The sequence below is a fragment of the Rutilus rutilus genome, assembly GCF_951802725.1.
Source record: "Rutilus rutilus genome assembly, chromosome: 1".
NCBI classification, from domain to species: domain Eukaryota; kingdom Metazoa; phylum Chordata; class Actinopteri; order Cypriniformes; family Leuciscidae; genus Rutilus; species Rutilus rutilus.
The window spans coordinates 41622613-41766791 of record NC_140209.1 but is presented as its reverse complement, the minus strand read 5'-3'; the positions used below and the strand labels follow the sequence as shown (position 1 = coordinate 41766791).

Genomic DNA, 144179 nt, shown 5'->3' with positions numbered 1-144179 from the left:
ATATTTGCACTCATTGAGTTACCTGATTGAAATGTTCTTTCAAGTCAATTTAATTTAAACAATCGTGTTTGAACAACAAACCCGATACAATGGTATTAAATCAAATTTAATTGTTTGAATAAAATGAACAGCATCAAAACAATCATATTTATGGGTGTACAGTCCGACGTGCTTTTTCAAAAAAGTAGTGTTAAATAATAAAATTAGGCCTATACTTTCAAGGCATACAGACTTAGAAATGCATGTTGAGTCATCGTAATACTTAACATTTGTAACAGCACAATGTTGTTATTGAGTTTTATGACAATAATTATTCCTCTTTTATTAGACTATTTGTGCAATTTATTAGCTTTCAAACATGTCTACAGTTGTTTTATTGGAGTATCAACACCCTTAATGTGTGAGTAGAGCTCAAGTATGGTGCATGCCTAGGTTCAGAGAGAGGAAGTCTTGTGTTTGTGAATCTGCTGCTTGGGAGGGCGATCATATCGAAATGACTGATATCCTTTAAAGAAATGAACTCGGTCGCCCTTTCTCTCACCAACCCTCCACCTCCCTCCCTTTCTGCACTCATTCGCCTGCCAGAACAAAGCCAGGGAAAGAAGCCCATTAGGCAGACTGATAACAATAGACAGTACTAAGTGAGTGGGGGAAAAGTAAAGGGAAAAAAGACATAATGTAGGTCCGAGGTACTGCCATAAGATGGGAAAAGTAGAATTACTTCTATACTACAGTATTTCAAGAAGAGCAAGAAGTAGGGCAGTCAATCTAACATAAAAGTTTTTGTTTATATGACGTATGTGTGTGTGTATATATATATATATATATATATATATAAATATATACACAGTATATGTATGTGTGTGCGTTTCTGTGTGTGTGTGTGTGTGTGTGTGTGTGTGTATATATATATATATATATATATATATATATATATATATATATACACACTCACCTAAAGGATTATTAGGAACACCTGTTCAATTTCTCATTAATGCAATTATCTAATCAACCAATCACATGGCAGTTGCTTCAATGCATTTAGGGGTGTGGTCCTGGTCAAGACAATCTCCTGAACTCCAAACTGAATGTCAGAATGGGAAAGAAAGGTGATTTAAGCAATTTTGAGCGTGGCATGGTTGTTGGTGCCAGACGGGCCGGTCTGAGTATTTCACAATCTGCTCAGATACTGGGATTTTCACGCACAACCATTTCTAGGGTTTACAAAGAATGGTGTGAAAAGGGAAAAACATCCAGTATGCGGCAGTCCTGTGGGCGAAAATGCCTTGTTGATGCTAGAGGTCAGAGGAGAATGGGCCGACTGCTTCAAGCTGATAGAAGAGCAACTTTGACTGAAATAACCACTCGTTACAACCAAGTATGCAGCAAAGCATTTGTGAAGCCACAACACGCACAACCTTGAGGCGGATGGGCTACAACAGCAGAAGACCCCACCGGGTACCACTCATCTCCACTACAAATAGGAAAAAGAGGCTACAATTTGCACGAGCTCACCAAAATTGGACAGTTGAAGACTGGAAAAATGTTGCCTGGTCTGATGAGTCTCGATTTCTGTTGAGACATTCAGATGGTAGAGTCAGAATTTGGCGTAAACAGAATGAGAACATGGATCCATCATGCCTTGTTACCACTGTGCAGGCTGGTGGTGGTGGTGTAATGGTGTGGGGGATGTTTTCTTGGCACACTTTAGGCCCCTTAGTGCCAATTGGGCATCTTTTAAATGCCACGGCCTACCTGAGCATTGTTTCTGACCATGTCCATCCCTTTATGACCACCATGTACCCATCCTCTGATGGCTACTTCCAGCAGGATAATGCACCATGTCACAAAGCTCGAATCATTTCAAATTGGTTTCTTGAACATGACAATTAGTTCACTGTACTAAAATGGCCCCCACAGTCACCAGATCTCAACCCAATAGAGCATCTTTGGGATGTGGTGGAACGGGAGCTTCGTGCCCTGGATGTGCATCCCACAAATCTCCATCAACTGCAAGATGCTATCCTATCAATATGGGCCAACATTTCTAAAGAATGCTTTCAGCACCTTGTTGGATCAATGCCACGTAGAATTAAGGCAGTTCTGAAGGCGAAAGGGGGTCAAACACAGTATTAGTATGGTGTTCCTAATAATCCTTTAGGTGAGGGCCGGTTCTAGACATTAGGAGGCCCTAGGCAAAATTCATGTTGGAGGCCCCCCACCCCCAATAAAAAACACTTGAAACAAATATGATTCCTAACCTTTTTATTTATACAACATTTAATTTTAAATTTAGTATATTTTTACTTACACTATACTTTCAAATATATTTCTGTGATGCAAAGCTGAATTTAGTGTCACGTGATCCTTCAGAAAACTTTATAATATTCTGATTTATTATCAAATGTTAGAAATGGTGCTTAATATTTTTTTTAGGACATGTGATACTTTTTTTCAGGATTTTTTTATTATTAAAAAGTTGTTTTAAAAAAGTCTTCACTATCACTTTTATATATTTAACACATCCTCGCTGAATATTCCTGTTTTTTTTTTTTTCTGTATTTTTGATCAAATAAATGCAGGCTTGTAGACCATAATAAGAAACTTCTTTCAAAAACATTAAAAATAGTAATGGGTCCAGACTTTTTACTGGTACTATTATGTACATATTAATCAAACTTTATCTAAGGTAATCTCTTTTTTGTTTAATGAAGATGTTATTGTTGTTGTTGTTATTTTGCTGTTTTATTCAGTTTATTCACAGTTCCAGAATACCACTTCAGCAGATGAACATGAACGTGCTTTTATAATTGTTTTCATAGCTGCGGTATGGGCAGGATTTTTCCCTCCCATTTAATCAATATTGACTGCAGATATTGTCATATTATTAATATCAGTAATATGATATTATGTATTGCATTGCTACCTTAAATATGCTATACACAAATCAAGTGGAAGAGAAAGATACGATTCTAAATTCTAAAAAATTCTAAACTGATATTCGTATAGGCTATGATGTCAGGGTAGGCTATTATCTAATCATCAGCATCAGAATTTAGAAGATAGACCCATAGATATGAGATCCTTTATTTGAAACATTTAAAAATGTTGCAGTGTGTTGGCTTTTTAACTTTGAATACAAACGTCTTGTCTTTTACTTTTGTAGCTTTTTTACTAGTCAGCTCCCAACGCGATGTTATTCATTGTACGCGCAAATTCAAAGCGTCGCGTCTGGGCACGTTAATGACGCTCGCGCTCTTTTAAACTCGTAGACTAACAAAGCGGTGAATGATTTTTCCAGAAATGACGCTGATCTACAGTAGCCCACAAGTTTATATTTAAAATACATTGCAATCACTCCAAAATCGATGACCTGTCCTGCATTACGAGCTGTGCTTCTTTGCGTGCCTATTTAGGCTTTTGCTTCGCACTCGCAGCACTGGATGCGTTCGTTATGTATAGGGGATGTTACGGTTATGGAGGCCCCTCCTCAAAGCCCGAGGCCCTAGGCAATCGCCTGCTCTGCCTATAGCTAGCGCCGGCCCTGAGTGAGTATATATATATATATATATATATATATACACACACATATATATTTATATATACAGTATATCCATATGGGTGTGTACACACAAACACACACACACACACACACACACACACACACACACACACACACACACACACACACACACACACACGCATGCACGCACACACAATATATATAAACAAAAACTTTTATGTTAGATGCGATTAATCGTGATTAATCGACTTGACAGCACTAAATAATAATAATAAGTATCTATCTAAACTATAATAATAATAATAATATCTAAACTATAATAATAATAACTATAATAATCATCACAATCATCTATCTAAAAATAACTAAATAATTAATATCTAAATAACTATCTAAACTAACTATATCCTAACTATCTAAATATAGCCTACTATATAAAAGTATAATAAAAAAATGTTGTCATGATCAAAGTTTTTCTAAATGTTTCCAGCAAGGCTACTGTATCGGTACAGTTTGACGGACACAAGCTCTCAATCCATCCTCTCTTCTCAGGGAAACTAATCTGTTGAAATATATCCACATTAGGCTCTGAGGCTCTGAGTGAATGGCACCATGAGCCGATGGAGAGGACAGAGCTCAGTGATGACAGGGATAATGAGGGTGATGAAAGTGCAGACAGGGCACACATGGAAGACAGACAGATGAATTATTCACCTCACTTACCACTTCCTACCCTGTCTTCTTCATGTGCCCTTTGAACATCCACTGACCCACATTCATGTACTGAATCAAGGCATTGTCATTATTTATCTGATTCATATTCATCACTTTTTTTGTCAACACTCAAAAACCAAACCTCTCCTTGTTTATTTTTCATTGGAAACAATATCATAGATACACGACAATGCCGCTAGTATTCAATCACCAGCCACAACAGGCCCAAAAAAGAAGCTGCCTTCTCCAATTGGAGCGTAACAAAGCCTCTCTGCTTGTACACAAACACACATTCACAAGCTCAATAAAACCAAACAACTCTGTAAACTGCAATTAAAATCCTGGGCACTAATTAGGTGGAAATGGATGCTTGTTAAAAGACAGCAAGTTAAGGGAAGTGGACTCAACATGGCGAATATTTTATTTACCCCCCTGTACACTTCTGCTAATTTCTGTCACTGGTTTTCTTTACACATTGACAACTGATACGCTTTACAAACATGCATTCGGAGAACATGTCAAACAGACGTTCTTGTTTTTCATGCTTGAACCATGTGACGTGGATAATCTGCTGATCCGTTTTTTTTAATTGGTTATTGATCACATCATTGAGCCTTAGAGAAGAAGCAGGGAACAAGGACTTTTGCTGCCTCAATTACAGCACAGAGAGAGATCACTGTGCAGTTTTTGGTGTACGTAGGTTCAGCTGATGCATGGCAAATTTACAAATATTAGTACATGACAGCGATAACGTGTAACAGTAATACAATACCCTAAAAAAAGGTACCACAGTAATACCATGTTGTTTATTATTTATGCTTTGCCAGACACTTTTATCCAAAGCAACTTTGCATTTAAGGTATACATAATCAAACCCATGACCTTGGCGTTGATAACACCATGCTCTACTGTTTGAGATACTGGCTTTTCGACATGTTACCATGGACATCTAACACGCTAATACAGTGTTCTTTGATGTACTGTGGTAGTACCGAAGCATTTTTTTTTTTTTTTTTTTACATATGTTGGAGTACCATATCATTTAGAACCATTATGTACAGTATGTCATAGTATCATACATAACTGTACCATAGTAAGGCCATATTAGTTCTGTAGTACATAAGGGATACTGTGGGAGGTGAGGTGAAGTCTGTGTACATGCTGCTTTCACTCTCGTTTTCTCCTGTTGTCTTAATTCATTAGTTGAGTGAATTTGTGTTTTCTCTCTGGGTATGTTGCAAAACATTCATATTTTTCAGATATGGAGCCATTTTGGACTAAAATAAAATAGAAATGTTGCGTACTACTGATATATGATAAGCGGTTTGTTTTAAATTGCAAAAACAATAAGAAAGAATTAAGTTACACAACAAATCTTTTTTTTTTTTTATGTCTTTCACTCTCTACATAAAGATGTTCTCGCATAGTCCTGCATGTACTCTTTTTCCTGTTCCTGAAAGAGTCCTCCTGTGTCCATTTTAGGACACGGAGCCCACTGGTGCGTGAAGGCTAGCTGTCGCTTCACATTACAGTGAGCAGGCATTGGGCACTCGGCCCTCGCGAGCAGGAGCCCCTCGCAAAACATACATCCTCTCCTCCAGAGCTCCTGAAAATGTATCTAAACTGTAACACTCCAGACTTTTTCTTAAAATAACACAGCACCTACAAGCGCCACAGTCACTACTGTAATATTTATTCGACATTTGATCTGATTTCTTCTTACCTGAAGAAGGAGTGACACTGTTAAGTCTTCGTAAAGATTCATATATCCACATTACAAGTTACATATGCAGATTTCACAGATCTACAAAAGCATAACACGACCGACTCGATATGAAGAGGCAGGTCACTGGATAACATTCACTCGCCAGAACATGCCACCGCAAAACTAAACTGAAAAACACAAGCGCACACGTACACACAAATGTGCTCAAAACCTCAGCCCACTTCTCACTGTCTCTCACGCAATGCTCCTCGCCAAGGGCTTCCTGTTCCTCTTGCTGTTGTTTATTTGGTGCCCGAGCACTACCATCAACACCCTCTCAAATGAGAAGTGAAACCGGGGTCACCTAAGGCCATTCTAGGAGCACAGATATCTATGCCCTCAAAGACTTTGTTTAAATAAAAGGGTGTGAATCTGACCCATAGTTTCAGATTTCTGTACTAACAAGTTGAATTATGTAACACAATGTAGCTTTATCAGAACTTGAATGAACATTAAACACGTGCATTACGCATTAGCGCTGTGTCTCATGAGACGCAAATGTGTCTTGAAAACCTGTTGAAATCGCTTGACAAGTCTTTCTTTCCTGTGTTGATGTACTTCCTGTTGAATCAGGGAGTTCTGGTGACATTGAAGGGCTTGACACCTTTGTTTATCATGATTATCATCCCAGCGAGCATTTGATTGGACAAAAATCTGGATGAATTATCAATATTTTAAAATTTGCTCAAAGAAAAAGACTGCAAATTGTATGCATATATGTGCTAAAAGTGACATTTGTCAGTGTTAAGGTGCTAGCATATAGTTTAGCCTCAAAGCTCTAATTTTGTTTTCATGAGGTCTACAATAACAGGAAAACAAAGGAAAACAACAAAGACAGTAGCTAATCTGAACACAGTAACAAAAATTGAAACAATAACATACCGTTCAAAAGTTTTGGGTCAGTACTATTTTTGAATGCCTTTGAAATAAGTCTCATGCTCACCAACACTGATTTATTTGATCAAAAATACAATAAAAACAGTAATCGACGGTAACCCCTGTGTTATTATCAATGTTGAAAACAGTTGTGCTGCTTAATATTTTTGTGGAAACAGTGATACATTTTTAGTCCGCATTCTTAGATGAACAGAAAGAATAACGTCTTTTGTAACATTTTAAGTGTCTTAACTGTCTTAACTAAAACTCCAGCTCTCACGAGCGGAAGAAAAAAAGTTGTCATTTATCTTATGTGTTGCACCACTTAACCACAGCATGCAGAAATGACCACTAATACGAACATGTCACATGACATACAGTATAGCCTACAGCGCAACTGCATGAGGAACTGAACATCAACACGTGTTTTAACTGCTAAAAAATATATAATGAAAACACCCTTCATACCATAATGTAGCTCAATGCAATGGAAACAGACAATAAACACACTATATAGGAACAATCCTATAAGAAAATAATACTCAAATACTTGCAGAGTTATGAAATACTGCACCTGCGCTTATACACCCTCTGGGCTCAAAGATACATACGAAATAACTCAAATAAACCCCAACCTCCCATTCAAACTGATATTGTGTTGTCTATGCCTATATGAGTTTCAACATACACACACCAAAACACACATCCTTGAGTAGTTAACCTCAAGCCATCCCAGTGCAGCTCTGAATTGATCAGAGCAGGCAGAGTTGCAGCAGGGCCTGTCAGCACCAGGCATAATCAATACACCTTATCGATCCTACATGCGGTGTGAGTCTGTGTGTCAGCGTGCATGTGTGAGGGATCACGCTGCATCTGCTTTGGATTTGTGCTCAGTGAGCGCATGTGGGCACGACATGAAAAAGGAAGAGGGGGTTTGTGGCTTAGTCTCCTATACCGGCTGCTTTGTAACAGAGTAACATGGGAAGGCGAATGGAGATTTAAAGTGGGTTAGTGAAATATGGCTAGATTTTGTGAATGTGACACATTAGCAGGGATTTCCTGTCATTTGAATGTTAAATGTTTCCCAAACTGGGGTTCGCAAACCACTTGTTCACTTTATTTTGGTGGTCCCTTTAAAATATTCTGTTGACTATAAGTAACGATGCACCTGCATATCAACTAACTCTCATTAGAGTGTTAGTAGAGAATTAGTAGACTGGTAGGGTTAGAATAAGTTGACATGTAGTTGCGACGTTACTCACAGTCAGTAGAATGTCTGTTGGAGGAGCATCACAAGAAAGAGTTAGCAGATATTAAGCAGACAGTCTACTAATACTCTAATGAGAGTTAGTTGACATGTTTGCACAGTTACTTATAGTCAACAGAATGTTCCAAATGTTCCGAAATCAGAGAGAGAACACGAACATGCAAATTGTTGTTAAATCATTGAAACATTAACTTTAAATCGAAGAGGGACTTCAAGTAAATATTATAGGTCAAAAGGGTTCAGCTAAACAAAAAAAAGTTTATGAATTTGTTGTTATCCCTGAGGTAAAGGAATTGTGCATTCAGCATATCTGATATGGCCTCTCTGAGGGTGTTGTGTTTTAAGTTATTTCTGATGTTACATTTATTGAGTGTTAAAATTATCCTATGCTTCCCTCCTGATTAATAAAATGAAGATATTACAGATGAATGACTGAATATTACAGAAATATTGCAAGAGTTAAAGCTACAGTATAATAAATAGCAGTGGTGTTGTGTGCCTCTCTCTTTCTGTGCTCTCACCGGCACAGAGACACATGAAAGCGCTGGGGGTTGGGCACTGTGACTGTGAGGAAGAGAGAGCGGCACATGGGGAGAGGGTGGAACAAGATTTATATGAGGCTGCTGTAAAACTTTGACCCCACAGTTGTAAATCTGCCAATGGAGTCTAGCCAGCACAACAGGAAGTATGGGGGATCAGAGAGAGAAAGAAAGACAGAAAGGATGCAAACATAGGAATGGGGGGTAGATGGGTAGATTGTTAGGCTTGCATTCAATTAGAAAAATGATAGTCTAGATTTCACTATTTAACCTGAAGAATGTTTTTGCATCTCTTTTCTGGCATCAATGAGCTGCTTCAGCTCGCCTGAATCCTATACTGCACTACATACTGACTGCTCGCATGTGCTCAGATATAGACGTCAAAAATGAAAAGACTTTAAAAGCACTGAAAAATGTCTAAGAGGTCAAAACACTCTGTTCGAAAGGGTCGGTATGATTTTGTTGAGAGTTTAATTGACTGATTTTATGACTTGTATTCTATTAGTGCCACAAATAGAGGTTGTTTTTGAATTCAACATCAATATTTTTCTTAATGCTCAATCGAAATATGAAATTTCCGTTTGTAAGGGGTGAATGATAACAAGAAAGTACCAGGGACACTCGCTTTGAAGATAAACATCAACAAAACAGCATGAGAGTGCATTACGAAAGTCATCATGAGAGCGCGTTACTAAAGTTAATGTGCCACCCACTTAGGTGTGGTAACTCAGGGTCATGATGTGAAAATACAGGATGTACGTACTGAGACAGGAAGTGGCAGGCATCGAAGTTTCAGTCTTTAACGAGAACGTCAGTATACTCAAGGTCATGAGAAATTGCTGGCATGAATACACCTCTGAACTCTGACTGGCTTTGAGAACGGGATATGAAAACTATAAACAGGCTTATTTCAATAATCTTCACTTTTCAATATAAAGTTACTTTGAGTGTAACACATAAAGCATATCATTAAATCAACAATAAGATTATTGATTAGATTAGGCCTATTTAAACATCAGAAGTTAAAATGTAACTATTTTAAGTAACTCCAAAGTAGTTGTTACTTTTTTTTTGTAGTAGCCTAGTAGTATACTTGACTCCCAGCTAACAATTTTTGGTTCCCATAACGTTAGTTTTTGGTACCCAGAACATTCTCAGAATGTTAGTTTATGGTTCCCAGAACGTTATTTTTTATGGTAACCACCCAGCAACGTTCTGGGAACGTTATTTTATTGTAACATAAAAATAAAACCAAAAAAGAACGTTCCCCTAACGTAAGTATTTGGTTCCCAAAAAAATCACCAAAAAATAACATTAGGGGAACGTTCTGTGTTAACTGGGCTGTAGCCTAGTTTAACTGCTTGAATGAAAGTAACTTCTTTCAGTAGCTTCCCCAACACCGCTAATGACCTTAAAAACCTCTTTTCACTCTCCTGTTTGACTTAGAGACTCCCAGAACTGCTCTTCTCATCTATTCATCTCTCAATCTTTCCTTTTTTTTTCTGCTCTCTTGACTCTCAATTATTTGCATTTACATGCACACAATTGTTTCGGGATCTAGGAGTGTGTCTCGGCTGGTGCGCTGAATGCCTTCTATATTTCTAACAGTGTAAGACGTACAGGATCTGCGCTAGACTGCAGCTGTTCTCAGGTCAAAGCAGGAATTCTTGAAATCTTGAGATCTGAGCAACTGCTCGTTTATTGGATACCACTCAGCTAATGGACCTGTATCTACAGCCACTAGACCAGATGTTACTGTGTGTGCGTGTGTGTGCGCAAGCGCGCCCTGGTAAACCCTACAATATGGGGACAAAATGTCCCCACAAAGTTGGCAATATCCAAAATCCTTGTCCTTGTGGGAACTTTTTTGGTCCCCATGAGGAAAACAGCTTATAAAAAGTGAAAATGTAAAAATGTAGAAAGTTTTCTGTGATGGGTGGGGTTAGTAAGGGGAGAGAATATACAGTTTTGTTGCATAACTTTTTGTCTGGCATTTTTTTTATTCAGTTTTATTGACATAATCGCACAGTGCTACCAAAAAGGTTTCCTTTTTGTTTTCTTGTTGCACCCCCACCAGTACCTGTATGCATAGCGTGCCCGATTATGAGTCAGATTCAAAGACTAAAAAAAAAAGGCAGAAAAAATGAAAGCATGCTGTGAAAATGTTAAGGAAACAAATGAAATGTAGGCATGTAAGTATACAGATATAGGATGAATTACATGCAGCTGTTTCTGATCGGAGCTGGTTCACACGACAAACTGTTGAACTTCAAAGCCCAGTGAAAAACTGAGAAGGTCTTCATGAAAAAGAGCTGACTGTCTTATCTCATGAGCCGAGAGTGAGGTTTGCGTGACAAGGCTGGCCACGAGAGGAAGTGAAATGTGTGAGAATGGCAGTCACCGCAGTCTCATCTCAGAACACTCACCACTAGCTCATGCCTGCCCTCACTCTCGAACCTATTGCTCCCGCCTTCACCCCTCTCACTTCCTGTCTCGTTTAAAACACATCTCTGACTGTTTGTTGTGCCGCTTAGAACGTATAACACAGCTTACAAAAAAAAGATACTGTTGCTGAAATCAGCAACTTTCTGCAAATAATCTGCCCCTCGTTCTACTGCATTTTTGCATTTCATTAAAACATGATTCATTTTACTCGTTGTCTGATTTCAGCAATATAAGCAAAACCCACACACACACATATTTGATCAAAATGGGATTCTGTTTTTTATTAATCTGACTATACAGACTAACTCTAACCTCATTACAGCCTTCTTTTCATCTTCCATTGTATGGAAAAAAATACCTTTGCTAAATAACTCATTTTGAATTTCACATAAAAAAAATATTTTGAATTTCAAATGACACAAGTTGTGTTTTTTTCTGTTTTGTGTGAAGTTTCCCTTTAATATGCTCAGGAGGACATGTATGACAATAACCCAGATTCAAGACTAGCATAAAGGTTCTTTATTGGCATCTATGGTTCTATGAAGAACCTAAAATAAAGAACCTAGATAAAGGTTTTTTTTTATTGTTTTATATTTGAACAAGATTCTTCAGATTATTAAAATGTTCTTCTAACTAAGGAAAAAAAGGTCATTTCAAGAACTGTTGAAAGGTTTGGGGAACCCAAAAGGGTTCTTCTATGGCACTGATGCAAAAGCCCCTTTTTGGAACCTTCATTTTTGAAGGTAGGTCCCATTTCCCTCTAATCCCAACTTTCCTTTCTACACTCCAGTGGCTCAAAATGATCGTATTCATTTTGCTCGTAATCTGTTCGTAATCATTCTGCATTTGTATTTTTGACACAGTGGGTTGATGCTCCCTGCTTTGTATGCTAGTACTAACAGTGCAGTGTGACATATGACTTATGTGTACGTACAGACAGCGTTCCTGCCTCAGTCATATTTCATCTATTGCTGCAAATGACAAAAAAAAATCTCTCTCACTTATTTCCCTCTCAGGCAGTCCCTCCCTTGTCTCTTTCTGCTCTCTTAGTATCGGTAAGCCCTTGCTCGTAGGCCTTGAAGGTTAAGCGCTAACTCCCCACAGTTCTGACCTTGCCTTACAATGAGCAGCATTAGTTCATTGCCCTGTCTCAGCACCATTACAGTGACTGTCAAGATGGAACACTTGCTGTCTTGTTTCAGTTCGGTGTCTATAATCTGAACATGTTCAGGGAAAAAAAACCTAATTCAAAAGCTAATCTTCAAAGCTAATTACAGCCTAATTCATCCCCCCTCCCCCCCCACTCGCCTTCACTTCCGCTTCGGTCTATCTCTCTCCTTTTCTCTCCCCCATCACTACACTCCCTCCTCCTACAAGGCATCAGTTGGAAGGTCTCAGGGGAGAAGCTGCGGCCAGGCTTTTTGGGAGAGCTGTCAGACTAATAGATTTCCTCTCTCGCTCTGATGTGAACAGAGGGAAAAACCTTCTCTGCTGGGACATACTAAAAGCAAAGTTTTCAAAGGAACGGTGGAAGACCCATATGATCTTTGTCTGATAGGTCTGAATGTTTTGAGTTTTATGCTCTGATATTTACAACATGCATTTTAATGTGCTTGATTGCATGTAATGGTTGTTTCTCTCTTATCATGTGCATATTTAGCTAAATAGTTCTGTATATCATTCAAAACTTTACTTGAGGACTTCAGGATTCATTTTACTCAAACATGTATGCATGTATGATCTTGAATGTGTCCATGTTCTTTTTCTTCTTTTTAAGGAAAAGAATTTTACAGTGATTTCTCGATTGGATGCAAGAAATACAAGACGATCCTCAAACGCCCACTACAGGCCGACAGCTGCACAGCACTCAGAAGTGTGCAGGCTTGAAGTGTGGTAATGCTTACATACTAAGCTAACAGCGCCACCTAATGTTTGTTTTGCAACTTACCAACCAGAATTTTTTCAATGTGGGTACCTCCTGTATTTTCACAATAGATATTTAATATTCTAAACATAACATAACAAAATATTAAGCCGTTTGTGCAGGACAATTTCAGGATTTTTTAAACAGTTTTCTTTTAGATTAAAAATGTATGGAAAAGTTTACTAGAATAGTCAATACTGAACTAGTGTTAGTAGTGATTTTTTTCCTCCTCAAAACTAGATTATAACCGGCATAAACACTGAGTGACCACCATAAAAAAATGCTTTGTCCCAATATTCACATTAATGGTCAACAAATATGAGTTTTCAATAGTTCATATTTAAATGATTATTCCTCAACCATACATATGTGGTTACAGCCTAGCAAACTGAAAAAGAAAAAATAATGACCCATGACATTTAGGTTTTAGAACATTTTTGTGCCAGTCCTTTTACATTCCAAAATGTTTCAGGTTTGGGGTTGATGGTTAATAGAGAGAAAGAAAATGAAATGGGAAAAGACTGGGTTTGATATATTGAAATATTGAGTTTAAGGTATACAAACAATTTGTCACTACAAATAACTAAGGATAAAGACTGTAAGAGAGAACAAGCATTAATTAATTATCAGGTAATTATCCTGCTAATTATATCAGTTGTAAGTAAAAAAACAACAACCTACATGTTATAAATTTTATTATAAAATTAAATTATATCAAAATTATATTTTAATTGTTGATGGTTTATTTGTTATATATATATATATGTAATTTTTTGTTTTAAACTGATTTAAACATTTAAATTTCATGGCTAAATGATATTTTATGCCTGTGGTTAAGTCTGAGTCTGAACTGTGTCATAAGTAGCCTAAATATGTCTCTGTGTTAATTATAGATGTGTGGTCATGGCAAAGCTGTCTTCTCTTCCTTCTGAATGTTTAGGAAGCTTCTGTCCTGTGCTCAGCTGAATACTTTTTGTATTAGCTCACAGGGTAACTCTTCATTCGTGAGGAATGTGAGGGGGACACTTGACTCATACATGGAGAAGACAAACGAGGGCCATTATTTTTGTAATTGTGTCATAAACTATTTGAGTAGACAAAATGATTATTTTTAGAGGAATCAAAAAACGTATGTCAACTTTACTACAATCGTTTTCAAATACTGATATGAAGAAAATAAATTGCGGCCAAGATTATTATAAAATCATTAAAAAATATGAATAAAAAATATATTAATGAAATGTACTAAAACATACAGGGTTTGATCTTTGCATATTTTGTAGGTCATATATTGTGTTTATGAAAAATAATAGGTTTTATTATTCTTTCTTATATTGTGCCCTTATATATTCCTTCTTATAAATTTCTTGTAATTTTTTACAATATACATTTGTTTAGGAAATGACATCATGAACGCAGTAAGCAAGCAGCTTCTGATGAAGGTAAGGAGAGAACACACACACACACACACACACACACACACACACACACACACACACACACACACACACAGAGAGTGTAAAATTAGCATGTGACTTCACTCTCTGTGCATGACTAAGGAATCATTGGGCAATCCCAACTTGGGCAGCAGAACCAATAAAGCCTGTGGGGCAGTAAAAGTGACACCAACACATAAATCAAATTACAACTGTAAACTTATTATAGCCTTCTGAGCATCTTGAATGTTCTGTTTACTTGTAGCTTTGAATTCTTATTCATGACCTCAATGGTGTAAAAAGACCAACGGTGGGAGGTTCTAGGCGCCTGTTGGAGAACTATATAAACTGGAGGGACCTGAAGCAAGCAGATCATTCTACTGAGAGCACTCAAGACAACACCTTCCAGACAAACAGGCGAGAGAAATGTCTTCTGCCGAGAGCCTCTTCATGGACGACCCTTTCTTTGCAAACTCCTACTTTTTGTGGCCCAGGCGCAGCATGGCTCTTTCCAGCTTCAGAGAGGATTTCCTCCAGCGTAGAGCCCAAATAAAGCAGAACCTGAGGAATGAAATCAGAGACAGCTTGCTGAATGAACTCGGTGAAGAGCTCTTCCAGAGTCTAAAGGGTCAGAGGTCCTCTGCCTTCTCCAGGCTCTTCAGCAACAACACAGAGCAGAACAAACGGCGAGACGTGTCTCTCACTCTGGACACTCAAGGCTTCTCTCCAGAAGATGTCACCGTGACAGTATCTGGAAGGAGGCTGGAGGTGATGGCCAGCAAGCGGGCCGAGAAAGACGCTTCCTCGTCATCTCTCAGCGCCTCTCATGTCGCAGAACCCCAGCCACAAGAATTTGTTCAAGCTGTGCAGCTTCCTGATCACTTGGATCCAACCTCCTTGACCTGCTCAGTTGGAGAAGATGGACTTCTGCATATTGAGTCACCAGAATCCAAAGATGAGTCCTCGGAGGAGCGTGTCATTCCCATCCGCTTCAGAACATCCCTGAATTTCCCCATCAACAAGGACAGCAGAAACAAAATGGAGGATGGGGCTGAGAAATCAAACTAGAGCACAGACTGATGGCATATATGCTTTGTACAATTGTTTTCATGAATCCAGAGGTATGCTTCCTCTAACTGTAAATTCTCTGTTCTAAAAAGTTTTTTAATAAAGATATTAATTGGTATATGACTTCATGCACAAACTGCTTCATGTCTTCTTCAGATATGAATGATTAAGGTTTTGAAATGCCCTTTACGATTTATAGGCACTGATATTATTGTCAATATTGCTAATTTACAAATGTTCAGTTTTATCAAGTCAAGTCAAGTCAAGTTGAGCTTTATTGTCATTCCGCTACATGTGGGGACATACAGTGGAACGAAATGTCGTGCCTCGCAGGACCACGGTGCTACATAAATACAGACATACAACAATGAAGTAAAAAACACTGTAAACCTATACACAACTAACCTACTGACAGATTTAACTATAAGTATAATATATATATATATATATATAATATATATATATATATATAAGTATTTACCCTATACAAACTAAAAGAATAAAGGATAATAAATACAAACTATACAAATGCTTCACATAAATATTTACCCTATACAAACTAAAAGATAGAAGAAAATCACAAATACTGTACATGTGACAAATACTGTACATGTGTACATTGTACACAGTGTACACTGTACATTTATAAGTGTTTTCATTAATGTTCTTTATGATCACTTCAAACCCAGAAGTGCAGATTTTCTCTTAGAATAGGTCTCCATTTTTAAACTAATGTTTTGGCTATGCAGTGATGGTTTGTGGTATTATGTAGATCAGTTTAGTAAATCTACAAAACTTAGGATATGCATTAAGTGAGAAAATAAAGCAACTTCAATTAAGGTGTGTGATCAAGATCCATCACACAATTTCTAAATCAGATCAAATTTGAAAAGAAATGTGTTTGTGAAGCAGAATGTAATGCAAGCAGAAAATAAGTTTCATAGCAGTATGAAGTATAGGTTTTACAATTAGCCTTCCGATACAAATGATGGCGCTATAGACACACGACTGAGATTTTTCCATCCCAAACATGGGCAAATTCCAAACGGAAGCGAGCATCCCTATGCCCTACTCCCTTCGAAGGGCAGACCCCTTGAAGTGGGCACTTTGGAGTGAGTAGGGCACTTGCGTGCCATCATGTAGCCGTTTGAAATACACTTGGCGAAGGGAGCAACGACGAAAGACAACAAATTCACATTATTTTCACCTGGGATGTTCCCATGACAACGCAGCACGTTGTCCATCAGCTGAATTGCTGTTCTTACGACAGAAATGTTTTATTATTGCTGTTAACATATTTGTTGCAAATAAATATACATTTTATAAAAATAAAAGTTTTTAAAATATGCGTTATATATCTGTGTATGAGTGTATTTCGCAGCTCTCAACTTTAAAAAGTGTCGTCTAATCTTTGGACCCTGCATTACCACATTTCTTACCTATAGGTAGGCCTATACATAATATAGGTATACATATATTCATATATGAAACTTATTTCACCATAACAAGACAAAAATGTGTGAAATATATCACGAGATTCACGAACAAACAAAACAACTTGAATTGCTCTGTTTGTAAGGCAACTCGAACTCTCCCGCCATCTAGCTTTAAAATGAATATATTTACATGGGTCACATGACCATAAACGATTAAATTACTTCCTTGAAGTGACCATCGCATGCACCCTTCTCCAACAGCCTTGTTGAAGGGCCCTTCGTGAAGGGATCCAGTGTTTTTTCTTTGTGATATGATATTTCTTGCCTAACTAAAGAACCTGCTGAATATTTACTGGGTCAGTTCCTTTCATATATTGTGGTTTTAACAAGGACATAACAAAACACGTTGAATATGTGATGAAAAAAAGAAAGGAAAGGAAAGCACAGTCTTTAAACAGAAGCAGCCAACAGTAGCCTAGAATTGAAAGCTACAGATTTGAAATGGAAAAAATATCAATAAATCGTCATGTCTATAAGCTCCTCTACTCACATGTTGCAACAAATGATACACACCCACACGATTTATGTCCTGCCCCGACTTCTGTTTGGTTCACTTTTTTGATGATTGGCGCCTTTGAACAATATTTAAAGGGTAAGTTAACCCAAACATTTAAATTCTGTCATTAATTACTCACCCTCATGTCGTTCCAAACACGTTAAGACTTTAGATTATCTCCGGAACACAAATGAAGATCTTTCTGATGTAATCGGAAGGCTTTCTCAAGCATTTCCGCTTTATGTGCAAGAACCACTGAGTTTCATTCTTGTGTTACGCAGCACGTTTGATCTTCAGCAAGAACCAATAAGGTTGTTTGTTCTTGTATGTCAAACCTTTTCGTTTGAGCTTCTGTTTATGCTCGCTGATTAATGTTTATATGTGAATAAAAGCTTAAATCTGTTCAAATCTGCTGGCGGTAGATCCTGTGGTAGATTTTTCCCTAAACCTAACTACGTACCTGGGTCTCGTCTACAATCTACGTCCCCTAACGTCTGCAGTCGACGTTTAGTCTATCTGGGTCTCGTCTATAATCGACGTCCCCGTTCAATAATATTTATACTCTAGGGCGTCTACCGTCGATGTCGGCCGAGTCACCTAACTAACTTGCTTCCCTAAACTAGCTTACTTCCTGCGCAGGAATAATTGACAAACAGACTTCAGCAAATGTTCTTTAAATGCTTTAATCACGGCCAGAAGAGTTCCCGAGCAGTTCTCAGGGAATCTCTCCCAAGAAGAAGCAAGGCCGGAGGATCTCAGACAAATTCCATTGAGAATCCCACCATTAAACACGGATACAACAGTTTTTATAGAATAAGGGGTATGGCAAAATGACATGAAACTTTACATAATTGCCCACAATTTGATTGGTTCTTTTTAGACAAGCCCTTCTTTTGCTAGGGAATGATTCCTTCTTAATCACAGGGTTTCAAACCTAGTCATCTGTCTAGTTTAATTTTCCCTATTTGTTATTTATACACGCACACGCACACACACTCAAAGTCACAAGTTTTCAAAGTGTTAGTATGTTAGATGTTAGAGTTGTGATTAGTTTGATATACAGTTTACTATTTTATCTATTCAAAATCCATCACAATCCTTTTCCTATTTAGCACCAAAGCTTTGGAACAATCTTCCTAACATTGTCCGGGAAGCAGACACACTCTCTCAGTTCAAATCTAGACTAAAAGCACATCTCTTTGGCCTAGCATTTACATAACACATTATAGACTTCTATAATTCAATGTTAGGCTGCATAGTTTAGGTCAGCCGGAACCGGAACCATATCCAGATCAGATGGTGGACCTGCACCTGGACCCATCCATGATGCATCCTGAAGTGCCAGCCTCATCAGCCCTGTGAAGGCCTCATCGACACGACAGCCATCGGCACTGATCCTCAACAAACTCGTCTCCATACCGGCGTGATGACTCCGACTTCCAACCAGATGGAACTGGATAAATATTCTGAATGTTCTGATCCAATCTGACTTCTGACCTGTAATGCTGCCTGAATCGTAATTATACACTGTTCACTCATTGGCCAGAGGAGAACTGGCCTCGACTGATCCTGGGTTCTCCCAAGGTTTTTTTCTCCATTCTGTCACCTGATGGAGTTTTGGTTCCTTGCCACTGTTGCCTTGGCTTTTGGCTTGCTTAGTTGGGGACATTTAATATTCAACAATATTATTGATCTGCCTTACTTAAGGTGGAAGATGACGCAATTTTCTTCTAGAAACAAACTTTGTTGTATTATTTTCATGTTATCATTGTGAAGCTGCTTTGATACAATCTGTATTGTAAAAAGCGGTATATAAATAAAGGTTGACTTGACTTGACATGTATGGTGATATATTAGAAGGTTATTATGGTGGCTGGTGGTTAACTTAATCATCATTTGACCACCATAATGACCACCAGCCATTATGGTGGTCAAAAGTAACCTAATCACAGCATAGCATGACATTACAATTATAGTTTGTAATTTATTCCTTCTCATTATACCTGACACAGGACTGTTTCTTTGAAATGAAGAATGGGGGGCATCCAATATCTATTGACCATTCCTTAATCCTGTCGAGACGCCGGAGAGCAGAAAGTTCAAGAGATGAAAAGCTTCCGGATGAAACAGTCAGCTGGCTATAAAAGGTATTCTTGAAATGGACAGCAGGGGAATTTGACACCAGAAAATCATGAGATGAAGAGGCCAAATGCTGCCATTACATTCAGTTCCCAGGAGGAGCTAAATAAGAGCCTGTAAAGGTTTCTCTGACATTTTCAGCCTGAGGGACACCATTTGTTGTGGCTTCAGTGCAAGTACAAAACACAGCGGTTAATATTTGATGTGTGCAACCTCAGGCAACAAGATGGAGGAAGCGCACAAGGGAAACCACAAATGTCTCCTGACTAATTTAAATGTCAGCAACATAGAGATTTTTGATCTGGCTCCCATTAATGAGAAATAATGTCTCGACTGAGAGAGAAAGAGAGTTACAAAATAAAGGCAATTGCTCTAGTCCTTTCTCAACACCGGCCATTACCTGAGACTGATCACTGCTTTTACCAGATTTTTGGCAAGAGGATAAAATAGCCCAAAATTGCCTTCGACCGGACAAAGTGGAAATGGATTTTCACAAACAAGTTTAGCGTGTGGTGTGCAAAAAAAGTGAATGGAATCTAATTGAGTCATGGAAGTTTGATATATAATCTTTTATATTTCGATTCATTTATATTGAAATATACAATATAAATGATTACATTTCAAAAATATCAAACACATCAAGTCTTTAGATTTATTAAGAATATATTTGTCTACATGACCATAAACATTTGTTATCAAATAACTTATTTATGATGTTACATCTTTTTATTAAGTTAACAATATCACTGATATCATTGATAGGGGGTGCCAACATTCGCTGCACACTTATATAAAACTTTTTAATGGGTGCTTTCAGCTGGCGCACATCTCTGTCCAGTCCTCTTCACAAACTTTAATGGTCTTGTTTTGCCTCCAGCACAATAGACGACTCAAACAGTGACAAGCAAACCTTGTGGGCAATCACTTAGATAAGGAGACAACCTGTGTAGACCCACACCAGCGGGTAAATATTGATCCCATTTCCACCTAGCACTAATGATAGTCCACTGTCTTGCTGGGCAATTCAATGCCACTGGGAGAGAAGACCTGTTCCCTAGGCAGCTGCCGTCATTTGCACCACAGCACCGATAGAGCTGCTCCCCTGTGCCTTCTCATCAATCTTTTTCAAAACATGCTTTCTTTCCCTCTCTCAGTCATTTCTTCTTGATGGTGTGAAGATGTGACATTTTAGCCCAGACTGTTTAACCTCTGTGAGTATTGGTACACCAGCTGTTGAATCCAGGTTCCTGTGATCCATGGCTAACGCTTTGAAGGGAAAAATTAGTTGCTCAGTTGCTCAGTGAAAAAAGAGTGAGGTGATTTGAGTTTTTTGTTCCTAGACCACCTGTGAGCAAACAGCCAGTTATATTGGAATATGCGACTACAAGATTCCCATTACACATTCTACAACCATATCCAAATTAGCATGTATGCAGCCTATTAAAATGAGTGATTTTTGATCATTTTGTTTTAGCACTATACAAAATATAAATCCTTTTTCAGTTTGAAATTAAAAGTATAGTTTGCCCAAAAATGCAAATCCTTTATATTGTATTGAAAGATACTTGAAATTATCTTTTTTTTTTTTTTGCAGATGAAAGAAAGTCATAGGTTTGGAATGACATGAGGGTAAGTAAATTATCATTTTTGGTGACCTATCCTTTTAAATTGGAGCACTATTTGAGGGTGTTATTTGCTATCTGTCCTAAGTGGCAGTTAGCAATTTTTGTAATGCACTCTCCGCTCAGTTAGGTTGTACTGCAGGCCAGACCGGAGGCTCTTCAGCTAGAGAATTTGTTCTGGCACATCAGAACAACTGAACCGCTTCAGGCAGGGTAATTTACCCTAATCGTACTGTCATCTTTAGAAAGCATCTTTATTATTTTAGGATCACTGTCTTTTCTGATTTCCTCAGGTAGACTGAACCCTCCTTTATATTGAATGCAGCTTGCTTTTACCAAGCAGAAGTAATGTAGGCAGAAGTAATGTAGAAAGCTTTCAGTGTGCTAATTCTCCCACTCAGACTATATACTGTTTAAAAAAAAAAACACATGACTCATGATGGAATCAATTTCCTGGATTTAATTGATTTTATAATAAAATAAAAACAGGTTACTATAGTTCAAGATCAATGCTGAATAGTCCTTAATCAGGGTAGACACCACGTTTTCGAAAGTGAAAATGAGCCTGTGAGAGATGGATAATGGTTTGTATTGTAATGTCTAATGTACTGTATGGAAGTAAAATAATGACAAATGTTTTTGAAACAAAAAAGCTTGTTGAATTGCATTACTTGAAAAAATATGCATTGCATTAACAATGCTTGCATTTTAATGCATTATATTTTTAGGGCTTGCATTTTTCGAAATTCAACATGGTTGTATATTTAAGCTGTGAATATTTCAATTCAAAACATTTCACACACGTTTTCATTAATAAAAATTCAGTAATCCATATTCACCTTTCAGATTTCACTTCCGAAATATTCATTCTGTTTAAAAATACACTGTAAAAAATGTCTAACCCTCCCAAATCAAAAATTTCAAGTGACCGATAACATCTAAATTGTTCAATTGGCCCAAGTGAAATTCTTGTTGCAATAGTCTGTTAACATTGGCTCAATGAGAAATAATACGTCAGACTAATTGAAAAATTTAGATGTTATCGGTCACTTGAAATTTTTGACTTGGGGATGTACATTTTTTTTACAGTGTAGAATATCCAGTGTCAAGCCAACTTTATGGCAGTATTTCACTGTGAATCGCTCAGCGTGAAACTTTGCGCGTTACGTTCATATTCTGAGTCCGCTTGCCTATTCCTATAGCTGGTATAGCCTATAGCCTACATCCCCAATAAGGTGCGAGTTTGGTCTTTTTTATTACTGTATTAGTCCATTAAGCGTTAAGTGTCCTGACAGCAGAGAAATATATGTCTACTACCTCAGATTTAAAGTTTTATCTATACATCAGCATCGATTATCTATACATCACATTATAATCTCGTTCACGGTAGAGAAAGCTGCTTACATGTGCAAAAATAACTGTGAAGATTTAAATGTAAACAGCTTTTGTGTCTTTATCAGCTTTTCCATATATATACTGGCCCTGATCATCATCACAAATACTTACCGCTTGCTCCATTTTTGTAAATCCGTTTTTATGAATGAATGACTCTTTCATCCATTGCTCTATAGGGTTCTTCATCAATAGCCGCTTGCACCTCCTGCTGGTGAGGCCGACTAACAGCTATGGAGATTGTCAATCGGGAATCTACTGATATTCCTGCTGTTCCCGGATGTGAAATGTTGAATTTTCTGAATTTACTGAATTTGTGGAAGCGAATTTATAAAGCGAAATAAAATGGACTGAAAATTGCCTGTTGAATATTATAGGTTGCATTTTTAAACAGAATGAATATTTTGGAAGTGAAATCTGAAAGGTGAATATGGATTATTTAATTTTTAGTAATGAAAATATTTTGAATTGAAATATTCACAGCTTAAATGTTGAATTTCAGGGTTAATGCAATGCATATTTTTTCAAGTAGTGCAATTCAACAAGCTTTTTTGTTTCAAAAACATTTATCATTATTTTACTTCCATATACTGTAATTTCCCAATGTAATGTTTTTTCACAACAGTTTTTTTTTGTCTCTCGAAAAGACAGATTTTCAATATTGCATCAGCTCAACAATTGATAGCAAAGTTAAAAACTTTACCACCTTCTGAACAGAGTAGACATGTCTATACTTCACAGGCTTGTTTTCATTCAAATTAATTATGGCTTCTACCCTGTAAGGTCCAAACCAGGGCCATAAGGTCATCCTGATGTTGTGCAAGATCCTATCCCCCTTTCTCAATGCTTAATCAAAAAATGATCATGCTGTTATATTATGTTCTGGCTGATCAAAAAAAGTTCATAATCAGTCACCATGAAATCAAAATGGACAATTCTTATTTTTAATGTAATGTTGCAGCGTTTATTGTAAACGATTTATCTGTACACATCAATACTTGTGCCTGCATAAACTTTAATTGAAAACATTAACTTCCCCTCCCTCTCGGAGCGTCATCTCTTCTCTGATGACGAGTGGACTGGACAATAATTCATCCCCTCCAGCAACCTCTCAATCACATGGAATCAAAGTAATTGGCAAATGACAACGATCCAATCAATTACTCTTGGACAATCAATTCCTGATGGACCCTACTTTTTCTAATTTGAGAAGCTGTTTCACTTGGATATACATCACAATAGAGAAGAAAATACTAACACAATTTTCGTAGTTTCGAGTAATATAATGTCATATGTAATATAAAAAGACTACAAAATCATACTGAAATTAACATGTTTTGATGATTGAGACTAAATACATGGTAAAGCAGCACATTTTTAAGCTGGTTGGTTTAAGATTTGACCATCTAAAAAGTGCCCAAGCAGGGTAATGTTCAGTACAATGTACAGGTGACATATTTTATTCGGACAGCAAAGACACAGAATCTTAAAATGGTTTAAGTTGTTGAAGAATCAAAGGTCATATGCCCATTACAGTATTTATTGGTTACACTTTATTTTGAGGTGTCTTTGTTACACCGTAATTACATATTTAAGTACTGAGTAATATTAAGTAACTATGTTACATTAGAGTTAGGATTAGGGTTTAATTTAGGGTTAGTTGATTGTAATTATGAATAATTTACTGCAGTAACTACTTGTAATGTAATAATTACACTGTAAAATTAAGTGTTACCTATTTATGACTCTAAACATATTGGATGTTACAACAGCCACTAGCTAGGACAACTAAAAGGGTGAAGCTAAGAAAATTGTTTTTTTGATTTATCATTGACCCAAACGTCCAAACATAATGGCGACATCAGTTGAAGGCTAGTAAATTGTTCTGATCCCCCCTGGAGTGTTTCACATTTTGGAACGGGAAAAACATAATTAGGGCAATCGGCTGTGGTGAAGAGTCATGTAGGTTTGAATTAGATCATTTTGCAGTTTAGTCTTTATGAGGGTCCGTGACAGTCTGAAGCAGTAGGTGTCACGGGGCGACAGTATAAAATGTGGTCCATCGCATCCAAACCCGAAAGGTCTCCACGGCGACAGATATGAACTAGTAATAAAGAGGTATTCTTCTGGCAGTGGGTGCGCTGATTTGATTTGTCCAGCGGATCAGTGAAGCGTCTGCCCTGCAGGTCTTGACTCTACCTGCCCCTCACAGCACATCTGTGATGATTGTGATATCTCAACGCAATGCTCGCATTACCCTGCTTGAGTGTGCTTCTGATGAATGGTAAACATTTGCTTCAGCCGGATGATTTGTGCTCTGGTATTACCTTATAAACCCTCTAAATACGCCACCTGAATTGTAGTAACTTGGATTGTGTCAGATGTCAGACTGAAATGACAAACAGAATGATTCAATATCTTTTTTTGTTGTTGTTTTTGTTGTTGATATTTGCATCTCCCACGTCTGCAGAAAGATGTGTTTGGTTTGTTTTCTCAAATTATGACTAACTTCCATTATGACTCATATTCCATGCATTACTAACTTAAAAGTATGATCTTTGTGTGTTTTACTTTGAGACAATGACTAGTTTTTTACTCCAGTGACTAATTTATTTTGTGACAGTATGCCTCAATGGTATGTATATATATATATATATATATATATATATATATATATATATATATATATATATATATATATATATATATATATATAAATATTACAGTTTTTCTACTTGAAAAGTAATTATGTGTGAAATACTAGCAATATCAGAGTGCAAATTGTTCCAACGTAAACCCTACACCAACTTTTTTCAGTATTATTATTATTTTTTTTTTATGTTATTGAAAGATGTCTCTTATGTTCACCAAGGTTGCATTTATAGTCAAAACACAGTAAACATTTAAATTGTGAAATATTATTACAACTGTTTCTATTTTAAATTATTTTAAAATGTAATGTATTCTCTGTGATGCAAAGCTGAATTTCAGCTTCATTACTACAGTCTTCAGTGGCACATTATCCTTCAGAAATCATTCTTATTATTAACAATATTGAAAACAATTGTGCTGCTCGATATTTTTGTGGTAACCAACACATTTAATTTTTTATGTTTTACATGTGCCATTTTTTTCTGGACTATTTGATGAATAGGAAGATCAAAAGAACATTTATTTGAAATGGATTTGTTTTTTTAAACAAAAAAAGTCTTACTGACCCCAAACTTCTGAATGGTAGTGTATATATAATCTATCCTAAAAATAAGGAAATATTGTCATTTTTATTTTGATAAATGAATGTTCAAATCTGAACTTGGCATTTGGGACCAACTAGAGATATCAAGCATTTGTATAATTGGACTTTTGACTCAAAACATAGTTATTGGCATAAAGCTCTTATGGCAACTAGCCCTGGTCTTTTGTATATAACTACTGCAAGCTTTCATAATCAAAACTCTATGTTTCCGTGAGCTTTTGATTGCACCTGCCTTTTCAACACTATCAATATAAAAAAAGAGATTTTGAAGAAAATCCTCACAGCAGATCAACACACCGAAGCTTAATAAGTAAATGTTAACATGATTTTATCCACTATTTATTTTATTTACAATAAACTTGATTGACGCTCTTCTGCAGTGTTGAGAGCAATCAAGGACACTGGAAAAACGCTTCTCAAAAATAAAAAAAACACAGTGCACAACAAAGCCTTCAGGGCAATCAAATAACAAACAACCCAATCTGAAAATATATAATAGGATGTTTGCCCCTTTAGAGGTTAAGAGGGAGAGAGAGACCATTACAATCCTAGTTCGTCAGGCCTAAAAAAGGGTAATCTTGTTGCTTAAAGCTCATTTTTTTAAATAACATACTTGCCCTGGTAAGATACTTGCAAAACATCAAACTTTAATCTGGATGAGGGCTCAAGGGAACTTGAACAACAGCTCCAAACAGCAGTCCAGATTTATGATTGCATCACATTTGTCAGAATCTGAATGAAAATATTATGAGGATAGTAGAATAACTCAACAATAATGGGAGATCACATGGAATTTGATGCAGCTGTTATGATTTATAACTAACCGGATGACGTGCAGCAAGCTATTACGTATGTTCTTTTTTGCGACTGAAGAAAATATTTTCCTCTAAGAATGTCTATGTCTCTTATAAAGAATGGTGTAGTTGATCAATTTAATTTTCCTGGACTGAATAATGCTTTTTAGACAGCTTACACAAAGTAATTTGTTTTGTTTAACTTAAGGCCCAGCCTTGTCATTTTGCCAAGATAAATAGCTGTAATTAAAATGTTGCCGTAGGCATGTTTATGCTGGAGGCAGGATAGTTTTGGCTCAATAGAAGGTAAATGTAAGTTGTTGTTGCAGGTGTCATCATTTACTCCCCCCTTCAGGGAATAGTGCACAATTGTATCAATATATCAAAAAAAGAGCAAAAAGTCCTATTGATATTAGACTAGAGCAGTACTATTTTACTATTAAGCACCCGCACTGCCTCGTAAGAATATATTGAAAAGAACTGTAGTTTAATGAACAATGTCATGTTCGGTGTAAATGATGTGTCAAAACCTTTGTCTTTACATCAGTATTTTAACACTGTTTAACAGCTTAAGTAAACTATTTGCAATCAGTCTCTATCTGCAATCATGTTTTTATGTTCAGTCATGGATCATTGAACCCCCCCCCCATGACATGTATTGAATAAGAAGAGATAAAAATAACCTCCCATACACAATTGGCTTTGGTATGTTAGAGTCTCTTTTTGAGCACAATAATATGAGAACAGAAGAAATTTTGTTAAAAGAGTAAAAAACAACAACAACAACACTCTCAATCTGAATGTAAATGTGTACAGATGATTTTCTATCATGCCAGCCATTTTAAAGAAATTTGAATTTGAGAATTACATTTTACTGTGTTAGTAAAGACTTTCTAACACAGGAAGTTAGCAAACAGCCACTTGTTGTGTTAGCAAGCTTTATACAACTAATTCACAACATCACACATTAAACTTGAAGCTTGATAATGGTTATCCACTTGATAATTATGAGATCAGATCTGTCATTTTAACATAAATGAAACATAGAACCTTCGTTTATCAAGATGTCAAGGCATCAAAAGAGCCCTTAATTTAAGAATCACCCATTAACCTTATTTGCATTACCAATCCTTGAATAACATCTTACCTCCATCTGCAGCCGCTATTTTTAGTAGTCATAATCTGCTTGTCTAAAATGTTGGCCGCGGTCAATAGCTAGCGATTTATTGGCAGACCAGACAGAAATCCTTTCAAAATGGCCTCTATTACGGAAACCATCTAATTCCATCTCACCCGAACAACAAACAAGGCAATAAAAATTGACAGTCTAGTAGTATCAAGAGAGTTTAATGTTTGGTCTGACTGGCGAACTCCTCAATTCTTTATCTCTGTAATCCTGACGAAGCCCTTTAAACCCCTTACAAACATGTCTCGTGGGACTTACACGAGCTTCTTGTCCTTGGAAAAACACCAGTTGACTATCAAACCAAATGCTGCAGTTTGATCTAAATCTAAATTCAGTCACACTAGGAAGACATTTCAAAGACACATAGGTCTTCATGTTGCTTATTATTATATTTTAAATAGCACTTGAACTTGTATACATGTTTATGTAAAGATGAGTGTCTGAATGTTGTTTTTTTTTTACTAGATTTTCTAAATAGACTAATTGTGCGGGAAAACCACAACACTAGAAATGCTGCCTATCTGCAACAACTAGCGGAGTGATACAGTGAACAGTCCCAGTACTGATAGTGCTGATATTTCTTGTGACTTATTTGAAGAACCAGTTATTTACCCTTGCATTGCAGACAAGCAGAGACGGTCCAAACTGCATGTGGCATTTCGTTCACGATAGAGGTTAGAGGAGTTATGAGGTTTTACCAACAGTTTGATGATCCACTGGAGTTACGAGGTTTACAAGCTCTTTTCATTGGTTAAATATTTGCCACAGATAGATGTAAATGGTGACCAATAGTAATGATTTATGAAAAGAAAATAGTGTGGCTCTGATGGAGATACAAGGTTTCTGCCTGACAGCGAAGATTTAATAGACATACTAAATGATGTTTTATTGATAATTCAAAAATGCAGGAAGTTTTCTGTGATGGGAAGGTTTAGGGGTAGGGGACAGAAAATACAGTCTGTAGAGTATAAAATAGATTACACCTAAGAGTCCCCACAAAGTGTGTGTGTGTGTGTGTGTGTGTGTGTGTGTGTGTGCATGCGTGCGTGCGTGCGTGTGTGTGTGTGAATAAATTTCACATTTAGTTATATTTAAAATGTAAATGTTTTAAAGCTAATACACCATTTTTTCTACTTGGACTGAGTTTGGATATTATTACAATTTTAAATATTTTTTATTTTTTATTATTATATAATGTCATTGTGTCACGTACTGCTCTGAGACACAAAGGTTGAGGATCCAAATGCAGTTTATTTAATAGGGACAATCCAAACACGTAATCTAAAGTATAGGCAAGGTCAAACACAGGCAGTCCAATCAAACAATCAAACAGGCAGGGAACACAGGCAAAAGGGTAATCCAGAGACAGGCAAGAAATCCAAAACCATAAGACCAGGAAAATGCTCAGAGATGCAGTGTAAACAACTACAGTAACAAGACTTTGCAGGGAATGAATGTGAAAACCAGGCTATTATATAGGCTGAGACTGACAAGGTAATGAGACACAGGTGGATGCAAGCAGGGATGATGAGTCCAGGCAGTGAGTTATGGGAAATGTAGTTTATGAGTTTCTCTGGTGGCTCTCAAGGGCACTCCAGCTGGTGACCGTTACACATTGCATGAGATGGCAATGCTGAATTTCCAGCAGCCATTACTTTAGACTTCAGTGTCACATGATTCTTCAGAAATCATTTCACCTACATTTGTATACATGTTTGTGTAAAGATGAGGGTCTGAATTCTTACAAAAAACAAACAAAAAAAATTCTGTTGGGTATAAGGCCAAGCTTTCATATTTTGGCAGTAGACTCCAGCCATATGTTTTCTTCCATCAACAGATACAGCAGCTGTGTAGTCGGCCTGGAAGCTCATCATCCATCAAATCTAGAGTTGGTTTGAGTCTTCTATTGTGTTTTGCCAATTTATTGTGTCAAGAACCTGATTTCATTGCAGTCTCTAGATTAAAATTCAAAGATTGTTGATTTAAAATAGTAATATTACTTTTGTGGTTTTTTTTAATGCCCTTTAACCAATTAATGTGGTACAAAGATCTTTCTATTCCGACCAGGCATTCTTTAAAGTACAAAGTAAAGAGTTTAAAAACGTAATGTCTCGTTCTGTCATTTCATAACGTACTTTTGTGAATACTTGTGCTCAACAGATGTTTTTTTTTAATTATGCGTGAAATTAAGGCTCCTGAATTTAATTTGTGTTCTCACCCAGCTTTATATTCAGAGTTGATCTTGATTTATGTTTTTTTTTATAATTTTTTTCATTTGTATCTTCAGAACACATGGCTCGACAAACATTTCCATATGCTTATCTTCTCCTCCTCATCAGAGATAGCAGATTGTTAAATTAAGATGTGACAGATATTTATTTAATCCCCCTATGCAGGAAAGATCACTGTCAATCTTCTGTGTTAGCCTTTTCCCCTTGCATATATCAAATGCACTCTACAACAAGGAACAATGAGTGAGATTTCCTCTGTCATGATTTGCTGTTGATGTAAGATTTGCTACTGCTATGATGGCAAGCAGAGATGCAGAAAAGATGATTGCGTTATAAAAGCATTTGGCTTAAGGTTATTTAATCAAAACCAGCCATATAAAAAGGGTTCAGCTTTTCTGCCCTTTATTCTCATCATCCTCTCATTATATCCCCAATAATTTCTGCTTCTACAGTGGCCTTAACCATAATCCCTCTTTAGCAACAACAAACTAACATATCAGGTCTGCTTCACTGCTCAAGTTTTTGCTTTTAAGCGGTTGTTTCTTGTATACATTGTGCTTACTAGAGCGTCCACAGGGAGCTCCTTAAGCGTCACTAGTTTCACATGGCGTCAGAAAATGGCATATGGCCTCTCTTTACAGCTCCACATGTCCTCATTTGATCCGCTGCTGTGTTCAGAAAGACAGAGTTTAAATTAAACAGGGTTAAAGTGAGGAATTGGGAAAAGTTATTTTAATTTTAGTTTAAGTTTAATTTTAAACAAAGGTATTTTTTGAAAAAAGAAAAACCTGAATTATTGTATCCGTGTGTTATAGTTTGTGTTTTTGGACATTTAAGTCACAGTGTCACACTTAATGTGTAAATGTGCAAGCATCTGCAAAACAGTGATGCTAGAGATCTGACAACTATCTTACTTTTATGAGCCTGAAAAACATTCGGTTCTTGCATGCCTATGCAAACTAAATATCGATTTAATACTCTGAATACTGCCAGCAGTCATCACTCACTCTGCAGCTCTCGCCTGATCACCCACTGAAGCTAAACAGGGTTGAACCTGGTCAGTACCTGGATGGGAAAACTCATGGGAAAACAAGGTTGCTGCTGGAAGAGGTGTCCAGCTGTGGGTTTCACAATGTGGTCTGTGTGGCCCCAGTATAATGATGGGGACACTATGTCCAGGATGTCCTTCATAAAGAGCAGGGGTGTAACCCCAGCATCCTGACCAAACTTGCATTGGCCTCTGTCCATCATCATGGCCTCCTAATCATCCTCATATATAATACTTTGGCTTTATCACTCTGTCTCCTCTCTGTCACAGACTGGTTGGATAGACTGCACTACGACAAAGATGAAATTCAATGTCTTTAATTAGAAATCCACAATGAGTAAAGAAGTTAAAGACAGGCAAAGTAACAACCATCAAACATAGACAAGACTGGACAACTAAGAACAGAAACACAGGAACTTAAACACAAGAGAAAAACACGGTAATTAATCACACTGCTGAACAGAATGACGAATCAAATGAGTAAACAAGGTGACACTAGTGGTGGGAAATAGGCAAACAACATAGAATCGTGACTCCGGTCTGTCTCGCTGTCTTTCTGCCGTGTGGTTTGCGTCTGTAAGCTCCATATAGCTTTCCGTTTTGAATCTCTATTTACTGTCATTCCTTGTTGTTTATGTCGCTAAATATATCGTACTCATCAACCAGATATCTGATATTATCTAATTTTGTCTGTCACATTGATCTGACTTCGCTTGCTTTAATCTAAATCACTATCGCTCGCAAAACGCACTTTGCCGTCTTTTTTTCTCTCGCTTGCTCGTGCCTTTTCGAGTCCATCAAACAACTGTGGTGAGTAGGATCAGAACTAGAGACGCATCCAAACTGTAATCGAGGATAGTTAGAATGCAAGGGCTTTAGATACTGCTTTGGATGCGACTAGCTTAGTGAACTCTGTACATTGTTCGGTTCCGGCCTGTAGAGCCCTTGCAGCAGGGCAACTGGGTGATCGTGAGACGCTGTAGTCGCGGGACAAAACACCGCTCTTCCGTTCCGATAACAACATTAAACAGGTTCTCTCCACTCAGTGAAGCACCCACTGAGAATCCTGTTGAAAGTGCCCTTGTTATTGGCGATTCTATTACACGGAACGTGAAAAAAGAGACACCAGCCACCATAGTCACATGTTTGTCGGGAGCCTGAGCGCTTGACATCAAAGCAAATTTAAAAGTGCTGGCTACTGTTAATCGTAAATTCTCTAAGATTATTATTCACGTTGCCACTAATGATGTTCGACTTCGCCAGTCAGAGATCACTAAAATTAACGTTAAAGAGGTTTGTGAACTTGCAAGTACAATGTCAGGCACTGTAATTTGCTCTGGCCCCCTTCCTGTTCGAAGGAGTGACGAGATACTTAGTAGACTGTCCTCACTCAATGGCTGGCTGTCTAAGTGGTGTCCGCAAAATAATATAGGGTTCATAGACAATTGGAAATGTTTTTGGGGCAGACCTGACCTGTTGAAAAGAGATGGTATTCATCCCTCCTGGGATGGTGCTGCTATTCTCTCTAGTAATATGGCACAGAGGGCCTTATCTTGTACCCAGCGCAATTGACTTTGTACACCGACGCATGTATCATTCCTATTTTGCACCCGACGCACAGCGGACTTTTCCCTCCACAGACGCACGTCGGTAAATTAGGGAATGAACTTGCGCTCCCGGGGGCGGTTCAGCGAAAAGAGGAGGCGTGTTCTGGCACAAATGTTCCCCGATGCTATTTTGCAGTTTCAGAAAACAATTCCGCCACAGACCAGGAAAAACCTAATCTTAAGTCAGTGGCGTGTTATTCAGATGCTATTTTAAGGGCGCATGCTTGGCCATAATGTGCGCATACACTTTGCTTCTCTCATCTACACAGATGCAGCAGTTCCCATTTTTGCAAACCATACATAATTACAAGGAAAAATATTACCACACGAGGGAAATCATTGTGGTGTCCATGAAGATGTGAAAAAATAGGCATAAATCTAGCTTACACATTTACCCAAATTATTCAGGCTAATTGTAGTAATGACGGATCAAACCTTTTTGACCAATAGTGGCAAGACATTCAACAATATTATTGATCTGCCTTACTAAAGGTGGACGATGACACAATTTTCTTCTAGAAACTTACTTTGTTGTATTATTTTCATGTTATCATTGTGAAGCTGCTTTGATACAATCTGTGTTATAAAAAGCCTATATAAATAAAGGTGACTTGACTTGACTTGACTCTCCACCAATAAGCTGGTGTGTGGTGGGCCTTCTGGCACAATATGGCTGCCGTCGCATCATCCAGGTGGATGCTGCACATTGGTGGTGGTTGAGGAGATTCCCCCCTTCCATATGTAAAGCGCTTTGAGTGCTGAAAAAAAGGGCCAGTCTGATTCCCAAGCTCTTCTTTTTAATTAATCAAAAACAGGCTGTGCAACCAAAGCAGTCCGATTCCTTAACGAATGGCTCTGAGCCGTTCTATTCGGTGAATTAAAAACATGCTGTGCACCTGGAGTCTGATTAGTTGAGTTATTTTAGTGAATTGGACAACTGTGAGACTTAAATCACTGTTGTTACTGTTGTTCATATGACAGCATGGTTCTACAGATACACATGATAAGTTTTGTTAGTAGGTCTAGGAATGTAACATATTTTATTTAAAAATATCCACCTTTTTTTAGTAGGCCTATTGTTGTTTAATATAATAGTTATGGCTATTTAATTGATTTCATTTATACCTCTAAAAACAATATTTTTTTATTGAAATTATCAGATAATTTAATAAATCCTTAAATTGGTAAGGAATTGGAATCATTATGAGGAATCAGAACTGGAGCTCTTCACGATTAATATCTTCATTCATTAGCTATTGACAGGTTCAACTAATGTTGGCTACAAAGTGTGACAGTATGTATTGTTTTATAATTGAAAGCACTTATTTTAGTAAAATGTCCTTAAAGTGTGCCTTTTTTATTTTTATTTTTATAAATGGTTTGATATTTTGTTACATAATACAGCGTTTGCTGTATTTGTGCACTTGATATGTTTTTCAGGTTTGCAAAAAGTTTTTTATTTTTTTCTATATTTAGATATTCTGGAACTCATTGACATACATAAAATCTCATAGAGTAGTAGTGGCCAGTGAGTGGAGTGTTGAACTTGCGTTCATGGTTCAGTGCACCGTTTGCAGGGACGGATCTTCGAGGCTGGGGGATGGTTATGAACTCATGAGTGTGCTATTGAACAGGCCACAGGTGTTAAGGTTGCATGAGGCCTTCAGGGCTTCGGTTGGAGCTGTCAGCTTCGATCACATTCTCTAATCGAGATATAATGTCACAACCTCTGCACCAGAGGGCTGAAATTAAAACTAGAGTTACCTCAGTTGTGGTCACCTCAACATAGAGTTCAGAAGCCACCGGTGTCCTTATACGGCATTCAGTTTACTGAGCTGCTTTTTCTTCATAAACCCAATATAGCATAGTTAAGACCTCAAAATACTTCAAGCGAAATAGAAGAATGAACTGGTGTGCCATTTCGAACAAAATCAGTCCAAAGCGAAGTTTGTTTTGATTTTGTTTCTGGAGTTGGTAACAGCTTGCCAGAGCGAACTCTCTGCAAAAGTTGGCTGGTAAACACCTTAGAAATACTGTACCATTTGTTCCAAATACTGTACCATGTCATTATTATCAGATGCTTTCTTAACTGCTGTTTTCTCACATCTGTCATTCTTGTTGTGTTTATTTTGTTATTGAAAGAAAGAGTGCAGCACATTTTTACATATCCATCTAAACATCGCTCTCGGCAGTGTCGTGAAGTTTGCTTATAGTATACCGCAGCAATACCTTTAAAGGTATTTCAAACCTGAGCGAAAAATGAAAAGAACTTTGTCGTGAGTATATCGGGGCCTTTAATGCACTGTAAAAAAATAAATAACTAAAATAATAAGATGTTTCAACTTAAAAAAAGTAAGTGTACATACTGCCTTAACATTTTAAGTTTAGTCACCTTGAAATGTGAAGTTGTACGCATGTAAAATTTTAGGGCAGCATGAACATTTACTTTTTTAAGTTTAAACATCCTTTTTTTTTTCCATTGTGTTGATTTGTATGAATCATTGGTCATTGTTTGGTACTGTTTGTCAAGTGGTTGCAAGAGCAACAAATACCAGTAAAACAATACCTCCTACTTCTTATTACCTTTGCGATACAATATACAACCTAACGCAATAAAGCAACCCCAAGGAAAACTGCTACGAATCAAAACACATGATATGGACATTGTATCTACAGTTCCATATTATCTTTTTGTTTGAGTCACTTGGGCTGCAGGTGAGCATGTGAATGATGATGAATCGCTGGTAATATGGGGTCAGTCAGTGTTATTGAGGTCTTACTTCCTCTTCATAACATGCTCTGCCATCGGCGCTTGGAGTGACTGTTCACTCATCCTGCCATTGCTCAGACCGGTGGTCTGCTGCCAGATAATTGTTCTCATAGAAACACACTTGTGCCAGTTGCTCTTGCAGTGAAGCGCAAAAATCCAACAACACAAATTCCTCGTTATTGCCACGTTTGGTCATACAAGTTGCATAATGACGCGACTTCTCTCTCCACTTCCACATGACAAATTTTATCTGAAGATTTTTTTTTTTTTTTTTTTTGCAAAGAATGAAAATAAGTGACTTCACAGATTCAAACTGGCTTCTAATATGACTAATATGAGCTGAATGAGGACTAGAACAGCAAGTAACGCAGAAGATACAAACACTTCCATTTCCTGTAAAAGTATCACAGTTCACAGTTCTATTTTCAAGGCCTCAGTATTTGCATTCTTTTCTTAACCTCTTTTTTTTTTTTTTTACCACCATTTCGACGGATTAGATTATAATTGATTATCCTTTTGCTTTTGACCAGATGTTTATGCCATTTTTGTTCACCTGAGATCTTTGCAAGAAATCCACGGTTGCCAAGACAGAAGGCTGCATGACTGACAGCGTGCGTCTGCAGGGTGTGTTATGACGCAGAGTCTGAGAACCCCCTACACATGTTCTCTTACTCCCTCAACCGCAGGTGTGACGGCTGGATCCAGCACAGAAAATTATCTTTTTCCAAGTTCTTCTCCTTTTCCCTTTCAAAGAAGCTCAGCTGCTGCATATGAATATTTTATATTTTTGTAACATAAAATGCTACATACATTTTCACTGTGTTCAGCTGCTTGATTTCTCTATCATTTTAAAAAGGACCTTTTATGCTGTTTTACATTTTCACATTTTTTTTTTAGTGAATAATGTTGCTGTTTGAGCATTAAAAAGGTCTGCAAAGGTACAAAGCACAAAGTCTCTCCTAAGGGGATTATTGTCTATATCAGTAAGCACTGTTTCTGAACTCCCTTAAATGCCTCTTGAGTTTTCTTTCAGTAACGTACGTCACAATATTGCTCATTAACAATTAACAATTCAAGCCGAAGGCATTCGCAAAGAAAAAACGGACGAGGCCTGTTTTAGTTGCGTTAAAAGTGTGTTGAAACTGTTAAACACGCTCAAAGCAGTTGACCAAGCACGCCACACTGGTACAGCACTACAGCTGACCAATCAGAGCACTTTGGGCTTGCTAGGAGGAGGGGCTTCATAGAGACAGGAACTGAACAGAGCGTTACTGACGGACTGGGAAAAGTGGTGCAGCAAAAATGTAAAATATATGCAAAAAAATTTTTTTAAATTCTAGTAAACATTATTACTCCTATTGAGAAATAAAAGGACAAATTGAACTTGTCATAACTTGTCTAAGAGGGTTCCTACCTGCTTTATAGGTGTTTGAATCCTGTAAAGTTCCCCAATAAATCTAAAAGACATTTGGGATTTGTGTAAATGGCAAGCAGACAGTTTTTCATAGTTTTTGTTGTGCTAATAAAAGGCTAGTGGATTATGTGACACAACCCTGAGAGGCGGACAGTGAAATGAACAGGCACAGACTGAGTCACAGCTCATTCTGTAACACTTTTGTCGGTTTAACATACAATGATATTTGTATGTGGTATTAACTTAGAGAACTAATTTGCTTTTGTATCATAAACTGATGAGTCTTATTCAGAGAGGCAAATCACACTTTTTAAAGTTGCAACGCCCAGGAAGTTGTATAAGCCACAGCTTTAAGCTAAAACCATGCAGATGATACAGTATAATAATCCAAGCATGGATGTGTCACAGTGCCCAGTTTTTTTTTTCTATTTTGCAAATGAGTGTACTGGAAAACAAATGTATTTAACTATATATGATCATATCATCTATGAGTCATGAGCTATTGTCATCACATGCAAATCTATAGTGCTGTGTGTATTACAAATGCTGTTATATTTCCTCCACCTTTAATATTTTTATGATATTTCCAATGTCATACAATGGAAAATAGATCATACATCAAGTGTAGAGTGATTTTTCTTTTGGACGGGTGAGCCATGGGTTTATCTAAGTCTGTCTCTCAGCCTGTTAGCTTTGATCTAATATTACCATGTCAAAGGAATTTATGACATGTGGTTGTGTGTATTTTTCCAAATAGTCTTTTCCAAGAAATTTCCAAAATGCCATTCATTTCTTTTCAAAGCCACTCACACTGTTAGAAGTAATGTAGTTTTGCTTGTGTATACACTATTGTACTTGTTTTGATTTAATGATGCTAGCAATTTTAATAAAATCAATTCATTTAGATGTTACTACATGATGCACACTTTTTACATCCACATTTTGTTCAGTGAGACGCCAAAAGAATGGGAGTGTCATCAACCCCAATCCTGAGAAACCCTGGCTATGACGCTGTTAACTTACTCCAAAAGTTTACAAGATTTCATTGTCTTATTCTCATTCTATTATTCGTGCTGTTGCCATATGAATTAACTGGCATTAATTTATGCAGCTACTGATATTTCATTCAGGCATCTTTTAGCCACACTTTTAGTGGTGTTTTTTAAAATCCTATTGTAAAAACACACAAAAAAAGTGTTATTATGAAATGAATAAATTGTATTTCCCTTTCAAACCATACTTAACTGTTAATCAAATATTTGGATTAATTAATAAAATAGACTTTCATATCCCTTTTTTTATCACTGACTGATATACTCTGTATATCCATATATCAGGTCTTAAAATTAGGTAAGTACAACTTCAGATGAACGACATATTACAACGACACAAAGGTACATATTACAATGTGTCATGGTTTATTTAACAAAAATAAAGCCAAAATGAAGAAGCCACGTGTGACAAACTAAGTACACCCTATGATTTAATTGCTTGTAGAAACACCTTTAGCAGCAATAACTTAAAGTAATCATTTTCTGTATGACAGTATCAGTCTCTCGCATCATTGTGGAGGAATTTTGGCCAGCTCTTCTTTACAACGTTGCTTCAGTTCATTGAGGTTTGTGTGCATCTGTTTATGCACAGCTCTCTTAATGTCCCACCGCAACATGTCAGTCTGGTTGAGGTCTGCACTTTGACTGGGCCATTGCAATACTTTGAATCTTTTCTTTTTCAGCCATTCATGTTGTAGATTTGCTGGTGTTCTTGGGTTCATGACCCAATTTCGGCCAAGCTTTAGCTGTCGGACAGATGACTTCACATTTGACTCTACTTTGGTATACAGAGGAATTCATTATTGACTCAATAACTGCAATGTGCCCAGGTCATGTGGCTGCAAAACAAGCCCAAATCATCACCACTTCACTATTGTGCTTCACAGTTAGTGTTTGTGCTGATATGCTTTCACCAATATTTGCTCTGTGCATTATGGCCAAACATCTCCACTTTGGTCTTGTCTGTCCAAAGGACATTGTTACAAAAGTCTTGCTGCAACTTTTCAAACCTAAGCCGTGCTGCCATGTTCTTTTGAGAGAGAAGAGGCTTTCTCCTAATTGTACTGTTATGAACTTTAACATGCTAACTGGGGCTAGTAGAGTCTGAGGTGTAGTTGGCCTTGTAACCCTCTCTAGATTGATGGGCAGCAACAATTGTTCCTCTAAGATCATTGCTGACGTCTTTCCTCCTTGGCATTGTGTTAACACACACCTGAATGCTCCAGACCAGCAAACTGACAAAACTTCTGCTTTTATAGAGGTGATCACACTTGCTGATGATCAGTCAATCTAAGACATTTGATTAGCAGCACCTGACTGCTACTCACCCTCTTCATTCCTAAGCCGTGAGGGTGTATGGCTTCTCAATTTTAGCCTAGTTTTTGTTAAATAAATAATGACACAGTGTTGTTGTTCATCTGTGGTTGTATTTACCTAGTTTTAAGACCAGATGTTTTTTTTTGATGTCCTGAATCCTGATACGTAAAACCATAGAATTCAATAGGGTGTCCTTTCTTTTTCACATGAATATATATTGGATATAGAAAATATTTGACATAGAGTATGTACTGTATAACTAATTCAGAGCCAGATGGGATATGTGACATACTGCCATCACAACATGCAAATGCTTTTAAATATAATTTGTACCTGGCTTTAGTCAGATTATTTGATATGTCATTGGCACTATCTTTTAACTACAGGTGTAAAATGTTGAAAGATGACATTATTCTCCTCACAAGGCAAGAAATAGGTTAGCAATTCGATTGTCACTTGCGCTTGCAAATGTAATAATGTCACTTACATTCATTAAAGTCCTGTGTGACATTTTAAAATGTTAGACTGTTAAGACACTGATGCTGACTTTTTAAAGTTAATTATTTGATGTCTGGCCACTCCTGTTTATTTTATCTCTGAAAACTTTTATTGTTTGTTTTATAATGTTTTTCTTTTTAAAATAATTTAATTTTTCTTCATTTTATTTTGCCTTTTGTGACTTATTTTGTTACTTATCTTACTTATTACATAAGGATAAGCATAGTGTACACAGGAAATGATGTGGAAAATGATCAGGAAATGTTAAGCTTAACAACTCAACATGTCAAAGCACTTTCTTTTGAGTAATAATGTACATTTATTATGAAATATCATTATTGAGGGCCTCTCTGCAACAAATCCATCCATAATCTGTGTAAAAAAAAAGAAAAAAAGACTAAGACTATATACAAACACACATTTGTCTAAAGAAGAACTTGAACTCTTTGTGAAACGCAACCTTTGCTATTCAGCGTAGACTCAGGCTTTTGTGTGGGTGACTCCTCTGGAGTCAGTGTGAGTTTTTTTGTGTGTGAGGGGGGGGTCTCAGAGTTGGTGCATCAGTCCGAGTGACTAGATCGCACCTCAAGGGGGTTGAACAAGCCTCCAAACTGCAATTGATGTGGAGCTTATGAGCAACAGCACCTATCTGAGGAGGAGCGTTAGCATGAGCAAGCCCCATTGACGTGTCCCGTGCTGTGATAGGACGATTATGATGCATAGGGGTGGGGGCCTCCCTGTGAGGGCTCATGTACAGCCCACGTCAGCCACCCCACGACTAAATCCAGAACCGTGACGTATAGTGCATGCATGAGCCAGCAACAACTTGAAAGGACTGCAAGAAGTCATCACTGCCTGTTGTCACAATGAGTCAGATATTAGTTGGCCTTTTTGATGCAAGACAATGAAGTTAATGGCACATGTAGAGTTGAACTATTTGGATTATGACTTTAGGTTTATTGTGTGGAACAAATGGATAAATTCTCATGGAGAAAAGCTATAACTTGACATTGCACAGACTGTATTTTCCAGCACATATTTTAGTTCTAAATCAAGAATGTTTGTTAAAACTTGTAGCATACAGTATGGAGCACTACCAAATATATTCACCATTGGCAACTATTAAACTTGACTAGTCTTATTCTTTAAATTATAAATTAATTGGAACTTAATACACTTAAAACTTTAGCTATTAGTTTTATAATTAGTTTATACAAGACAAAGAAAGTAAAGAAACACTTTATAATGAATTAATCAGAAATAATCAGATGAAATTGCTTAAAATGTGTAATACCTAAGATTATGTTTACAATTTCATGAGTGCAATTTATAATCAGTACCAGATTACACATTACACTGCCCACATCCAAATGAAGTCGGTGATCAATTGCTATTTTTCTGCATATCTTCAAGTCATTTAAAGTCATTTGAGTCTCATTTTATTAATCATGCCTTTGTTTTTTTGTTTTATCTTTCTTTTGCCACGTATTATAATAAACCACAAGTAAAGACATAATTGAATTACCACAAAGATCTCAGTGGGAGTATTAACTACCTGCAACATAATCAGTCTGCTGGGAACAAGTTTTATTATTTATGCCTCAAGGGATCCTGCAAATATACGCACAGATATCAGATGCAGTATTACAGACCCAGAGCCACAGAAACGCTTTCATTTCTTTGTACCCATATCCTCTTACTGATTTAATTTAGACCTTATGCAAATGTGTCACTGTATCTTCTGTAAAAATCACAGATTCTTCATTGTCCTGTTCCAAGCGATATCGACACAGATATACATTCATCTTTATTAGGCTACTACTCTTTATCTAGGCTACTTGGAATTTGAGACGCAGCTGCAGATGTGACGCAAATTGCATAATCATGCTATATTCAGCAAAATCATATTTCTTTAACATTTTAATCTGTTTTCATACACAATAAGCTTGCAACTCCTAAAGGAAGTTAAACAGTTCCAGGTGTTTTAATTAGTACTTTTTTTATTTTTATTTTTATTTATTTTTATAGCCTACGTATCGTTTCAACATGGGTTGCATGTTTATGTAATGGTAAAACATATTTAAAAAGTAAAAAAAATATATATGTTGGGTAAATTTTCGGGTAAATAGACGCGAACGAACAGAGGTCGATTTTTTTCAGAGGTGGTAACCATAGCAACAGCGGGTAGCTCGAGAGAGTTCCATTACGGTCCGATAGGGATGATAGCCTATCATGCCAAGTTTGTTTTAAAGGCTATGTATTAAAAACTTTTTTTTTAAGTCTTAATATTTTACGTTTAGCTAACGTAGTCACGCGATTTGACAAACTGCGTTGCACGAGAAGAACCTCTACAGAGAGAGAGAGAGAGAGAGAGAGAGAGAGAGAGAGAGAGAGAGAGAGAGAGAGAGAGAGAGAGAGAGAGAGAGTCCAATCTAGAAGATAATCTGAGTTGTTTAGTTTATGAGATGAGACGCATTGATTGCTCGAGTCGTGATTGAGTTTTGATTTGTCGGTGCAATCAAAAGGTACGCCAATCTTTATAAAGTATCATCTGCTGTTTTTGTTGTAGGAATTCAAAGGCCACTCCAACTTAATTCCTTTCATCAAAAACTTCGTACTGACGCAAAACAATCTGAACTTGATTATTGAATTACACTTGACAGACCCTTGTTGCTATATCTGCTCATAAAGAATAAGGTAGCCTACATATTTAATAAGAAACTTTCATGAAAAAAAATCATGTAAACTTCAAGAATGTCATAGATGTCCATTTTAACTTACGTCTCATATTCAAAAAAACTGATCTGCAACTGAACATCAGCAATGATCTTGATGAAAATGTCTCGTGAGTTGTATTACGAATGTGTTTATGATTGACGTATATGATGTGGAGTTGGGGGCAGCGCTACTGTCATTTCCACCGCCCGGCTCGTGTTTACGCAAGGCGCAGCACTGTATATAAAGCACTTGAGGTGCAGGCAGGACAGATTCGTGAGTGTAACTTCTTATTGCTGAGAGACCTCACAAAGATTCGGGAGACGCAAAAAGAAGATTGGAAAAAGAATCTTCAGAGTTCCAGTCCAGAGAAATAACTGCACCTAAACTCTTAAACTGCTGAAAGTAAGTTTTTATTGTGATTATCATTCTGCATGTGGAGGCGCCAAATCAGAAGTTACGTTACGTGCTAAATTTGACTTGAAGTGCTGTGGGAAATCTAGGCATTATTGTTTTCATTATTCTGAGTTTGCTATGCAGGATACAAAATACGTTTTCAGTATATGTCATTTTTGTTAGTACGAGCACATTCAGCACCATGGACAGCAGACACAAACAATTAGTCCAATTAATTCATAGCCTACTACTTGTAATTATATGCTAGGAAAAAGGCGCGATGGATTAGATTACCAGAACATTTTTTATTATTATTATTCGTAATTATTCCATCGTTTCACAAAAGTTTGTATCGTATGCTACGTAAACTAAAGTGATTCATTGCTTTAAATGCAGTTCAAACCGTCTTGATCTCAGTTGGTTTTGTTTTTTAACTTTCGATTGATTCAAATGATAATTCTGTCAAATAATTCCGAATTTCAAAGAGATATTTTGTAAGTTTTTGCAATCGTGTTGACTGCAGTGTAGCGTGCACATGCAGCTACTATCATGCAAATCTGAATTTTACACAACTACTTCAAAAACCGATTTACGCTTTCCCACCTGTTGTCGCGCTCCCTCACTTAGATCCATTCAGACGTTTTATATAAAACGCAGTCCACACGTGCACTGGTTTATGTAAGGAAATTAAAGGCGAGTTGTATTTTTCAGATGGCTGTCATGCTGAAGCCCTGGACCGTCATCGCTACTCTCCTCTTCTGCGTGCTCCTGTGTCTCGGGACGCTTGTGGACGCCTATCCGCCTAAACCAGAGAATCCTGGAGACGACGCTGCTCCTGAGGAACTCGCCAAATATTACACCGCGCTGAGACACTACATCAACCTCATCACGAGACAACGGTGAGAAAGACACGCGGTGTATCATACAAACGCACCTGTAGCTATTATGTTTGCTTAAAATGTTCTTATTATCACCCGACCAGGTGACCATGATAAAAAATAATTTCCCGTTAGTGTCAGTGCACCGTCTCCCATTAATACATCAGGACAAATGACTAAGTTCTGCAATATGATTCTGAAATTGCATTATGGTCCACTTTTCAGTAGCCAAAGGCTCTTCATATAACAAATCAGAGTGATAAAACCCAACAGATGCACCTCGGAGAAGCCTCTAAGATTGAATAGGGTTCTCATCTGTCATATATTGATGTTTCTCTGCAGCTCTGTCCTATAGAGGACTACATTTATTTACATATTTATAGTCTAACAGGCCTTTGACATTTAGGACTATGAGCAACACATTCCAATAAAAACATTTACAGTCAATTATTTTCTCTCCCCCACAATACACCTTTATTCTAGGGCTTCATACTCTGTTGGTCCACCAAAGAACCTAAAGTCTTGCCTGTATAAGAGGTCAAAATTAAAATCTATGATGCCTATCTGAGATAAATCAAACAGACGTGATGGTTAAAGCAGCTAAACCATGAGTATATCTCAGTCGTGACTACATTAAATGAATGTTGGCCACTTCACAAAGTGTTGCCGATGTCCGTAATAGGGAGCAGGTGGGATTCTGTAGAGCTCATGTTTCAGAAATAGCTATAACATCAGTTTAGTCTCAGACTCATTGATGTTGCTTGTAGGCATCTATTGAGGAGTAATCTGAGCATGAAATTGCTTTTTTATTCGAGTGCCAAACCAATGCACTTTTAGCTTGTTTTCAGCATAGACCTATTCATCTAGAAGATGCTGTTCTGAGAGTAAAAATACTCAATTGTCTCAGGTCCATATTCAAACTCTTCGCTCCATTTCTGACATTCGTGTTTTTTCTAAAGATATAGAGGCTTCATTCATATAATCTGTGAGATAAATGTCAGAGTCTGTAGGTGACACGTCTCAAGCGTCTTCAGCTTTCAAGAAGTCCAAAAAACATTTAACTGCTAAATTAGATTCATAACGTCTGGGGTGAAAAGACAGTTTGTATTTATATCGGTGATTGGTGTCTGACAGATAAAGTGGGCTGACTAGTTCTTTTCACTTTCTGACACTTTCACACACCACAGTGAGCTCACTGTGTGAGCAATTTGAGTTCATTATTTCAGTACTGAAATGTTCCCAGCTAAGATACACGGATGGAATGAAGTAATGAGGGAATAAATTGTCATATTTCTTACATGCAGGTATGGGAAAAGGTCCACTTCGGAAGATGTGATGGCAGAGCTGCTGTTCGGAGACGATACAGAGCGCAAACAGAGATCAAGGTGGGAGTCTTTTTTACTTTAGCTGCAATTTTAATGTTAATTGCTAATGGGCTTGTTACAAAACAGATCAACAAAAGTTTCCTGATTTACATGGTATTTTGGGTGAATGCAGTTTTTTTTTAAATCCTCGAGGAACTCATTAACAAAGGGTGATAGGTTGTGTGTTAATGGGAAGAAGGACAACTCATGATTTTTTCACACCTGTTGAGGAATAAGGGGACAGATGGATCCCTGGCTTTCTTTCTCTCTGTCCGTCAGGAAGGGAGTGGGTTAGGGAACATGACGCACAGTGAATATTTGAGAGGCCTTGACATTTAACAGCCCTTATTAGGCCTCAAAATAAAAAGTCACACTGTGCTAGCTAATTGAAAACTGTAATAGACTGACAGAAATTGTAGCACAAATTAGAAGATGGAAAGATTTAAAGGTTAAATACTATCAGTGTAAACAATCGGAATAGTGAATAAACTATATTGATGTCAGTAAAAAAAAAAAAAAGTTGATTGTTTATTTATTTTTTACATTTGTCTCTTTCAGATATGAAGACTCTTATATGTGGTGAGGTTCAGTGACTGTGTGTTGACTGTCCTGAGCTAAGCCCACCTGTGCCTCCCACAGAAAACCTCCAGACAATTAAATGAGAACATCAGACAACCTCATCCACCTCTTTATTATACATCATCTTTTTTCTTTGGTGCGCACAGAACAAATATCATTAACAACTGTACATAATATATTATAATAGGAACTATCAATGGAAGTGTATATGTGTATACATCATTGTGTCATTCAGAAATTATGCTTTTTCGTTTGTACCATGTAAATTATTCTATGTGATTAAAAGTTTATTGGATGAATTTGGCTATTTATTTTGCTCTGGTGGTTTTTGAAAAGGCTGTACCATATGCCGTAAAGACAAACGACAAGTTAGGTTTATTTTAAGTTTTTATTATTATTTAATATAATATTGTCTGATCGTAGTACATTTTCAAAATACCTAGTTGTTCTCTTTATAAGGTTATTTCTAAATGACCACCAGATGTCCCTCCTGTAACATAAAATAAAACTCTTTTAGATTCCACACGTCAATAACATTTAGGCAAAATACCTCAATTCTATTAATTTCTTTCACCACAAGTCATTGCTAACATCTCATTCTACAAAAACTGCACAAACAATTTTTGAACAGCAACATGTATATGAATGACAGATAATAACACTTAGAGTCACTATGTTTGGTAATATTTATTTAATGACGTGATGGTCTCGACTTATTTCAAACACATTTAGCAGAAGAAATGTTCGCTGTTGAACCTGCAAATGCACATTACTCAACTGTTTGCCACTGTTATGTAAATGAATGGAGAACATTTAAAGCGGTCTGTCGAGAACATTCTATTGTAAACGCGGCCCTATAGCTAAACATCAGCTGGGTGGGTCCCACCTTCTGAGACATTTGAGCGTTGCCCCTTTATGTGTACGCAATGACTAGATTCTGATTTGATGCTTTGTAGCGGGTTAGACACCTCTCTTAGAATCAAAACAACGCAACGAAGCTATACGGGAAAGGTTAGTATCTCTTTTTATTATACAAATAATAAAAAAATTGCGTATTTTGTGTGTTGATGTAGCCCTCTAAACGTATATTCCATTTAGGGATGCAAACCATATAGTCGTTTCATCTACTGTATAGTATAGTGTTGACGTCTTATTGTTGTTAACGTTCCACCGTTAGGAAGGGGGGGAGTGTTGTTCTCCATTGGCATGATATTCTTTTATTCATCAAATTTAAGTGAAATGTGAATTCTAATTAGTGTAATTGAGGACTGCATCAGATATTTGTTGGTATCGCTTCTGTCCATATTGTTGGCGGGGAGTGAAATTCTTGAACCTCTTTTTTTTCCCTTATCATCAGCACTTAGCCTATTTCACAGTTATTCACCAAATAACTGCAAGAGAACCTGTGATCAGGATGTAGAAATACACTTTCTAGTGCATATGAATTGAGCTATAGGCTACTTTATTAAGGATGTAACAAAGGTATAGGCTAAATAACTGAAACATTATAGTGAAGAGCATCTTATTATGAGAGCTCTAAAAAGTATAGGAGAAATTATTATAGGCTGCAGCAATTAGTTCTGGTCCTCTAATGTGATTGGTCGAATTCCATGAAGTCGCATATTTATTATAACAGCTCTGGGACGTTTTACTAGCTGTGTCCGAAATCGCCCCTATATGTCCTTATATAGTACACTTTCTGGTCAGACATTTTGTAATTGTATTTGAAACCATAGTGGAGTGGGTTGCCTAGTTCACCTATTCAATATAAATATATATTTTTTATTAAAGCACAAAGGAATAAAAACATGATATTGGTGGTGCTTTTATTTTGTGTTTGGTGACTGAAAACTTATTTATGATACCATTACACTAGCAGATTTAAAGCGTTAATGCCTATATGAATATTATTGATGTGCTGTCAAAACCAGGTGATTAAAAGCAGAGAATAATCTGGCATAGTCTCAGCTTCTTGTTATGGTTCCTTAAAGGGGACGCATATGTATTTGTCTGTGCTTGAGACAGATGGGCCATGCCTTTTTCTGGCTCAAAGGGAGCAGATGGAGAGCGTGGCTGCTTGTGATGTGGGCTGGGCCAGACCAGGGTGTCATTAGCATGGGGGGCTCAGTGGGGTCTGCAGGAAGGATGGGAATGGAAGAGGTGGGGGCCTCAAGAGTTGCCAATACATGATAAATTCACCACCCCTCCCTTTTATAAAGGGCTAGAGGAAGACCCCCTCGTGCCTTCTCTCAGGGGATCTCACTCAGATGCTGAGTTTGCATTCACACCTGGCCAAAACACACTGGAGCAGTCTGATTGGTAATGAGATTGAAATGTGAGCTTGAGCATATCCCATGTTTGGCTGACAGCTCTCCATGGGAATTTACATCAAACATTAGTAGACCCTTCAGCTAAAGCCAGTCTGAGAGAGTTTCAGGCAGTTGACAGAACGTTTTTTATTTTATTTATGGCTGTTTTTGGAGTTTAGGAGTAATTTTCAGATATTATTGCAAATCTAGTTAAATAATATTAGATTGATGAATTATTTAAAAGATATGTTAAATACTAAATGTAATATATATAAGCTAATACATAAGGCAAGCGGAAACATATCCATGATCTATGGTTTTTGAGGTGTACTGTTTTTTAAACATACATATTAAAACAATTTTTTCATTTTTATTTCGTTTAACTTGATGTTCTAAAATAACTAAAACTGAAAACAAAATAAAAATGAATCAAATCTGTATAGAAATATAAAAAAATATAAAAAATCTAAAAAATTTTAACAAACAATGGCAAAACAAAGTTACTAAAACTTAAGCTAAAATGAAAATGAAAAAAGAAAATGAATATAAAACATTTCCAAAATATTCGTAAAAACTATAATAGTGTCTCAGATACTAAAATTACACTGATTTGGACTCTAGGAAAGAACTAGCATCAATTATTTCCATATTTTTCAGACATTTTAAGTGATTTATGGATCAAATTGGGCCCGCTGTGTGTTTTATATTTGATTATTTTTAAGTTTTGACATGATATTTTGCTTTGCTTTGTTTTTCCCCAGCAACATTTATGCTAATATTTTGCTAACTGTGGTGTTTAATATTTAAAGTGTTAGAGGAGCAATTTATGTCCTGTTATTCTCAAGCTGTGTGCCTGTAGGTTAACAATAAAATCTGTTTGTTTTGTGTGGGTTAATAAAAGCGAGAAGATGGAGCCCTGAGGTGCTCTGTGATTAAAGATGGTAACTAGTGGACAATCAGAAATCAGAAGCGCTTGAGGCGTTCACAACACCTATATATTCAAAGAAAGCACAGCCAACACCCCTTAATAAAGACCGTTTTTTAACAAAGGAGTTGCTGGAAATGAGCTGAGTGAGACACTAGACTCCATTTAAATGAGTGTCTGTGTTTGCCTGAACTGAACTGAACTGAACTGAACTGAACTGACACTTTATCGCAGTATAGCAGCATCACTCTGAGCCTTGTCATGCTTGTGAATAAGCTAGAGTGTGAGAATGAAACGGAGGTGTGTGTGAAGTCTGACCTCTCCATCCCACCAGGACTGATCTCAGCTACATAAACAACAGATTCACACTAGCATCACACAACCACATGATCAAAGATCCTATGTTTTGTGTTTTCTTCTTTAGATTATTAAAATAATTAGACTATGTATATTGCAATTATTAGAACCAAAATGTGGAAATGTTTTTCATAATTTCCTTAGCTTAAAAATGATTTTATTTCATGGCCCAGCAAAATCAATGTATTTTTATAAAGTGGATAGAATAAGTCATCAGTCTGAGTTCTTCCGGGAATTTATATTTACATATTTATGCATTTAGCAGACACACACACACACACACACACACACACACACACACACACACACACACACACACACACACACACACACACACACACACACACACACACACACACACAGCTTGTCCATAAGCCATTTAAAATAAGCAATTTGTCCTAGCCAGCATTATTAATAGTGTACAATGTCAGGTTTATTAGAAAGCTAGACTAGGAAACAAGCTAGAGCAGAGGTGAAATGCAAATTTTTTATTTATTTATTATTTATTTATTTTTATTCCTAAAAGCCGAGTGTCAAAAGCAGGCTTATTGGACCTTGTTTACCCTCTACCGCATACATATAGAGAACTGACTCTATATGAAGATATTTCAGGACTGTTCTGGTGTTATTTAAATGTGTCATGTTCAAAGTGTTTTCATCTCTGTCATCATTTACTCTCATGTCATTCCAAACCTTTACACAAAAGGAATTTTGAAGAATGTTGGTAACCAAACAGTTGTGGTACCAATTGACTTCCATTGTATAGACAAGAAAGAAAAAAAAACACTGAGACATTTTTCAAAATATCTCCTTTAAAAAAACAGAGGAAGTCATACAGGTTTGGAATGAAGTTGATTGATGATGACAGAATTTTCATTTTTGGTGAACTATCTGCATAATAAGCATTCAGATAGTTCAGATTCTTAAGTAAGACGTTCCGACTTCCTGGAATTCAGCTTCAATTCTGTGCAGTATGTTAGGCAGCTACTTTCCCCTTTTGGGAAGTAGGCTAGCCACTCAGCTCATAACCTACGTAACATGTGGGGGGAAAAAAGGAATCGCTATAGCAACCACCTCCGTCATACAGTGTATGTGAAAATGGTTGCATGGGATTTTTGAGGAATATTTTTTGAATTTGTGTTGAAATCCTCATAATGTTAGTAGAACGGTGCGTTGTGAATGCTCCGATGGGAAGATCTGTCTTTGACCTTAAGTAGTGAAGGCAGTGTAATCGTCTCTAGAGTAAACACGGCTAATTTATTGCCCTCCGTGTGCTGTATCAGTACATTCATTACAGTGCATCCTGTTTTGTAATATGATTGACAGTGCAGCTCCTGTTCGTGAGAAACACAACAGATGTCTAGACCAAGAAAATAATTATTTGCCTTATAGTTTGATGAGGCGTGATGAGCTCTCTCTCTCTCTCTCTCTCTCTCTCTCTCTCTTTGAAAATGTAAAAAAGTTTTCTGTGAGAGTTGTGTTTACGGGTAGGGATAGGGTTTGGAGATACAATATACAGTTTGTACAGTATAAAAAATATTATTTCTATGAAAATTCCCCATAAAACATTGACTCCCAACATGTACATGCGTGTGTGTGTGTGTGTGTGTGTGTGTGTGTGTGTGTGTGTGTGTGTGTGTGTGAGAGAGAGCAAATGAGAGGGAGAAAGAAGATCTTGCTTACTGGGATACCATTTACAGAGTTTCAGAGCAGGAACATAAGGGAATCTATCTATCTATCTATCTATCTATCTATCTATCTATCTATCTATCTATCTATCTATCTATCTATCTATCTATCTATCTATCTATCTATCTATCTATCTATCTATCTATCTATCTGTCTGTCTGTCTGTCTGTCTGTCTGTCTGTCATATGGCATAATGTATCAGCTATTTGACTATAATGACCAGCAGGCAGAACATTATCCTTCTAATTAGCAAATAAATGGACATGAAATATTGATTTGGCTGTTAGAAATTATTTTATTATATGGGAAGAAATAGAGTGGAGTTAATCTATTGCCTGGAACAACAGTCAGTTATCCAGTTAAGTTAATTATACAGAAACAGTAGAATGCAGCGACTGACCAATCTGAAACAAGTATTCCAGAAAGCTGTATAATAAATACATATAAAACCTTTCAGTCTTACTCTCAGCACTTCTGTCGCTCCCCCCGTCCATCTCCCCTCTCTCCTCTTTCCTCCTGCGACTGGTGCACCTGCTCCCTGTCATTGTTTCATTTTGAGGACACGGCTGAATCTAAGCACCCCCCTAAAAACAGTTCATTCTCTCCCTCCCACCTCTTAACACGCACACAAAGGCTGCATGTCTCATTTTATTGTATATATCGCCATAGCAACTTAGCAAAGCTTACTAGTAAATGCCCCACTCTTTTACATTTATTTTTATTCCCCATATCTTCTTTGTTTATACTTTACCCTCTAGTCCTAATGATGTATAATATTAATGTTAAATCTCTCTCTCTGATGCTTTAGTTGCAGATTTCAAACATCATGCCTGTGGCAGCCACCGGCACAGAGCATGGTAAGTATCATCATCTAAGAGTGTTTTTGGCCCTGTGGACTTTTATAAAATAACTCTTAAACTGTTCACACCATCTCTAGTTTATTTGATGTGTTCAATAACAGTGTCCAAAAGTGAACATACATGCATCACAGAATATTTAACTGTCGTGAATATTTCCACCAGTGTCATTTCTATCACATTTCAAATTATGTATTTTGTTGCATAACTGCATTATGTGATGGAAATAATGGTGATGAAATGGCACTTTGTTCTTCTATTTTTTTAAAAACTTTTTTCCCCCCAACTCCTTTGTCTTGCTTATTTTAATGTCATAACTAGGAATTTGTCCATCCTAAATAGACCAAATAAAATATATTTTTTTGTTATTTTCCACACAAAGGATAAATGCATGATGAAATGCGTCCAGTGTTGTTTTAATGTGTTGGTTTAACATTGTTTACAAATGTTGTTTTAATGTGATCTTCATATAGCAAAATTAAAAAAGTTTCGGTTATTTTTTTAATGAAAATCAACCCTTGGGAGATACCCCCCCCCCCCCCCCCCCAAAAAAGATTTTTTTTTTTTTTAAATGAACATCTAAAATGAACATCTAATATAAAAGTATTTATATACAGCATATATTTATTTATTTGCAATTCTTTGGACCCTAATGCAGATGGTTTAGCGTCAATACAGCACACTAGTGTTGTATTGTGCCTTTGGCGTAAGCAGTAGCCACAACAGAGCTATGGTTCTGTTCATTCAAAGAATTTGAAGTCGAGCCAAAACAGTACAGATCAAAATATGAATTACAGAATAGATGAAATACAAAATCATTGAAGGTAGTTTAATTGTGGTGAAGATTTTCCTGGCGCTGTAAACATGGACACACTTGTGCCAAAGATGGCTGGCACAGCAGGGAAACCCAGCTTTGGTGAGATCATGCCCTGCATCTTAAGAAAAATGCTTCTAAACAGTACCAAATTAGGGTTATTTAGCTTGTAACAATAGCAGAACCCTTTTTGTTGCTAAATAGAACCCTTTTTATAAGGTTCCATGAAGAACCATGTTTTGAAAGTGTTATAAAGGTCCTAATTTTTAACAATAGTTTATTGTAATTAATATTAGTATATTAGTATCTTCTTACACTTGTAATATTAATATACTAATATACTAATATTAATTACAAAAAAAATTGTTAAAAATAACAATAACAATACTAATTGTTAGTGTTATTAATATATTTTTTATATATATTATTTATTAATATGTTTTTTTAGTCCTTTATCTGCCTGGTCTTATAATATCTTGTTGCCTCAATTTGGATTTTACATAAAAAAAAATAAACCCCAGCATGTTGTGTCAATTAGGTACATTTATTTTTTACTGACATGGCAAATTGTAGCAAAAAATACCTTGCTCTAACAACAGTTGATAGCTGAATACATTAATAAATAACATTGACATTGACATTGAACACAATATTGATGTAATGTGATATAAGTATGGGATATAAAGTCATGGGATATCAAAAGTGATATAATATTTTTTGTGACTGGGTGTTTAGGCATAAAATAATAATTAAAGAAAAGTTTTTTTTAACAATATGGATCATAAACACAGTATCTCTGTTACTTACTTTGTGGAGAAGAGAAGATGAGTATATCCTTAACTGAAGCTGTGAGAGCTGCTCACACTTACATGTTCTGTTATACTTAAAAGAGAAAAAGACATGATTGGTAGGAAACCAGTTACAATATTTAAAAACAAAAGTGACAAAATGTATTGACATTTTAATAAAGAATTAATTTACCTGTTGAGAGTGTGTTGACAGTCTTTGTAGTTGTATCTGAGCTCCAGAAAAGCAGTAATGAGGAGGCTTTGACAGTTACTGATTTGAAAAACAAAAAGGCGGGAAAGAACCCTGAACTCTAACACAAAGAACCATTTCAGCATATAAAGGGTTCTTCAAGACGATACAGTTCTAAATAGAACTGTAAAAAACATATATTTTTTTAGAGTGGAGGTCCACTTGACATTTTCTTGCCCTGTAGTGTCTGCTAATACATACTGTGTGATTCTGAAGAAACTCATAGATTAAGGGTCTGTGATATACCCTAAAAGGTCAGTCTTGTAGTGTAAACCCTCTACATCATATCAAATACACTCCCAGTCAAATTTCAATAGTTAAAGGCATAGTTCAAGAAATCTTTCTTACTGGCCTGACAAAAATGTAGCGTTCTGGAAAAACTGTGCAAATGTCTGGCAAAAAAAACAAAAATGGATTCACTACAAATTCATATTTCATGTACAGTTGAGCTGTACTTTAAAAAAAATATCTCATATCATCCATATGTGAATATATAATTATATAACAGATTGTGTGAGTGTGTGTTTGATCAAACAGCACAGTATCTCATAAGCAGCTGCATAATCATGTCTCTATCCCCCCCAGCAGTGCCACAGATGCTGGACACACTGAGTGACAGCACCAGCTCTGCCACTGCCAATGACCTGGACCTCATCTTCCTCAAGGGTATCATGGAGAGCCCTGTGGTCAGTTGTCTTTCTGCATACAGTAGGGCAGTTCCAGACCCAAAAGAAAACTGTTCATTATCCCACTTATTAAATGGCTGTTTGGGAATTGTAACATTGTACATTTTCTTTTTTCTTGTCATTACTATGTATAATGCTTTGGCAATATTGTATGTAGAAAAGTACTTTAAATTGAAATTTGAAACAAACAAACAAACACACACACACACACACACACACACACACACACACACACACACACACACACACACACACACACACACAGTTGTCAAAAGCAACAGTAGCAAACTAATAATCGATGATTAATATGTTGTTTAAAACCTGAATGATCTCCCAGAGTGCAGAGAGTCTGGAGGAGACACGGCTGGAGGCCGTGAGGGACAATAATGTGGAGCTTGTGCAGGACATCCTGAGAGAGTTGAGCCCCTTTACACACCGCAGCAACACCGCCGCAGAGCTGTCACTCATTCTCAACCAGCCGCACTTCCAGGTACACAGCTGCAGCTCAACAAACCTGTGAAATGAAACGAGAGTAATACACTGTCTGTATTTATGGCTGACACACTATGCTTGTGATGATCAGTCTCTGTTGGAGACCCACGACTCTGTGGCCTCTCAGACGTGTGAGACTCCGCCCCCGAGCCCCTGCGCTTTCATGGAGCCGCCCATCAACAGCGTGCCCGTGCCAGCTGATGCCATCCGGATGGTGGGCATCCGCAAAGTGGCTGGAGAACACTTGGTGAGACCGCATTCAGTGTATAATTTGTAGTAATGTTATATTAAATGATAATACTAATATTATATTACACAAAAGGATTAAATAAAAATGTATGGTCATGCTCTAAAATATGAGATTAATATAGCCTACATTATACAAAATGTCTGTAGTGAATATACGTTGTATATTAATTAAATTATATAATTATATATTGTATTATCATATTTCCATATAATAATAATATTATTCAGAGCACAGCATAATGATGGGATTACATTTAATTTATAGTAATACTCTGCTCTAAAACATGTGATTAATAAACATACACATTTTCTGTAGTGAATATACATTGTATAGTAATTCAATGATGTAATTATTCATGATATTATAATATTTACATATCATAGTCATGTTATATTAAATTATAATACAAATATTATATTTTAGAGCAGAGCATAATGAAAGGATTAAACTAAATATGCTTATGCTTTGTTCCTAAATATGAGATTAATGCACATTATGTATTAAAAATAGATTTCATATAGAAAATTTCCATAGTAACAACTACATTGTATATTAATGTATATATTAAATACATATATTTGCATTTAATAGTAATATTTTATTAAATTTTAATATTATATTTTTGATCAGAGCATAACAATAGGATTAAATGAAATTCATAGTTTTGCTTGCTCTAAAAATGAGAAAATAGGAATATTTTATTGTTTAAAAATGTTTTACTCTAAAAATATTTATTATATGAAATTCTACAGTGAATATACAATTTTTGTTGGTATGCTAAATAGTAAATAAATATAAAAACGTCATGGAAATTCATTGCTCGAGTTCAAAATGTGCTTGCAGTGTTTTGACCACCAGTTTCTGACTTCATCTCATGTTGTCGTGTCAGGGTGTGACGTTCCGTATTGAGAACGGAGAGCTGGTGATTGCACGTATTCTCCACGGGGGGATGATCGACCAGCAGGGTCTGCTCCACGTGGGTGACATCATCAAAGAGGTGAATGGGAGAGAGGTGGGCGACGACCCTCGTGTGCTGCAGGAGATGCTGCAGGAGACCAGCGGCAGTGTGGTGCTCAAAATCCTTCCCAGCTACCAGGAGCCACATCCCCCGAGACAGGTACCATCCCCTCCCCCTAAATACAGAACGGGACACTGAGTGAGTCCCGTGAGTCGCTCTCAGTTAAAGCCAGATGTGTTTACTATGAGATCAGACAGGATCGTGAGCTGGAAGGTAGAAGCATGTTATAGACACTTCCAGCAGCGTTCTACTATTCACCTCCTGATCTTATCATCTGTCCAGACTACATTTATATGGTCGTTTGATGGGGTGTATCATTTTAACTTTCAGATAGGCTGGGTATTTTAGGTTAAAGGCTTTAGAATAACTGCTTTAAAAACTGACCTCATTTCATTTATAGATTTTTGAATCATTTTCAGTTTTCTAATAAAATAGTAACTTTAATGTAAACTATATTTCAGTCTGGATCACTCTCATCCTTGTCTCTACAGGTTTTTGTAAAGTGCCATTTTGATTATGACCCTGCCAATGACAACCTCATCCCTTGCAAGGAGGCGGGACTGATGTTCTTAAGTGGAGACATTCTGCAGATTGTGAACCAGGAAGATGTGAACTGGTGGCAGGTTGGTTGGTCAACTTAGGCCCTGTTTACACCTGCTATTAAGATGCGTTTTGGTCGATCACATCAAGTAGTCGAGGGAGACAAATTCCCATTTACACCTGGTATTTTAATCCGTCTCTTTTGTCCACTTTCAACCACTTCTGTCCTGATTTTTTCGAGGGGAGCCTCTATGGGCGGGTGTAGGAACTTTTTCAGATCTTTCGATCTAATAGATGGAAAAAAGCTCATGCGATTTACATATAAACAGAAAAACTTACAGAGAGCAGCAGCTTTTGTTTCTGCTCTGATAGTCTCAAGTTCATGTTGGAAATCAGAAATGATGAGAGAACATTGTGCTTGGTGTGTTTTTCATCTTCAAACCAAACTTGGGTTTAAATCCCGTCTGGCTAGCGCGCTTCAAATAATGTTCATACATTAGGTCAGTAGGCAGAGAGTATGTGATCTTTTGTGACTGTTCGATTGCACTCGACCACATGAGCGTTTACACTACGAAAGCAATCCGGTCAAATGAGTTTTCGACTACCTCTGGAACAGGTCTAAGTGGACAAGCTCAAAACGTTTTAGACCCCGTTTACACCTGTATTTAGCGTTGTCCACTTGTGATCGGGTCATCAAAACGCATCTTAATACCAGGTGTAAGCAGGGCCTTAGAAGCGCTACAATATTTTTGTGCTAAAATGACATGCCAGATAGTTTATTAACTTTTAAACTTTTTATTTAAAATGTAAGATATCTCTTTAAAATTTCAGTCGAGGGAATTTCTAACAAACACACATAAAAATATGCTTGTTTATGATATAGAACAATGATACAACAATATTACCCTCTGAAAGCTGTACATTAGAGTCATATATCTCTTTGCAGGCACGTCATGTAGAGGGAGGTAGTGCTGGCCTGATTCCCAGTCAACTTCTGGAGGAGAAGAGGAAAGCTTTTGTGAAGAGAGATGTTGAGCTGTCACCAGCAGGTATAGAAATATATGGATTAATTAATCATTTCAGAAACATTTCTGAAGGATCATGACACTGAAGACTGGCATAATGGCTGCTGAAAATTCAGCTTTGACATCACAGGTATAAATTACATTTACAATATATTCGAATAGAAAACAGTTCTTTTAAATTGTAATATATTACTATATTCCCTATTTTTTCGATTAATAAAAAAAATCTTAATTACTCTGAACTTTTAACTGGTAGTCATAGTTTTCTCTCTTCTCTCTTACATTATATATTATTATTATTATTATTATTACAAAATTACAATTTATTCCTGTGACGGCAAAGCTGTATTTTCAGTATCATTACTCCAGTCTTCAGTGTCACATGATCCTTCAGAAATCACTCTAATATGTTTATCTGCTGCTCAAGAAACATTATAAATGTCTTTTCTGTCAATTTTGATCAATTTAATGTGTCCTTGCTGAATAAAAGTATGAATTTCAACTGTTTTTAAATCTACCCTACTGAATGGTTGATTTGTGTATACTGCCCCCTGGTGGATTTAATATGAACCATTACTATGTCTAATCTAATCCAGTGCTTCTCAAAATGTGGGGCAGATCAGCAGAAAAAGAAAAAAACAGAAAACAGCCAAGGCAACAGTGTTCTAGTGCATGAATAACGGTTGGCTCTCTGCCTTTATAAACTCCAATTCCTCTGAACTTTTCTCCTTCAGACCAATGACTTCGCACCACTGCCCTAATCAAACATTCACACAGCAATGCAAACAGTAAAAGTGCAAACTTTAGTTAAGATTCTATAATCCTGTAAATGTTTTTATCTAAAAATAACATCACTGTGTATTGCAGCCAATCTCTGCACTGGAATGGTTGGCAAGAAGAAGAAGAAAATGATGTACCTGACTACAAAAAATGCAGGTTAGGTTTTCTTTTTCTTCAAAAGCATATCTTGTGTCTTTTGACGCTCAACACTCAACAAACTTGGTATTGTTATGCGATTTATTATTTCTCTTTTATTCCCTGGAAGATTTTGACAGGCATGAGTTACTGATCTATGAGGAGGTTGCAAAAGTCCCTCCGTTTCGCAGGAAGACTCTGATTCTGATGGGTGCGCCTGGAGTGGGCCGACGAAGCCTGAAGAATAAGCTGCTAGTGTCAGACCCTCAGCACTACGGGACCACCATCCCCTGTGAGTCTTCTCGTTTTAGGAGGGTTCAGACCGAGGCCATATGCAGGGTTTTAAAGAGGTCCCAAAATGAAGCTTGCTAAGGGAGTTCGGAGGCATGCATTTTAAGAATTAAAAAAATATTATAATAACAGCTATGCCTAATGTGATAAAAATGTATTTGTTAATGTTTCTTGTCTCGTCTCATTGCCAGTCACGAATTGCTAGGCCTATTTTCAATTCAAAACTGTGAAATTAGACACAAGTTTATTAGTTAGCATCCCTGTTAGTTGTTTAACATTCAAATATTAAATGTTTCGTTTAGCTACTCATCTTATCTCGCACTTTATGACTGTTGACTGAAGCGTCGGTCTGGAATTCTTGCTCAGCCACTTCTGTGAACATAAAGCCCGTCTACTTTCATCTGTACATGCAAGTATTCGAGGCTTTTCTAAGCTGCTGTTTGAACGGGACATCCCGTGTGAATGTAGTATTCCCTTTAGTGTGAGAATTTGTTTGCGCTAAATCTGTTAATAAACAGATAATAAAGAATGATCTGATGTTCACTCGGTTGTTCTTGTATCAATGTCCGCAGACACCTCTAGGAAGCTCAAATCAGCAGACAGAGAGAATATGATGTATGCCTTCACATCCCGGAGTAAGATGGAAGCTGATATTAAAGCTGGTCACTATCTTGAACATGGTGAATATGATGGTAACCTCTACGGGACCAAGATCGACTCCATCCATGAAGTAGTGGAGGCTGGACGAATCTGCATCCTGGATGTCAACCCACAGGTAAGGGTCCTCTGACTTTCTAAACATTGATGAGATTCTATAAACTATTACAGATAGAAGTTCTTTATTGGCATTGATAGTTCCACGAAGAACCTCCATGGAATCTTTCCATTGCACAAAAGGTTCTTTACAGTGGTGAAAGGTTCATTTGATTGTTAAAATATTCTCCATTCTAAAAAGAAAACAGTTCTTTTAAACCCTAAATGGTTCTTCCATAACCTTTTTTTGGAACCTTTATGATGCTGTTTTGTAGTAGTTCATGAAAACCAGGTTTTGATTCAGATTTTTTTTCCCCATAGTCCCTAAAAGTCCTCAGGACATCAGAGTTTTTGCCGTATGTGGTGTTCATCAAAGCCCCTGAGTTTGAGGTGCTTAAGACCATAAACAGATCTGGGATTGAGGCAGAAGTGGCGACCAAACTACGAACAGTAAGTCCCACAGTAGCTGTTTTACTAAACTTGGTTCTCATAAAAAATCCTAAAAATGTCTCTTTTTAACAGGACGCAGAGCTAAAGAGGACAGTGGATGAGAGTGCCAAGATTGAAAGAGTGTACGGGCACTACTTCGACCTCACCATAGTGAACGACGATTTGGAACAGGCGTACAGGACCCTCAGATCCTCCTTAGAGCAGTTAAAGGGAGCTCAGCAGTGGGTTCCGGTTGGGTGGGTCTTTTAGAGCTCACAATTGTATGTTTCATGTGACACTTTATATCAGTGCTACCTGGTTTATATCATCAACCTCGTTCCAAGGGTGTACACTGATCAGAGAGATCTGGCTCTTATATGAGTGCAGGTGTGAGTGTGTCTGTGAAATCACCATCTACCCTCTCCGAACACATCCTGATATATCTTGTGTCAGAATTTAGCCAGTCTTTGTCTCAAAATCTTTTTGTTTACAGCATGAGTATTTACATTTCTGTTCAAACACATTTTGAAAGTAAATATTAATTTTTGAATTTTACATACAAAAAATATTAGTCTTAATCTGTTTGTTTTTTTCAGTAAAAATAATCCCTCAAAGAATAAGATAAATTTACTTCAGACACAACATTGTGTAAGATAAAACTATATTTTGTAGAATATATCTTTAATTAATTGTTAATATATGATACCCCATTAGCAAATAGTTTTTTGTTAAAGCATAAACTCAAAATTTTGTTAGATTTGTTTAAACCAATTTTTTTAAACATAAACAATATATTCAATATATGAACTTCTGTTCAAAAGTTTCGATTTTTTTAAAGAAATTAATTTTATTCTGCAAGAATGCATTAAGTTGGTTAAAAGTAACAGTAAAAACATCTATAATGTTACATAAGATTTCTGTTTCAAATAAATGCTGTTCTTTTAAATTTTCTATTCATCAAAGAATAAAAAAAAAATGTATCAGTGTTTCCACAAAAATATTTAAACTGTAATAACATTTTCAATATGACTCTTTATACTGTATTTTTACCAAATGAATTCAGCCTTGATGAGCATAATAGGCTACTTTCAAAAATAAAATGTTCAAAGGTTTGAACGATAGTATATATTCTCTGAAAACAAGTCTTTTGCAGATTTGCAACTGAAGTAAATTCATCAAGTTATGTTTTTTTGCAATCCACTGGTTAGTGTACATTAATTCTGATGACATAGATGATAGATGATCGGACAGTGTTTCATCTCTGAATTATATTTTTTATTATAAGGTTCTATTTTGCTTCAGCTCCTGTTGTTGTGTCAGGCACATGACTTTTGTACAGTTTGTTTCTTAAACATCCACATTACAGTACTTTTTTTTTTACATTTTGGGCAGGAATATATAGAAATGTGATCCTATTTAGACACTGAGAGCACACTGATAGGGGCATGAGAAATAGAACCAGCAGGCAGATCATATTTATGATAATATAATACTGTGCAGAAGGTGTCACTGAATGCAGTCGTGTATCGATTTCAGATGGTTGTTTTTGTAGATTTGTTCACCACATCAACCATATTCAGCTATATTTACATATACTACATGAAAATGTGGCAATAATAATTTGTTTGAAAAAGTTGAAAGGACCAAACATCAGGTTTACACCCTAATTAGAAATGAATCTGTTAATTGAAAGCAAGAACAGTGCTAGAGCATGACATCAAGACCTTTATGTTGATATCTATGAGGATGCTGTCGGTGTAAAATGTTGTCACTGCATGTATCTGTGTATCTGATCTTATTCACTGAAAACATTGTTGCATATTTATTATAATGCTGTATATGCTTATTGGATGACAATGTCTCTTTTTCTTACAGGCAAACCCTCTCTACTTTTTTATTATGAGCAAACATAATTCAAGTGCTAATTAATATTCACCAATTACCATTCATGCTAATGGTATTTGGTTTGAATTCTGGCAGCTATTATTTATTTATTGTTTTTTATTGTTTATATCTAGGTGTAAGGTATTTGGATTTTAGTTTTGATATTGATATTACATTTTCTACATATCAGATAATGGTATAAGCTAGAGGCAGATACTGTATAGTCATATTTCACTTGCAAAATCAGTGTATGATTAGAATAACACTCTGTAAATTGCCTGATTTCTGAAATAAAATGTTTGGGGAAATAATGTGTGAAAAAAATGCTTGACTAATGCATGACTTTTCCATCAAAATCCCCCCAAAATATTGACAGCACCTTTTTTTTTTTTTTTTTTTTTTTTTACACCTATTGGCTTAAATCTGTATTGCTGATGGATGAACTTAACCGGCTAAATTGACACTGACATACAGGCAAGAACCAGATATCATTCTGAATAATAAGGATTATCATCTTATTTTCAACCAAATATGACCTTGTGAAGGATTTTAGATTTACTTTGATTGGTGCCATTGTGGTAGGGGGGGTGGTTGTAATATGGGAAGAGTTGTAACACCATCAGTTCCACCAATTAGCAATATTATCTGTCATGTGATCACTTCAGTATTTTCCTACTTCCTGAATCCTACCCGATCCATCATGGTGATTGTCAAGGCTGGAAACAGGCACATGCAGAAGAAAAAACTATATGATTTTGAAAGTAAGTAAATCAAAAAGTAAAATCTTTGACCAAGACTATTTTGTTTAGTATCTGTACTATTGCAGATAAAAATGTATGACTTAGATTAAACAGTAGTTTCTTAGGCAATATGTGATGCATTTCCCCCCCTGCTAATCTCAAACCACTATGCTAATACAGCTAGCTAAACATTGGCTGACAGGGGTGTGTAACACTTATTTAAAAAGTGTTACAACCATCCCCTTACTAAGAATATAACTAAGAATTTTCTTGATTTTAATGTTTTTAAAGTAGATAACTAGGGCATGGAAAAAAGAAAGACTGCAAAATCACAGAGGTGTCTATGACAGTGTTTTATATAAAGTGGTTTGCATGGAGCAATTTAACAACTCAAAGCCAAAGAAGGTTTGGGTGAAATGCACCCTATGCAGTTTCTGGGCCCATCAAGCCAGCACTCCAGGGTTACCAGCATCATTCATCTGTCAGCACTGTGACTCTGATTAAGAATATACACACACACTCACACGCACATTGACATGTTAGTTTTTGTTACACTTAAAGATGTACAAAGATGTTATTTAATTAGGTACATTGTTGTAGCCTAGTGTTATTATTAAGTGTACTGTTAAGTTTGTTCTAGTAGACAAATGCTACCCCAGCATGTGTTACAACCTCCCCCGGTAGTGGGGTAGGTTGTAACAAAGGAACACCATGTATTTGACATCAACTCACAAGGTCTGTGATATTCCTGTAGAGGGCTGAATTGGTTCCATTTGTAGTGAACAAATGTGGGTATTTTGTACAAAAGTTTGAGAACTTAAGCTAAAAAATTCAGCGAGTTATAGGTGCTGAAGCAAAAAGTGTTACAACCATCCCCGGTCTCTATTTCTGCAAGTCCCTGTCGTTTTCTGGCTTTAAGTGCTTCTGTCACTCATTGCTAAATTTCACTAAAATAATAGCACATCCATATAAACCTGCAAGTTGTTAAGAGATATGAAGGGATTTTTTAGTAAGAAATTTCAGAATTATCCTGGCGTAAATGTAAATGTGGGAATAACTCCTATTGTCTGTGATAGAGTTAATGCATTGTGTTTTTCTGTCTGCAAGTGAGACATATAGTGAACTGCCTAATCTAGCTTAAATTCAGGTCAGCTCATATTTTTATTTATTTATCACAATCACAATTTCCAGCCCTAAATTGTCTAATTTTCTGATGATTTTGTTTTGATTAGTTTCACCACCAGAGGACGTGATGGGAAGTTCGGATCATTTTACTGACTCTCTTGTTCGATCTCGGTCATCAAATTGAACGAATCTTTTTTCGAGTCATTTCGTTCGTTTAAGGGGCTTTAAACAGGCAAATTCCTCGAACACATCCACCTACGCAATCTTGATCATATTCTGAATTAAGAAATCATTATAATGCAGTCAAAAATAATTTACAGGGAACATAAATAATTACTTTACCTTCCTAGTCTTTCGTTCATTTGTCACGTGACAGACGCAATGAACGGATCAATCCGTTCATGAACGACTCGCGATACGGTACAATGACGTAACTCTCTGCTTAATTTACCGTAGTACGACGCATCGTTGAAGAAATCAACTAGCTCGTCACGACTGTTTCCGAAATCGTAGGGTCGCAAATTTGTTGTTCAGCCACGTTGGTTAGTGATGTCACGCAGTGTAGTAGCCTAATACATTTTTTTTTTTTTTTTTTTTTTTATCCGTTTGAGATCGAATTAATGCTAGATGTTTTGCCATAAATTACGGACATGGCATCTGAGGACTAATTCTCATTTTTCGTTGTTATTTCTTCTTCTTCTTCTGATTTTTAACGGCGGTCGCAAACAACTTTTTCTTTGTTATTTTGCTTTATTTTATTATTATTTTATTTTTATTATTATTATTTTTTTATTTTAAGATTACAATTACAGTCAGGGGGGTACAACAAGTAAAGCAGGTAAACAAACATAAAATACATACATAAACAGCGACAAATTTAAAAGTTAAACAAAAATTTGAAAATGTTTACTGAGACACGCTTTGTAGCTTTCTTATTTTTCAAACCCAATATTGTGTTTAGGTATTGTACAATTTCTGCTCTTAAAATGAAAAATAAAGACTTGAATCCTCCAAATTTACATTTATGAATACTAAATTTCGCTAACAGAAGAAGCAGATTAATTAAGTAATATCCCTTATGAAAGGATTTGTCATTAGAGAAAAAAACAAATAATACATGTTTAAAGCACAGTTGAAAGCTGGGCATGATATGAGCCTTAATAAAGGAACAAAAATCTGACCAAAAACAAACTGTATGAGGACAACTCCAAAATAAATGATAAAATGGTTCATCATGTAGATCACAAAATGTACAAAGTGTATCAATATCACAATTAAATCTGTTCACAAGATAATAATTACATGGGTAATATTTATAAATGATTTTAAGTGAAATTTCTTTGATTTTGTTTGTGATTAAATATTTGTGAGGAAGTTTCCAGATTTTATTCCATAACAGATCATCAGCACAACCATTCCAAAATGATATAAAAGCAGGTCTGGAGACAATTGGAACAAAGCCCGTACACAACGATTATTATTTTTAATGCAGGAAAGAGAGAAACAGATACGGCTTCAGTATCAGCAGGATCCAACGAGTATGGAGATAGCAGAGGACAGGTGTTTTTAAGAAGCATGTTTAGACCAGAAGGAACAGCATAACCACAGCAAAGTCCTTAGGAGTAACTGGAATATTGTATTTAGAAAGGAATTCAGAGTAGGTCAACATAAGACCTTCATTGTTATACAGTTGTCTAACAAAAATTAGATCATTACCAAACCAATTCATAAAAAACAAAGATTTAGATTTATATATAATGTGCTTATTATTCCATATAAAGCACCTGTTTGGAGAGAAATTGTGTTTATAGATTAAATTCCAGGAAAGAAGCATTTGTTTATGAAAGTTAGACAGTTTTAAAGGAAGCTTGGTAATACTGTAGTCACAAAGCAAAAGAAACTTGTGAAAAGATAAAATGATGTATAATATTCTAGATAGATGTTGTTTTTGTAAGGAATTTCTTAATCCAGTTAACTTTGAAGGTGTGATTAAGGGTGGTAAAATCTAAGAAGTTCAGGCCTCCATGTCCAGTTGAGTTCATAACCACAGATTTTCTTTATATAATGGGTTTTATTTTTCCATAAGAAGTTAAACAGCATTTTATCAATAATTTTACAATTATTATCATTAACTGCTAAGGAGAGCGCTGCATATGTAAGTCTGGAGATGCCCTCTGCCTTTGTGATCAGTTCTCTCCCCCTCAAGGATAGGTCTCTCCTTAACCACTGATTTAATTTTTGTTTTGTTTTGTCAATGACTGGTGAAAAACTAAGTTTACATCGTTCCTCTTCATTCTTTACAATCTTAATACCTAAATATGTGATTTCATCTTTAATGGGAATATTACAAAGTGACAGAAGATTACTGTTTTTAAGAGACATTAATTCACACTTATTTATATTCAGGTAAAGCCCTGAAGCTTTTGAGAATGTATGAATAATCTTGAGGGCTAAAGGTATTTCCCCTCATCTTTTAAAAAACGTGTATCGTCGGCTAATTGACTAATAATTATTTCACTGCCAGCAGCAGTGATACCTCTTAAAGGGCTATTTTGCTTTATTTCCAGACTAAATTAGGCTTGTTCTGACGTAGGCTACTAGAGCATGTAGTACGGTGGCCCAGTAGTGCACAACACAACGAAATTTAAAAAGCAAACATGTGTTGTACCATGTGTTGTACATTTTCCATTGTGTTGTGGCTTATTTCCGTTGTGTTGTGGATTCATTTTTGTTGTGTTGTGAACTAATGTTTGCTTTTTAAATTTCGTTGTGTTGTGCACTACTGGGCCACCACCGTACGTACGCACTACGCACGTGCATATATCAAAATTATAAGTAGGCTACATAGCAAATATGTAAAAATTACATACAACGAAATAATAAAGACAGCAAAGCATCACATATGGGTCTATAAAAATAAATAAAAAAAAGAACAGAAAACTAATGAAATAAATTAAAAAGTTGAAACTAGTTTATTGTCTTAATAGCTTTAAGATTCTTAGATGATGACATGCTTTGGATCGGTGCTTTAAATCTGTGATGTCAAAGTACCGCGAGAGAAATTCGAGAGCAGACGGCTGACTAAGCCCAGCTAAGCCGGTTCAGCTTCTCAAGAGCGGCTGCACGAGCACTGATGACGACACAGCTGTTTCGCGCTTGGCTGGATTCACTGTATGTTTATTCTGAAACCTTAAGTTCCACTATTTGTATTTTTATGTAAAAGCTCTTTTCATGCGAGAAAAAATGTAGACTGGTTGCGTTCACGCCATGTCATAATGACCGTAATTGTAAGATGACAACACGTGACGTTCTACGTATGGAGCTGCTCACGTCCTCAGACTCGGAATTATGCGGTTCTATCTATATTGCAACACTATCAAACTAAACTAATCAGCAGAGGTCAGAGCTCTTCCGAGTTTACACGTTAACGCTTTTACAAGCGCTTTTACTAATTTCGATAATTACAGCATGCTGTGATTGGAAGGCTTTTTATGTGCTTTTCATGGAAAAACGTCTCTGAATGAAATCAGCACAGGGAAGAGATCAAACTAAATGCGATAAAAAAATAAACATTAATTAGCTCTAAATCCTCTTCACAGCTCGGTCTCAATATGAATGTGAAATCTAAGTGTAAAAAACACTTCGCGCTTAAACTCTCTTATGCAAGTGATAGGCCCTATGTGTGTTTACACCTCATTACATGTTACTGGCAGTGATGTAGTCCCCTCACTAACATGTTTTATCTTCCCGCACGTTTGGAGATGACAACACAGCTTATTCCGATAGGGGGGTGACTTCTTAAGTAACCTGTAGAATTGCAGATGCTATTTGAAAGCAGAAACCCGTTGAAATGATCAAACTGTTTATTAAGAAAAGATAATTCAGTCTGAAAGCAAGTCCTTCTTTTCCGCAGGTCAGGTTTTCAGCCATTTAATTTTAATGTCCCGATGGGTCTGAGAAAACAGAGAGAGGCCATGAATAAAATTGCCTCACTGAATCCATTCTTCCTTTTGTAAATGCAGTATACTTTTTCCATTCACTTAAATGTCACAGTTATTTTATCCGGTAAACTACAAGCAAATGGGAGGTTTCTGCAGGTCATTTCCTGGATGTCTTGCATGATTCAACATTTTATGGCAGAACAGTGTCATTTCTGAGAATATTTTAGTCATATAGTATTATGACATGGGCGTGTTTATGTTTTTGTTTCCACTCACTTAAGACATGATGCACAAGGACTAGCTATGTAGACCTTTGAACCAGTAAACATTCCATTGCAACCCTAAATCCATTGCATTTACAACCCAGACACTTCTTTTATAACATTATGACAATCATTAAATGACATAGTATGGCACAAAAAAATGATGTTTTGAAACAGTCCTTGAGCCTCTTGAATTTAAATAGGCCTATAAAATCAAGCATGTCATAAACTGAAATCTTCTAAAATTATACAGTTTGATTATCATCATGTATTTTTTTAGGTCATAAGATATTCTTTCTTTCAGGGTATGAGGGCACAGTGTTTAAGAAGCTCAAGAAGGTCCCCGGTTCGAGCCCCGGAGCTGAGTGTAGTTTGCATGTTCTCCCCGTGTCAGCGTGGGTTTCCTCCGGTTTTCCCCCCACAGTCCAAAGACATGCAGGTTAGATGAATTGGCCTAAAGAAACTGGGATAGGCTCATATGAGCCTAGAAGGTCGTATAAGGAAATAGATCAGGGTATGAACCTATCAGTATCACAATAGCGTATCAGTAAATGGACAGACAAAGAGAGAAACTGGCAATGTGGTTTTATACAATTATAACATGACAATTCAATATACAGTATGTGTGCATTTTACAGTCTATGGTGCATAACTGTGGGTGCACTTTAATACAAATCTGTCCATTCACCACATGTGATATTTCAGCTATTTCATTTGTTTAATTTTGTTGTTCATTTTATGAGTAATAAGTGCATTGCATGGTGATTAGATGCCTAGTCTATGGCTTATGTCTGTGTGGGACCGTGAGGACAATGACAGTGGGAATGCAGGAGGTGGAGCTTCCTCTGTTGTAACAGCGCTGGACTTTGAGCTCAGGTGGAATGTGGACCATGAAGAGCGAGCTTCCAGACAGTAGGAAAGATGGCTAATATAAAACAGTTTTTATCTCTCGTTAACATTGAACATTTTCAGGTAGGCCTACATATAGTGGATATTATTAAGAGTGCGTTAATACAACATTCATAAGTTATTTTACATTAGCTATACAATTTAGAGCAAGTCAACTATTATAAATTAACACATTTTATTTCACAAAGTCAACAAAAAAGGTTTAGTTAGCATGTGCAAAATGTATAAATATTCACTAAACAAAACATATATACATTTTCTTTTACTTTTAAACAAGTTCCATGCTCATTGTGTGAAACAGTTCATGACCCTGTATGACATGTTCAAAATCCCAAAAGAGTCACAGATTATCACATCTGTGACATTTTCTTCCTCACTTTGCATATAGCATGAGTAGCTAGTAGTCCTTGGAAAAAGTCAGGAGAATCCCACTTTGCTTCTTATTTTTCCTTTAACCAGCCCCAAGTGCTTGAGATACTGTGTGTGGTGAGATCATGATTCATGAATCTGAGGGTGAGTTTGAGGCAGATTCTGAATATGCAGGAGGGGGTTCAAGAGGGGAGGCTTCGGGCTTCAGACGCAACTGCAAAATAAATGTTGAATCCTCGTTATCTTTTAAAACATTTCAGGACAAGATTCACTCAGTGATATTCGACAATATCTCCACGGTTACCTCGTGATAAGCCGGAGGTGGCTCGTGCTCGTAGAACTGCACGGTGCTGTAGCGCGGCGGCCTGTGCAGGTCATCTTCGGACAGAGAGATCGGAATGACGTACACAGACGGACGGTCCGCGGCTCGAGCTTGCTCCGCGGCTATGCGCTCCGTACGGGCTCGCTGGAACATTTTACAGAAGCCAGTACAGCAGATTGTCAAAAAAGCAAAGGTTATGATAGGTGCGAAGATCCTGAAACAACAACGACAGCATGAGTGAGAGTGAGCATGTGTGCTGATGTCATATTGGTGATGATAAAGAACATATTATAGAAAACTGAATGGACCATTTTCACATTTCCGGAATGAGGAAGTAAACTATAGTAAACTTTTATAAGCTACAGGTACATAATAAATATTATTATAGTTTTTAAATCTCCAAATGAGATTGATTGAAAGTGAAAAAATATAAGATTGAAGTCAAAAGAAAGATACTTTACACACACACACACACACACACACACACACACACACACACACACAGAGAGAGAGAGAGAGAGAGATTGTTTCATCACAATCTGCAATCTGTTTTGGAGAGCATTGAGAGCAGGTATACATACTTTATTATTATTAACTGATCACTCATATCCATGGCAATGAAGAAATTGCCAATTCAGAAGCAACTCTGTAAGGAAATAAATTACATTTGGTGATGACAGCTTTAATTAGTCTGTGATCAATAATATAGGCCATATACATGGGATATTGAAATCATTGTGGGGGTTTCGCAAACTGTTGTAACTCAGGCATTATCCTATGGCAGACTGGACAGGTATGGAAAAGAAGCAAGAGCTTAATATTTATTCAAATCGTACAGTCTTTCATCCAACATTTAAGAGGCGGGTTTTTATTGGACAATTTTAAATGAATCTTTCAAAATGCCAACAAGCAAATTAAAAACCATTTAGCACCATTCATTTTATTCATTTATCTTAGAAATAACTTTTTTCTTTTGTAATTCAGATCCTGGAATTCCACAAAATATAATTTGTAATACGAAAGGATGCTATATCACTTAAATGTTAAGAAAATATAATATTTAGGTCCTAATGTCTTAAAATGAACGTGTGAATATTTAACTGTCTTTAACCACCATAATAAACTTTTGTAACCAAATGAGTCAAGATAATGATGCAAGATGTCTTGCTAACCGGAAATGTCCTAGTTCAGTATTGAGGACAGATGTAAAAGATAATCCACAGCTCAAAATAAATCAACTATGTGGAGGTCAGATACATCTTCTGAGGTGCAATATTTTTATTTATTTTAGTAAAGAACTAGCTTTAAACACAACATATTGTCAATTTTCATTCATAATTTGCCATGTACTGTAAGCCAGGGCCACCAAGGTCATCTATCTATGGAATGGACAGCTCACTGGTTACAAAAAATTGGTCCCAGACCCTTTTACATTTAGTGAACTGTAGGCCCATAGCAACTCAGGAGGGTCCTGAGATTTTTGTGCCGCACACACTCCTTCAACACACATCAAGAAACCCTATACTGACACTATAAAAGCATGTTGATTTCTCCTTTTTTCACTGACTGCCAGCAGTGTTTTAGAAGAATCAGAGAATCTCAAAATAAAAGAAACTCTTGACAATATAAAAAAAGGTTTGAACTGTGGAAAACTTCTGCCCTCAACATTAGGATACAGATCAATATATTTATACAAGCCCAGTCACACGTCTGTGATATTCTACTAGCATAGGTGAACATCATACACACTTTATTTATGTAGTAAGTGAATTTATTTCTTAAATCAAGCGGGGTTTTAAGCACCTGACTGAAAAACAAATAAAAGTCTTACCTCAAAGAACGCAGGCGATTACGGCAAAACTGTGGACTCTGTGTGCACTGCTCTGAGTCTTATCTGAGGGAGGGTTTATAGTGCTGATAGTGAAGTTTGAACACTTTTATGGTGACTGTCTGGTGTTTAAAGACACAGCACCTATCACATGTGTTTCCTGTAGGACATTGTCTTTTCATTTTAATCACAGAGCAAGTGTTCTTCATTATTTGTTTTTGTTTATTAGAAGATGCTTTTTCACTTTTTCCCTCAATTTATCAAAGGACAGTCATTATGTCTCTCCCTGTTGAAAATGAAAGCTTAGATCAGCATGAATTTCCAGGTTGCAAGTCCAGGCTGCACTGTAAAATCTTTATGCATAATTGAAAAAATTAAGTTATGTGAACTTGACAATTGCATCAAACTTATGAATTTTGTCCCTATAATAAATTCTAGTCATTAATTTATATTGAATCAATCTAAGATTTTCATTGGTTGTGACTTTATATGTTAGATTTAAGCACTCCTTCCATTTTGTTTTGGCATTGAAGTCCTTTATATCTCTGTCCCAGCCTTCATATATTTTACTTAGTAGATTACAATTGATTACGACATTATTGAGATAATCATACATAACACTTATACTTTTTTTCTTTTTCTTACTTTGTTCCAAAAGGGTCTTTATCTTTTCCGGACCATCATTCACTATATCACAGTTCTCTTTGACCCAGTTTTTTAACTGCATATATTTAAATATCTCTGAATCTTTTAATTTAAATGTATCTTTCAGTGTATCAAATGAGGATATATTACTTGAACTAATAATATCTGCTAATGTTTCAATACCTCCATTCATCCAAGTTTTCCACATTAATTTAGTACCTTGAATTTTAACAGACGGATTATTCCAAATTTTAATATGTGTTGGAGTACTGATCTCCATCCCTAGAATCTGCTTGGGTTTTTTCCACATATTTAATGTACTGTTGACAACAAAGTTATCAGTCTTTACTTTTTTCTTGGAGAACAAGAAGGATAATAAACTATTTGGTTGTAGTTGATGATTTTCGATAACCGGCCATGGGTCTTCATTAGTATTATTAATAATACGATCAATATAAAACATCTGGGCTGCTATCTGATACAGTTCCATATTAGGGAGGTTTAACCCTCCTTCCCGTTTAGAGCAAAACAAAAGATTTCTTTTTATTCTTGGGGTTTTTCCAGCCCAAATAAAAGATGTAATTATGGAATTTATTTCCTTGAAAAAGGTTTTTGGTGGTGTCAGCGGGATACACTGAAACAAATAAATAAACTTAGAAAGCCACATCATCTTTACCAGATGTATTCTACCAATTAAATTCAACTTGAGATCACTGTAATTATTGAGATTATGTTTTAGATTATTTTTCAGTGTTAAAAAATTACTCTTATACAATTGTTTTTTGTTTGCACTGATATAACAACCCAAATATTTCATTTTACAGCTTTGTACTTTAAATTGTTTAAATACTTCTGGGTTTATTTGTTTTTGGCCAAAAGTCAAAATTTCAGGTTTGCCACTGTTCATTTTATAATCTGAAATTTTTGAGAATTGACTCATTATATTGATTACACTCGGGATTGAAATGTCCACATCACTTAGATACAACAACAAATCGTCAGCAAATAAGCTTAATTTATATTCGTTTTTGCCTATAGTGATACCAGTTATGTTATCTGTCTGATTTTCTCAGCCAAGGGTTCAATGGCCATCGCGAACAACCATTATCTCCAGCGTGTTGTGTTGTTTTGGTTTTGGCACAACTGGTGAAGCAGCATGTACTTACTGGCAAAGATTGAACAAGGAAGTCTTACTATTTAATCCAGTAAAGATGCCTGGTTGGGACCAGCATCCAAAACATTATTAGCTGTCTACAAATGCCTCCAAATTATGTGGAAATAAAGAGGAACACATTTAGATTTGGACAGTTTAATATCTTTCATCAACATGAAATAAACAGAAATTGTGAAACAGTCTAAAAGAGAATAAAAAATGCAAATAATAAGGCTACTGGTGCTTATGAGCCAGATCATCATGAATGAACAAGGCAAAAGATATTTTGTATAAGGAGTGGATAGTTATAAATGACATAAAACAAATCAAACTTTATTCCCAGACATCAATGTTAACAGTTTATTGATTCTATGAACTGTAAACGCTAACTTGGTATCATGAAATTGTGACTGAATTGTGTATATTAACAGATTTCAATCACTCACTAGGGGGAAATACTGCATCGGCTGGGGAATCAATAAAATGTTATCAATTTATCATGAGTAATAAAGGTTTACAATTAGAAGACTAAATTATATTACACAAATATATTATTTCATTATTTACTCTACACAATTTAAACAAATATGTTTACAGAATTAACACTTCTTTGTGAACTAGTGTACAAAAAATGTTTCTTAATATGTTGTAGATTTAGATTATAACTTAAAGTCCTGAGAAATCAATTATCATTATCATCATCATTATGAAAGACCAAAGTACACTTTAAAATAGGAGAGGCTTTTCATGTCCACACAAACTCCTCTCTGCTGGAAACATCAGTCAGCATGTTAGGGATTTTCCAAAACTTCAACATAGCATAAAAGCATTTCAACAGCCAATCGTTTCACTGTTTCACTTGATAAAATGCGAATGCAAGATGCCTTATATGTCTAATAATTGTTTTACTGACATTCTGTATTCTTATGGCCAGTTAAGCGGTGGACTCCACATAGTTGCCAGGAAAATAACCCTTTACTCCATTCAGAACCCCCTCACACCAGCCATCCTCGGTCCTGCTGGTGAGGTAGATGATGTCCCCCTCCTGAAAGACCAGGTCACCTGGGTTGCCTGTGTCGTAGCTATATAGTGCCACCACTTGGTAGGAAAAAGAGTTACGATGGAAAATCAGTCCCTGTAGGTATCTTACATTCTGAATGTCATGACCAGTGGTGGACGAAATACTCAAATCAGGTGTTGAGGAAAACTGTAATAAAATAAAATAATACTCCAGTAAAATTATTAAATGTAAAAAGTACTGATTAATGAATTAATTTTTATTTGTTTTGCAATTTTATATACTCAAAATACGTGTGTGTGTGGGGGGGTACGAGACACACAGACAGAGCTTAAATAGTTTACAGCTCAGTCTGACATCATTATGATTTATTATGAATTGTGAAGTGGCCAACACTAGTCAACAGGAAAGGTTATGCAGACACTCAATATGTATTGATCTGCACATCAGAAAACAGGCGTCACGTTAACATTTTTAGAAAAAAGCTATGCTAACATGCCAGTTTTCTATCATTTGAAACTGCTATGGAAGCGGGAAATGCATGGGCTGTTATTTTAACGTTCTATTTAGTTTTCACCTAAAATCTTCCCTGTTCAGACACAGTGATACACAAATGTGGACATGTGCACATTCAAGCATTTCAAACAATGGGCTTAAACAGCCCGCCCTTTTACTAGCAGATTTAGTTCACAAACAACTGACAGCTGTGATCTAAATCTGATTTTCATTTACAATAATAAATCCTAAAATTTTGAATTTAAAACGTACTTTTCGAGCCATCAGTCGCGTGCGCACGCACGCACGCCCAGAGGATCTCCCGTTCTCGGCACATTTTGAGTCTGATTTGTGAATTCATCCGATTGTTGACTCAAGAACTGATGCAATTGGATCAATCCAATTCATTGTACAGTGTGATTTGCGAACAGATTTTACAGGTTAATTTAAAAGAATCAGTTCACGAAATCACGAATGATTTTTTCAGTTCAAAATAACGAGGAATGACATGTTTCGATAAAACGTAGTGGAGTAAAAAGTATGACATTATGCTTTGGAATGTAGTAAAGTAAAAGTAAATGTTTCTTAAAGTCCCCCTGTAATCAATAATTCGTTAGCCTCATAGCATAATTGCCTAAGTCATATTTCAATGTTTTTGGAAAACAAGACAAGTTTTGCAGCAGTGGTAGGACAGTAAAGTTAGGCAGATATCACAATTTGCCCAAAAAATTACTTAGGCAATTATGCTATGAGGCTAACGAACTGAATCCCTTAAAACTCTTCTTTGATCACCAAAATGACACATTTCAAAGTTTTTTCCTTGTGAAAAAATTCCTCATGCCTTAAAACAGCTGGAATGTAACTCTACACCCTTGCCTCATTTATCCTATAAATATGCAAATTAGCCCCGCCCCCACTCACTCACACCAACTCAGAGATCCACTCGTTGACGATCACAAGTTGATGTGATTGGTTACGAGATAGTTTGTGAAACACCAACGATTTCAAACCGTGTTTTTGGGACTGTCTTTGGTTCACTGTAGTTTTAAAGCAAAAATACTCAGCAATGGTGTAGACTTATGAATTTGCACATAGTTTGTCTCAAAGCATATTAAAAACACCACATAGACATATAAACAACATTAAATACTGGATTTTCACCACAGGGAGACTTTAAAATAAAAAATACTGAGATAAAGCACAGATTCTTGAAAATTTTTATTAAGCTACTGTCCACCACTGGTCAGTACAAAATTATCTCGGAAACCTAAAATGTCAATACAGTCATTGTAAACACCTAATTACGAAATACCAAAGTCTTGCTATTACGATACTGATTAACAATGCAAATTCTTTAGCTCTCTAAAAAAAATTAGTTTGACTCAATTTAGTCAACATTAAGCCTACCTTTCTCCAAATAGTCGACTGGTGCAGATATGTCGTAATCAATAGGGGGAGGTAACGGGGGCATATCCTCATAGTTGTCAAAACCATCTACTGGTGGTGATGGGGGCGGTGCTGGAATCTCAAGGTCTAAATGTGCATCGACACACAATGTTAACACATATAGACAACACTAGAGCAAATGCACCTTTGTCGTCACAAGCAAAGTGTTTGAGTTCTGCGCTACAAGCCACATCAAACAAAATTGTGAAAACAATAATTGTTTTCCGCTTCAAATACATGGAAGACCACACAGGCAATCAATCATGATAAAAATAATAAAAATGCATTATCCCTGCGGGTGTCCATATGTTTGAAAAGAACAATTATGTTTGCAATTCCATTTGTTTACAGTACAAATTACACACTTCACATATAAAGGAATAGTTCACCAAAGATAAAAACAAAAATCCATCATATGGCTTCAGATAACTCAGAATATAGTGCACCAGTGTTATTAATAGCTATTTTATTATTAATACTTTGAATTATCTTACATTTCAGTTTTCATTTTAAGTTTTAGTAACTTTGTGATTTGTAATTTAAAAAAAAAGTATTTATATTAGATTTTTTTATTTCAGTACTTCAACTTAAAATAAATGCAAGTTTTTCATGTAATATTTATATTTTATTTTAACAACACTATAGTGCATAAATTGCATGGATTACTTCTATCATGCCTTTTTGTCCTTTTTGGAGCTAAAAATTATACAGGCTTGGATTAACATAGTGAGTAAATGATGACAGAATGTTCATTTTTTGGCTGAACTATCCCTTTAAAATCATTTGAGTTTTCAAAAGAGAGATCTAACTTCGTTGAGGATGTAGATCGAGTGTGGATCCTGTTGCATGCCAGAAAGGCGTGATACGAGGTCAAATTATATGCTGGCTTGGCTCGATGAAGAGCAGATTGAGGGAAGTGGCAAATATTAAGGAAGAGAAGAGCATCAGACAGCAATGCGCCACACTTACCCAGGTGCTCTAGGCGAGCAGGGATCCTGCACAACGGGCTGAACGAAGCAGGCGGAGCCAGAGGAGGCGGGTATGGAGGGGGTGGGGGTATCATGACTGACAGGTGTTCATAAAGAGAAGTGCGATGAAATGTTTAACTAATATGAACAGATTACAGATGTTTTCAAGGGCCAGATAATAAGAGTGATTAGATTTGAACTAAAAGAGTCTTTGAAATGTCGAATGTTTTTGGTATGTCGTATCAACATTTTTGGCCTCAAAACTACCAATGAACTGTAATGAATCAGGTTTTAGGAATGAGCGGGGCCTTACGTGATTGAGCAGAGGGCAGAAAAAGCGAGCGTGTGTACAGCGAGCGAGCGCTGGGGCCCATGCGGACCCTCAGAGAGAGAGAGCGAGAGCTAGGAGGATGGCGTCGCACTCGTGACCGGCGAGAACGCGGAGCTGAGTGAGAAGAGAGAGACAAGTGTGAAAATAAGAGCGTAGAGAATAAAAGCTCACAGAAACAAATAACAGCAACACCAAGATTAAGAGCAAAGGCTGGCTGTAACAGAAAGCAAACATGTGATCATTCAAAGCATTTTGAAGCGAGACACAAAGCATCATACAAAACAAAATACCACGTTTGAACAAACATACGCTTTGATTTGGACATTTTTGTACCTTCAAAGTTCTCTTCATCATGCAGAGGCGGTGGGGTTGGAAGGTCAAGGCCATCAGGGGCTGGTGGAGGAGGCATGTCACTGGGAGCTTCTGGTAGAGGAAATCCATTCTCCTCGGCCACTAGACAAAACATTTTTTTATTCGATTCTATTATACTATTTTTTAACTATTGTCATTTGATTATTTTCTTCTGGCTCCACTGCAGCAGCATCCATATATGCCTACTGACCGGATTGTATTTTTACTACACACATGCATACATATAGAACATGCTTTCTTTGTATTTATTTTTGTGTGTATAATGTATCATTTTTTTATTTGTTTTATTTAATAATATGTAGGTTAGTCTAGTACATCACAGGTTTTTAAGTGTAAGTTCTTACACTCGCAGCTCAAGTCCTAACCAGTCTGTCTACACTGAACATGACACAAACTCAACCAGCAGATCATATTTAATGTTTAATGCACAGTTACACTACCCTTCAAAAGTTTGGGGTCAGTAAGATTTTTTGAAAAGAAACTAATAATTTTTTTCAGCAAGGACACATTCAATTGAGTTATTTAGGTTACAAAATATTTCTATTTCAAATAAATGCTGTTCTTTTGAACTTTATTTCTATTCATCAAAGTATCCTGAAAATTTTAATTTTTGTTTCCAGAAAAATATCAAGCAGCACAACTGTTTTCAACATTGATTTGAATAATAAACGTATCTTGAGCAGCAAATCAAGATATTAGAATGATTTCTGAAGTATCATGTGACACTGAAGACTGGAGTAATTAAGCTGAACATTCAGCTTTGTCATCACAGGAATAAATTACATTTGAAAATAAATTCAAATAGAAAACAGTTATTTGAAATTGTAATAATATTTCACAATATTACTGTTTATACCGAATTGTGTTCAAATAAATGGAGCCTTGGTGAGAATAAGAATCTTCCCATTAGTTCCCATTAGCATGAACTGACATTGACTAACAATGAGTAACTTATTACAGTATAAAATAACAGTTTGTTGTTAGTTCATGTTAACTCATGTCTGTTAAACAATATTAACAGATACAACTTTTGATTTTAATAATGTATCAGTAAATGTTGAAATTAACATTAACTAAGATTAATAAATGCTTTAGAAGTATTTTTCATTGTTAGTACATTTTAACTAATGTAGTTAACTAGTACCGTCAACAAAAGGAACCTTATTGTAAACCAAAAAAATCCTACCGACCTGAAACTTTTGACTGGTATTGTATGTGGAGCGGCTGGTTAGGACAACAAATGTATTCCTCCTTGCTTTATCATGTCACATCTAGATGGCATATGGCGTAACCTCCTGAAACCTTTGAATGTCCTGCCATGTTGATTGATCTGTCAGTCAGCACAAACTAACCTGTTTCAAGAGGTGGAGCTGGTGGAGGAGGTGGTGGTATGGTTATCAGGCTGCTGGGATCAGATGTATTGACTGAAGCAGGCATGGGTGGAGGTGGGGGGATGTCGGTACAGTCAAGGGGAGGAGGTGGAGGTGGATCAGTCTTCTGCCCGTGATCCTTTTCACCCTCTGCCTCCATCAGTGGGGGTGGAGGGGGTGGTCCTTCATCCAGCAGCGTGCAGATGATGTCACCATCAGGGCTGGTGGGCCAGCTGGGCACTACAGGGGGCGGCACGGCTTTCCCAAAGCTCGAACTGCGGTGATGGGAGAAATCCAGTTATGAAAACTGATACAGATGTGACGTTAGGATTATAATCAGGAATGATAAACACTATATGAGCTCTTACGCAATAGACTTGTCATTAAGTGAGGTGAGGGATGCTCCATGAGACAGAGTGGGAGCCACAGGACACTGGACAGGCTCTGGAGGACGGCTGCCTCGACTTGATGATCATGCACACACAGAAACACATACTGAGCTGTAAAATAGTTAATATTAGACATGTACTTCTGTATTTTATGCAGAAAGCCTCTAAAAAGACACGTGCATGTCTCATGTACTCGTGCTGAGAAACTAATGCTACCACAATGCAAGCCTTGTTGCTTTCAGGCAGTGCAAAGAGGGGAAGTGGGTAGAACAAAACTAAAATCACTTCCTGGAGAAAGGCCCTCTAACTGAGAAAGAAGAGGAACAAAGGCCTGAGAATGAGGGGTTAGTATGAGTATATCTGATTTCATCCGAATTTTCTTTTTTATGAACAACAGAGAAATTTTCGTGGAGAATCTAAACCAGAATAAAAGGAGATGTGATGAATAGCCTGATAGTTTGTATTAGGGTGGCTGCGGTCATGTGGGCATGTCAGGAGATCAAGCAGAGAATGAATAAATGTAAACGGCATTCTCACACAGGATGCATACTGGTGATCAAAAACTGGTAGACACTGCATAACAGAATGAAAATTCCTCGAGAAATGTTTTTTAAATTAAACAGCATCACTCATGGCACAAGATGCTAAAAAAAATAGCCTGACACTTTATAATGGTCACAGAATCCCTTAAAGCACATTCTGTAATTCTTGTTATTAAGAATGGTTTTCATAAATTTAAATAAAGATGAAATAAAATACAAATCTTGGATGAAAAACTTAAAAAAATGAAAATGAGAAATGTTTTACCTGGCAACTAACTGAATTAAAATAAGCTGAAGTACTAAAATGACTAAAACTGAAATAAAAATAAATTAAAGTTAAATAGAATTTTTTTTTTTAAATCCTATAAAATTACAAATCCACATAACACACTTGCACTTAAACTGCAATTAAAATGAAAACTGAAAATATTCAAATAAAAGCAAATTCAAAATCGAAATAAATTCTATAACACTTGCCCTGTGTGAACAGGCCCTAACATGTCAAACAGATGTACCTCAGCGTGCTGCCGCTCCGTGTCATCGTAGCTGTTTTTAACTGTGGCTGGCCAGAATCCTGAAAACAACAAATATGATGATTAGCAATTTGTAGATTGAACTTAATTATAATATCAAAACAAAAACAATCTACCAGACCACCCTGACTCCTTTCTATTAGCATTATCTGTTTCCCTTAATATTCCAATAGGAGACTTTAGGGAAACCAGTGTGAAAACATTTCATATTTCTGTAACTCTTTTTGATGATGCTAGTAGCACAGAACTCACACACTTCAGCTTTACAGGTGAAATATGAGGTAAATAAATATAATTATATTTGAAGAGTTCAGATGCAAAAGCCTTCAAGTGCCATCTGATATTTTCTTCTAGAATGAGTATATTAAAGTTCAGTAATTTCACTTAAATGGCAATGAAAAATACCAATTAATTGTGTAAGTAAGTGAAATTACTGAACTTAAATACACAAGCTTGATATAAATGATCATTTTAGAAGAAAATTTCAGATGGAACTTAAGAGGCTTTTGCATCTGAACTCATTTATTTATACTAAATTAGGGTCAGCAAGATTTTATTTTTTATTTTTTATAAGTCTCTTCTGGTCACCAAGGCTTAATTTATTTGATCAGTAATATTGTGAATTAATTTCAAATCACTGTTTTCTAATTTTGAAACGTATTTGATTCCAGTGATGTCAAAGCTGAATGTTCAGTATTATTACTCCAGTCTTCATAGTCACATGATCCTTCAGAAATCATAATAATATGATGATTTGCTGCTCAAGAAACATTTCTTTTATTATCAATGTTGAAAACAGTTGTGCTGCTTAATATTTCTTGTGGAAACCATGATACACCATAATTTAATGCACCCTTGCTGAAAAACAACAACAACGTACTGATCCCAAACTTAGTGCTTATAATAAATGTATGATTAAAACAATAACATCTCAAATGAAAAACTACCTTCTGCAAGTATAAAAATATGTGTTTGTGCTTATGAGTATATGCACAGTGTAAGACTTGGTGTGTGTATGCTAACTTGATACACTTTCTAAATATGGATGTGCTTCACCAGTCTTCTGTGGCAAGTGGATTCCTGTGAAAGTCCGCTAAATGCTATACAGACCTAGCAGGGTATCAATGAGCTAGCTTAGCATGAGTAGCACCAAGTAAAGACTGTAGCTGCTTTTCCCACGCTGCTTAGTGGCTGGTAGCCAAATGTGTGTTTGTTTTTGAGGGAAAGAGGAGTGTAAAGGAGGTAGGAAAAGAGAGTAATCTGAATGTGCCTTTGCTCTGAGTTTGTGTGTACTGTTAATTTGTCAGACTAACTGCTTTATAACAGGATGTGGTCAAGTGTGTGACACGAAGAGAAACTCTATTTTTTTTACCATTTTTATTTTTATTTCGAACTGTTATGAAGGGAAGAAATGAAAAGTTCCATGCTGAAACAGCTAAATGTTTTATCTTAAAGATTCTTGACACCATTAATCATTGTAACACTTGGTAAATGTAATCCTGGCTTATGTTGTTCCATGTGTCACACTATTTATACTTTACCCTAGGTTAGAAAATAATACTGAATAGACAAGTGTTTCACACTGTACAATTGTAAACCCTGGGTTAACATTGTTATTTGCACAGCACGCAACATGTATTTTTCGTTCCACTTAATATATTTCCTTTTACATTACATTACATCACTGAAACTGTTCAAGGCACATGGATATTTAGGCACTAAGGCAGATTCTGGTTGGTTGTCTTGATAATTAACTTACTGTAACACACTGTATACCTCTGGCACCACAATATGGGGGGTTAACCATGCTCATGAGATTGTGTGTGTGCTCACCTTCACGCCATGGCCAACAGAGTCCAAGCTGGAGAAAGAGATGGGTGTGCGGGAGTACTTGAGCTTGGCTTCTTTATTTTTTGCAGGGGGGACAATCTTATGACTGCGTGAAACCCTCTTGGCAACTGTGAAAGCGCCAATCTCTCTGCGGGCCACCTTCTCCCTGTGCATGTCCACTGTCTGTATACAAGCAGAGAGATTGGGAAAAGTGACACCTGGTATTCTCCTCTAAAACAACGTTTTGGTAGAAATCTTCACAATCGACATGCTACAATATCACTCATTAAACCGCAGCCTGGAAATCTTGATTCTGATTGGTTATCGCTGCATTCTGCAGTGTCGCTGATACACTTAATGATTAATATTAAACATGAAAAACATTTTTTAAAACACTATGTAACCCATTTATTTTTTATTAATTTATTAACTAATATTACATTTTATATTTTGGTAACACTTTATTTTACAGTGTCCTTTTTAGATAATGTTACATGTAGTTGCTATAATAATACCAGTAATAATTACAAACCCTAATCCAACCGTAAGTACATGTTGTTAATTAATATTACTCAGAACCTAAATATATAAATACACTGTAACAATGACACCTTAAAATAAAGTGTGACTAATTTTATTAATCATGAATTAGTTCACAAAGCAATTAGCTATTAATGTTACATCTGCCCATTCTACGGGCATTATTATCTAAACCACTAAAATGCTTAAAAATTGTTTTTTTCATTGAAATAAAGCTGAAATAAACATTAAATATAGATAATAGATGAAAAATCTAAAGAAAAATGTGTAATGTTGCCTTGGTAGCTAACTGAAATAACATAAGTTGAACTGAAGTGCTAAAATTACTTAAAAAGAAATAAAATAAAAAACGAATAAAAATTACAAAAGATCATAACAAAATTACTCAAATAAAAATTTGGAAATGGAAATTATAAAAGCTTATTCAAAATAGTAATAAATATTAAAATAGTACACAAACAATACTAATATAACACTGTCAACAGGACTATATTAAAAATATAACCGTAAGCATAATCTAATGGTATTTACATCAAACACAGCCTAAATCTTATTGCTGTTTAGGCTGTTCCAACGCACTCAATCCCCTCAGTAAAGGTTTAGTCTGTGATGTAGGAGGAACTGGAAGTCTCGCTAAGACATTAGATTCTTCCTGAAACATGCCAATCTGGCTTTCCTCTGTGGGCACTCAGATAGGGTGAGAAGGATCAGTATTACTCCAGGCCTGCTTGTTACAGCTCTTCTTGGGCACAGGGCAGACAATAGAGAACATCAATCAGCGTTCAAACTTTGCTTCTGAGCGAGAGAACAGTGGCCCTTTCATTCCAAGTCTGGGATCTGGCTCACCCCCTCTCAGCCCTGCCTCAGGTGACCTGGTTAGGCAGGCTGGGCACGGAGCGCACTGGAATGCTGCTGTGCCGCAGTGAGAGGAGCCAAGGGAACCGAGGGGCAAGGGGGGCCCTGGTGGCATGGAGTATTATCACCCGGGTGACAGGGGGCCCCAAACAGTGACTACCTACACTGAGCTCTGGGACATTTCTACAACAGCCCTCAGCACTTTACAGTAGGAAATCCTCCTTCACCAAGAGACCAAGAGCGGTTTTGCAATCAAGCACGTTATTACCATGTTTGCCAAGCAGTAATAACAGAGAAACCCACAGATTCATGTTCAGTTCAAATGTATGACAAAACTCAAGGCTATAACAATCATAATTGTAAACAAAAACATTTATTTAACTTTTTTATTTTTATTTTTCATTTTATGGACTATGATGGAATAGATTCAAATGACAATATTTATGAATGACAATAAGTATTCTGTGGATGCGATAAACATTTATGAGTTGATGTACAGAGGTAATTGTTTTGACATATTGACGTTTAGAGAAATATTGGGAAACAAATAGGTATTGATGTTTTGCTAAACTTGTATTGAACTGATCATTATCATAGTTTAGAGACCAAACCTTGTACCCCTATATAATTACTAAGGGAAGTAAGGAACCAGCACATGCACAACTTCCTTCTTTTTTTTTTAAGAAATGAAAATCGACATTGTGGAGCCGACAAAGTTCATAGAGTCAGCATGATAGGACTTAACTGCTTTACACTGATAATAATGTCTGTATCGTGATCATATGATCAAAATAACAAACATGTTCTGAAGTATATCTCAAAATATTTGACTGTATATTCCAGTCTCCCTAAAAGAAAGAGAGGAAGGGGCCGGTACCTGTCCGATCTGGTTGACGGAGGACTCTATCTTGCGGAGCTGCAGGGTCTGTGCATCCAGAAGCTTGAGCACATTGCTGGCCAGAGAGCTGATCTGATAGGCCACACTAGCCAAAGACTGAGCAGTGAAGGCCTTGGTCTCCTCCAGAGCTTTGCTGGTGTCATTTCCAGACTGCAGAGGTAGAAACATCCGTTAAACAGACATGACACGCTTCAAACAGGTTCATTTTACTTGACATCAAGCTGTCATTGTGTTGCATGCAATACATGATCTCATTTTACATCCTGTTGCAAAAAAAAAAAAAAAAAAAAAACGGAACAAATTGTTTTGTATACAAGTGCGTTTGTAGCAAATTCAGTTAGGCTACTTTCATTTTCTGTTCTTCTTTCCACTGACTTCTATTGTGTTTATAATGTGCCAATTATAGAAATTAGACTTTAAGGATTAACCTACAACTCACACAAACCTTTTTGCATTTTCAGATTTTTAGACATTAGTTTACTAAGCAATTTCCGTCTCTGAGACCGCTGACAGGTGATCACAAGTTTTACTCTTTGTGGGGAGTCAGATTTGGTCTCTACTGCAAGGAAGAAGACTTGCTTCATCTTCTCACTTGTATGTGTTCCTTCCTGCCTGAACATTTATATTGAGCAACCTTTTAAATACGAGTATAAGCAGGTAAAAGTAAAAGTTCCACAGTTTTAGCCTGCTTCAATCTGTTATCAGTTGTACAAAGTGGGAAAGTCAGTATAGCCTACTGAGGGACTCCAAACACTCAGTAAAATAAAGACTATACAGTTTGATCAGGCAGAGCAATTGTGAAAGGGCGCAAGATATTGTCACGCGTTTTTAAAGTTGAATTTCTATTAACTTGAACGCCACGTTTTAAGAACACATTGTCATGCGCGAGACGCTGCAAAAGACGCGAGCGAGACGCGAGCGCAACGCTCTCTGCAAGCGCGTTTTACTCAGAAAAACCCTTACATTTATAATGACGTCACTTAAGTATGCTATTAAAATGTTTAATTACATTAATTCAATTAAGTTGTTGTTTTGTAAATGACACGTCTCGTCATTTTTATCAGTCTCAGACTGAGTATGTATGTGTTTCGTTAAGCTGCTCGAGCGCGTGTCAGCATCTTACCTGCAGGTAGTTGCTCTCGCAATACTTCGCTACTTCGTGTAAATTGTTGTAGTTGTCTAAAAGTGCTTTGCGAGCAGAGGGGGCATCCTCAAGTATTTTTGTAACGTCTTCGCCGTAGTTTTGATCCTTCATTGCGCGGTGGAATGATAGACCGTTGAAGAACAACTCCGGAAACCTCCGTGAGACAGCAGACTAGGCTACTGATATCTGTCAGTCAGACCCCATCCGCCACTGCCTTCCTCTGTCATCAGTTCTCCTTTGATGCTGCAAGCACATATCTGCTCGTGGGGTGTGCAAGCATGTGGAAACGAGGAGCTTTGAATGCCGTTTTATATTTAAACCCCATTTGCATTTAAAACAGCAAGCAATAATTTAGCAGCTAAAGTGACTAGTCCAAGAAACATAATAGCATTACTACACATACTAATACTGCGGTTTTATTACTGCAACTTTCGTGGTGAAAACACGCCCTCTAGCGATTGTATCGATTGTTACCATGTGTCTATAAAAGTGAACTATGAGAAGAATAGACCGCTTTGAAAATCTAAACCCCGGTTTCACAGACAAGGCTTAAAGGGTCATGAAACCCAAAATCAGTTTGGTCAAATTTGGTCATGGCCCCACGGTTTATTTAAACCAGAAAATAAAAGAAACCTTTACATAATAATAATAATAATAATAATAATAATAAAAAAACTGATATTGTAAAATGAATTACTTGCATTTCTAGGGCACAAATCATTACAACATTTGTGACAGTGACATTAACCATGTATAGCACTTTTTAATCATGTAAAACTGTAGAAAAGTAATGTGAATAACTAATAATAATTATTATTTTTCCTATGCTGATCTTTAAAATATTTATTGTGTAGAAATTGTGAGCAAATATATATGATATATGTATATATATATATATATATATAAAAATTTCTTACCCAGTAAATCACAAATGACTGGAAAAGTCATGTGAATTCATTTGTTTAATAAATTTTTTTTCTACATTTCTGTATCATGTCTGAGAATAAAATAATAGGTAATTTAAACATTTACACAATAAAAGTACATATTGATTTAGTTATCCTCCATCTCAGTATGTTTAAGAAGAAAAACATTTGAAAAAATCATAAAGTAGCATATTTATTCAATTTCACATTGCACTTCACAGTAAACATGCATCAGTATAATTGCTGCAAATTCAAGTTCTGTTAATATCTGCAAAAATATCTTCCTTGCTTATCTGCCAAATAAATCTGACTAAGACAGTGAAGAGAAACATAGCTGTAATGCCAGTGTAGCAAGCAAGTATAAGTTGTAGTGCATAGACAGACTCCGAGTCAGAGATTTGACGCAAACGTCCCAAGCGGAGATACACCCCCAGTCTGATCTGCGCAGCCAGCTCTCCTTGGAGCCAGCAGAAATAGGAGCCTTTATCTTTCAGCCGCACGGGCCTGAAGTGTAGGTGGTGACCGGTGTCAATGAAGATGCGAGAAGTCTTATTCAAACCCTCCATATACTGAGAGCGGTAAAGAGGTGCTGAGCCTTTATCCCAGGCCACAGCGTCCTGGGGTTTGGCGCCAGGACAGGTCAAGACCAGATCAGAGCCTGTGGGGTGGTTGTGGTAGTGGATGGTGACACCCGAAGAAGCTTGATCATCATCCTGGAGGAACTTCAGCAGAGCTCGTCTCTCTGGAGATGTTGTAGGTTTCGGAGGACAGATGGTGTGACAGTTCCTCACCTCAAGCTCGGCTCCGTAGCTACTGCCTGAAAGTCCAAACTGTTGGGGAACGGCTGAGGAACCACAGGAAGCCGCTGCGTCCGATTCATGCTGATAACGTACATGGAGGTAAATGCTTTTGACATAACACAATCCCACACGCGTCTGCTCCCCCCGGATGTCACAGCGGTCACATTTAGACCATGACCAGTAGCTCGTGAACACTTGAAACATTTCCGTTGTCATTCTGACGGGCTTTGCCTCTTGTCCTTGAGTGCTCTGTTTGACATTCAAGGGAAATGAAACTTGATGGACCTCCTGGACATCAACATCGTAGCCGTAGAAGAATTCACCAGAGGCCGTGCCACAGATATAGTGCCCTGAGTCAGCTTTCTGGACCCTGAAGACCAGAAGGCTAAACAAACGGATGGAAAAGCGACTGTGCAGATCTGACCCTCTGCCAACTTTGGATGATTCCACCAACGTAGTGCCTTCAAAGTCTGTGAGGACCTTGGTGTTCATGGAGCCTATTTGTTTTTGATAGTACCATACCACTGAATGAGTCTCCTCTGGTTTGCAGTGACAAGGAAGTTCAATGGTCATATCGGCTATGAAGGCCGCAGTGTCAAAGACAAGAAATGCAGGACAGGCCCTGCTGGCAAAAATGTCCTTCTTATCCTCAGGAGCCTCATAGGCTGAAAGTAACAATGGGCAGATGGCCCAAAAACAAATGGCCAACACTTCTTTTAACATATTTCCGCTGGTGTAAAGTACCAATAAAAAAAACCACACACACACACACAAAAAAAAAACAATGGAGTTTTCAATCTAAACTATTTTTGGATACCATATTTCCCCATTAACCCTTTAAGTTTTATTGTAATGTCAGTCTCATCGTCCTCCACATGTGTCAGACTGGCCTCACAAACCATTGAAGTGTCAGAAGAATCATCTTTAGAAGTATGATATTCTCCTCCTGCAACTTGTAGCTTGTGGAAAAGCTCCTCACAGGCTTTTTGTTCTGCCTTACTAAGAAGAGTCTGGTTGAGGCCAAAACGACCAGTTCTGGAAAGGCCGTCCAGCACTCCAATCACTTTTTCCTCATCTCCTGACTTAAGGCACTGTGACAGAATCAGAAAGAACTCGCCTAGAAGACCAAAGCCAACCTCAGTGCTGAAGATTTCCTGCAGAGCCTTGCCTCCCAGACTCACAAGCAGACTGTACTTTTCAAATGAGCTCCCTGCAAACTTGCGCCAGCCACGGATGAATTCTGATGCATTTCTTGGCTGGATCTCAGATAACTGCGGCTAAAGACAGAATAAAAGTTAGTCATAGTCAGTCAAGAGGGATGATCTTTGGTGAGATCTAGCATCCAAATGATCAATTTATTCATATGCAAGAGAACATACTAGGTTAAAGGCTCACCTGGACCTCTTCAGTTGAAGCACTTTCATGCTTTGTCTCAAAAGCAATTGGATTCCACGGCTGTTTTCGGGGTGCACCAGAGATGTCCTTTCTATCAAGAGGCTTTAAGTGAGATGCAAGTACTATGTCCCTGAAATCAACACATAAAACCTTCCAATTAAAATATAAAAACGGTTACAAGAGAGACAGACACATGCAGTAGCTACCCGGTAAAGATAATTAAAGTGTCAGTCAGAGTTAGTAATCGTTTTGGGAGCAAATGTGAATTACACAGTACAATAAGTGAGCAACGCACCTGAATTCTTCATAGCTGGCGACATTTTGGTTCAAAGCACGAAATTTGGCATCATTTTCCCTCTGATATTTCCTGTCCGCTTCCAGCGCCGCTTGTAGCTCTTTTTCAAGAGAGCTGAAATTTATCACATCAGATTTCTCCATACCTGCTCTTACTGCTTACCGACAAATATGGCCGTAAGAAGTCACTCAATGTACTTTTAGAAGGAACTGATAATTTTATTTACCTCTAAAGTCAGAAATCCAGCAACTTCGGTTAGCCGAAAATGAGTACAGCTAACTTGCTAGCTCACGCCTCCACAACAAACTGGTCTCCATGACAACAACGCAACGGACTCACTGTCGCACTGGAACTTCGGAACTGGCAGGAAAGTTTGATTGTCGGATTAGCGAGTTTTATTGAAAACAAATTGGATAGATTGACAGAATGTGTAAATTACCACAACATATAAATTACAACTTAACAGCTACTTTGAGGATTAGTGTTCTCAAAGTGCGGCTCTCATTGAGTTCAGTAACAAACAATGTAACAATATTTCCATCTTTCTGTAAAAAAAAACAAAAAACAAAACAAAAACATTTCTGACGTTTGTAATAAATGTATTCCTAATGTGTTCAACCAGCGAGTCTGTTGAGAATACAGTATCTCACAAAAGTGAGGACACCCCTCACATTTCAGAAAACATTTTAGTATATCTTCTCATGGGACAATATTATAGAAATGAAACTTGGATATATTTTAGAGTAGTCAATGTGCTGCTTGTATAGCAGTAGATATTTACTGTCCTCTGAAAATAACTCAACATACAGCCATTATTGTCAAAATAGCTGGCAACAAAAGTCAGTACACCCTAAATGAACATGTCAAAACTGTCCAAAGTGTCAATATTTTGTGTGAGCACCATTGTTATCTAGCACTGCCTTAATCCTCCTAGGCATGGAGTTCACCAGAGACGCACAGGTTGTTGCTGGAATCCATCATGGAGCACCTTCCGCTTGAGGACGCCCCACAGGTGCTCAATAGGGTTCAGGTCTGGAGACATACTTGGTCACTCCATCACCTTCCTCAGCAAGGCAGTGTCATCTTGGCGGTGTGCTTGGGGTCGTTATCATGCCGTTCGGCCCAGTTTCTGAATGGAGGGCTTCAGAGTCAGTATGAGATAATTGTACTCAAAGCACACATTTTAACTACTCTAATACAAGATACACAAATTTGTATGGTCCTGTCAAGCAGACAAAAACATGAACATGATGAATAGGACGTCACTTTGCATGGTTAAATGACGAACAGCTATTATCACTTAGAGGTGTACTCGCTTTTGTTGCCAGCTATTTTGACAATAATGGCTGTATGTTGAATTATTTTCAGAGGACAGTAGCCTAAATATCTACTGCTATACAAGCAGCACATTGATGACTACTCTACATCTAAAATATATCCAAGTTTCATTTCTATAGTATTGTCCCTTAAAATACACTAAAATGTTTGCTGAAACATGAGGGGTGTACTCACTCTGTGATACTGTATATAAAAAATAATTTGACCAACTTATTTCTGCTAATTAAGTATTAAAAACATGCTTTAGGTTCATTATCAAAGTTAATGCATTACTTAGAAATCTAGCTTTAGGCCTGGTTTCACAGACAGATTAAGTCAGGACTAAGCCTTAGTTCAATAAGGATATTCAAGTAGCTTTTCTTTTAAAACACGTCTTAGAAAACATTACTGGTGTGCATCTCATGGCAAAACAATGGCAGAGACGTGTCAGGGCAAGTTGCTTTCAGTTAAAACATGCATTTTAGCTTAGGACTGGATTTAAGCCTTGTCTGTGAAACAATTAATGTCAATCCTCAAGATTCAATATTTCCCATTCAACTGCATTTACCACATGTAGTGAAGTCAAAACTTAATATGCCCAACAAAGTCTGTAAAATCTTTAATTGCATTAAAAGGCTTATAAAATGCCATCACAAATTCAATCTAACCACTGCAGGTTTAATTGTATAGTCTCAAGGCAATTTCCTGCAATCAACAGAGTGACACGTGTGTAAACTTTTGAGTATTTATTGAAAACGACAAGCCACATTTGAGCTCAGGCAATGCTACCGGCATTGGAAGCAATTCTGGGCCACAGGTCTGCACATTCCTTGGCTACGGGTCCTGTGATAGCGGAGCCTAAAGAAAGAGAGAAACAAGTTAGCACTGCACCTGAGCTAAATCCGGAAATTGAAAACTAAAATGACATGCATCAAGAAGAGAAGTGAAATGTTCCATCACGGATTGAGATTTAACAGCACATGGCGACTGCCATCTCACCCATTAGCAATGGGATTTACTATTTCCTTCTACGACGACTCACCCAGCCACTGACCAGACAAAGCAAGTGCTTTAAGAAGGATACTGAAAACATCTGAAATTCATCACTTACCTTTCATTTCTCCTTTGTTATTCACTATGACCCCTGCATTGTCTTCAAAGTATAGAAATACGCCATCTTTTCGCCGATACGACTTCCGCTGTCGTATCACCACCGCAGGATGTACTAGATTAAAAAGGGGACATCTGTATAAGCATATATGCTTCTCTAAGCCAAAGCCAGCAGAGTGCAGTTGCAACAGGCTCTGAAAACACTCACCCTTTTTCCTGAGCTCTGGCTTGCCTTTCTTCACTGTGGCCATAACCATGTCTCCCACACCAGCAGCAGGGAGCCTGTTCAGACGACCCTTGATGCCTTTGACGGATATGATGTACAGGTTCTTGGCACCTAAACAACAGAAAAGCCAGATCAGTGGAGTTAAAAAAAATAAATAAAATTGCGTAAAGACTAACTTAATTGCCTATAGTTAGTTATATTTTCATGCTGCAAGTTAGTTTAATAGACATAAGTCTGCAAACCCTCAGCCAAGAAAAAGCCTGTGACAAACCACAAACATTTGTTCCATCACGGATTGAGATTGAACAGCACATAGCAACTGCCATCTCACCCAACAGCAATGGGATTTAATATTTCCTTCTACGACAACTCACCCAGCCACTGATCAGTCAAAGCAAGTGCTTTAAGAAGGACAAGTACATATGCCCAATGCTGGAAGATCTCATACCTGTGTTGTCAGCGCAGTTGATGACCGCTCCCACCGGGAGACCCAGTGAAATACGGAACTTGGCTCCCGATGACCCACCACGTCCTGAAGAGACAAAAACATTATGATTTTACAACTACCAAAATACACTAAAATCACATTTGCTTTCCGTTCAGCAAGCCGTTATGACATTTCATTCGTTTATAAGTGACCAACCATCTAGTGACTTAAAATTATGCAGAGAGCGGTTTACATACAAAACTTTTTTGGCCAAGAACATTTGTCATTTACATTAAAACTACTCCAACCTCATTATAAGGGAAGGAAAGACCTGGGGCCAGTTGCACAAACATAGCCATTATGTCAAGATGTGTCTTAAATATTAGTATGACCATCTAGCAGTTAGTCAAGGGGCAATTAGTCTTACTTTTCAGTCTGTGTTTTTATGTAACTTAATTGACTTCAACAGTTATGGACAGGCTTATAGAAAACAAAAAAAATGTGTTGACTAACCTTTAAGACTAGTCTAAGCAGTTTATGCAACCGGCCCATGGTGCAATTTTTTTTGAAGTGATAATGGCTTCAGTCACCATTCACTTTAGGTACATAAAAAAAACCTAATGAAAATGAATGGTGACAGGATGTTCATTCCACCTAAAATCCAGTGTTTTCGACAAAAGAAATTAAGTTAAACAGGTTCGTAACAACGTGCGTAAAAAGTTAAAGACGTTTGTTTAAAGGTGAACTATTTAAGTCTGCAACATGTCTAGCTTAACTGTTTCCGTCACTGCAGCAAGTTTATAGTAGTGAACTGATGTTTTCTACCCGATACCAGTCTGATTTCATTCAGATACATTTACGAAGACAATATTTCAGAGCTAGGCAAACTGATCAATTCGTTTGCCCTTTACGATAAATCTCCAAAACATGCATTACTCAAACACGCTAACGTGCGATTCAACTCGCCACCATTCAGTCGAGTGTACACCCGCTTCGCTGCATGTTTAAAGTCTCGCACCTCTAGTGCTTTTACAGTCAATGTTAATTTTACATGATAGTTATCATGAAACAGTGTTCCAGAACTTGCTTTCACACAACAAAATTTGCGTAAGAAGCGTTTAATCACCACTACTGGCTCCACGAGCTTGGGTCCACGTACTTAGCAAACATGGCTCCTGCCGTTAGCCGAAAATGTACATATCTGTTTTTATCAAAGATATAATTGAGCATTTACATCAATATATCGACAATATAATTCCTATATGACCAGTTAAACCCATGTATTGAGTTAGGGAGCTTTAGCGTACCTCATTTCAAGGATGATTTTAGATTTCCATGTGTGTTTCTTACCTCTCTTAGACATTGTCGCCGAAAGGGAAAGAGGAAGAGAGAGAAAGGAATGATGGGATATATTCGTGCGCGCACCACAGATCTCACAGCATCCGGCGCAAACTTCAACGTCACTCTCTGTGCATCGCCACCTAGCGTGGCGTATGTCGCCTAACTGTATATCGCGCTATAATCATGCATTTCAGTAACTCAAATTATATGCGAGACCCAAATTGACCAAATATATTGTCATTAATGTGAAATTATAAAGTGACGTGTAACTTAATGTCGTAAGACACATTGACCATGAAACTTTAGTGCGGCTCACATCAGGCTAACACATTCTGAAATCCACGTTGGTTTTTCAATTAAACGTTTTACTCATATTGTTATATGCATAATATAATATGTGATTAAAAACAAATATATATTAAAATGAGAAAAGTATTGAGTGAAATAGGCTAACTTTTGGACCTCACTGTAGATTAGCTAAAAATATATATATTAAAAAAAACTTTTACAAACAATAAAATGACGGATTTCCCTCAGATATTGCTAGTAAATTTCACAAATAATTGCAAAGAAATGGCAAGAAACACATTGAATTAAACGTGAAATTTGAAAGCTGAAAGACTGAAATTGTATTTTCCTGTAAAATGTACTCCAATAATCTTTGTTTTATTTACAACTTTGAAAAATATTTTTTTACAGTGTATATGAATTATTTGGGATGGAAATTACGGCCCTATAAGAAACCTAACTCACAGTTGGAATTACACTTTCACAATTTAAAAAGAAAGAAATGTATTATATTTATTATAATTGCCATTATATTTACATGCACTTTGTAAATTAGCTGCGTTAAAGAAAATGTCAAATGGAATGGATCAAATCAACAAAACATCAAAGATGCAATGAGATGTTCAAACAAGGAGAAAATACTCAAACCTGAGGTGTTTTAATACAGAAAAATATGTTTCCATTTGACCAGCCCTTTGAAATTGGGTGTTGCATGCTCCACTTCCCATCTAAACAAAAACATTTATCGTCTTTATGGAGAACAACATTTTACTGGCTAATCTAATACAACATTTTTTAAAATCTGTTGGAATAAACATTGAAATTATTAATGAAATACATCATATTGGCCATAGAATAAAACATTTAAAATTCAACAACGTGCTAAAAGAATGAGATGGAAAAATGGGAGATAATGTTTTTAAAAATACAATGCTCCATATTTAAATGTACTGTATAACTGTATCTTAATAAGTAGACAAAATTATATACAATACATTTATATGTCTCTTTTGTTCACAAATACAGCAAAAAAATAAAATAATAATAATACTGTGAAATATTATTGCAATTTATAATAACTGTTTTCTATTTAAATATGTTTTAAAATTTAATTTATTCCCGTGATGGCTCCAGTCTTCAGTGTCACATGATCCTTCAGAAATCATTCTAACATCTTGATTTGGTGCTCATGAAACATTTCTTATTATCATCAAAGTTGAAAACTGCCTAATATATATGTGTGGAAATCCAAACTCTGGAATGTTATAATTGTGCATGTATACAGTAATGAAACTGTGATACTGCTATTGCATGTTGCTTCTCAGAGGGTTGCGGATCTGGGTCAGGGTGGGCGGGGGTGGTGAGGTTGGCTAAAGAGGTCAGCATTGGCAGCTATCCCAGGCAGCGCAGGTTGTGTTCACCCTGGGCACAGACACCGCATGTGCTCTGCATCCCCTCCTGCCTGTCAGGAGAGCTGGTGCCAGGCACACTTCCCTTCATGGGATGGCATCCAGCCTGGGTGAGAACACTCTCTCTTTCTCCTTCGCCTGCTCCTCCATCTGTTTGGATGTGTTGTCGGAGTCAGTGGCTTCATTGTCTGCTCGCTGGCGCTCCTCACAGGTAGCGTGAGGGTGTGCCTGCCACGTTCCATCCTGGTATGTGCAGAAACACACCGTCTGCTCATCAATCTCCACACGCTCTCCAGCTGAGATCACGCGATTTCCAGCAAAGCAGTTTGGCCCTTTGAAGAGGAGACAGGAGCACACTGCAAAAAATGCTTTTCTTACTTAGTATTTTTGTCTTGTTTCCAGTCCGACTATTAAATACAATTCTTAAATCAAGATGCATTTACTAAAGTTTTTGCTTAAAACAAGCAAAATGATCTGTCCATGGGGTAAGAAAAATAATCGTGTATATTTTTCTTACCCCATGGACAGATCATTTAGCATGTTTTAAGCAGAAACTCACTTAATTTTGATTAATTCCCCCGGAAAACAAGACATAATATCTTATCTAATTTTACTTATCTAGTAAATGAATCCTGATTTAAGAATTTTTAGATATTTGGACTGGAATCGGTATTAGGGGGGAATTATAGCTAGTTCACCTAACAATTAAAATTCTGTCTGCATTTACTCATGTCGTTCCAAGCCTGCTTGACTTACTTTCTTCTGGAACACAAAAGGACATGTTTCTGTCCATTTAACCACTTTTGACTGAAAATGTTTCCGTTTTGAAATGGTAAAAGTTGTAACTTTATTGGAATGGTACGGAACTTGGTGACTTTTGTGGCACTTGTAAAGTGAACAGAATTTTTTTCTTCAAAATTGATGTTTTTATGTTCCACAGAAGAAAGAAAGTCATGCAGGTTTGGAACGACATGATGGTGAGTAAATTATGACAGAATTTTCATTATTGGGTGAACTATCCCACTGTTGCGCTCAAACAGAAATGACCAGGTAGACGCCCACAAATGCATTACGTTTATACACAATGTCTATTATACGTTTTAAAATTGATACACATTATATACCCATTTCTACATAAACATTACACACACACAATCTGTCCACCTCTTGCCTTCTGTTGTCAGGGATGGCCTAATGCCCCATAGTGCCTGTGCCATCCCAGCATGCAGTGAATTAGTTCCTATTTATAGAGGGCATGTTGGTAGTAAGCAATCTATCGAACAATTCCATTGCATCATTCTTTTTCCATGACATCACTGCGAACATATGCAGTAACAAATCAATCAAAACAAGAGGTGTTGGCTCCACATCACCAATGAAACTTCATCATTGATCCTTGTGAGTTGCACAACACAACATACATGCCTCTCAAAACACTAGATGCATGTGATGGTGTTTGTAAAGACATTATTGGATGCACGTGTAATGTTGCATGTGTAAGGACCCTCACCGCTTTTGCACACAGGACAGCAATGGTTGGGTTCGTATACAGGATTTACACAATGTAAGACAGGACAGCCGGATATGGTGCAGTAAACTTCTCTGTTGACTTCACACCGGCAACGCTCACAGGGTGACAACTATTTTACACAGGAACAAATGCTAAATGCATTAATGTAAATATAAGTAAATTATGAGTAATTAAGAGAATTGAAACAGTCTTAGCCTATATACTGTTTAATCATAGACTCTTATTTTTCTTTATCCCACACAAAAATAATAGATCATTGACTAGAGTCAAACAAAACGCAGATATTATACAATTATCATGCAATTAATATTATGTCCCAACTTGAAACTCTTAGAGTTCTATTAAGGCTAGCACATATCCTGAAAGTGTAGTGTTGTAAAGGGGGGAAAAAAGATGATAAAGGTCGTTATTCTACGCTATATTATACTTTTTACATGGTTGTGATAAACCTAAGAACATCAGTAAAGAAAAAGACAAAAAGGTCATTTATTATAATAACAGGTCATTATTATAATATCCGGTTAGAATATAGAAATGTATTTTCCAGGCTAAGAACTTATACGCTGACTCACCCTAAATTCCTCCAGCATTCTGTAAGTTTTGCCTCCATGCACGCAAACTTTACTGACAGCTTCACACACGGGACAGCACGACTTGTATTTGATGCGCGTGCATCTCGGGTGTATACGCGGGCACTTGGGTCTGACACACACGGGTCCATCCTCTGTGCAGGTGCAGGGACACGCTGTGGAGCTCGGATAATAAACCTCTCCGATGCCATACACAAAACCTTGATCGTCGATGCAGAACTTGCCACGATAGTCACCAAATTCGTATTCCAGCTCGGATTTGGAAGAGTACTCTGATGCGCTTTGGAGAACGAAGCACTGGAGTGCAAACGAGAAGCACAGGACGAGAGATCGCATCGTTACTGGCAGTAAGCTGTAGACTGGTTTCTCTTCATGCGCGTGGGTCAGTGCATGAACATTTGCCCAATGACATACACAAGAGAAATGACCCACCTCCTGTAACTGTACAAGCTTGCAGGCAACTGTATTTTTTTTAGTGTTCGATTACTATCAGTAAAAAACAAACTTTTACGTTACTTTTTACAATAATAATAGCAGGACTGTGTTGTAATTTTTGAATCATTCTAATCTTTTAAAATCTTTTAAAGACTTTTCCCTTCAAATAATATTGAACCGATGGATGGACGGACAACTGGTTTAGGATACAAATAGGCCTATCGTGAAGAGCTTCACAGAAACGGTTACATACCGATCCAAGTGGTGCTCACTCACTGCAGAGCTAAAATGACATCCAGCTCTCCCTCTCTGGACGTCCTGCTCCACCTCTGGATCTGATGGGTGGAGACTGGAGAGATAGAGTTATGGGTAGGTTTAGGATATGGTTGGACCGTCTAGCTCCACCCATTACGGCCAAATAAGAGGTGCCCTTACGAAACAGTATATACTTCAAGTTCATTTTATGAAGTATACTTAAAGGGGTCATATAAGGGTACATGCACTTTTACAAGTTGATTGTACTGAAATGTGTGTTGGCAGTGCCTGTACACAACCATCATAAAATTATAAAAATCCATCCAGTGTTTTTTTTTTAATCTTCTTACATGTTTTCCCCTGTCTCAAATCAAGCCGTTCGATTTTGTGACGTCACAAAATCGACGCCCCTCCCACGATTATTGATTGACAGCAGCGTTTCAACACAGACCCGCCCTCGCTCGTGAGCGAGCTGTCAATCATAGCCCGCGCGGACCGGCGCGGTCATTGTTGATACGCTGGAGCACTGTCTATGCGCAGAATGGCGTCTAAGCGATTGTGGTGTTTTGTTCTTGGGTGTAATAAGGAACACAGCAGTCATTTTGATGTTCCTAAATCCAAACCGCTGAAGACCAGTGTTGCTGAGTTTGTTTTCGAAGGGAATATTCCCCACGATCAACGTTAATGCTTTCATGTTTGTGCAAATCATTTCACACACCAGACTGCTTTACAAACGAGGTCAGTATAAAGCTGGTTTTGCTAAGAAGCTGCTCCTGAAAAAAGGATCGGTATCAACTATTCGTGTTCCTGCTGCACCTCCAGAAGAAGAAGTGAGTGTAACGTTTTATTAACCTTTATGTTAATATTTATATTAATCTTTGCAAATCGCTTGCGGCACGCTTCACGATGAATGCGGCTGTTTACACTCAGGGTATATTACGGCATGTATAATATAATTCATAATCCCACGTTTATAATGAACAGCGCGTTATGGTTATTGTGTTATGGTGTACACACAGAACAGAGGGGCAGGGTGAGCAAAGCTCATTATCATTTAAAGACACATGCACTTAAATGGCGTGCTGAAAACAGAGCTGTATTGACCAGGTAAAATGAGTGTTTTCTTACAATACTAATGAGAATTTTTTATTAAAGTATATTACAAACTTTTAATTTAGACCCTAAAGAATCATATTAGCTTGTACAAAAATGGCATTATATGACCCCTTTAAGTAAAGTTCAAGTAGCCTATATTTTTATACTTTATGTAGTAAGTCTACTATATCCATGTAGGCAACTAGTAGTAAACTTGTAAGCGTACTATTTCAATACTGCTTGGGTCAAATTGAGTGGTGCAAGTATGATGTCACTTTGTAGGCCAAAACACGGAAGCGAGTTTAGCATTTTAGCACTTCCGGTTCCATCGTCCTGAAGTCAATTGTTTTTTTGAATGGGGTTTTGGTTAAATGGATGAAATAAGGTCTGTGGTGAACACAAGCTCAAGACACTTTCAAGTTTTATTCTACGACATAAAATACATCAATATTACCCCACTCGTGATTTTTTTAAGCTGTTACGTGTCTTGAAAAAGGCGGTTGCTAACAAATGGCTAAATGGGACTACAGAGGCTGTTGGGTCAACTATTCTGACTCAAACGATCTGGGAAAATGTTTTTTTTAGATAAAAACTTAAAGAGTTGTCGGAAGTTTAGTGGTGGTGACGTTGAATTCGTGGGACCGTGGTGTAGTTCGTTTATAGCCTACCTTGAGCTTTTTACTCCTGGCAATTGCATATAGGCTTCAAAATTCATAAAAGTTGTGTTTATCTGTGATAATCATCTTGATGGATAAAACGTGAAAGTTTCATAAACTTTTGTTGATCACAGAGCTTGTTTTTAGTGATAATCCAAAAGCCTATGCGAAAATCCTATTGGGTTTTTCCATTTTTCTCAAGACAACCAGTTTAATGCTAACTGCCGTTTGGCCTACGAAGTGACGTCATACCTGCAACACTATTGGCCCACTTTTTAGTATATAAAAGTATAGGCTTAAGTGTAGGCTACTATAAGTGTAACAGTATAGTAAACTTTTAAGTGCACAGCTAGTTTTACTGCATCTGTACTACAAGTGAACTTATAAGTAGTTTGAAAAACTTTTTTTTAGTTTATGAAAGTACACTTTGAAGTATACTCAGCAAAATACCATTTTAGTAGTTTTATACTGCATGTATACTTGTAAGTTTTTTTAATTGAACATAACATTTTACTTATAGTTTGCTATTTATATATTATGTTTGCACTTTAAGTAAGATAACTACAATGTTCCTATTTTGGATTTCTTTTATATTTTGAAACATAGGCCTACCTTTAACTCCTTCCATTTTAAAAAACCTTTTATTCCAGCTTCATGCATTCTTTTTCTATTTTTATCAACAATTGAATGTGAGAAAGTTTAATTAAAAAAAGCAACATTTTAAACAAAAAGCTGAGAAAATCGCATTTTTGTCAAAGTCCGGATAGGATTCAGAGTGATTATCAAAACTCAGAGTAGATCAGACTCCCAAAGCTTCACAGTTGTTTTCTCTTCATGGATTATCATTCGGTAACAGGCAGTTTTGATTTATATGCTGTTTAATGTTTGATGATCGTGTTGTTTAACGTTAGCCTCATAGCATAATTGCCTAAGTCATTTTTTGTTTTTTCTTGTTTTCCAAAGAAATTGAAATGTGACTTAGGCAATTATGCTATGAGGCTAGGCAATCTTCTGTGTTTTGATCCGGAGAGTCTGTACTCTTTCAGAAGAGGCGTAAAGCGCCCCCTTCCGTATAACAGTGAAAACATGAAAAAATTCAGTCAGTGGCGGGGAAAGAGTTGAGTAGATTTGAAGTAAATCCCTATGTACACTACCAGTGGACTACACTCACATGTAGTTTTGAAATTCCTGTGTTTACAGTATGTGACCTCAACAAATCATTTGTTTCAGTGTAGGATGCTCAGAATTAGCATCATATCTGTTTTCTTTATAAATAAATATTTTCAAACAAATATTTTTTTTTAAATAAACAAACTATCTCAGACTTGTAACTACAAAATTTAGTGATCTCTACCTGACACTGAACTGATTCTGGTCTATGGACTTCTTAAATTAAAACAAATCGTTTAAATTTTTGTCATTAGGAACTATCTTATAAACATTTCTTGCTTGGTTGATCACAGTCATTTTTAGAACCATCTCACACATTTCACATATGCTAAAACGTCTCCTTTTACACTTGACTTAACAGGGAAAAGCTAAATGATAAGTTCAGGACAGAGCTCAAAAAGTCGCACTCTAACAATATGCTTACGGAGCACTTTCTACTATCTGTGTCAGACATATTGTTCTGTCCATTGTTCAGGTGGTTGCTTGGATTTTTGTTTGTTTTGTTTTTTTATAAGCCCATTAACTCTGATGGGAGGAATATGGAACAGCCAGTGTCTGTTTGCTTCTGGTTGATATTGAGAGCTGGATAGGCCTACCTATTAAAGTTATTTAAAGACAGAAAGACCTATAAAGACAGTTTTTTTTTTTTTTACTTTCAAACTGGACTACTTGCATCTACTGCAGGGGGTTTGGGATTTGATGAAAAGCTAATAATTTATTGAATTATAAAAAGGTACAAGAAAAATAAATTAATAATTTATTAAAATAAAACTATTAAAATATTTTTTTGAGTAGGCTACACTTTATTTGAAGGTATCCTTATTACAGTGTAATTATACATTTAAGTACTTCGTAATATCCATTAACTATGTACTTATAGGGTTAGGATTAGGTTTGGTTTAGGGTTAGTTGCATAGTTACGCATAAGTCATAGTTATTACTAACAAGTCTAACAGGGACACTGTAAAATAAAGTGGTACCATTTTATTTGTTTTCCAGCATGCCATGTGACCATTAATGAACACTAAAGAAGCGTGAACATCTGAATGTGTTGTTAAATTATTGAAATGTTAACGGTAGAATCTCAGGGTGTACTTCAAGTAAAATTCTTTAGGTAAAAAGGGTTTGGCTGACAAAAAAGTTTTGAAATTCCTGTGTTTACAGTATGTGACCTCAATTACAATCGCTACTGAGACTACATTTTTGTTTTTGTTCTACTGACGTTGTGTAGCCTAACTCAAAAAAACTTAATTTCTGGCCTAGGCTACAGTGTAGCCATTATGCAGCTATTTAACAGTCATTTATATTGCCTATTTTAGTATTTGGTAGTAGGCCTATTTTTTATTTTTTTTTGCATTGCATTGCATTGCATTAACCTTGCCTTTATATATCCAGAAACCTAATTCCTTTTTGGAAATACTGTTTATTAAGTGATTTTAATAATTCTGACAGTAACTTATATTTATACAATCAGAGGAACAAATATAATTAGTCAGATTCAGAGTTTAGTAAATTATTTAAATACGATGGATTACACATAACACGATCATCTGGCACCAGACACTTCACTTGGTCATGACACTTTATTTTTGATATTCTCGATACACGGTTTGTTGTAGCACGTGGTTTGATTAGCCTCTTCTTTTTTTGTAATTGATTGTTTTTTTTTCTGTCAACTTAAGCTTGTACCGAAACAAACCTTGCGACTTTATAAATAAATGTTGCATCATTTGCAATATAATTACAGCTTATTAGTAAAGATATGCACCGCCCACGAATTTTCATTGGATAATAACACACGTGATTTGGGTTCTAAAGAAAACGATTGGCCTCAACTCTGTTGAATAATTCATGAGGAGAAGAAAAACACACATGACTAATTTTCTTAACATTTTAAACGTGCACAGTGACCGATTTGTAAGATTTGAGTGTGCTCTATTATCAGTTTAGCATGTTATTGTGATACCAGTAATATGTAGCGATACTTGTTTATCTCGACGCAGCAGGTTTTATCCTAGTGGCAAGAGTAGTGGTGAGCGGCGTTACAGGCTGAATGTGTTTGTGCTGCATCAGCTTACAATTGTTCCCCCAAAAGCCGTATCGTTTTAAAGTTTTTTAGCTTGATTTTAAAAACTGCTCCCCGAGAGATGGCATCGTTAACGACGACGGATCCGGTTTTTAATCCAGGGGCCATAGGGCTGTCAGAGTCTGTAGTCCCCGCTAGCATGTTTGCTCCTGGCCGGGGATGCGGCGATGATGACGGGGCCGAGTGCTTCGAGGACGAGGAGATGTTCAACGGCGAGGCCCTGGATCTCGGCATAGACTTCTCCAGCAAGGTAACGTTAGGCCTCAGAGTTAGCTTAGTCGGAGTGAATTAGTGCGTTTACAAAAAAACGTATTATTAATAACATGACTACATGTTGACATTTTGAAGTGACTTTTAATCATGCAATTTGATTTGCATAACTTTTTTGATATTTTCACGGTTTTACCAGCTGACCGCTGAGTGCTTGTAACTGTAAACCTAAGCTAACCCGGCTATGTTCAACGATGTTTTTAAAAAAACATATTTCTTGCCTGTATCGTAGTGCAGTATTAGAATATAGCTTTCTGATTTATCCATCTTTGTGGGGGTTTAGCTGTAAAGCAAGCTGATTATGGGCTGTAAATCTGTATTAAACCCAATGAATGAAAAACATCAGTGAGGGAAGAGATGACAACCTGACAACACAAACCCTGATGAAATATCAACGCAACACAGAGGGTTTTCCCTTTAGCAACAGGGAGTCACTGAGGAGATAAACAGCTCAAAGAATGAGGAAGTCAGTGCATTACACCTATTGATCACTTTTATTTATGGTCCTAAAGTTTTAACACCATGTAAACAGAGCTATGATCAGGGTTATTGTAGTCAACTTATACCATTAAAAAAATCTTCTTACTTGAACTAAAATACGTTAGCAGAAATACAATTTAATCTTATTTAATTTTAGCTAGTTGCCAAGGTATAATTTCTCATTTTCACTTGGTTTTACTTGATGTACTTAAATGTTTTATACTAAAACTGAAATAAAATTGATGAAACCGATATTGGTACATTAAAATGAACCTAATACAAATAACATAACATACAACAAAAATACTACATGTTTAACTACAATGGAAAATATAAACATAAAAACCCCTTCATAAAATAACCAACCTCTGAATAATGAACATTCTGTAAGTAATAATAAGCCGCCAGTGCCTACTGTAATGTTTCCAGTTAATAAGTAATCCAACAGTGACTAGCCATCATTTGCTCATTCGATACAAATTGTTACTGTTTTGTTACAGGTAATAAATACATTTTGCTATTAAGTTGTATTTCTTAAGCACAGAACCTATCAACGATTTATTCCAAATAGTATTTGATTGTTTTTAACCTCATTCCAGTTTTACTAGTAACTATTCAATAGTTTTAGTAGTTGTTTCTTAGTTACTAGCAACTAAAATTGTTCAATTTATATATATATATATTACAGTTTCCCTTGTTTTAGACACTAGTGTACATTCCAGTTGATACTAGTAACAATCTTTATAGCAATATTTTTAATTGAACTATTAAGTACCTGTTCTGACTAATGATGTCACATGGCAAATGACTAGTGAGATGAGAAATGGTACTAGTATGAATTGGAATAGATATATTAATGTCTCGTAAATGGGTAAAAGTAGAAACGCACACACGCCAAGAAATAAGAACTAGTACCTAATGAGAAGTACAAATATTTCATGTACTCTCTCAATTGTATTAAAATGACATGCATTATAATTACCCAAGAATTAGAACAGCCTACACCTTTTTCAGTTATTATGTATAACTTTATTTGTTGTGAAAAATTGTCTGCGAGGACCGAAAATAAAATCTTATGTTAAATCTTACGTTATGTTATAATGAAAAGCATGTCACAACACGGCACAGCTCGACACGTCAGTTTCTAATTTAGGTTTACATAGCCACCAGTGCCTAACCTTGATGGACGTGGGAACCAGTGCAGATGAGAGTTTGTGTTTTTCGCTGTGACAGCGGCCTCCTTATCATTCATCAGACCGTTTCAGTCTGAGGGAGGATCTGCTTTCATACAGCTGGAGCTGAGCTCTGTTTCTGCTGAACGGTGTTTTGCATGGAGCTTCGTCACTCCACCTTCTGCAACATTACTCCTCATGACATCTGATGTAACAAGCAGTAAAGTCAGACAACTGTTCTCAAAGTCCATTGATGACTTTGTTGTTCCTTTTTTACGCTGATGTTGAGTCAGATGGCGATACAAAACAAACTGGAGAAATATATTTTCCACAACCATTCTGTGTTTAATCAGACTCTTTTCCTTTATGCATCATAGCTAGCCCTGGTCAGTCCCAATGGAGAACAGTATGACTTGTTACTACGGCAGCTGCGTGAGAGGATGGACGAGGGCTGCGGGGAGACCATCTATGTCTTGGGTGTGGGTTCAGGTAAGACACTGAAATGAACACAACTAGACTCAATTTAGATTTTTTTATGAATACTCACATGCTTGTGTCTCTCTCTTTAAGATGGTGGAGACTATGGTTTGAATGAGAGTGATATGGAGGCGTCTGTGGCCACAGTAAGGTCCATGTGTGAGCAGATCGAGGCAGACCTCATCCTGTTGAGGGAGCGTACTGAGGCTGGTGGCCAGGTCAGAGATTACCTTATTCGCCGCCAGGTGGGAGAAGCCGACTTCTTGGAGGTTAGGTGAGTGATGACAATGGAGAAAGTGGCCTTTTCTTGCAATTTAAGGGACAGTTCAGCTCAAGCAAAAATAAATACTTAGACTCATCTACTCGTCGTTCGAACATCTTTTCTTTTTTTTGTGGAACACAAAATTAGATGTTTATTAGAATGGAGAGGCTGCTATTTTCCATACAACAAACGTTGACCGTGAACAAATGCAAAGAGCGAGAAAAGTTAATCCAAAAGATCAAGAATGTACACTACCATTCAAAAGTTTTTCAGCTTGGTATGACTTTTTTTGTTGTTGAAAGAAATTAATACTTTTATTCACATTAAATTGATCAAAAGTGACCGTAAAGACATTTATAATGTTAGAAAATATTTCAAATATATGCAGTCCTTTTAAACGTTCTATTCATCAAAGAATCCTAAAAACACTGCATCAGAGTACACACAAATATGTTAAGCAGCACAACTGTTTTCAACATTGATGATAAAAATATTTAATGAGAATAGGGGTGGGTGTTATGGAAAGATATCATATCACAATTTTTTTCAGGAAGATCACAAGTCACGATTTTATCACTATTCTTTTTCATATTGTTTTTATTATAAGTCACTGAGCAGTACAGCAAAACTAATTTGCCTATTTAAAGAATGTAGCCTTACAAGGTAACAAAATATAAAAGAAAAAGAATGACTTCACTGTATAAATTATACATTGATTCTTATTATAGCTACTGAAGTTAAGCGAAGAGCAGTAAGTTAATTTTTTTTTTTTTTTTTTTGATTAACAATAGGGGTGTAACGGTTCACAAAATTCACGGTTCGGTTCGGTTCGATACGATACACTTGTGTCACGGTTCGGTACGGTTTCCATACAGCAAAAATAAATAAATGCCTGAGAAATTTTTTTTGCTTTTTTTTACTGAGCAATAATGGAGCAGCTATACTTGACTCTTCTTATGAGCATATAAAACAAAACAGCTCCTTGGACAAAATGAAATGTAATATTGTAGTAGTAGGCTAGTTATAAACAAAGGTTTATTTTAGTTCAGATTAACATTTGAGGGCAGCAATTGTATTCATAATGTCAAAATAAAACCGACGTAATGTTACTTGAAAGTATTATAGCCCACTATTCCTGACAAACTTCCATACCTTGCAGTTAGTGTTATACAGTAAATCCATTCCACGGTGAATGTTGCTGATCTGTGGACACCGGTCAGTTCATTCACGGCACGATGTTTCTTCCTGGTTTCCACGTCAGCGCTGTTTGATCCGTTAATAACAGAGAAATGTGCATGTTTCTCACTAGATCTCGCAGCGATGTTATTACTTCAGTGGCGAATTCAAAAACCATTTGAAATTCAAATGCTTTCTTTACTGATCTGGATCTCTTAGCGCTGTGTGGTGTTGCTTGATCAGGCTCGCGCATAGGGCTCGCTAGTCCCGCTTCACAGGTCAAAACTGATTAACGGTCCACACAAACACAATAAGAGTAGCTCAGTTTCGTTCCTTACATTGCATTTGCCAGTTGATGTTGTGGTCACGCCGCGCTTGCCACCCGCGACGCGCCTTCATTTGAAATAACGAAATTTTGGTCGGCAGAAAAAATGGTCCAACGAACCGTTCGGTACGTAATGCGTACCGAAAACCGAACCGAAAGCCTCGTACTGAAAGGTTCGATACGAATACGCGTATCGTTACACTCCTAATTAACAATAATACAGTAATTACAAACAGCAGCAGGTATATTAGGCTGCTGTCACTTTCAGATCTCATGCACTGATCTAATAAATGGACACACATCTGATTTTCTCCCAACTTTTACTTAAGACATAATTGACTGTGTTTATGGACACCTTGTGTGTATTTGACATAGAACTTAGTTCAGTACACACGTGCTGCGTTAGCGCCCAGAAAAGCGCCAAATAAAATGTTTGCAAGGCATGCAAAAATAAACTTTCATGATTGCAAAGAACTGCAATGTCACATGAGCACAACCCCACCGGCTGTGTTGCTAAACATATGATGTGAATGTACGTCACGTAGTACAGTATATTGGGACGGGGCGCCGCGCCAGAACTGCAACTGATAGAATGTGCATTACTATATTTCTTTGAAAACAGATCGTGGAGACATTTTAATCGTTCTAAAACCGTGATATCGCAAACCCCTACTTGAGCATCAAATCATCATATTAGATTGATTTCTGAAGGATCATGTGACACTGAAGACTGGAATAATAATGCTGAAAATTATGCTTTGCCATCAGAGGAATGCATTACATTTTAAAATGTATTCAAATAGAAAAGTCACTTTAAATTGTAATATTTCACAATATTGTTGACCCCATCTAAATCTTACTGACCCCAAACTTTTTAATGGTAATGTACCATATCAATGACCCATATGACTTGTGCTCTGTTAAAAGGGCATCTTTAATGTGACTTCCAAGATATATAAGACGCTTTTGCTTTGAGTGTAGCCATTTCGGATTACTAACTCAAAGTCATGATGGTGTTTATCTCAGGGTGGCTGTAGTGGGGAATGTGGATGCCGGTAAAAGCACTCTGCTAGGGGTGCTGACTCATGGAGAGTTGGATAATGGTCGTGGCTTTGCGCGACAGAAGCTCTTCAGGCACAAGCACGAAATGGAGAGTGGGCGCACCAGCAGCGTGGGCAACGACATCCTGGGATTTGATCAAGAGGGCCAGGTAGTCAACAAACCCGACAGTCACGGAGGCAGCCTGGATTGGACCAAGATCTGTGAGAAGTCTTCTAAAGTTATTACCTTTATTGACCTTGCTGGCCATGAGAAGTACCTGAAGACAACTGTGTTTGGAATGACAGGTCATCTGCCTGATTTCTGCATGCTTATGGTAAGGAGGGAAGACAAAGCTCTGTTTCAAAACCTATTGAGCCTTGATGTTTTGATAGGCAGCTACAGTTTCTCCAATGGCAGCATCCTATTTGAAATGTTCTTCATGGGCAGCAACACTGTCAACAGTCACTCACGTGCATTACATAAATAATATGAGTGAGCCACACAAGAACTGCCTCAACTCACTATTGCTCATAATTGATTTTGTTGTAGTCTGATATTAGCACGTTTCTAAGCTAAGGACTTGATACTACATCAAGCACAGCAAATACATGGTGAAAACAAATATTGGTAACAAATTTTTTTTTTAGAAACATTTTAGTGCTGATTGAAATATATTTATATAAGACATTTATCTTAACTGTGTAGGCCATCTTGAATTTTGGCTAAAATGTAATATAAAGGTGTGGTCACATTAACAACATTTAAGCAAAATTTGCAGGCAAAAAGGTCCATTGTTTATTTTGTGTGAAGCACAGATCACACAGAAGTCATTCTCAAATCGAGCAGCTGTTTGTTGGTCAATGCGGCAAATTATGTGCCCAATTTGAACCTGTTGCAAAATCTGTGGATGGAAATCTTTCGCTCTCATGCGAAACTCCTAGTCGTGTAGATTCCTATTGCAATGACTGGATTTCGCCTGCTAAAATTAGCTGAATAATGGTAAATGTGACTGCATCTTAAGGCAACGTGATTAGTAAGGAACTATTTGGATCAAACTTCATGTTGGGAGTACACTTGCTAGGCCTAAAAGTGCTGCCAAAGTGGGCAGCTCATATTGTTTGGAACAAAGTGAACCGATGATCGTTGACATCTTTAAATTGACTCATTTTCACTCTCTTTCACAGATTGGAAGTAATGCAGGAATTGTTGGCATGACCAAAGAGCACCTGGGTTTAGCATTAGCTCTCAATGTTCCCGTTTTTGTGGTGGTTACTAAGATTGACATGTGTCCAGCTAATATTCTTCAAGGTGAACCATTAGTCCACAAATAATGGCATTGTTTCATTGACTGTAAATTTGGAAAGCTGTAGGTAGTGCCATACTAGTGAATTTAACACGGTCTGTCTTTTCAGAGACCTTGAAGCTCCTGCAGAAGATATTAAAGTCTCCAGGCTGCAGAAAGATCCCTGTCCTAGTCCAGAATAAAGATGATGTCATCGTCACAGCATCCAACTTCAGTTCTGAGAGGTAGTGCCCCGCAATACACATTGCTTACCTGCCAACGTTTAACCGAGTTATTCTCCAGACTTATTTATATTTGTGTGTTTTGTAGAATATGTCCCATCTTCCAGATCTCTAACGTCACAGGAGAAAACATGGACCTACTGAAGATGTTCCTGAACCTGCTCTCCTCCAGAAGCTCATTCAAAGACCACGAGCCTGCCGAGTTCCAGATAGATGACACCTATTCAGTACCAGTAAGCATGCTTTCTGTCTCTGTTTATATATTTATGTTTCCCCTCTCTCAACGGTCTGATTTCTTTTGGGGGGAAGGGTGTAGGAACGGTAGTGTCCGGGACCACGTTACGAGGGCTGATTCGACTCAATGACACTTTGCTTCTTGGACCAGACCCTTTGGGCGCGTTCCTCTCCATCACCGTCAAATCCATTCACCGAAAGAGAATGCCTGTGAAAGAGGTCCGTGGTGGTCAGACGGCCTCTTTTGCTCTGAAAAAGGTATGTGGCGTGGGTTGCAGACTAAATAAACGGCTAAAATGAGACATTTTGTCCAAATTATTTTAGTTGGCAATTTACAGAATCACTCAAAGATGATTGATCAGAAGCAGTTTAGTTCCTAATTGACGCTGTCTCTCTAGTGACCCTGATAGACCCATTTCACAGACTGCAATGAAGCGTTTCCACAGTTATCAACATCACAATTCTAGTAAAGTTTTTTTTCAAATTTATATATATGATTTTTAAAGGCACACTATGCAAGATTTGTACTTTAATATAACAGCTTCGAAATAATTTCTATGCAGGGTTCCCGCGGGGTCTTAAAAAGTCTTAAATTCTGAACTTTAAATTTAAGGCCTTAAAACGTCTTAAAAACAGCCAGATTTTCATCCGCGGTCTTAAATTTCATTTAGTCAGGTCTTAAAAAAGATTTTACCCTCGTTCATTTCCAGAAACGCTGGCCGCAGAAAGTTATTGCAAAGTAGCAAAAAAGTATCGAAGTCGCTCGCCAAGAGGCAGTTCACATATCGCGTCTTTTTCGCGCTCAAGTTCATTCAAATGTAGGCGCGCGGTAAGCGCGCTTATAATTGAAGCGACGCGCTCGTTTTTTTCCAGGCGCAGCGACATGAAAAAAGACATGAAGGATGCGGGTGCACCCAAACACTACGGGTGTTTTTCTCTTCTCCGTAAATAAATCTTGTAACAGAGCTACAGCAAGTGTTTTTCGGCGGTGGAAATCCATTAGCCACTAAAACTTTTTTGTCATTGTGGAGAGCGCAGTGCATGGTTGCATAGCAACGACAGACGCCACGAGAAAATCGGACCGAATTTTACTATTAATAATAAAAGATAAGCTAAACTGTATTGTAAATGTCAGTAAATAATTTTTTATAAAAAGAATGAGTCAAAAAAGATAAATTAAAGTCTGAAATATGTGGCATATCTGGCAACACCAGCAATGCAGGTTTGAGAGGTGGCGCCCCGACAAATCTCGCGAGAATCACGACTTGCTTTACGGCACGTCGTCACATACATCAACAACATATGAAGCAGCCTCTATGGAAGACAATAGCACGCATTTCAGATGTGAATCATGGCAGAGTCGACGAAGAAAGCGCGGTCGGAAGAGTGCAGAGACGGCTCTGTGTATTTACGACAGTAACGTTAAATACAAGTACTCCACAGCGACTCTAGGGGTCGCTGTTTGAGAAAAACGGAAACTGCATAGTGTGCCTTTAAAATACATTTACAACACTAGATTTTGTGTTTTATTACCTTGGTAGTAAATAACAAAACATGAATTAATGCTGCTGTGAGGGTGTTTCTAATACAACAGCTGAGGGAGTGATGGCAAATTTCACATTATTCTTTCTTGTAACTGCTGTAATCAATCTCTTGATATTTTCCCCTTTTGGAAAGTTATGGAAATGCTATAATGTTTTTTTTCTTCTGCTGGTGGAGCAAATAGGAATACAAAAATGATATTTGCAGATATCTCCCATTCACCGCTATATAAATTTACCCAACTATGTCGACTTCCGTTTCTGAGAACCCCGTAAATGTGAAAAGGGTTCATTGTATTTGTGACATATGGCAGTTTTGTGAAAATTTCAGCCTTTTTGGAAACAAAAATTCAAATACTGTTGTGATTTATGGTTCCATCATGTCACCCACCTTACAGTTTTAGATTCAGCATTACAATTGGACCTCACTGCTAAAAGTTGACCAATAATTTCTGATTATGTTTTAGTATACTATTCATTACACGTTAATTTTGAATCGGACACAAATCAGTTCAGCAAGAGAATCGGTTGCAAATGTTTTACTCTGATACTCACAATCCTTCACAATTGAGTTTGAGACCGTTTTGTGAATCTTTTTGGCTGATGTATTAAAAAGAACTTGTTCATGAGAGTAATTTGTTCATGAACCTTATCATTTCTCTCTCCTTCAGATCAAGCGCTCCTCAATAAGGAAGGGGATGGTCATGGTGTCACCAAGATTAAACCCACAGGCATACTGGGAGTTTGAGGCAGAGATACTAGTTTTACATCACCCGACGACCATCTCGCCTAGATATCAAGCCATGGGTGAGATACATGCTCTTTTATGCTCTTGAATGCAAGTATGTGAGATTTTTCTCATACTTCCCTTCCCACAGTGCACTGCGGTAGCATCAGGCAGACAGCTACTATCCTGTCTATGACCAGTGACTGCTTGCGCACAGGAGACAAAGCTACCGTCCACTTCCGCTTCATTAAAACCCCAGAGTACCTGCACATAGACCAGAGGCTTGTCTTCAGAGAGGGAAGAACCAAAGCTGTGGGCACCATCACCAAGGTCAGCTTCATGGGGCATAAGATTGAGTGTGTAGTGTGTGACATCATTATTATCGTTCAGAATTATATTACGAACTTATTTTCAAATTATAATTGGATCACTTTTGTTCTCTTGACTTGTAGTTGCTCCTGTCAACAAATAACCAGCCGTCAAACTCCAAACCTCCGCAAATCAAGATGCAGTCGACGAAGAAAGTCCCGGCTAGAAGAGAGGATGGAGCGGCTCCACCCTGTGAGGAGACTGTTTGCACAGGATCGCCAGCTGCTCAGCAAAACATACCACAACAGGTAATAACAGAAAGGGTTGTTATGCTCAGATTTATGAGTATTGTCAGTTTCTCTTCCTGCTCTGGTTTGTCTGATCTGTCCAGCTTTCTAATAGCTTTCTATCACTTTTTCCCTTCACTCCATCTTTTTTCATTTCCCTTTTGACACTCGTATAAATTATTTACCTTTCTTTACCTACATCATGCTGTTGCTTTTCTTCACCTGTTCTTCCATTTCATCCCTCCTTATTTCCCATAAACTGCTGTTTCCTTTACCTTATTGTTTCACACTTATTACTGCTTCAGACAGAAATGGAGGAAGACCCTCAAAACAAAGAGAACAAGGTAAAACAAGGGAACCAAGTGACTCACTCATTCCCAAGACTGCTAATTATCCCCTCACAGGAACTGTGCTGTTTGTAGGTTCTCGACATTGCATGATGCGTCTTTTAAGCCGGGCTCAGACTACAGGAGTTTCATGCCGATTTATGTCCGATTTACTCTTCCCGACATTCGAGGAAAAATCACGTCCAGGGCATCGGACGGTTCCGATGTTTGGCCTAGATTATCTGGTAATGTGAGGTGTTTACAGATCAAATCTTAAACCTCCCGATCTGCTCACGGACACATCAGGGCCGCCCAGACAACATCAAACATGCTTGATGTTTAGTATTTTAAATCGGGATGATTACATCAGTACTTCCACTATAGCCAGTGAGAGACGAGTCTACAAGGAGACAGAAGTGATGGTTCTTTTGAAATGGCGACCGGGAAACAACAAGCAGCTGTACGAGTCAGGTGAACACAGAGATGGAGGAACGGCTGGTTGAAATGTGGCAACAACACGACTGCCTTTTATAATGTCTCACCTTATATACTGTCTACAGCAAGTTGCTGTGACACAGTATCCATTTAGTTTACATCCGCTTCCTCGTGAGACCATGTGAGGTGCTAAATCTGGCATGATAATCTTAATATTTTTCAAATCTTGTAGTGTGTGCAATTTTGAGATTTTCCTTATTTGTGTGATGTAATGCAACCAGATTTCATAATCGGTTATGATTTAAAAACTCCTGTAGTCTGAGCCCGGCTTTACCCAAATGATACTGTGGCATGGAAATGAGCGAGGCTTGTGACCACCTGATTTCATTTCGAGAAGGTGATGTTTAATACTTGCTGGTTTGTGAGTCCATAGTGTTCCTGTTGCTGTATATTTAGGAACGACTTGCTAGTATTTTGGGTGATGGTTATACATTTTTTTTTTTGGGTGATTGTTAGTATGATCTGTTTGGCTGACAATGACAGATGGACAAATATTTAGAATTTTGTTGAAATTTGAATCACAGACATTTACCAATAATTTTAATTTAGTATTTTTTGTTGTTGCAAATTGTATAGTTTTGAATCCAAATTCTGCATGCGACAGTTTTTTTTTTTTTTTTTTGAGATACGAAATTATATATATATATATATATATATATATATATATATATATATATATATATATATATATATATATATATATATATATATGAGATCAAAATTACAGCTTCAAGTTTTTTTTTTTTATCTGAATGATTTTGAATGTATTTCTAAATTCCATCTTTAAATGACACGTCTAGAATTCAAATTGACAAAATTCGAATGTTTTTGTCATAATATATATATTTTTAGTTCCATAGAAAATGGAAACGTTTTCAGTTGCAAATCAAATACTGAATAATACCAATGAACCACATGTACTTATTGTGAGAATTTTGTGGAGTTGTGTATTATTATTAAATGCTTTTTACTTTTAGATATTATACCAAGTATGTATAAAACAAGTGATATAAAGTGTTACCAAAAATGTTAGTTACCATATCAGGATCAAGTGTAAATTTTAGAAGTCAACAATCATCTTGAAACCTCCTTCCTTTTTTTTTGTTCTTCTTGAAGCCAAAGTCTGGAGGCAGAAGACGAGGAGGTCAGCGGCATAAAGGCAAACCTCAAAACACCTCCACAGTGACCCTTGCTGGTGCAGTCGGGGGCTGTTAAACTTGCCCCTTTTCAAGAGTCCAGTACACCCTCCATGTTTCACTCATGCCTTTTACCCGCCCACACGGACCATACAACTTCAATGACAAAGCTTAAGGAGTTCACAGAACCAACATGCACATTGTTTTGTGAATTTTAACTTATTATAAGACGTGCGTGTGTTCGTAGATTGTATATACCGTAGATATTGAGACTATAGGACAGGCATACTGCATGGTGGTTCTGTTTTGGCTGTAAATGTCAACTTAAGGAGGATAAACTTTTAATCCGTTTCTTCTTGCTGAACATGACATCTTTTACCTTCTCAATTACTTATTTCTATCCCATTTTTAAAATAATCCCATTGGAAACTAACCCTTCATTATGTAGCAAACTGTTTTAATGGGACTATTAACAAGCCTCGTCACAAAACCACATTTAATTTGAATTAGCATTATTGTGGACCATAACGATATAAGAGATGCTTTTGGAAAGTGTTTTGAGCTGAATTCACTGGTGTGTGTCTTGCAAAGTTTTTTGGCAGCTAGTTGAGTGTGAAATGCAAATTGGCATTTAAACATACTTCAAAATCTAATAACATTGCTAATTATTACCTCATATTTCAGTCTATTCACAGTTTCCCAAATCCTTGGTCACCCTAGTGTTATCAGGCCTCACAGACTGTGCTCAGGTTTTGGGAGCATATTAAAATTGTCAAATAAGATATTTTTTAGGTTACCCAGTGAAATATATGCAGAGTAAGGGATGAAGAACAGAATGTAGATCTTAAGTTTCAAAGATTTGTGTAATAGTTCATCATGGGGAACCTTTACAAAACAGTGCCAGTTGTTCTTGGATAAAAAAATAAATAAAAAATAATGATGTTTTATTAATTAACCTGTTTTTTTTTCCAGCTGTGATTGACAGGCCTCCTGAACACTTGCTGTATATTCTTTCTGATTGCTATACTGTTTACTGAGCTTTAGTATTCACACCCTTGAGGCAATATGACACCTGGACCATTCTCTACGTTTACATGTTGTGAAACTTTCCACAACCAATATAAAAATAAACTGATGTTGACAATTTAAGCAGGGTGTGATTCTTTGCTACTCTGAGTTTATCTAGTCCTTATGTATCATTTATTGATGTGTAGCGTTTTAACTTAAAACATTTGAATTTAATTCATTTTGAGACGATGAAACATTTAGCTGAACTTTAACTTTTTTTTATAGTCAGCATTACTCTATTTTCTAAATGCATTACTTTTATTTTAAAAGCTTAACCTAGTAACTTTTAATCATAACTCGATCTTCTGGTGATGTGTGCGGAACCTCTCCAATCATTTAATCCGCTTAAACCTCGTCCCTTTTTACAATCACCTGCAAGCTCATGTTCAGATCTGCCTCCAATCAAACATTCAATGGATTGAACCAAGTCCCTGCCCTGAATCTTTTCTAGACAAAGTAAATGATTGAAAACCATTAAAGCAAGTAGATGCTGCACAAGTAAAAGACAAGAATTCTTACAGATATAGATTTTTATTTACGTACACATTATCGGTTATCGTGGATATGATCTACAGCCCTGCGAAGTGGTCATGCTCAACCAATACAGAGACTAGTTTTTGGTTCAAAACAAACTTTTTTTTTTTTACTTTTCCAACTATAGGAACTAAAAAAATGGACCCTTTAACTTACTGTATCATGTAATTGCGCTGCTGTAGGCTCTTCTGTCATTCTGACTCGATCTAGACTAACGCAGCACTGGACTTCACCAACTCTACATATCAAAAAAGCTAAATATCACTTTCTCTTCATACTTTACATGGTTCGATTCATTGCCACACATGGCCAGAGAGAGAGAGAGAGAGAGACTGACTACAATAAAGTCTCAATCACCTGCCATCATTAGTTTGCTGTAGATGTAATTTGATTTCACAGATGTGTGGTGGTAACCAAAGTTATTTTGGAAACCATCTCTCTTGAAGATCATTTGACATTGCGAAGCGTAATTATGAAAATGTGTTTGGCTAAATGTGGTTTAATTTCAGATTCTACATTACCAATATACACAAATGTGAAACGTGATCATTCAGACACTGATTTAGCCCTTCAAAACAATCCTTCAGGAGCCAAAATTCATTTATGAGTCATAACCACCATAATTGTGCCCCAAATGGTGCAATATTTATTTTGCTTCGGAGGAGAGGAAGTGCTTGCAAGCAGACCACACTGGCCCTTTCTGTAGTATGATTCTGTGTGAACTCTTTCAGCAAAGGACTCCTCCTTTGTACAGACAGACTCTTAAAAGAGTCACAAAAAGTGAAACTATTGTGCCAAGACACACAAACACTCACCATTTCAGCCATGTGACATAAAGCTGTACATGAAATGAACATGAATTTCACATGTGACCCCTGTTTTTCTGCAGATGGAGAGTGATTTGGCCTATGTTTGCAGCTCACGGGATGTGTGTGATTTTTTTTTTTAGCCATCGATGTCCCAGCTGAAGAGGTGATGTTTCACCAACATGTCCTGAACTCCCTCCTTCAAAGGGCTTTGCTCCTTCTCCTGGAAAAAGAGTGGGGTAAAGTGAGCCGTTTGGTAACGTGTCTTCACAATTGCACTGATTAAACAGCTCTCTGTTGTCTTAAATGGCTGAATTAATTAAAAACAAATGGCTGCTGCGCTCAGCATTCCCGCTGATTTTCACGACTATCTTGCTGTAATTAAACATGGCACTCTATCAGTGCTTGAGTGCTTAAGTCAAGAAGGTCACTGGTGACATGAGAACCACAGTGCACTAACAACAGCTCAGCTAAAGGACAGAGCGGAAATTCCTCTACGAGCTAACAAGCTTTTAAGTGAATTCTGAACTCCAGGTAATGCCTGTCACTGCTACTTACAGACAACAGGGAAGACAGACAACCATTAGCATCAATCCTACATCTAGACTGAAGAGAGGATTTTCACGAGCATGTATACTTTAATAATCACAATATCATCCTGTGCGACACCTGTCAATTCGGTCAGAACACCCAGACAATCCCTGCTAAAGCCTGTTCACACAAAGTTGAATGTCTGCATGAAGTTGATTACATGCATTTTTCAATTGTTCAGATGCAAAAATAAATAAATATCCAATGAGTTTGCATTTATCATGTTATAAAATGATATATTATACACTAGTACCGTTAACATTTTTGGGATCAGTACAATTTAAAAATCAGCAAGGATATTAAATTAATCAAACGTGACAGTAAAGACATTTATAATGTAAGAAAATATTTATATTTCAAATAAATGCTGTTCTTTTGAACTTTTTATTCATCTAAGAACCATGAAAAAAAATGATCATAAGATTTTTTTAATCATAATTTTTTAACTGATTATAATCAGAAATGTTTCTCGAGCATCAAATCATCATATTAGACTGATTTCTGAAGGATCATGTGACACTGAAGACTGGAGTAATGATGAATGATGCTGAAAATTCTTTAATTTCCCTTTCATTTAGATGGAGCACTGGCAAAAACTGATGAAACGATTAAACCAGCATTAGATTTATTGTGAATAGTTCTGGTGCTAAATGTTGGCTGTTTAGCTGCATATGACTTGGTGTGAGCAGGCTTTATCTTTACAAGCACACTGGGATACAGGGGTCTGTCTGAAATGAAATGTAGTGGAGAGTAATATTTGCTTTAGAGCTTAATTAGCATTCAACACAAAAGCGTCTAAACTGGTTTTTTAGAGGTTTAGTTCACATTATCTGGAGCCACTATGTAAACAGCAGTGCAGGACACACCAAGCGCTACAGCTACTAAGCTACTACTACCACCACCACCACTTCTTGCTCTGGCAGCTAGTTATCAAGCAGCAGGCTAGTAACTAGTTGCCAGCATTACCTAGAGGTCCCAACTAAAGAGGTGATGTTGGACCAAGACATCCACCACTTCTGATTTGAGAACGGGAGTCTTCTGGAATGGCAGACAAACACGCAAACACGTTACCCGTGGTGTCTTTAAGGGGTGTTGAAATTAATCGTTACTGAGATGCATCGCGATGTGGACGTGGACGATTCTGCATCGATGCAGTAATAGACCATAATCGATTACAACTGTTATAGACCTTATGTAGCTCCGCCCCTTTTCAGCGCTGCGCTCATTGTCTTTTGACTTCCGGTCTGTATTTTCACAGCGTTTTGCGTGTTTATTAATGAACGGCTCGTTTTAAAATCTTCCCGGTCGATTTACATTTGTTAAGTCATCTGCTTTAAACATTACAGTCCTCATGATAACTTTCGTTAACTTTACATTAAGTAAATCCACTTAAAAAGCTAATTACTCCTGGACAGAAATGCCATATAAATATACAGAGCGACCGCAAAACGGAAGTTAAAAGACAATTTTCCAAAGATGGCGGCGCCCTTGTTTCTCTGGTGCATAAGGTCTATAGCCTACTGACATTTCTCTGACGTCACTGGTTGCATATGCACTTGCCGCGCTAGTGTAAAATGGCGGAGGGAGGTGAAACACAAAAGCGAGTAATAATAAAAATCACCCATTATTTTAACATTTACAGTGTGTGAGCGTGTGCATGCGTGCAAGTAGCCTATGTGTGCGATGGTGTGTGCAGCCTGTGTGTGTGCGAGTGTTAACTTAAGTACACAATTTGACAGTTTCATGCGCTTTTAATATTTACTAGTGTTTATTAGTTATAAATGCTGCTGTCGTCTGCTGTGTTCAGACTTTAAGGGATAGTTCACCCAAAAATGAAAATTTTGTCATCATTTACTCACCCAACTCAAGTTGTTTCAAATCTGTATGAATTTCTTTGTTATGTGGAACATAAAAGATGATATTTTGATGTTTGTAACCAAACAGTTGTGGGACACAATTGACTTCCATAGTATTTTTTTCCATACTATAGAAGTCAATGCCTCTGCATAACTGTTTGGTTACCGACATTCTTCAAAATATCTTCCTTTGTGTTCAACAGAAGAGAGAAACTCGTACAGGATTGGCACAACATGAAGGTGAGTAAATTATGACAGAATTTTCATTTTTGGGTGACTACAGGAAGTGTACTTTTAAAAAGGGAGTTCATATATCTTACTGATTGTATTCATTGACGAAAATGTAGCTATGTGCAGTAATATATTGCAACGCATCATGATATTGAATCAAATTGAACCGTTGACATGATAATCGTAATCAGATTGAATCGTGAGACCAGTGACGATTCACACCCCTAGTGTCTGTGCGTGTGGGAGGACATGTGAGACGTTGAGTGAATGTGAGTGAAGAAGTGTTGATCTCGCACCTCTTTTTTGGTAGGCAGCTCACAGTCTTGGGAGAGACTGAAGGCAAACTTTGAGAGAACTCTGAAAGCAGCACATACAAACTCATGTCAGTAATACACTCAAAATAACAGTTATGGCAGTCATTTCTAATACACAGAAAAGCTTTTAACACTTCTTGACCAATGAATTTCTATGACCCTTCCAGTTATGATTACAGATCATTCAGCAATGAATCATTCAGACCAATTTGTGAAAGATTTGCTCAAAAATTAAACAAATGAATTACTATGGCTTATGAGAAAATGTAATGTTTAATTAAAAGCCTACATAAAAATGTAGAGTAACAAGAGAATTAATTTGTACATTTTAAAATGTTATTTCTATAACTAGTCTTGAGAATTAAATAAAAACTACATTAACACATTTTTAAATTTCTAATTTAAATTAGAAATTTTCCTCTTTGTTTGAATGGTTTGTAACAAAATTTCAGCCCATCAACAGAGGCTCAGTCTTACCTGAGTTCACACTTTATCTGAACCCAGCCAGGACTGCGCAGGAAAGACCAGGGATGGTACCATTTCTCCACGGCACTCATACTGGAACACAACACCTCCAGCCACAGGTGCAGCACCTGCTCACTGACACACACATACAGATGAGTATAGAGAGTCTATGCTGCACGCTTGCATTATGGGAAAAGAAACGAAAAAATTAAAGAGATACTAAAACAACAGGGGGACTTACTTTAAGCCCACACAGATGAGCGAGCGGAACTTGACGTCCATCTGAACATGTGCAGTGTCGTGGCTCATGTTGACAGACTGCACTGCCTAAGTTGACAGGCAGAGAGCGCTCAATGCACACGCAAATAAACAGTACTCAACTGCTGATCACTGACAAGATTTCTATTGTAAAACTCACCCTGTACAGTAGCTCTTCAGGTGTGAGCACCTTCCCATCTTCATCTAACCTAAAGAGACAAGGATCCGACCAGCTATCAAATCAACAAAGTACTTTTATGAGGATTTAAAGAAGGTTAGATCTTATGTTATTACATGTCTCACCTGTAGGTCTTGCATAGCACCAGTCTGGAGTAGACAGAGTTGAAATCTCTCTCCACTTCTCTGCTGGCTGCCTGTGATCAACACACACACACACACACACACTCTTTCACTCACTACTGGCATATACACATCTATACTGTATATTTATATAGGTAGCACAACCTGTTACAAAAGCACTATAAAAAAAGGAGAGAGTAACAGGGCGGTCACACTACACTTTTCGTTGCATTCGTAAGCGTCAGACCACAAACACAAGCTCATGTTGGTGAATGCCTTTCACCAACATTTGGTGTTTGGTGAACTCTGAGCAGCGAATTCATCACGTGAAGACATGTGACCAGTAGAAGATAAGATACGTCACGGCGTGAGATATTTTCAACATTTCATGTACCTCCTCAATGAAGAGCCATGGGTGACAGGGTCCCCCAAGTATGGAGGGCTTCTTCAGGCCGTGCTGAAAGATAGCCTTGAGAGCAGGACACAACGAGCCTCTGACCAAGTCATTGACAGCCTCAGTTACGGTGTCATCTCCAGCCAGAGAGTACTGAACAACAACACAGATGTGCATGAGAAAATAAACCTCTTAACAACCAATTATCTGAAGCAAAGACATTATTTATAATCACCTCTTTACTTCGTTCATCCAAGACTTCCACAAATTTTGCAGGAAACCAGCCTAAAAAGACAAAATGGTTGTGGGAAATACTAATTGGCTGCGTCCGAAATCGCACACTCTTGAGTAGGTACTTATTTGAGTAATTACTTCAGGGCTGCTAAAAAGTTCTATATAGTATCATATGCACACCAGAATCTCGCTGGAAGTAGAAGGTCATCCAGGTACTTTTTTGCCTACTCTTTTATGAGCACTGTGAATTTGGACATACTGCTTTTGTCACATACTGTTTTTCTTCTACTATATAGTCGGGAAGTATGCGATTTCGGATGCAGCTATTGACTTCTAAGTGTAGTTGGGATCATATCAGAAAATCAGATTTAAAGGGAACCTATTATGCAAAATTCACTTTTACATGGTGTTTGAACAAATGTGTGTGTCGGCAGTGTGTGTATACAACTACCCTATAATGGTAAAAATCCCCCCACTCTTTTTTTAATCCCCATAAATCATAAGCAGTGTCTCAGAACAAGCCGTTTGCAGTTTCTGTGCAATGACGTCACATATGCTTAGGCCCCGCCCACGACTGCTGACGGACTCTACCCTATTAGCATAGACCCCAGACACTGAGTGAACTGCACACAGTCCGCCATGTTTATCTCCTCGCCAGAGCATTTAACAGCAGCTTTCAAGTAAGATATGTATTCTAAAATTTCCTTTAGTTTTTGTATTCATATTAACAGCATATAGCAGTAGGTACTGTATATTATGCTGCTTTCACTTTAATACACAGATCTAATATACACATGCGATTCTTTACTTGCTGTTCACGTTAACAGACATAAACGACAGTGTTTATGTGAACTTTGTCAAATTACATGCAAGGTTATGTCAAAAACACAGTTTAAGCGCAGTATCACATGAAAGAGAACTTAGTTCAATAGTCCTGGGACGCTCCATCTGACAGCCAGCTTTCTATGAGTAGTGTACTTTCTACGAGCTCAGAAAACCACATATCATAAGTTTAGACTGATATGGCTTTAAAACGCATGCAGATAATAAATAAGCTTTCATGATGATGAAGAACTGCAGTGACCGCGATAGAGATGATAATCAAAACCAAACAGATGTTTTCGTTTTTGGCAGGGTATCCGAGGCACGAGCTATACAGGCTCCGCCCTCTTCTGGAAAGCACGGAGGGGAGCAACAGCTCATTTTCATTTAAAGATACAGGCATGAAAACAGCCTGTATTTCCTTCCACTAACAAAATAGGCATTTACAACATGGTATTATAAATGATCTGTGGGGTACTTTGAGCTGAAACTTCACAGACACATACTGGGGACATCTGAGACTTTTATAACATTGGTAAAAAGGGGCATAAGCTTATTGTAAGGTCATCTCAGCTCACCTCTTAGGCCGTTCAGCTCTCCCACCCAGCAGTGCTCGTCTTTCTGTGAGATGATCTAAGAATAAACACAGAAATACACAGTTAAGGATGAAAGGTGAAGCATCAGTTAAAATGTTTAGATGACAGAAACAGCAGTTTCTCACTGTGATGATGTCATTCTTCCGAAAACCCAGTTCATCATCGTCGTGCCGTTCAAAGTCCAGTAAGGCTTTGGCTCGTCTCCTACGATTCCGAGACACGACCAGGAAGTTCTCGTGATCCCTTTGATGACTTTCCATAGAATAGTCTGGAGTTAAATCCTAGAGAGAAAGAGACACACACAAGGAACGTACAACATTTTATGGGCTCAAATAAAAAAATATATTGCTAATAATAATAAATATAATAATTTTAATTACAATACTGTAAATATCATTATTACAATTGTTATCATTAGTATAATTATTAATAAACAATGATATAATCATATTAATAAATTATTAATGGCTACAAGTAAGATGGACAGAAAGAGGAATTCCGTATTATCAAATGAAATATCTGGCTTGTTATCTGACTAAATAATTATAATTGATTAATAACTCGAGACTCTCCATGACTCACAGTGGTCTGTTTACAGGGAATGCAAGTGTGCTGCTAATTTCTTGTTGCATAGGCCTAATTTATGCAATTCAACAAAACAACTCAGTGAGTCATCCGGTCGGCTCAGTGCAATGATACATGAGTCACGGTGTGGCTGTTTCAGTGCAAATGTTCTGTTTCTAATTGACTTCTTCCTGGCAGATTTATAAATGTGATTCATTTGATTGAGTGGCTCTTACAGTGCTGCAGTTGCGGGGGTCCAGGCAGTGAAAGTGTTCTGCTGTGCGACTGATGGCTTCTCTCAGCGCTGCCACCAGCTCTGTCTGTTTAATGTTTTTGGCCTTTAGAGCCTCCACCTCGTCCTCGCCCCAGAGCAGCGAGCTCAGGGTGGATTTCCTGTGCAGGCTTTGTCTGCGGACCACCTGCACAATGATGACAATTATGAGCGAGCCTTTGATCACATTTTGTATATTGCTATTGGGGTGTGTTAAAATGTGTGCATCACAGATGATGGTTAAAGGTTTGTGATCTCACCTTGTTGAGGTTGGTGTGGAGAGAATGGGAGTTGTTGGAGTTGAGCTGGGCCTGCTCTGCCAGGATGTAGGCCAAATGCTTGTGTCTGAGTGTATCTAGGTTATCCTGAGACAGAGATCCTGCCAGACGCACAGCCTCTCCCAGCACTGCGGCCCCGTCCTCTAGTTGACTGGGCAGATCTGACAGCGTGTTGAAGATGGATGCCGAGTTCTCAGACGATACCAGCTCTTCCTCCTTTAAAACACAGGAAGAAATAAACACTCATGATTGCCCTGTTCAACATATGAAGGCTTAGTCAATAGAATGTTTTTTTAGTTTTTTTTTCATACAATAAAGCAAAACACCCAAAGACATGTGCTACCTTGATCTTCAGCATGCCCAGTGTAACCTGGAAAAGCACCACTGAGCTCTCGTAGAAGAGCAGGTCCCAGATTCGCAGCAGGATGCGTATGTCCACCACACTGGCAAATGCAGTGAGGAACCAGTGTAGAGTGATTAAAGACAGTTCTGAGAGGGAAAACAAACGATAGAAGTTTATTTTTTTTATTTTTTTTATTCAGCATATGTTTAGGAGGAATACATCTTTGGAACTCTGCAAAATTGATTAAAAAAAAAACAGCAACATTTATTAAATACTTTTTGCTAAAGTAAATCAGGGTATCTGCAGTTTTTAGGCTTTTTAAGACAAATACAATTAATACCATATGTCCCTACAGAACAAATCCATAAAATGTTAGCATGCATCTCAGATTATTTTACTTAATTAAACAAGCAGTTGTACATTCAATTTCAAAACAGGGTAACTGCAAGTTTAAAATACTTAAGACTAGTTTTATTTAATATACAGTATTAAAAAAAAAAATCAATACAAAAAAATTATAGGATGACTGATATTGGATTTTGCTGATATGATAATGTGCTTAAAGAAAGGTAATAAATAGATTATAGTGCCGATGCTCATAAAAATGTATAAACTGAATGTGTTAAATAATGTTCTTAGACTTTCATTCCTGTGATGGCTACAAGAGTTTGTTGAATTAAATGCTCAATACAGCTTATCTGTAATTGGACTACAACTAATATCCATAAGAAAAAAAAGATTTTATGCATAATGTGGTACTTTTAATTATAGACAAGCCCAAAATTCACTGGGACTCTTATTTTAAAATGTCTATGCTGCTCATTCAAAAAGTGATAAGGAGGCTGATAAATATGCACTTCTACAAACATCTACACAAGATAAAAACAAAGTAAACATTGCCATTATTCATCAACAGTAAATCATAGGCAGTCACTTGGGATAAATGCACAGGATTCATTGATTGCGAATCGCTGAAACCGAGAGCCTGTAGAGCGTGCTGCGTTTTGACTTTGAATGTGCAGCAGCTCTCACATTAATTACATTTAAATAATCGCCTTTTGAAGTTTAATAATCAATGGCTGTATCGCAATTCCTGCTTTTTCTGTCCTCTAATTTAAGACCTCTTAAATGATTTCTGAGAAACGCTGTTGAAAAATGAAATCAACACCCAAATAAAAAATTGTGAATATTTGCTAGATGTCTGCTCTAGGTGTGTGCTGAAAAAAAAAGTATTTGTACATAGTCCAGGCTGTGTAAATAGTTGAAAAAACAAAGTGGATCGGACCGATCCACTGAACACCTCAACGGACTTGTAGCCGATCAGCAGCAACACTCATGATAGGGGAAGAGAGAGAAGGGAGATTTGTAGAAAGACTGTAGAAGGAAAGATGGCTGAGATATTACCAAAGAGAAAATGGTCAGAGGAATAACTGGAAAGAATGGTTACGATCAGGCAAGAACTAGGTCCCGCATTAATATTGGAAAAGCTTTCTTGCACTGGAGAGACGTTAAGGAGCGGGAAGGCCTGAAAACAGACGCAGAGGTTGCTTTGTTTCTGCTGTTTCACAAAACCAAGATATGCTGTTGTTGTTGTTACTGAATCACAGCTGTCTGATACTGTTTCTGTTTGCCTGTGTTGCATTGTGTGAAAGGACGGGTGTGTTTGTTTGGGTGTTGATTTCAAATATCAACTGTATTTCTCAGACAACACTTATTACACCTTTAATATGTTATACCAATTAAGATATATAATAATTGTTGGCCTGGTTTCACAGATAGGTCTTAGATTAAGCCAGTCTATAAACATGCCTTAGAAAAAAACATAACTGGTGTGCATCTTGAGACAAAACTTGGCACTGCTACATTTCAGTGCATGTTGCTTTCAGTTAAAAACAGCTCAAACATGGATTTTAGTCTGGGACAACTTGGCTGAAGCCTTGTCTGTGAAACCAGGGGGTTATAACCTTACATTTGATCAAACTGAATTAAAGACGTTTAAAGGACCCTGTAAATGTGAGGCTGTGTGTGTCTCACCAATGTCATGCTCCTGTAGCAGCTGATCCAGGCGAGGCAGATACTGCACTATGAGCTGTCGGAGCACACGCTGGTCGGTTTGAACACCCAACAGAGTGGAAGAGAAGTATGAGGGAGGCAGTATGTCCTCTATCAGAGCACACATCATCCACAGAGCATCTTCCTCCTCCAGAAACAACAGAAGGCAGGACACCACCTGCATCAAAGACAAACACAAACGCCACAGAGTCTGACACCCGATGACCCAAACGTTACACAGCAGAGAGACAAAGACTCTGTGTTAAGGTTGCTCCTCACCATGCCTGTGCCCTGACAGTAGCCGATGTCGGGATACAGCCACGCAAGCCCTCTCAGGACCCGCCTGAGCTTGGGCACCCCCACACTCGACAAAGTGTTGAAGCATGCATTAGTGGGCATGGTCCGCAAAAGATCCTTTTCTATCTGCAGCAGAGACAGAGAGAGAACCTTAATACAGGAAATATTGGAAGATGGCAATACATTAATTCATCAAACTAATCATGAATAAAATGCATATTGATGTTAGCTGAAACAAACCACAAACCACTTGTGGCAGACAGGTCAAATTAAAAGTAGTTATGTTTTTAAGCACATATTTCAAGACTTTTATTTTGAGATATTCAGATATTATCTTTTACGTATATTTTTTGCCATAGTGAATTTAAATAATAGAACAATGTAAGCTTGCTAACATCTTTTTGAATAGGCATGTTTCATTACTCATCAAGCTGGAAGAAAACACAGAACATGTTTTTCCAATAAGATTTCTACATAACTTCTAAGTGCTAATATTACAGGCTCCTGTTTTTGTCGTTTGTATGCATCAGCAAACTGAATAAATAAATGTTTATTGAATCATGAATGATTCATTTTCCTGTTTTCACTGTAAAGCTGCTTTGAAACAATCTGTATTGTGTAAAGCGCTATAAAAATAAAGGTGACTTGACTTGAAATGTAAATGACATACACTACCATTCAAAAGTTTCTCATTCTCATCAATGCTGCATTAATTTGATCAAAAATCAGTAAAAAAAAAAAAAAAAAAAAAAAGAGTAATACAAATTAAAAAAGAAAAAGAGTAAAATAATATATATTTTTTTTACTTTATTCCTGTGATGACAAAGCAAAATTTTCAGTGTCACGTGACGTGATCCTTCAGAAATAATTCTAATATGCTGATTTGGTGCTCATTTCTTATTATGATCAACTTAGAAAACAGCTGTGCCGCTTAGTATTTTTGTTGAAACTGTGATACATTTTTGGGGGGATTCTTTGATAAATATAAAGCTCAAAAGAACAACATTTATTTGAAATAGACATCTCCACTTCAAATAAATCTCAGATCTATGGCAGAGATGACATGTACCTGCTTGGCTGCTGTGGTGTCATCATTAGAGCTGTTTTTGACGATTTCCCTGTAGGACATTTCTGATGTTCGCTTTTTCTGCAGGGCCCCTGATAAACGCATCCACAACTAAAGAAATGCATAAAAGAGACAATGGAGTACGAGACCGATAAACACACAAAGATCCAGCAGAGATGCGGCTGGAAGATCATAGATTCGAGACGCACCGCTGTTCTCATGGGAATCTCTAAAAATAGCAATACAGCATAAACAAGATATTACCAAGACATCATGCCCTATTTCAGTGAGATTAAGAATCCCTCAAGCACGAACATGGTTGCCATGGGAACATTACATCAGCAGATTAGCCGCCTGATGTTGTGTAACAATACAAAGACAGCTTTAAATATGTTGTGAGGTTCAAACGCACACAGAAGCACATTCAGAGGTCGATGAACAAAGGCTCTCAGTGCTGACCTGTGGTCTCATGCTGTGCGGTATGCCCCCCAGCACGAGGGACCGAAGGCGGTCTGAGCGGGCCAGTGTGGGGGAGATCTTGTCCCATGTCAGGTCTCCTACGGTGTTATTGTGGGTGAACTCCAGATGGGCTTGCCAGCGAAGTCTTTGCTGAGGGTCTTCTCTCTGAGGAGCTCCCTCACCACGCAGCCATTTTCGTGTCTCAACACCATCTGAAACGCACAAAAGACCCCACTTTCAAACTCGTCAAAGAAGACAGTACCAGATGAGACATGATCTTTAAGAGGGCTTGACATTGAGCTTTTCCTTTTTACTCATCTTTTTTAAATCTGATCACTTACTTTTCCAAGTCACCCATCCCAAAAACACTTCTAAAACAAAGCTTTAACATATTAAATTATTGGCAATAATTATACAGTGTTATTTAATACATATTATATACTTGACCATTCAAAAGTTTGGGGCTGGTAAGATTTTTAAATGTTTTTGAAAGAAGTCTCTTATGCTCACCAAAGCAATTATAAAATAAAAATACAGTAAAAAACTAATATTGTGATATTTTCTATTTGAATATTTTAAAATGTAATGTATCCCTGTGATGACAAAGCTGAATTTCCAGCATCATTACTCCAGTCTTCACAGTCACATGATTCTTCAGAAATCAGTCTAATATGACGATTTGATGCTTATTATGATCAAGGTTTTAAACAGTTGTGCTGCTTAATATTTTTGAGAAGATGATGATAAATATTTTAAAGGAATCTTTGATGAAAAGAAAGTTCAAAAGAATAGTGTTTATTTGAAATATAAATCTTTTGTAACATTATAAATGTCACTTTTGATCAACATCATTGCTGAGTAAAAGTAATAATTTCTTAAAAAAAATAATTAAAGAATAAACACTTACTGACCCTAAACTTTTGATCGGTGATATACTGTATATATACAGTAGTATTAAAAACCTCTGAGGCATTGCAGAATAATGGATTATGCAAACTTAGTGAATAAACATAATACAATACAAGTACAGATTTAGCTGTTTTTCTGTGGTTGTCCTAGACAAGTGTTAAGGTTGAGCCCTATTTCATTCATATTAGTGCTGATGTTCCCACACCAACCTTCACTATCAATCCGGAACCCAAATTCATCATAATGCAGTTCTGCTTCCATACTGGGGTCTTTCTGCAATAATCAGAACAATGTCTGTGAGAAATGAACCATGTCCCATGACAATGAAGATGTTACAATAACAAAACACCATTTATCTGGCACTTAAGTATCAATGCAATATTATAAAACATGCCCTCTAAGAATAAAAAGAAAGAAATGCAAGTAAACTACCTGACAGTACTTTGCCAGGATGTCCTGGGGCCACATGCTGGGTGTGAGGGCTGCAAAAGGCCCCCCTGGGGCTGGAGTGTAACTACCTGCTAAACAGAAAACTTTATGAGGAGACTTACTGTGTTTGACAAAACACAAATACAACCATGCTCACAATTAAAAAATGTGTGCATTCATGCAGTAGCTTACTTGACATGGTGTTTTTTTAGTGTCTAAAGAGAAGAGTCCAATGAGAGCAGGTCAGGTTGAGGTTCACAGGCCCTGGATAAGGAAGACCAACACATACCAAATGTGAAAAAAAAACCTTCCCATAAGACAAAGTAAAGCCGTTAACACACATAGAGAGCGTCATTCCTCAAGTGATCAATGCAATTCACAGCCTGTGGAAATAATCACCTCAAAATATGTGCTTAAAGGAGCCAACAAAGCAGAATATCATATAACATCACTTTAGTGCAATTCAATAAGGAAAAAAAGAAGTACGCTATGAGGAAGTGAAGTGTCTGAAAGCTTTTTTAAAGCTAAACTTGAGCTGCAGGTAGAGCCTATACTGTGTCCTCCTTTATGCTCCACTTCTCCAAATCAACGCAGACACACGGGACAGCGAGCTAAATCTTCAGCAGCACAGCATGTTCAGATAAATTAATCATGCCAGTGAGAAGCCCATAGACAACACAATACCTTAACAAGACTTCTCTCTCCGTAACACTGACAATCAACCGGGTGTAGTGTGATGGAAATGGTTTATGTAATGGCCTCAGAAGTGGTCAAAAGGGGATTTCAACATGGAATGTGCAGAAAATGCAGACTAAGGATGCTCAGGTCAAAGACCCTGTAGACTTACCCAAAAAGTGTTTAACAAAGTCATATATTGAACTTAGATAATTACAAACCAATCACAGTGAAGAAGACTTGAGTAACATTGATTTTTTTCTCAACTGTAAGATACAGATGTACATGTATCTTTCTGTTCAGGGAATCTCTCTAGGTTGTTGTAACCAGTGAGCTCCGACTTTTATTCCTGCAATGAGCAACTTGGGAGTCGTGTCTGGTAATAGTGTGCGATACTAAACAGAGTTCTCTTCCGCGTCTTTTTGCACTTGAACGGACAAATACACACAAAAATGTCAACATATCAGTGTAAACACAGTCGGTTATGTCTTAAGTGAACGAAAACAGTTGACAAAGCACAACAGTATAGGCCTATTGGATCTGTGCAGCTCCTAAAGTGACAGCAGTCTAAGATTCCTGCTCCCATCTCTAACAAATCACACAACAAACGGCTGTCGCTGTTGTTGACTGAATAACTTTTGTAACTATATTTGTAATGTATATTTTATTTATAAAGTGCAGTGTCATTTTACATTTGATTACAGTTTCTGAACCCAAAATTATTTTTTAAATCGCATCTTTGTTCAGTTGTGTTTATTTATGCGATTGCTAATTTGTGCAAGGAGTTCTGTGTTGGCGTTGTTGCTGAGCCAGAGAGAGCAGTTGTAATATATAAAGTTATGAAGCAGCTTCACAAAAAACTTCACAGCAGACATCCCATGATCCTACCCTGCAAATTTCCAGGAGATGGCACATCTTAATGTTAGATGAACTGTGATAAAAGTTTATAGTTCGGATATAAACACTGATGTCTCTACGTAAGTGATCAAAATAGAGTAAATCACCTTTTGAAAGTAAATTTGCACTTCAGATAATGATTTTTATAACTACATTGTTACGCCACCTGCTGGCGACAAGTGACTGTAAAATTTTTTTTTGTATTTGTCACTGAATCATTCATTCAAGAGTTGTTCAACACTGATTAATCCTGTAATGAAACAAGGTACGTAGCCTATTTAAGAGCGAGTCATTGAATCAATCACTTCTTTTAATCATTCACACCGTCACCATACTTCAGGAGGGGAATTACCTTTAAGTACTGTATGGATTCGGGATGAGAATTACCCAGAAGGTACTGTAGTATTGTATTATATTATATTGACAACTGGAGATTGTTCAAATTGTCCGTGCTGAAGAAGTCAGATTAGTAGGTTAATTTCCACGGCATTGTTTCTTCTCTAAACTCATAACAAACCCGTTAAAGATACTGTACCTGATATTTTTTTCTTCTATTTGGGCAAAATGGTTTAAACCCCAAATAATACATTTAAAGCAATCATCTGTGAAAAAAAAAAAACAGGCTTTAGGATGCCATCTACTGTTTATTATAGATGATTGTAATAGATGAGAAGCTTGTTCCAGGGATGGAAAGTCTTGGCCAATTACATGCTCAGGAAAAAGGGGGTTGCGCATATTGAACTCCGGGACAAAAATTATAAAATGAGCGAGTATATCATGAATCCATTTTCCAAACCATGTTTTTGTCTTATCCTGAATCACTACGGTCCACCCATAATAAGTGTTTATATTCTGGCTATTTTAGACTGGTTCGGGTTAGCCCAGTACCTGCGTGACTCGTCAGTCGTCATAGACCTAAACAGAGAGAAGTAGCTCCGGCTACAATGTTCTTCCACAAGATGCATGCAGTTCTGTTTATTAACCGGAAAGTTAAGGACCGCAGCTTTAAGGAAATGCGTGAGAGAGAGGGGATATGAGATTATAGGCTCACCCACATAAAAAGAAACGATAGCAAAACTGAATGCCAGGATTCTCACCTATAAGCTTCTCAGACCTTTTGGTCTCCGAGCCAGTGTTTTAAGAACTGTGATGGTTTATGGCTGCTGTACCAGCCAGAGGCTTTTTAGCTGGTATGCAGATGCACCATTCAATTTCCTCATTTGTTTAAAATAAATCACTTCCTTGTTGAATAAAAACCAAAGAGTGAAGGACTGCTCTATAAATGCACCAGAGCTTATCTTCCTGCTCTGCCTACGTGTGTGTGTGTAAGAAAGAGAGCAATGGAAAACTTAGATGTTATCTGGATATGCATAATGCAACCGCATGGCAGCTCCATTTCACTAAAGGATATAATAGAGAGAGAGTGAGAGAGAAAGGCCTCAACTATAAGGATGGTTTTCTGCTGAAAATTGTACATATTAATCACCTTTATTCTTGTTTTTTTTTACCCTATTTATTTTGGTGCTTTGGATAAGTTTGCTGAAGTCCCCTGGTTGAGAACCAATGTTCTACATTGTCACAAAGATAACATTATCTAATGGCTAACATATAAGGTTTTGTAAATCCTGGAACCCTGTTTTGTGAAGCAAACTGCAAAAAAAAAAAAAAAAAAAAAGCCTTGTGAAAGTTTTGAAATCATCAATAAGAATGTCTTCAAATCGTCAATAATGTTTGGCAGTGTACTCCAATGTAATGGAGTTACATTATATCTGTATAATGTGCAGCTTGTTATGAATTTTCTGTTTGTAAATAAATAAAATTAGTGAAGGATTTTGTAAAGAAAACATTGAATGAAAAACATTTATAATTGTAGTTCTCAAAGTTAAAATATAGCTTTTTATCCATTTACAAACCCAAATGAGATCAGATTCATGTACAATATAGACCAGTGTGCCTGAGCCTCAGAGGACAGTCAAGACATCACTGCTGGCTCTCTGTAGGAGTCTCCATCATAAACAAACACTTACAAACAATGACACTCCTCATCACGCTGTGAACCACATCCACAGTATCATCCCTATGGCAACAGACCCAACAGCAACCAAAAAAACAAAGGAAAGCAGCCGAAGTGATCAGTGTGTGAGAGGAGTCAGTGCTCCTAGACAGGGTTAGGAATCGAAAATCGATTCTAATTCTGGAATCGAATACTTGAGGTCAGGAATCGGACACTTGTTATAAAATTAAAATTTCGATTCCTTTGTGAGCGAGCGTTTCACTATGACTTTGAGCGCGAGACGACTCACACGCTGTTTTTTGCGTCCATACATACACATCCAAAGCGCGCTCACAGAAAAAGTGATTTTAAACCATTCAAGCGCAAGACACCTCAAGGTGCACGCTGTTTTCAGTGCTTCAGGCATGTGCAACTATATATACAGCAGCTGCCGTCTCTATAACACTAATCAAACAACAAAAGACAAAGAGAAAATTCACTCGTTCTTGACTGAATAACATTTGTAACTTAGGCCTATATTTGTAATGTATATTTTATTTATAAAGTGCAGTGTTATTTTTACATTTGAATACAGTTTCTGTACCTGAAAATCTTAAAACACTGTTTATTTCAATCGTATCTTTGTTCAGTTGTATCTATTTGTTGCGATTGCTCATTTTTTTTATTACTGAGTGTTTACTTGTCTTTAATAATGCTTGAAATTTATATTAGTTAGGCTAGTTTTTCTATGGTATTTTTAAACCACAGGCAAAAGTTCCTTGCGTAAGTTCTTTAGCCTGTTGATTTTTGTTCATGATATTCAGCTACAATTAAATGTTTTGCAATAAGACTAAATGTGAATGATATCTAAGGCTTTTTTTTTACCTTATTGGAATCAAAATTAGGAATCGATAAGAATTGGAATCAATAAGCAGAATCGAAATCGGAATCATTAAAATTCAAACAATACCCAACCCTACTCTCAGAAGACTCTGGCTACGTTCACACTGCAGGCTGAAACGGCCCAATTCCGATTTTTTTGCCCCTATGCGACCTGTATCTGATCTTTTCATGACAGTCTGAACGACACAGATCCGATCAAATGCGACCCAGGCCACTTGGGTATGTGGTCCAAATCCGATACGCATCCGATCTTTTGAAATGCGACTTCAGTCTGAACGGCCAGGTCGCATGTATCCGACCCGCACGTCATTGATACGCGACAAACGTCATAATTCTGCGTTGAAGTAGGCGGGAATGAGAAGATAAACAACCTGGTTCTGGTCATTCGGAAGTTACTGATGAATTCTGTATTAGTGAAGCCACTCACATCAGTATCCCACCACTCCTGGCTGCGACTCCACACCCACACGTTTCTCCGTACCGACGTTGCTACCACTGCTCCACAAAACGCCATGGCCAAAAACCTTGCTCTCCTCCTCCTTTTTAATTTTCTTCTTAAAATGAGAAGATTGTAATTGTGCTGGCTCCGTTGGGAAAATAACTTTAATATCGCTAAACGAGCTCCACTGTTGACATCCATGTTTAGCTACTTCCGCAAACAACAAGTGACATCGTTGACCGTTGAGAACTCTTCTCCGCACGCGGGTCACTTCTGGGTCATTTCACGTTCACGTTCACACAGGAGATCACAAAAGGTCGCATTTAATTGGAAATGTGAACGGCCTTGCAAAAAAATCGAATTTTTTCAAAATATCGGAATTGAGCATTAAGCCCTGCAGTGTGAACGCAGCCAATTTCCTATAACAGTAGGTTACAAATTCCAGGACTCTCAAGAAAATAAAGTGTGGGCTGCAAGCTGCTAATGAAAGTAGATTGGATCATGTCAAGTTAGGCAGATAGATCATTGTACCGTTGTCATTACAACGACACCAGGCTAACTGTGATTTTGGGGTGAATTTAAAATGACCAAACTGCTGGTGTGGCTGAGGAATAACGGGTATATTAGCTAGGCTAGTTGATGAGGCAACATTTTTGTAATAAAGGTAACTTGATGTACTAACATAATAAAAACTTAAAAATATAAAAACAGCAAATTTACTAAAACATCAAATAAAAATGAAAAATGTAAAATAAAAATTCAGAATATTAATAAAACCTACTCCCATTGACACAAAAATAACACTGGTGTGTGCGAGACCGTGATTGTGAGAGATGCCTGCCAACCGAAGGCCATTCATGCCATGAGGCACGTGGCAGCTCTCTGACGTCAGCAAGAAGGGGAGAACAGAGGGAGGGACGGGGGCAGTCAGTGTGTTGCATGACTCACGGCGTGTTGTGACTAGAAGAAGCTGGAGGAAGGAAAGATGGAGGTGGGGCCGTTGAGAGACAGGGGATCTTTCCCATTGAGGCTATTATTGGGGTACTTTTTTTCCAACACAGCTGGACACACTCAGAGGCCACCAGACATCTCAGCTCCTGGGTGTCACAAGCTGGTGATCTCTGGCAGGATATCCTAACCTACCCTGTGCTTAAGGAGGGCGTGAACCACAGTAGACAAACAGAGCCAAACCTTACAGCCACACTATACGTATGTCAAGGGAGTGTCGGTTTTAAAGAAGGTTCCAAAATCTTTGTTAGCACTGACCAAACAATGGGTCTCATTCACCAAGCATGCTTACGCACAAATTTGTGCGTGAAATCTGTGTACGAACATTTTTATAAACAAATAATGATTCATTAATAACTTTAGTTCTAAAATATAGGAACAATTGAAACCACTTGTACGCAGAAATTACATACTCTTGGTGGCCTAATAAACATGTTAAGATTAAATTTTAAGAGGCTATTATTGGGGTGTTTGTTTTTTGTAGAGTTAAAGTGGTCATGAACTGAGAATTCAAATTTTGCTTGATCTTTTGACAGTTAAGAGGACGTTTTACTATAAAAATATCCTGTACGTTTCAAAACTCAAAACTATCCAAAAGCTTTTATTGAGATCAAGGACAGAAAAAAACGACAGGATCTGAAAAGTGTGGAATTATGACGTAATAGTGCAGTGAAAGACCGCCTTTGTAGAAGATGATCACCACCTATGTCTAAGGCCTCGTTTACACCGTCAGTGAAATGTGACCCAATTCCGATTTTTTGCTCATATGTGACACAGATCGGATGTGTTCTGACAGTGTAAACAGGAAAGAAACGCATGCATTCTGATATTTCGAGATCGGTTTCAGGCCTCATTCATATGTGGAAATAAATCAGATATAAATCGGATATGTGCCAATGCGACTGTCATGTAAACAGGCTGATCGGATTTTCTGAGGCATTAGGAATGCCATTAAACGTCTCTGCGGTTTAATGATGAGAGAAACCCTGACGCGCGTCTGCAAAGGGACGGATGGCCTGTCGAAACGTTGTGTCGTCGTAGGAGAGGAATGTGGACAAACGATGACACAACATATCAAAGGTTGGCTTGCTCAACCTAAAATTTCAGACCCACTGCTTCTCGTTAAAGCTCGCCACAATATGCTCCCACCAGTCCTGAGATCTCTCTCGCACACAATAACTGAAGCATGAGCACAGGCTGCAATGGTGGCACTTTTCGTCCTCCTCCGCCTCATAATCATGGTGATGTTTGGCGAACTTCGAATATATCGCAGAGCTAGCATCAATCATATTTTGCGTTCATTCATCTGTGTAAGATAATTTAACCCTTTAAGCATGCGTGATGTTTCAGATAATATGGCAAGTTTAAACACATGAATCGAATATGGGTCAAATCAGAACTGACACAGGATCAATAACATTATCTTCCAAAGGATTCTAATGCAACTTATGCAAGGAAAGTTGTTTTTTTTTCTTTTTTTCTCAGCAGTGCATTATTTGTTTGTATTCGGTACATTTCACAGTGGATTATTAGGTCATTCAGTCGCAATTTCGCTCAGGCTTTTCAAACACACTTTTACAACACGGATCCGTCAGCAACGCCACAAACATGTACGTAATCATGGTTATTCTAATGCCTGATCTGTGATCAGTGATTTCTGATGTGCGATTATTCAAGTTCCGACAGATTTTCTTTGTCTCAAAATCGTTCAATAGGCTACTGTTTATGCATCAGTAAATCAAACCAGTGACTAAATGATCAACTTCATATTGTTTCTCTTAGTACCATGAAAATAATCTTATTTAAATTGTGATCAAATTGAATGCGATCAAAGAATGCTTCCTTTACAGTCACCTAAGATGTCAATCACACAGTTTATCTGGACACTTGCCAAAACTCCCATTATCAATGACACTGTTACACTGCACAATGCAGCTCTTACTGTTTTTACATCGTGTTTGCGTTATTATTTATGGTGAAAGCATTCGTGAGAGTGCAGAAATCGTGTTGCAATGATGAGATCCATTATGAATGTTAGCCAATCACAGTAGTGGGCGTTAACACTGAAGTCTCACAGCAGACACGTCCCTTCAAACAGAGCGTTCAAATCAGAGGACTAAAATTAGGATAATAGCCATTTATTTCTAAAGTCAATTTTTGATGTAAAAATCATATTATTATTATAAGTGCACCTCAGGAAACACTTCATACTTTTATATATATAAATCCAGTTCATGACCCCTTTAAATTACAATTAGACATTAAACCTGAATTATCATAGTAGTAACACAAATTACTTTCACTCATTGAAGGCATCATACTCTCAAGCGGCAGGCACAGCAGATTTCCCCATTGTCATTGCCTGTGTTGCACACACTAATGAACATAGGGGTGGAGGCATCAAGCTAGGGGTGAGATCTTTTTGGGTAGGGGCTTGTTTGTATTGGCGATTTTAAATATTAACAGCATTTCCCAGAAATTGCTTACTGCACCTTTAACAGCTTCAGTGAGGTAAAGAACTACAATCCTATGAAGCACTGTGGAAGAGAATCAAATAAAAAACTATTTTATTAATAGTTTAACTATTAAAAAATATTAAACTAATTATTATTCTAATATAATGAAAGAAAATTGTATTTTAAAAATAATTTAATGCAGGGATAGTTTATCAAAAGTAAATTAGTCATCACCTGTATGACTTTCTTTTGTGGAAGACAAAAAGAGATGCAAAGCAGAATAAGAGTCTCAGTCACTTTATGGAAAAATGTGCAATGAAAGTGAATGGTGACTAAAGCTGTCAGTACAAAATATTCTGAGTGTCTAGGATCATATTTTGTGTCCCAGAGAAGAAATGATGTGACCAGCATAACCGCATTCTTCATTTACATTCTATGGAGACCTTTAAAAAAGGAATAATCAATGGCAGGACGAGTCATTTTACCATATGGCACCAGAAACGAGTTCACGAACTAGCGCACGGGTGCAGTTCACAATGAATCATTCAGAATAACGGACCTGCTGTACTAATAAGGGTTCGGGGAAACCGAACCCAATAAAACACATGAAATGAATCTCCTCAGCGACATTAGAAGACAACCACCTGCTATCGTACAAGAGTGCGTTTAAACTAACAAGTTGCGCACTGTCAAAACACTGCTGCTGTCAGACAAGCAAACTTCACGAGTTGAACGCCTTAGAACAAGAAGAAACGTTGATGTTCGTTCCTTAATATAATCTTATTTTGTATTCAGTGTTATTACATACACAGGGCAAATTATAGCAACCAAGTCCTCCAAATATGAACATACTGCTCCTCAATAATATACGATACTCTCAATACGTGCAAACTACTTCTGAGAGGACATTCAAATCTGTGTGCCGCTTTCATAGTCGATACCGTTATAGAGAAAATACATCTAAATAACACGTGAACAGTACACTAAAAATGTATGATAGCCCGCTTTAGCTCCGAGACACTAACTGGTCGCTGGCTGGCAGAAGCCATCCAAGCATCAGTAACGTTAACGTTAATCAATGCACTTGCCGCTACGATTAGCCACCGAGCTAGCGAACCAACAAATGTTATCTATCTTCTTACCTTACGTCATGCTGAATCACCTTTCTGAAGAGATGTGCTTCGTTGTACTATTGAGCATATGTTTTGCGGATACGGTGCAAGTACGGGATGTGTAATTGTAACTCGGGTTTTGTGATGGTGGACAGACCGACTGTTTTGCGTCATACACCTGTTCGTGTCTCGCACTGAAGGATTATATCCTTCCGCCAAAAGAGATTTCCTAAAGAAATAGTTCCCATCCTACTAACAGATTTTGTCTGCTTGAAAGCAAAAAAAAAAAAAAAAAACTTTCTATAGCAGAAACGGTAGCTGTAATTTAAAATGGAGGAAAGTAAAGCGTTTTTTTTCTTTTTTTTTTCTCTATATATATATTTTACCAATCTTTTCAACATTTACTTTACATCATATCTGGAAAATTCACTTTGCGCTTCATATGAGCTTTCAAGCGAAATATCGAGTCAGCATAGAGAGTTGAATAAGAGTCGTTTGGCAACGAACTGCTCACGTTAGCCGCGTTGTGTAGCCCATTATCATCTCAAAGCTCAGAAGTCATGGAGCAGAGCAGGAACTATAGCAAACTGCCAACACAACATAATCTCCATCCGCCGTCTTGATTAAACGTCATGACGTATACTTTCAACGTTGATTAAACAGTTTATTCATTCGTGCGGTCTCTCTTTACCACCTATGTTTAAACGGTTTAAACTTTAAAGCGTATTATTTGCTGTCCATGTCGGTATTTTAGCATTTCTATCTGATCACAGGGCAGATTGGTACTGATTTGCTTAATTATTTCTTCGCGTAATTTTCGCTGTAGATTTATTGCTTTAAAAATGACGTAAAGAAATGTTGGGTTAAAATACATTTTAACTCCTGGGATACAAAAAGAAATAGTCTTAATGCAGCCGTCAATGACAATAAACATAGGCTACATGAAATGTATACATATACGACAAAGACTTTATGCTATGTGGATTTATATTTATGTGGATTTATTATATGTATATTCACACACACACATTAACTGTTCTCTATTTCACTGAATAACATGAACTTTAAAAAAACAACAACAAAAAACATGAATTTAAGTTGAAAAGTGCCAATGCCAACTTCACCACAAGGTGTCAGGATATTGCAAACTATTTTAATTAGAGCAGTGAAGTAGCCCACAAGATATTACTGGAAGATGATTTTATTTATGGCATACTTCAACAAAACACAGAGTGAAAAGGGGACACATAACAGCAGAAGAGGAAAGTTAAGTTTACATGCTGAGAAATATGTAGCCTACAGGTTTTGAGCACGTGAAGTTGGTTAACTGCATTTCCCAGAGAACATGATCTGTCTCTCTCAAGGTGTGAAGTTTTTAATTTTTAAAAACTTTTAGTTTTTAGTGAGAAAAATCTACAGTTAGATATACACACAATGGACTGCTTCTGAAAAAGTTATCATGCGAAGTATATATACAAGCACTTGTTAAATTGCAATAAATATATAACAGACATTGTAATAGGTAGGCTATGTTAATGGAGAAAATATACATTTATAAACGTTTGCCAATCCTTGGAACTTGAAGTGAAGACCAACCAAACTAGACAACTGTATGGGCAGAGAAGTAACCAAGAGAAAGCTACAACGTTTCGCAGCAGAGCACATTGACTGAAATATGAGAAACTTTTAGATAACCAATCTCTTTAGCACTTATTCAGCCTCTTTGGGTGAAGGAAGCTTGAAGGAAACCACTTTATGAGCCAACATAAGTCATGCCTGGAGTTAGAAGCCATGTGATGACCTGAAAAAAAAAATGAGTAAAACTGCAGACCGAGAAGATGAAAGTTGAGCTTTTTTTCTTCTTCTTGAAACTCTGTCGTGTAGCCTAAAATATTTATTCCTATAGTCCCGTAAATACAGATCCCATAGTTAACATTAATGCATTAACTATAACAATAAGCAATACATAGGCTATGTTTGTCAGCAAGGGGTTGCAAAAAGGCAGACATAAAAATGCTGGATCTATTTGCAAGCAGTCTTCTTAAACGAAAACCGCTTCAGGCTATCTGGAATCAAAAACACATACATCTGAAAAAAGATTGAAACAAAAAGGGCTCTTTAGGAAAACCTAGGGCTGAATCCGAAATTGCATACTTCCATAGTAGACAAAAAACAGTATGTGACAAAATAAGTACAGTACTGAGTGTACTTATGAGAGTAATTATGCATTTCTAAGGCACTAAGAGAAGATCTAAGATTCCAAATGAATCTTCAGCTGTCAGGCGGAGGTCTCAGAAAGTTGAGATTTTACAAGTTTCTCAAATTATGAGTGTTGCAACTTGTTTATTTTTTTACAAGTTATTTTTTACGGTTATTCTGACATGGCGTGAACGCACCTGTACATAGGCCTATTTATCATGGCTTACTATAAATAGTGCATTTCTACAATGGCATTAGTAGGCTAATTGACAGATTTTGCATATGATGCGACATTAGGTGTCATTGTAAGTCCAAGGTGACAGCCATACATACTGGTAAAAAAAAAATTTTTTGTGAACTAGTAAGACCCTAAATTGAGGGAAGCTGCCATTCACAAATTCTATTTTGGACCTTCCATATTAAATATAATTTTCAGACGTCATTACTTCTAGAACAGTGTACTAGTCATCACAGTAATTTTACATATAGGCTACATAAATCTGCAGTGTGAAAGAACTTCCAAAGACATTATTCATCTGCACTCATTTTCAGATTATAGTGTGTCCGAGTTGCAGGTCAGAGACTAGGTAACATGTCTCCGTAAGTAGATTTTTGTGTAATGTGCTCATGTGTATGTGTATTGTTCCTATTTGTATTCCCAAGATAAAACCCCTTTCAGATGTAGCTATTCATCAAGAGGGCAGCTGTATTACTCATACCTCTGAGTCAGCAGCAGTAGCATTTCTGTATAATATAGACACACAAACAGTGCAGACAAATGGTAAGTTGATCAGGATTCTATAAGAGCATGAATCAAGTACTGTAGTGTTTTGAACAAATCAATTGCCTCAGTGATTCACTCATCAAAACAGTTATTTGCTAGTTCCTGAATGAATTGGTGTTTTGAATGAATCGGGTGGAGCGAATGATTTAGTGATTTACTCATTAAGACAGTGGCTGCATCCGAAATTGCATAATTTCTGAGTAGGTATTTCTTTTAAAAAGTATATTCTATATATCCAGCTCAATTTTATATAAGATCAAGCATGGCCATTTGTAACTTGTAAATATTGCAAACTGGTATTTGTTATAATATTGTTAATTTATTACAATCTACATCCGTCATGTTATCACTGCCATGTGACCCACCATTATCAGTTGCGTCACTTCCCTGCTATTCATGACTCATCTCCCGTGGCCTCATGGGATAGTAAAGTGTCCATAAGATGAGCACTTCAGAATCTCAGCAGGGGCCAGTTGCACAATAGCCATTATGTTAAGACTGTGTGACCAACTACCAGTTAGTTCGGGGTAATCAGCATTATTTTTTGGTATTAAATTAGACTTTTTATGACTTAAAAAAGTTATGAACAGTCTTAAAGATAAGACTTAGCAGGCCCTAGTACTTTTCACCCACTGTTTTATGAAGACTGTGAATTCAGACATACTCTTCACACACTGTTTTAGTAGGGAAGTATGTGATTTTGGATGCAGCCAATGTAACCTGCAGAAGAATAACTAAAACAGTGAAAGGGTGGCGGTGACTGGAACTTGTTTTATAGGCTGATAGACAATTAACTGATTATTTAGTCATGCGTTTTATTCTGCATTTGGTATTTTTTGTCTTGCTGTGTTTCATGGTCAAAGCCCAATCCATCTCTCTCTCTTTTCTTCATCTGTGTGCCCTTTGTGCATTCTTATCCTTCTCATGTTCCTCCATTTGCCCTGTTGCTTGAACAGTTTTGTTGCAGTTGCAGCCCATGTGACGTCAGTGGAAGAGAGAGAGAGAGAGAGAGAGAGAGAGAGAGAGAGAGAGAGACAGAGAGAGAGAGAGAGAGAGAGAGAGAGAGAGAGAGAGATGGCAGGTGTTTTAAAGAGACTCCACACATTTTTCTTTCTTTCGTGTGCCTGTTGAATCGATGATATCAGACCATGTGGACGTGAGATGGCTACAGGATCAGTATGCGATACTGACCCAGCCGGCAGTGTTAATATTTATGGAGTGTGATTCAGCAAGTCTCGTACAGGAAGACGGAGGAGAGGAAGAAAGGGCTGGTGGGTAAAAGAGGGTTTTTTGATCCTCAATAAATTCTGGTCCTCATTTGCACACTCAGTAGTGCA

The 144179-nt window shown here is 37.2% G+C and overlaps 12 protein-coding genes across 19 annotated transcripts in view; 4 read left to right on the top strand and 8 right to left on the bottom strand.

Moving 5' to 3' along the window:
- The window catches only part of rarab (retinoic acid receptor, alpha b), a 139316-nt gene extending 121576 nt beyond the window's left edge, over positions 1 to 17740 (bottom strand). The window contains exon 1 of one of the 3 annotated variants that reach the window (XM_084407753.1): positions 17689 to 17740. The gene's annotated coding sequence lies outside the window, so the exon portion shown is untranslated. Of the gene's footprint in view, positions 1 to 5960; positions 6277 to 17543; positions 17588 to 17688 lie in introns of those variants that run through there. The other 2 variants (XM_084407754.1, XM_084407752.1) reach the window with 2 other exon arrangements.
- On the top strand, positions 11396 to 15687 carry hspb9 (heat shock protein, alpha-crystallin-related, 9). Its single transcript, XM_084407822.1, has 4 exons — positions 11396 to 12687; positions 12907 to 13022; positions 14452 to 14495; positions 14755 to 15687. The coding sequence occupies exon 4, from the start codon at positions 14916 to 14918 to the stop codon at positions 15555 to 15557; it is 642 nt and encodes a 213-aa protein (XP_084263948.1). The 5' UTR covers positions 11396 to 12687; positions 12907 to 13022; positions 14452 to 14495; positions 14755 to 14915; the 3' UTR covers positions 15558 to 15687.
- A 25116-nt stretch (positions 17741 to 42856) lies between the features above and the next one.
- pyya (peptide YYa) lies at positions 42857 to 46106 on the top strand. Its single transcript, XM_084418723.1, has 4 exons — positions 42857 to 42995; positions 43698 to 43885; positions 45169 to 45249; positions 45787 to 46106. Exons 2-4 carry the CDS (start codon positions 43698 to 43700, stop codon positions 45809 to 45811), a joined length of 294 nt encoding a protein of 97 aa, XP_084274849.1. The 5' UTR covers positions 42857 to 42995; the 3' UTR covers positions 45812 to 46106.
- Positions 46107 to 46739: 633 nt separating this feature from the next.
- mpp2a (MAGUK p55 scaffold protein 2a) lies at positions 46740 to 62381 on the top strand. The gene is made up of 13 exons (XM_084424730.1): positions 46740 to 46818; positions 51896 to 51944; positions 54382 to 54482; positions 54820 to 54972; positions 55066 to 55221; positions 56114 to 56341; positions 56734 to 56865; positions 57729 to 57831; positions 58675 to 58743; positions 58853 to 59014; positions 59586 to 59788; positions 60088 to 60216; positions 60289 to 62381. Exons 1-13 carry the CDS (start codon positions 46753 to 46755, stop codon positions 60463 to 60465), a joined length of 1728 nt encoding a protein of 575 aa, XP_084280856.1. The 5' UTR covers positions 46740 to 46752; the 3' UTR covers positions 60466 to 62381.
- A 6398-nt stretch (positions 62382 to 68779) lies between these two features.
- LOC311307000 (uncharacterized protein) lies at positions 68780 to 71631 on the bottom strand. Its single transcript, XM_084435684.1, has 3 exons — positions 71580 to 71631; positions 69731 to 69962; positions 68780 to 69640 (listed from the first exon to the last, which is right to left on the bottom strand). The coding sequence occupies exons 2-3, from the start codon at positions 69899 to 69901 to the stop codon at positions 69557 to 69559; spliced, it is 255 nt and encodes an 84-aa protein (XP_084291810.1). The 5' UTR covers positions 69902 to 69962; positions 71580 to 71631; the 3' UTR covers positions 68780 to 69556.
- Positions 71632 to 73514: 1883 nt separating this feature from the next.
- Positions 73515 to 86339, bottom strand: abi3a (ABI family, member 3a). The gene is made up of 9 exons (XM_084424650.1): positions 86085 to 86339; positions 84941 to 85111; positions 82672 to 82851; positions 80821 to 80879; positions 79743 to 79838; positions 79357 to 79649; positions 77966 to 78085; positions 76295 to 76420; positions 73515 to 74472 (listed from the first exon to the last, which is right to left on the bottom strand). The coding sequence occupies exons 1-9, from the start codon at positions 86214 to 86216 to the stop codon at positions 74309 to 74311; spliced, it is 1341 nt and encodes a 446-aa protein (XP_084280776.1). The 5' UTR covers positions 86217 to 86339; the 3' UTR covers positions 73515 to 74308.
- A 943-nt stretch (positions 86340 to 87282) lies between these two features.
- LOC311305629 (Ig-like V-type domain-containing protein FAM187A) lies at positions 87283 to 88554 on the bottom strand (the record flags this gene model as incomplete). The annotated part of the gene is made up of 1 exon (XM_084433433.1): positions 87283 to 88554. One exon carries the CDS (start codon positions 88552 to 88554, stop codon positions 87283 to 87285), a length of 1272 nt encoding a protein of 423 aa, XP_084289559.1.
- An 80-nt stretch (positions 88555 to 88634) lies between these two features.
- On the bottom strand, positions 88635 to 90851 carry dnaaf19 (dynein axonemal assembly factor 19; the record flags this gene model as incomplete). The annotated part of the gene is made up of 3 exons (XM_084433445.1): positions 89522 to 90851; positions 89227 to 89356; positions 88635 to 89108 (listed from the first exon to the last, which is right to left on the bottom strand). The coding sequence occupies exons 1-3, from the start codon at positions 89662 to 89664 to the stop codon at positions 88635 to 88637; spliced, it is 747 nt and encodes a 248-aa protein (XP_084289571.1). The 5' UTR covers positions 89665 to 90851.
- Positions 90852 to 91569: 718 nt separating this feature from the next.
- On the bottom strand, positions 91570 to 94071 carry rpl23 (ribosomal protein L23). Its single transcript, XM_084435382.1, has 5 exons — positions 93952 to 94071; positions 92623 to 92706; positions 92157 to 92285; positions 91950 to 92063; positions 91570 to 91696 (listed from the first exon to the last, which is right to left on the bottom strand). Exons 1-5 carry the CDS (start codon positions 93962 to 93964, stop codon positions 91614 to 91616), a joined length of 423 nt encoding a protein of 140 aa, XP_084291508.1. The 5' UTR covers positions 93965 to 94071; the 3' UTR covers positions 91570 to 91613.
- Positions 94072 to 95232: 1161 nt separating this feature from the next.
- LOC311301097 (von Willebrand factor C domain-containing protein 2-like) lies at positions 95233 to 98522 on the bottom strand. 2 transcript variants are annotated; one of them, XM_084425958.1, is made up of 3 exons: positions 97743 to 98522; positions 97150 to 97279; positions 95233 to 95995 (listed from the first exon to the last, which is right to left on the bottom strand). In XM_084425958.1, the coding sequence occupies exons 1-3, from the start codon at positions 98094 to 98096 to the stop codon at positions 95727 to 95729; spliced, it is 753 nt and encodes a 250-aa protein (XP_084282084.1). In that variant the 5' UTR covers positions 98097 to 98522; the 3' UTR covers positions 95233 to 95726. The 2 variants fall into 2 exon arrangements, with proteins under 2 accessions (XP_084282084.1, XP_084282085.1); XM_084425959.1 differs by having other exon boundaries at positions 95233 to 95971.
- Positions 98523 to 103210: 4688 nt separating this feature from the next.
- Positions 103211 to 116388, top strand: gtpbp1 (GTP binding protein 1). Of its 2 annotated transcripts, XM_084420824.1 has the most exons (13): positions 103214 to 103707; positions 105757 to 105868; positions 105950 to 106130; positions 108646 to 108994; positions 109845 to 109968; positions 110073 to 110187; positions 110273 to 110417; positions 110494 to 110676; positions 112631 to 112766; positions 112838 to 113016; positions 113139 to 113303; positions 113588 to 113626; positions 115220 to 116388. In XM_084420824.1, exons 1-13 carry the CDS (start codon positions 103519 to 103521, stop codon positions 115316 to 115318), a joined length of 2016 nt encoding a protein of 671 aa, XP_084276950.1. In that variant the 5' UTR covers positions 103214 to 103518; the 3' UTR covers positions 115319 to 116388. The 2 variants fall into 2 exon arrangements, with proteins under 2 accessions (XP_084276951.1, XP_084276950.1); XM_084420825.1 differs by lacking the exon at positions 113588 to 113626 and having other exon boundaries at positions 103211 to 103707.
- Positions 116389 to 117428: 1040 nt separating this feature from the next.
- On the bottom strand, positions 117429 to 140500 carry sgsm3 (small G protein signaling modulator 3). 4 transcript variants are annotated; one of them, XM_084420787.1, is made up of 22 exons: positions 139890 to 140500; positions 130569 to 130640; positions 130380 to 130465; positions 130157 to 130220; positions 129039 to 129250; positions 128583 to 128690; positions 127496 to 127639; positions 127199 to 127394; positions 125165 to 125310; positions 124804 to 125037; positions 124509 to 124691; positions 123834 to 123989; positions 123691 to 123745; positions 122292 to 122341; positions 122057 to 122209; positions 121666 to 121736; positions 121523 to 121571; positions 121346 to 121431; positions 121117 to 121239; positions 120622 to 120682; positions 119205 to 119276; positions 117429 to 117870 (listed from the first exon to the last, which is right to left on the bottom strand). In XM_084420787.1, the coding sequence occupies exons 2-21, from the start codon at positions 130573 to 130575 to the stop codon at positions 119205 to 119207; spliced, it is 2256 nt and encodes a 751-aa protein (XP_084276913.1). In that variant the 5' UTR covers positions 130576 to 130640; positions 139890 to 140500; the 3' UTR covers positions 117429 to 117870. The 4 variants fall into 4 exon arrangements, with proteins under 4 accessions (XP_084276913.1, XP_084276912.1, XP_084276911.1 ...); XM_084420786.1 differs by having other exon boundaries at positions 130380 to 130468; positions 139890 to 140478; XM_084420785.1 differs by lacking the exon at positions 119205 to 119276 and having other exon boundaries at positions 139890 to 140443.
- Between the last annotated feature and the right edge of the window lie 3679 nt (positions 140501 to 144179).

Coding starts and splice junctions, on each gene's coding strand:
- hspb9 (XM_084407822.1), top strand. CDS start 14,916: ATGTCTTCTGCCGAGAGCCTCTTCATGGACGACCCTTTCTTTGCAAAC.
- pyya (XM_084418723.1), top strand. CDS start 43,698: ATGGCTGTCATGCTGAAGCCCTGGACCGTCATCGCTACTCTCCTCTTC. Junction 43,886..45,168: donor AACCTCATCACGAGACAACG/GTGAGAAAGACA, acceptor TCTTACATGCAG/GTATGGGAAAAGGTCCACTT. Junction 45,250..45,786: donor GAGCGCAAACAGAGATCAAG/GTGGGAGTCTTT, acceptor TGTCTCTTTCAG/ATATGAAGACTCTTATATGT.
- mpp2a (XM_084424730.1), top strand. CDS start 46,753: ATGCTTTGTAGCGGGTTAGACACCTCTCTTAGAATCAAAACAACGCAA. Junction 54,973..55,065: donor TCAACCAGCCGCACTTCCAG/GTACACAGCTGC, acceptor TGTGATGATCAG/TCTCTGTTGGAGACCCACGA. Junction 60,217..60,288: donor TGGCGACCAAACTACGAACA/GTAAGTCCCACA, acceptor TCTTTTTAACAG/GACGCAGAGCTAAAGAGGAC.
- LOC311307000 (XM_084435684.1), bottom strand. CDS start 69,901: ATGTTCCAGCGAGCCCGTACGGAGCGCATAGCCGCGGAGCAAGCTCGA. Junction 69,641..69,730: donor CACCTCCGGCTTATCACGAG/GTAACCGTGGAG, acceptor TTTATTTTGCAG/TTGCGTCTGAAGCCCGAAGC.
- abi3a (XM_084424650.1), bottom strand. CDS start 86,216: ATGAAGGATCAAAACTACGGCGAAGACGTTACAAAAATACTTGAGGAT. Junction 78,086..79,356: donor AGCTCCACCTCTTGAAACAG/GTTAGTTTGTGC, acceptor TGTTTTGTCTAG/TGGCCGAGGAGAATGGATTT. Junction 76,421..77,965: donor TGATGAAGAGAACTTTGAAG/GTACAAAAATGT, acceptor ATGCACATTTAG/ACCTTGAGATTCCAGCACCG.
- rpl23 (XM_084435382.1), bottom strand. Junction 92,286..92,622: donor CAACTGCGCTGACAACACAG/GTATGAGATCTT, acceptor TCTGTTGTTTAG/GTGCCAAGAACCTGTACATC. Junction 91,697..91,949: donor TAACAAAGGAGAAATGAAAG/GTAAGTGATGAA, acceptor CTCTTTCTTTAG/GCTCCGCTATCACAGGACCC.
- LOC311301097 (XM_084425958.1), bottom strand. CDS start 98,096: ATGCGATCTCTCGTCCTGTGCTTCTCGTTTGCACTCCAGTGCTTCGTT. Junction 97,280..97,742: donor GAATGCTGGAGGAATTTAGG/GTGAGTCAGCGT, acceptor TGTGTAAAATAG/TTGTCACCCTGTGAGCGTTG. Junction 95,996..97,149: donor CTGTCCTGTGTGCAAAAGCG/GTGAGGGTCCTT, acceptor CATTTTTTGCAG/TGTGCTCCTGTCTCCTCTTC.
- gtpbp1 (XM_084420824.1), top strand. CDS start 103,519: ATGGCATCGTTAACGACGACGGATCCGGTTTTTAATCCAGGGGCCATA. Junction 103,708..105,756: donor GCATAGACTTCTCCAGCAAG/GTAACGTTAGGC, acceptor TATGCATCATAG/CTAGCCCTGGTCAGTCCCAA. Junction 108,995..109,844: donor CTGATTTCTGCATGCTTATG/GTAAGGAGGGAA, acceptor TCTCTTTCACAG/ATTGGAAGTAATGCAGGAAT.
- sgsm3 (XM_084420784.1), bottom strand. Junction 125,038..125,164: donor TGGGCATGCTGAAGATCAAG/GTAGCACATGTC, acceptor TGTGTTTTAAAG/GAGGAAGAGCTGGTATCGTC. Junction 121,240..121,345: donor CTCATCTGTGTGGGCTTAAA/GTAAGTCCCCCT, acceptor TGTGTGTGTCAG/TGAGCAGGTGCTGCACCTGT.